The sequence below is a fragment of the Micromys minutus genome, assembly GCF_963924665.1.
Source record: "Micromys minutus genome assembly, chromosome: 22".
Classification (NCBI taxonomy): domain Eukaryota; kingdom Metazoa; phylum Chordata; class Mammalia; order Rodentia; family Muridae; genus Micromys; species Micromys minutus.
The window spans coordinates 15070322-15214500 of NC_137957.1; the positions used below are offsets into that span (position 1 = coordinate 15070322).

At 42.0% G+C, this 144179-nt stretch overlaps 2 protein-coding genes across 2 annotated transcripts; both read left to right on the top strand.

The window, feature by feature from the left end:
• Window positions 1-58173: 58173 nt before the first annotated feature.
• Window positions 58174-96585, top strand: CAND1 (cullin associated and neddylation dissociated 1). The gene is made up of 15 exons (XM_080935520.1): window positions 58174-58551; window positions 70160-70303; window positions 79994-80148; window positions 81602-81725; window positions 82999-83255; window positions 83523-83628; window positions 84955-85100; window positions 86392-86684; window positions 87594-87735; window positions 87999-89492; window positions 90265-90360; window positions 92450-92619; window positions 92699-92863; window positions 93928-94035; window positions 95727-96585. Exons 1-15 carry the CDS (start codon window positions 58484-58486, stop codon window positions 95949-95951), a joined length of 3693 nt encoding a protein of 1230 aa, XP_080791646.1. The 5' UTR covers window positions 58174-58483; the 3' UTR covers window positions 95952-96585.
• A 44457-nt stretch (window positions 96586-141042) lies between these two features.
• Window positions 141043-141977, top strand: LOC308435051 (small ribosomal subunit protein uS5). Its single transcript, XM_080935595.1, has one exon. The coding sequence runs from the start codon at window positions 141054-141056 to the stop codon at window positions 141933-141935; it is 882 nt and encodes a 293-aa protein (XP_080791721.1). The 5' UTR covers window positions 141043-141053; the 3' UTR covers window positions 141936-141977.
• Window positions 141978-144179: the final 2202 nt, after the last annotated feature.

A 144179-nucleotide genomic window follows, 5' to 3' on the forward strand; every position in this document is an offset into this window, starting at 1 on the left:
TTAGGTAGGGTTTCCATTGCTATGACAAAAGACTGTGACTAAAAAGAAGGCTGGGGAGGAGAGGATTTATGTGGCTTCCACTTCCAGATCACAGTCCATCTTTGGGGAAGACAGGGCAGGAACTCAAGAATAGAATCCTGAAGGCAGGAGCTGATGAAGAAGCTATGGAGCGATGCTGTACTGGATTGCTCATCATGGCTTGCTTAACCTACCTTCTTATAGAACTCAGGACCACCAGCCCAGGGATGGCACAACCCACCATAGGCTGGACCCTTCCTCATTGATCACTAATTGAGAAAATACCCTACAGCTGAATCTCATGGAGACATTTCCTCAAGGGACAACCTTTTTCTGTGATGACACTACCTTGTGTCAAGTTGACACACAGAATCAGCCAGTACAACTGACCCCTTTTTAATTTGACACACAGACACATTACTATTAAGCCTCAACACTTCCTTTCTTACTTATCCCAAGATCAAAATAACTTTTAAAAAGTCCATCAGTCTTTACAAATTAAAAACATATTACAATTTTAGTCTCTTTAAAATATCTGATCTCTTTAAAACCAAAAATCTCTTTTAAATGTGCAAGGTCTTTCAGCCTTGGGATCCTGTAAAAAATCAGAATCAATGTAAATGCCTTCTTCAAGAGGGTAGAACCAAGGTGTCTTATTCAGGGTTTCTATTCCTGCACACAAAAAAATCATGACCAAGAAGAAAGTAGGGGAGAAAAGGTTTTATTCAGCTTACAATTTCCACATAGATGTTCATCATCAAAACTCAGGACTGGAATTCAAGCAGGTCAGGAAGCAGGAGCTGATGCAGAGGCCATGGAGAAATGTTTCTTACTGGCTTGATTCCCCTGGCTTGCTCAGCTTGCTTTCTTATAGAACCCAGGTCTATCAGCCCAAGAATGGCATTACCCACAATCACAATAGGCTGGGCTCTCCTCCCTTGATCACTAGTTGAGAAAATGCCTTACAAATGGATCTTATAGAGGCATTTCCTCAAGGGAGGCTCCTTTCTCTGTGATAACTCCAGCTTGTGTCAAGTTGACATATAACCAGCCAGTACAATTGACCCCTTCTCAATTTGACACACAAACAAATCACTATTAAGCCTCAACCTTTACTTTTTTATTCATCTCCAAGAGCTAAATAACCTTAAGAGTCCCACAGTCTTTACAAATTCTTACATATTAAAATTACAATCCCTTTAAAATAGCCAGTCTTTTTTCTTTTTTAAATCAAAGTCTTTTTACAATTCAAAGTCTGTTAAATGTGGGCTCCACTTCTTCCTTCAAGAGGCAAAAAAATATCAGGGCACAGTCACAATCAAGAGCAAAATCAAATTCCAATGTCTGATAACCACTCATGAACTTCTGGGATCCTGCAAGGGCTTGGGGCACTTCTCCAGCTCTGCCCTTTGTAGCACACACCTTCTAGGCTTCTAGCCTAGTCTTCTAGGCTCCAGCTGCCTGTTCTCCACTGACACTGCTGTTCTCGGTGGTCATCTCATGGGACTGACATCTCCAAATTATTGCTGTCTAATGCTGCAACACAGCTTCACCAGTAGTCTCTCATAGGCTTGCTTCATGGTTCCAAGCTTCAACTCCTTTGCATGATTCCTTCATTGCTGGGGCATCAATTGCAACTGAGGCTGCACCTTCACCAATGGCCTTCCATGGCCTCTCACAGTGCCAAGCCTCAGCTGCTCTCCATGACCCCTTTGTGCCTTCAAAACCAGTACCACCCAGGTGACTCTTACACATTACCAAGTCCAACTACAGCACAAGGTACAATCTTGGCTATCTCCGGAACATAGCCTCTTTGTGCTCTCAGAAAACAGTTTCCAGAAGATTTCACCTCAATGATGCTGGTCACTTCTTAATCACCACTAATTTCTTAGCTCCAGCATCAATAGTCCCAGTAATGCAAAGCTTTCAGCTTAGTTCTGGTATTTTAATAATCACAGCTGATTCTTCAGCCCCAGCTAACCAAAACCACAGAATCTTCACAATCAAAACAGCAACAGCCCTGATAAGAGTCTTTAATCTTCCCTCTGAAATTTCACAAGCCAGGCCTTTATCTTCTGCATTGTTCTCAACATTATCTTCCAAGATCCTACAGACCATCCCACAGAGCTCTTAAAATCCCAGTGGCTCTTCTAGCTCAAAGTTCCAGTCCTTCCACAGTCCTCCCCAAAACATGGTCAGGTTGTCACAGGAATACCCCACTATGCTGGTACCAATTTGTTTTAGCCTGCGTTTCTATTCATGCACGAAACATCATGACCAAGAAGAAAGTTGGGGAGGAAAGATTTATTCAGCTTACAATTTCCACATAGATGTTCATCATCAAAGAAAGTCAGGACTGGAATTTGAGCTTGCTCAGCTTGCTTTCTTATAGAACCCAGGTCTACCAGCCCAGGAATGGCACCACCCACAATGGGCTGGGCCAGGGATGGCTCCACCCACAATGGGCTGGGCCCTCCCCCTTGATCACTACCTGAGAAAATGCCTTACAGCTGGATCTCATGGAGGCATTTCTTCAACTGAGGTTCCTTTCTCTGTGATAACTCCAGCTTGTGTCAAGTTGACACACAAAATGTGTGTGTGTGTGTATGTGTGTGTGGGGGTGCCTACAGAGGCCAGAATAGCAATGTTGGAGCCTCTGTAGCTGCCATTTGACATAAGTTTTGGAAACTGAACAGCTAGTGCTCTTAACCTTTGAGCCATCCCCAGACTCACTCAGTATCCCCATGTCTTATGTATAGAACTGTTATTTATTTGAGATTTATAACTAGGAAGGTCTAAGTGTTACAAGCTTCATTTTGGGTTTGTCACTGATTTCCTTTGGGAGTCAAGTCAGTCACCTAAAAACTCCCAGGGAGGAAGGACAGAAGGGTGAGAGGGAGGAAGGGAGGGAGGGAGGGAGGAATGAATGAATGGATAAATGGATGAATGGATGAACAGATGGATGGATGGATGGAAGGAAGGAAGGAAGAAAGAGGAGATAAAGGAGGGGTGGATAGATGAATGAAAGGAGAGATGGAGGGAGGGAGAATGGAGAAGTGTAGGGAGGGACAGAACATTGGTGCATCTGGCTTTTGCAGGAACTTTGCTCTTGTGCCCCTCCCCCTTTCCCTTCTTCCCAGTTTAGTCCTCACTTTCATTTTACATCACAGGTATCCTACTTGAAATCTGTGATCCCTCTGACCCTTCTGTAAGATCTTTCCCTCTTCCACAGCTGGATTTCCTAACTTCCTTTCTATCACATTTCTACAAATGTGTTTCTTAGAATTAATTAGCTTCTTAAGATTATTTCAGTAAACTAAGGGAAATGGAAATAAAAATCATTTGGGGAAATACTGTCCAAGAAAGGATATTGGAAAATGTTAAATTTTTCAAAGTAACTAATTCCAAGAGTTTCTTCCTTCCAGCTTTCTTATTGACAATGTAAATATCTCATGATTTAGAGAACTCTAACTTCAGCTGTAGGTTTCCATGGTAACAGCTATCGCTATTACCAGTCTACCTGAAAGGCTCTGAAAGTAAGGTAATAATTTAGAAGTCTTTCTCCTGGTCGTGACTTCTGAAATGGCAAACATTTATTTTTCAAACTTTCTACTTTCTCTTTCCAGTTCTTGTGTTCTTCTCCACTGAAGGTCACTGCTGGCCCTGTCTTTCCCATCTTTAGAGCTATGTGGTTCTGTTGATTGAAGATGCAGGAAATTGCAATTTTTCGACGTCTAAGAAAGGATATGAACGCCAGAAAAAATGGGGTTGAGTCATGGGAAGTATTTTTGTTTGAGAGAATTAGAAAGAAGGTCTCGGGTAATTCCAAGAAAGCTGATAGACTCACAGCTAAAATTTGGTTTTCTCATTTTAAAGTAAAAAAACAAAAAGTTATGGGCTCTGACAGTGCGTTATGTTCACTTGCCATACTGCACACTCATGACTCCAGTTACACTCTTTCTGCCTCTTTTGTCTCTTTAGTGAGTGCTGCTGCCTTCCAAGTCAGAACAGGGAACTGAGGCAAAGCACATATCCCATGTCCTGATACGTACATAAAATATAGATTTATTTTTTTAATTGAAAATCAGTTGGGCACACCTTTTTAAAAAAGGAGAGAAGCATTCCAAAAATCAAAGTATCACCCCCAAACTGTCAGAATAAAGCAAAATTGGACAGAACAGTCTGTAGCTGATGACCTATGACGTCTTCCATCAAGAAAAATCCAACAGTAGCTTCCCCAGGAGTAGATGAAAATGGATACGAAGCAGCTTCCCAAAACTCAACCCTTGGGACCTCAACTTTGACTCCAAATGCCTGTTCTAACTATGTAGAAGTTGGTTGCACTATGTAGATCTTTGGTCTGGTTAACTTTGGTATGTGGTGTTTTAAATACTTGCAAGTTTGTTTAATAATAAAGTTATTTAAAAAAAAAAACCCAGTTGAAATTATAAATGACTACTAAGAAACAAAGTTCTGAGACCCCACAAATTCTACTCATAACTAGGACCTAAAATTCCATGCATAGCTAGTGATATTGCAGAGAAATGGGTAAGTGCTGTGAAACAGAGAAACACCCTCGAACAAAAACTAAAATCAGACCATAGACTTTTATCAACCATAAACAGATGTCTAAGGAAAAGGATTCACATCAGCAAGGTTCTGAAGAGAAAATAACAGGCTCTTGTCCCAGGGTCACCCATGCTGGGATTGTGAGGCCATTGTGAGTCATACATGCACATCTAAAAAAAGGCCACAGCCCAGAAATGGAGGTCAGTGGAAGAGCATTTTCCTATCATGTGCCCAACCTAGCTTCGGCCTTCAGCCTTATAATAAAAGTAAACAGGGATAAAGAACATTAGAAGAACAGTTGGCTAAATGAGGAAATTTATAGTATAAAAAATAAGTTATAAGGCACAAAGCTTAAAAATGAGCAAGAAACCAGAAAAAGTTATGAAAAATGAAAGTGGTTATTTGTAAACAAAACAAAATTATATGTTCGTAATTGATTACATAATATATCTACAATTCTAGGCAAAAAGAAAAAACATGAAAATTGGGAAAATTTTTGAAAAGTAAATTCTAAGATTACTGTCTTTATTAGAAGAAAACAGAGCTACTGATTAATTTTAGACTCATAAGGAAAAACTAATAAATTGGATTCAAAAGACTATTCAAAACAAAACAAAACAAAAAGGTGAGAGGGTTGGAGAGATGGCTCAATGGTTAAGAGCACCAACTGCTCTTCTAGAGGTTCTGAGTTCAATTCCCAGCAACCACATGGTGGTTCACAGTAATGGGGATACAATGCCCTCTTCTGGTGTGTCTGAAGACAGCTACAATGTACACACATGTACACACACAGACACACACAGACACAGATATACACACACACACAGAGACACACACACACACACACACACACACACACACACACACACACATATATATATATATATATATATATATATATATATATATATATATATAGAGAGAGAGAGAGAGAGAGAGAGAGAGTAAATACATCCTTTAAAAGAATAACAAAAAGAGAATACAAAATGGGGAGAAGAAGAGGATTTGACAGTGGATGTAAGAGGGGCTAGAGGGAGGAGTGAATGATTAATGTAATCAAAATATGTCATATACATTTATGACATGCCCAAACAATTAATAAGGTAATAGATTTTTAAAACAAAATATATGTAGAGTTAATGACATGGAAAAAGGCACTTGCCACCAAACCTGATGGTCTGAGTTCAGTCCCCACCACCCGCAGAGTGGGAGCAGAAGCCAGGTTCCTACAGCTTGTCTTTCAACTGGACCTCCCCACACACATGCACACAAAATAAATGACCACATGCAATAACAAGAAAGTAGATGAATAAATATAATAAGACAATAGAAATGACTCTATCTGTAAATGTTAAAAATCTAAAGGTCCGTCTAGATGAGAGGTCTGAAAATCTAAAGCCTCACTTGTTCAATTCTGAAAAAAAAAAAACACTCAATCTACTGTCATGAACTTTTATTGTGTAGCTGTCACCTGCTGTGTATGGTTTCTGTCTTTCTCCCAGTGGGAAGATACAGAATTCAAGTTTAAGCACTTTCACATATTAAATTTTATAACTATCCCTTAGTTCTTAGTTTTATATCTAAAACCATAAAGTGTTTCTGGTGGTTTTCATTGTTTATTCTTTTCCCTATTGTTTTAATAGATACAGATAGATAGATACATAGATAGATAGATAGATAGATAGATGGATGGATGGATGGATGGATGGATGGATAGATGGATGGATGGGTGGGTGGGTGGGTGGGTGGATGGATGGATAGATAGATAAGTAGATAGACAGGCAGACAGACAAACATATAGATGAATAGATAGATAGGTAAATAGATAGATAGATAGATAGATAGATAGATAGATAGATAGATAGATAGATAGATGGATAGATAGATGAGTAGATAGACAGACAGGCAGACAAACAGATAGATGAATAGATAGATAGGTAGATAGATAGATAGATAGATAGATAGATAGATAGATAGATAGATAGATAGATATATGGATGGATAGATAGATAAGTAGATAGACAGGAAGACAGACAAACAGATAGATGAATAGATAGATAGGTAGATAGATAGATAGATGGATAGATAGATAGATAGATAGATAGATAGATAGATAGATAGATAGATAGATAGATAGATGGATAGATAGATAAGTAGATAGACAGGCAGACAGACAAACAGATAGATGAATAGATAGATGGGTAGATAGATAGATAGATAGATAGATAGATAGATAGATAGATAGATAGATAGATAGATATATGGATGGATAGATAGATAAGTAGATAGACAGACAGGCAGACAGACAAACAGATAGATGAATAGATAGATAGGTAGATAGATAGATAGATAGATAGATAGATAGATAAGTAGATAGATGGATAGATAAACAATAGTTGACATTTGAGAAATCAAGACACACGAAAGTATTTAGAATGTTGGAATAATGATATGGTGTGTATGAAACCAGCAAGATGACTCAGTGGGTAAGAGCACTTACTGCCTAGCTCTGTGACCTGAGTTTGATTCTAGAGAACCATAGGGTGGAAAGAGAAATCCAACTCTGGTAAGGTGTTCTCTGCTGTCCACATTTGAACATGCATCAATATACAGACCCCCACAGACAAATAAATAGAGGAAATGAAAACTTAAAACCAGAAAATAAAAGTACCCATGGCATGCAAGAGCAATTATTGAGCAAGAGGTCTTATTAGTTAATTTCTATGTTATCTGTGATCTATAATTGAGACTGAATGGGGGTGGAAGTAAAAACTGTGTTTTTGTTTAGGGATTATCTGTAGAAAGAAGTTAGTGTGCTATTTACAGTCTAAGGTTTCAGATCAAATATGTGTTTTATGTGTAGTAAGTAACTGGGCCAGAAGGCGAGCTTCCCTCTTGATTTTATGTCCTTCTTTATTAATCACAGCATCCAATCTCTTGAAAATAACATTGAGCAGAAATCTCCTCTATAGCTTAACACAAAGCAGGAGAATGTTAATTTAGTGCCATTCTCATAACACCCCAGAAAGGGAAAACACTGGACCTTTAACATCAAATGTGCTTCCCTGGTGACCATTTCTTGTTGACAGACACAGTTTAATCTTTGAGAGGCACATGCAAATATCATTTGGCTGGAAGCACAGGCCAAAATTTTGTACCAAGCACATCAAGAGGGAAATCGGGAAGAGTCGCTACACTCTATTGCTCGGTTTTGAAATGTTTTTACAACACTGGACAAAAATCTGGCCTCATGCCTGCTTCCCAGGTTCCTAGACAGTGTGTCATCCCTTGAGGGAATTTTCATTATTGTCTTTACTGCTTAGATCAACACCGGTAGGCTGAGTGAAAGTAGCCCTTCAAATCCAATTTTAATCTTCCAAACAGGCAAATTAGTTGTGAATTGCTTATTAAGAACACCCAGGCACGTGCTGACAGTTGAACCGCTCTCTGCTTTGTCACTTTTGTCTCTGGAAAGTTGTCCTCTTTCCTATTTCTTTTATCAACTTTCAATTTGTTTTCTTTTTCTTTTTTCTTTCTTTTTTTTGAAAAAATTATTTATTCATTTTATTTACATGAGCACACTGTTGCTGTCTACAGGCATACCAAAAGAGGGCAGGAGATCCCATTACAGACGGTTGAGAGCCACCATGTGATTGCTGGGATTTGAACACATGTCCTCTGGAAGAGCAGTCAGTGCTCTTAACCACTGATCCATCTCTCCAGCCCCTCAGTTTGTTTTCTACAGATAATCTCTGGTGGTATCAGAATGCTGATATATGCTTGCTTTTTATCCAGTTATAATATAAACAATAAGAGTTCAATAGTAGCTGAACCAACGGGTGTTTATGTTTTATAAGGAACACACAAAATAACATTGGGAAAGAAAATTTTGAGAAAGAAAATCGAAAGACAAAAGATTAAAATGACTCTTTTGAACTTGGACTATGGAGGACACAAAGAACTAATCCTATTATACCAAACATAAGGTTTGTTTGAAGGAAGAACATGCCAATTAAAATATCAAAATTAGGGCTGGAGACATGGCTCAGCGGTTAAGAGCACTGACTGCTCTTCCAGAGATCCTGAGTTCAATTCCCAGCAACCACATGGTGGCTCACCACCATCTGTAATGGGATCTGATGCCCTTTTCTGGTGTGTCTGACAGTCACAGTGTACTAGTACACATAAAATAAATGAATAAGTCTTGAAAAAATACCTGGACTGGAAACCTGGTGGAATCAAGGTGACTTCCCACTCTCCATTGCCTAAATCTGAGTTAACATCACTGTGCCCTTGCTCTGTGGCGTGCAGACACCTTTACACTGTGGGGAGCCAGGCTTCTATTTGGTTTCAGTGTCCAAGCTGTAGGATCCTGAACAAAATTGTAGAGTTAAGCAAAACTGAGACATGCTTGGGGAAAAAAAGCAAACCAGGGACATTCCGGTAGGTGTGAGACTAAAAATTGAACCATCAGTTTTATGATCCTGCTAGGCAACGTATTTGTTGACCCTTGATAACTGTACAGACAAAGTGGTACAACTTGATACTTCGGCCCTCATATACCCTCGCTAATAAACAAATCAAAGTAGTTGCAGGTGCCTAGTGTGTCAAGCATGTTTCAATTCTTCACGACAAAAGAATCCAAAACCCTCTTTGACAGCTATTTCAAAATACAATGCGCTTTACTATTAACTAAGAGTGTGATCTCCAGGATAACATCGTAACTAGTTTTGTTTTTTCAGTTGCTGTTTGGGGTAGCGCAGGATGGCCTCAGACACCCTATGAGCCAAGGATGACCTAGATCTTCTGGTTCTTCTGTTTCCACCTCTGGAATGCTGGGATTGATTGCGCACGTACCTGGTGTAATGCAGCACTAAACATTGGTCCCCAGGCTTCCTGCATGTTATGTAAGCTTGTCAGCTTTTCTTCTATCCTACCCCATAGAACATGGCTCTAAACTAACCCTACTCTGCACCCACATACAATTAATTATCCTTATAACCCAAAAGGTTAAAAGGCAGTAATACCTTTGTTTTTTTTTAAGATTGATTTATTTATTTAATGTATATGAGTACACTATAGCTGTCCTCAGACACACCAGAAGAGGGCATTGGATCCCATTACAGGTAGTTGTGAGCCACCATGTGGTTGCTGGGAATTGAACTCAGGACCTCTGGAAGAGCAGTCAGTGCTCTTAACCGCTGAGCCATCTCTCCAGCCCATGTCTTTGATTTTTCATGAAGAAACTAAACTAGAGAAAAAAAGAGCCTCTCCAGAGTTGCCCAACTAACAAAGGGAATGGGGTCAGATTTGTACACAGGTGATCAGTTTTCAGAATACACCATGTTAAGTGTGTGACCCTTGGCATCTCTTCTATCCACTTTACCTACTATTTTTTTTAAAGCCTTGATAAGTCTTTCAGTGACCCTTTGTCCAAATAATAAATGGCTTTGAAAGTGTCCTGTACAAAACTTCGGCAGAAGCTGGCATGACTTACACCTCTGATGGGCATGACAAACACGCTGACTGGGCTCTCCCGCTGTTTCTTTCTGCTGCGTGTGCTCTCTGCTCAAATTGGTATTAAGTAATATTACTTCAGGTGAGGAAGAGGCCAAGAAGATGAAGACAGAGGGGAAAAAAAGCAGGAGAGATAAGAGAATTGAAAGGATGTGAATAAGAAATAGTGTGCATTTTAATCTACTGGAGGAAAACTCCATTTACCTGAAAATAGACAAAATAGAATGTGCATGGTGTGGGAGGGGAACTCTGGCATGCTCCATACTTTCTGTGTGAGACTCCTTCCATCTCCTAACAATGTTATGTTGGGAGAGGGGGCTTATACACCCCATGCAGAGGCACAGTTCAATCCCAGTTCCTCTCAGATGCTTATTCCTGTCTCCACTGCTCTGCTCTGTAGCTATGACATGCGACAGTAGACTCCATTTCTATTTTTTTTTCAAGATTCATTTATTTCATATATGTGAGCACACTGTCACTCTCTTCAGACACACCAGAAGAGGGCATCAGATCCCATTACAGATGGTTGTGAGCCACCATGTGGTTTCTGGGAGTTGAACTCGGGACCTCTGGAAGAGCAGTCAGTGCTCTTAACCGCTGAGCCATGTCTCCAGCTGCCATTTTCAGAGTCAACACAGTATCGTTCAGTCACAAACTACGACCAACACTCCTGTGGACTTGATATCCAACCTGAAGCAAATTTGTTTCCTCACAGCCTCGGTTCATTATTTGTAAAACGGGAACAATGATGACGACACACACACACACACACCCCTAAGAGAAGATTAATGGACTAGTACATTTTTGGGTGTTGTAAAGGTTTGATAGAGTGTGAACAGAAAGTGTTGCTTCCTTATTGTTGCCTTAAATTTTTGCTAGTGCAGGACCTGGAAACAAGGTGAGAGACTCAATGACACCAGTTTAGGAAAGATGAATGGAAGAAAGGAAGGAAGGAAGGAGGGAGGGAGGGAGGGAGGGAGGGAGGAGGGAGGGAGGGAGGGAGGGAGGGAGGGAGGGAAGGAAGGAAGGAAGGAAGGAAGGAAGGAAGGAAGGAAGGAAGGAAGGAAGGAAAAAGGAAAAGAGGAGGCAGAACAGAAAGAAACAAGTAAGATTGTTCTCAGACTCCAGCCATGAGTGTTGGGAACCTCACAGCAGAGGGAGAAAAGCTACAGGAAATGTCGAGTTACTTACTATGCACACACACTCGAGGTCTGGAAAGATCTCTGCATCTTGGCCAAGTCGGCAGAGTTTTCATCATGTCACGACAAACTGGAAATGAATAGTAGGAGGAGATGGTTTGTGCTAATGGAGCAGAAAATCTCTCAAATGGGAATAAAATCAAACACTTTTTAAAATTCAGTAAGGTGAGCAAAAAGAGGGAGAGATGGCTCAGTGGATAAGAGCACTGGCTGCTCTTCAGAAGCTTGGTTCCCAGCACCCACAGAAGGCTGCTCAAACAGCACCCTTAAACCCAGCTCTGGGAAAACTGATTCCCTCTTCTGGCAACTGAGGGCATTTAGACAAACACACACACACAAAAAAAAATGACATTTGTCATCAGGGAAATGCAAATCAAAACAACCCTGAGGTTCCATCTTACAATGGCTAAGACCAAAAACTCAAGCAATAATACATTCTGGCAAGGATGTGGAGCAAACGGAACACTCCTCCTTTGCTGAGGGAGTGCAGACTTGTACAATCACTTTAGAAATCAATTTGCTAGTTTCTCGGAAAACTGGGAAGAGTTCTACCTCAAGACCTAGCTATACCACTCCTGGGCACATACCCAGAAGTTGCTTCACCATCCCGCAAAGACACCCACTCAACTAGGCTCATAGCAGCGTTATTCACTGTAGCAAGAAACTGGAAACAACCCAGATGTCCATCAACTGAAGAATGGATAAAGAAAAGGTGGTACATCTACACAATGGAATACTATTCAGCCATTAAAAACAAAGACATCATGAATTTTACAGGCAAATAGATGGATCTTGATAATATCATTCTGAGAGAGGTAACCCGGTCCCAAAAGGTCATGTGTGGTATGTATTCACTTATAAGTGGATATTACCCAGAAATTACGGGATAATTCACAGACCCAAAGAAGCTAAACACGAAGGAAGGCCCAAGTGAGGATGCTTGAATCTCTCTTAGAAGGGGGAATAAAATAGTCACAGGAGGCAGATGGAGGGAGGAAACTGGGTGGGAGAGGGGATGGGGAGGGAAGTGGGAGAGAGGTCAGGACCAGGTGTGGGGAGGGACAGGACAGATGGCCAGCTGGCCATGAGAATGGGTGAAAATTGCAATTGATGGGTTGGGTAGATTGTGGGCATCTTTAGGGTGAGACAGACACCTTGGATAAGGAAGGCACCCAAGAATCAATGGGGGTGACCTTAGCATTGGGGATATAGAACCTGAAAAGGCCGCCTCCTTTTCCTCCAGACAGGAACCCCAATGGAGCTATAGAGATACCTGCCCACCCACAAACCTTTCAACCCAAAATTTATCCTGTCTACAAGACATGCAGGCATGAAGGATGGAACAAAGACTGAAAGGATGGCCAACCAAAAACTGGCCCGACTTGGGACCCATTCCATGGGCAAGCACCAATCCCTGACACCATTAATGATAACCCATTATGCTTGCCGACAGGAGTCTAGCATGGCTGTCCTCTGAGAGGCTCTATCCAGCAGCTTACTCAGACACCCAGAGCCAAACAGTGGATGGAGCTTGGGGGCCCATATGGAAGAATAGGAGGAAGGAGTGCGGCCCCGAAGGCGATAGGAACTCCTCAGGAAGACCAGAAAGCAGAGTAAAGTAACTTGGACCCTTGTAGCTCTCAGAGACTGAACCAACAACCAAAGAACATACACGGACTGGACCTGGACCTTCCTACTCAGATGTAGCAGATGTACAACTTGGCCTTCATGCGGGTCCCGAACACCTGGAATCGAAGCCATCCCAAAAGCTGCTGTCGCCAAGTGGAATATGTTCTTCTAGCTGGGCTGCCTTGTTTGGCCTTAGTGAGAGAGGAAGCGTCTAGCCTCGCAGGGACTTGAAGTGCCAGGGTGGGAGAGAAATACACCGGGGGACCCCTACCCGCTCAGAGGAGATGGGAGGGGAGAAGAGGAAGAAGGGGGTTCCTGGGAGGAGGCAGCAAAGTGAAGAAAGAAAGAAAGAAAGAAAGAAAGAAAGAAAGAAAGAAAGAAAGAAAGAAAGAAAGAAAGAAAAAAAAAAAAAAAGAAAGAAAGAAAACTGATTATTTGAACCTCGTAAAAACTGAAAACTTCTGATACTAGAAGAGAAGGAATTTGGTGAAAAACAGAACGGAAACGGGTAGCCCAAAGAAATTGTCCGTTGAATTCATTGAGATGCCTCACATCGGTACTCATCAAAGAACTACAAATGAATGACACTGCGACGAGCTAAGCGAGAAATGGTGGCACATGGCACGTAGTGAGAAGACGACAGACCGGGGACAGGTACTGGTGAGGACTCAGAACTCGAGCTCTGGCACGGCCGCGTGAGAAGTGGTGTGAGCAGCTGGAGAGATACTTCGCAGAAAGCCCACCCTTTTATAATTCTCTAAGATAAGTAAATATTTCACCTATAAAACATGTCATTCAACATCCATGGCAAAGGTTGACAACCACAACATCCCGGAGACAAACCAACATTGAAAACTTGGTGAACGAATTCAAGAGGAGGCAACATGGAAGCAGAGGTGGATGTTTCTCTCAGCGCATCTCAATAGGGATAAGGTTGTTATGAATATTATAAGGAATGGAATGGTACAGGATCATTTGACTTATCTGGGTGGGCAAATTATATCTTACCAATTGGTTCAGAAAACAAACAAGCAAACTCAGTGAACAGAGAAACATTTATCCATGGACCCAAGGATTGCATACCTCAAAAATAAAAATAATCAAGTACTTGTATTTACAATAATCTGGAAATTTTTCTTGGATGTAATCGAGCACAAAACTATATACAATGTATTATTCTATTTATATAAGACTAAAAAAGGGTAAAGACAAATTTTTATTGAAAGTATATTTTTCATACAGTAAATTTGTAATTAAGGAGAACATCATGAGCATTCCCAGGATGCATGCAAGGGGGCACAAGGAAAACTTTAGGACGAGAGATGTTTATCATGGTTGAGCTTATTTGATTACCTAAACGCATGCATTTGTCAAAAATTCAAATCTACACATTTAAAACGGTACATTATATTATATGCAAATTATACCATGTAAAACTAATTTAGAAAATACATACTCAGCACTCCATTAATTCTCTCATCATAGTTCTAAAGTTTTAAAGATGTTACAAGCATACATATAAATTTATCATAAAGTAGGCAACATCAGTTATCAGGAAAGGGAAAGATAATTCAACTGAAATGCAATGTATAATTTGGTTGGCAGATATCAAGGTTTACCCTGGGTAAATCCGCATACCTGAATAAATTTCCGGTGTAACAAAATGAAATGTACGAATATAATAATCTTTAAAAAACATTAATGTTGTGCGTGCGTGCGTGCACACATGCGTTGCTCACATCTGAGGGTGCATGCATCTGTGAAATACAGGGTTGAACTGTCAGAAGCCAGTTCTCTCTGTCCCCAGTGGCTTTGGGGAACTGAACTCAGGTCATCAGGACTGCTCGACAGCTATTTTAATCTACTGAGCCACCCCGCCTGTCCCATGATGCAGCCTTTCTCTGAGTATAGCATCCCATTTATTGGTTATACAAGTTTTCAACATGTTTTTAAATGAAATCGAGGTTATCACCCCACACACACTTTGCTCCCTCCAGACCCCATCCCCACCCCCAGCTGGCCTTGTTGATGGTCTGTCCAACAAAACTTTTTAAAAGAATAAATTCGGTGGATAAATTTTATCTAATCCCATCTTCTGAATGCTGACTTTAAGCTTCAAATCAATGGAATAAGTCATAAACAAGGTCACAACATCTTCAGTTTAAAACTGAAATCTGTATTACAAAAAGACCATAAGTCAAATTCATGTTAGATCTAAAAAAATGAAAACATGTTTGTTATCTGATTTATGTGCTTATTACCAGCATGAAGAATTGACACTATTCCTTGAAATAGATGAAACACAAAGAATCCTTTGCACAAGAGAACAAACATTATCAGCGTGCAGAGAAAACACATGTATTTAGAAGGGTTGGTTGGTTTCTTTGGCAAAATTAAACACATATCAAGGCATTTTGTCTATTAAATTATCAAACAAACACTTTATCTAGTATAATAACAAAATTAGTAAAATTGTGCTGAAATGTAAAATCTGCTAAGCATAGGCCTTTACTTTTCTTTCTTTGTGTGTGTGTGTATTTGTGTGTGTGTGAGAGAGAGAGAGAGAGAAAGAAAGAGAGAGAGAGAGAGAGAGAGAGAGAGAGAGGGAGATGGTCTATCTATTTAGTCTTGCTGTCCTCAAATTCAATATGGAGACCCGACTGGCCTCAAACTCAGAGGTCCTTCTGCCTCCATTTCCTGAGTGCTTGGATTAAAGGCATCTGCCACCATTTCTTTTACGCTTTAATAACAAGAGTTCCTCTCAAGAATATAGAAGCAAACTCTACCCAAAGAACTCCAGGCAACTGAGAAATGCTGAGAGCAGAAAACAGAGCCTTCTCCATGGACAAGCCTAGCTGCTGGTCACTCAACAAGTGATCAGACCTGAAAACATGCATCTAAGGAACATTATACTGACTGGGCAGCTTATATTTAACAATATGAATGTAAATATACATCATATATACATATATACAAATATACATACACATACATACACATATATCATATACACATACATGTACATACACATACACATAAACGTGAGTAACAATTCATGAAAACTGAATTTGGACAAGAGTAAGAAAGAGTGTATGAGAGGGTTTGGAGTAAGAATCCAGAAGCAGAAAACAATCTAATTATGCCATAATCTCAAAAAAAGAATAATAAAGAATATACAAACACACATTCACACACACGTACATAGACATGCACACACGTACACATACTCACACACAAGCAGGAGCAATATAATCAGTTTATAGAGTTTGTGTGTCTTGTGAGACCTCCATCAGAGGAGACCCCTCAAACATGGGCTTAAGGCAATAGAAAACCTTTCTTAGCTGGCTGGGGACACCACGGAGCAGTCACAAGACTTTCTCAGGGTGAATTTTTAAGCACAAAATCACACCTTATCTTGGTATATTCGGTGAGCAAGAAGAGTTAACCAGAAGAGGAACCACAGACATCAGAAAGCAAGGGTAGCGTGCGGAGGGACTTCCCCACAGCTATGGGCTTCCGTGGGTAAGGTCTTGGCTCTTGTCTAGGCCGGTGTTGCTGCCCAATTGCTTGCTGGGTCCCAAGGCCTGGATGGTACGTCTAGCATGGCATCCATTATAAATATTTTCTACAAACATAAAATGTTTTAGAACAAAATCATTTATCAGTATAACATATTATCTATTCTTTTTTAAAAATGGTGAGAAATAGGTAAAATGGGCTGAACAAAGTATATCACAGCATCCATGGCTAAGGTCTTGGGGCCTGTGACATGTGGCAGGTGTTTTGAGAGCATAGGGTTGGGGGGAGGGAGTTGTCTTGGGAGGCAGAAGCAGGAGGAAACCTATGTCTTTTAGGCCAAGCCTAGTCTTCAATCCAATTCCAGGTCAACCAGAGTTATGCAATGAGAGAGGTTGTCTGGAGTGAATAAATAAACGAATGAATGAATGAATGAATGAATGAATGAACGAATGAATAAGTAACTTTTATGGGCCACATGGCAGGAACGCAGAATGAGTTAGTACAAAGTAAGGAGCTGTCACACCTGAACTTCTGCCATCAAGAGATTAATTCTAGCGATAAGGGCTTACTCACACTAGGAAACATTACCTAGTCTTTAAAATAATTTACATAAATATTTTCTGCTAACATAGAATATATTAGAACACGATCATTTGGCAGTGAATGTATAACGTATTATCTATTTCTAAAAATGTGGGAAATGAGCAAGACAGAAATATGCCGATATATTAAAATACAATGCTCCTGGTGGGTGGGGAGTCAAATAGGCCTATAGATTTTTTTCTGTTTTGCTTTATAATTTTCAATGTTTCTATTATGGGAACATAATCTGAAAAATAAATTTAAATGTACTCCAAAACCCTTATAACAGATCGAATTGAGCCCATAAAGGAATTTTTTTAGGTTGCCACGCTGAGGGAGAAGTGTTACGCCACCTAGTGTCCAGAGTCCAGAGTAGCCATGGCTACTGCTGTGTGCTTCTTGTGCCTAACAGGCACCAGACAGAGGGCCCCCACCCCGACCCCCACCCCCACCCCCAGAAGGACGGTAGCGGAGAACGCAGCAGAAGCAAGGGCAGAGAATCCTGACACAGTTTCTCTATGCGCTCCCGGAAACCCCTCCACACACTTGGGTGAACTAACTGCATTGCGCCCAGATTTATTAGATAAAGTCATGCTGTGTAATTGAGGCTACCTTTGGAGCTCTCCTGCCTCTGCCTCGGTAGAACTGGGATTATAGGCTTGCGTTATCCCAGCCGCCTTATTTTCTGTTTCTAAGACTGATGGAGCTACAGGACTTGGAGCAGATTGAGGATAATTACCCGGGTGATGACTGGCTCACTGGGGCAGCTTGTCCTGTGACTGTCACCACTGATCCTCTGACTGTTTGCTAAGCCCCTCCCACAGACTGACTTGCTGAGGCCCTAATTCTCTGAGATAAGTAAGAGTTTCCTTTGAATTCCCCAATCTCATAAAATGTCATTGTTGCCAAGAAGGCTGATGCTAAGTAAGTACAGAACAGTAACGATAGCAACAACAAAAACAAAGACGCAAGGTTACTCTAAGTTGCGATGAATCTTAAAATGAAAAAAATCTTAGGTGAGAAAAAAAAGAGTAACCTGGGAAAGCCATGTTAACTTGAAAGCGGTGGAAGATATTTCTAAACCTGTGAAGAATGAGGATGAATTCTAAGAAGACACACACACACACACACAAACACACACACACACACACACACATAAACACACAAGTTTTCTTGGTTCAAGAACAATTTTGTTTTATAGGTGAATGGATTTACAGTATCATTGATCAACAATATCCCAGCAAGCATTTGGTAATCTGCAAGGCAACCCCTTTTTTTTTATGTTCTGCATTCAGATACTTTAATTTCATTTACCAAGCATGTGAGAGTAGAAAGTTCTCGGCACTAAGCATCTGTCATTCGTGAGCAGGCAAGCATTGTTTGGCACATCTACTGTTAAACAGTATACTCATGAGTTCTGGATGAGTTTGCTTACTAGGTCCAAGATTTGCATGTGTCCTCAATTCTAATGGAGTCTCTGTCACAAAATTGTTATCTCATGTGAAATTCCCCTAAGAGGGAGAAGGAATTATTCTAGAACATAGGAGCAAAGCATGCGCAGTGGCTGCCAGTTCTAGAGGAGAAAGTGGATACAAGTAACATTCCCCTTCCACAGATGTTTCCCTGGATATTAAGAAAAACATCCTCTGTGTGAAATGTTGCAGTTATGCTGGACAGATGATCAAAGAACTTGAAAAGGGAATAGAAACTAGGCAACACCTGTGTCTCTCTCTGCAACTAGTTACAAGGAAAAACCACTTGGCATGGCTGTCTGCTCACTGCAACAAATCTAGGACATGTTCCTTCATTTACCAGTGAAATGAGTCAGATACGCCCAGCATAAATTAAAGATGTCATGTCAAATGCATTTAATATATCGAAACTACCAAGTATCGTGGCTTGGCAACACAGTTCACTGTAGAGTTTCTGGTGTGTAAGTCCATGATCACGTGGTTCATTTGGGAAATAGGGGGGGGGGGCAGTTCTCCGTGTCCTGAGAGAGCATCTTTCTACACAGTGTTAACCTGGAAAAAGTCCTAATTTCAAACCTGAAATGTAGCTATTATTAGATGAGCTTCGCTTTTGTCAAATTCAAATACTGTAATGTGGGAGCTATCTGTGGAGGGGAAGGGTTAAAAGTGGAAAACTTGGTCAGGGTGTTTGCCAACATTAGCTACTATGACTTTTAGAGACAACCTTAATGGCAAGTCAGAAGTCAGTAATGAGATTTCCCTAGACATTACTTTCTGGTCCTGAATTCAAGGTGAAGATGGGTTGGTGAGCCATCCATTTGCATACTGCCTGTTAAAAGCACACATTTAAAAAAAGTATTCAATTAACAGAAGCCAGCCCTATACAATCAGAATTTTGAGAGGACCTTAAACAATTCTTATAATATCAACAGTCTCTCTGCTTGCTGAAAGCCATTATTTAATATAATTCTCTTAGATGAAAGTACTAATCCTACTTAACATGAAAATAACTCTCATTCATGAGTTTGAGTCTGGAAAGACACTTTTGATAGCAAAGAGAGGACCCACAAAGGTGTCTCAGAGTGTCTGAGACAGTAGGGCTAGAAAAAGCCAAGTCTCAATCACTGCAAGCAAGTTTTTCCACTTAAAGGAAAAAATAGTATGTTGTTTTAAACAGAAATAGAAATATATTACTTTCCTCCCCTCTCTTTCCTCCCTCCAGCCCCTCCCAGTTAACCCCCTTTGCTTTTTCCCTGCTTCTATATTCAATAACCTTTTTCTTTAATTGTACTTCTCCCCCCCCCTGCCCCGCCACCTTTCTTCCTCTCCCTCTCCCTCTCCCTCTCCCCCCCCCCTCTCTCTCTGTCACTCTCTCACTCACACACACACACACACACATACACACACGTGTTGTTGGGGGGGAGTGTCTGTGTGAATGTGTGTATACAGATATACATATAAACACCACTTGCTGAGTCCACTCCTGTTGTGTGTATGTGTATATGACTTCAGGGATGATGACTCTGCCTTGGAAAACCAACAAGGAGGCTCATCCCGGGAAGAGGCTAATTTTCCCTCACCTGGTGGTCATTAGTTGCTTGTAGTTCTTTGTGTAGAGAACTGAGATCCCAAGAAGTATTCACCTCCCATGTTGACAGGCCCATTAACACTGCCATGGTTTCAACCTTGTTTATGCAGCCTTGTTTCTGGGAGAGATCGTTTCACAGCAGACTCTGGTGTTCAGTTCCAACAGTTGTTCCAGCCCTCCTCTATGATGTCCCCTGAGGCACAGACGTAGGACCTGTGATGTGGATGTGGATGTATACAGGGGCTGGCCTCTGATTGGTTGATCTTTACATTGTATCCTGTTCTGGTTCTCAGTGATGATAGTTGTTTTAGATTTCGGACCATTTGGCAAATGAGATCTTTGAGATAGAATTCTTTTTTGAGCATGTCCTGAAAACTTTCAAGTGTCAGTGGCTTATGTACTGAACAACTGAACACTGTTTTTTATATACACACCATGACTTCAGACTCAGAAACTTTTGTGACACTAACTACAAGCAAACAGGCTTCAGGGAAAGAGGGATAGCCCAGTGGTTAAGACCCTGCATTGCTCTTCTGGAGGGCCCAAGTTTAGTCCCTAGCACTTAAGTCAGGCAGCCCATAATTTTCTCTAACTCCAGCTCCAGGAGATCTGGTACCTGACTGTGGATTGCACAGGCACTCAAACAGACATACACACCTCCCACTTCATCCCCCCCCCCACACACACACACTTAAGAATCTGGTCATCTAAAGTTTTTGGGTTGGTCATCCAAAAATTTATATATTGTCTTTCTTGGCTAAGATAACTATAAAAAACATTCATCAGCTGGAGAGATGGCTCAGCATTAAGAGCACTGACTCCTCCTCCAGAGGACCTGAGTTCAACTCCCAGCAACCACATGGTGGCTCACGACCATCTGGAATGGGATCTGATGCCCTCTTCTGGTGTGTCTGAAGACAGCGACAGTGTACTCACATTTAAAAAAAAAGTTCATTATTCAATTTGCATTCTAGGGAGTAACTGAGTGGAGGAAAGAAACTGACTAAAAATTTAAAATACGTAAGTCAAATAAAAAACCTTTGTAGGAATGCTCAGCAAAGCATGGGTCTAGGAAAGGAAAGAGTGTGAGGCCTGAAGACAAGATGGAAGACCTCAACAACCCAGCAAGGCCAAAGATAAAGTAAGGAAACAGCAGAGAGAATGGCAAGGCATATGTGAGACCCTAGAAAGATTAAAGGTGCACATTGTATACATAGGAAAGGGTAAAGAATCTTCTTCTAAAGGCGCAGGAACATTCTCAAAAGAATAATAGGAGGAAATTCCCTAGAGTTAGAGAAAAGGATGTCAGTGCACAGACAGGAGGTATTCACGACATCCAGAAGAGAGGACCAGAGACGGTCTTTCCCTCATCACATTATAATCCTAACACTCAGTATACAGGACACATAAAGTGTATCGAAAACAGCAAGAAAGAAGCACCAAGCCGCATACAGAGGCAAGGCGATCAGAAAAATACAAAATGAATTCAACGGAAACTTTAGAGGTCAGTGGGTCTGGGAGAGTGTATTTCAAACTCTAAAGGATAATAAATAACAACCTTGAATACCTATCCCAGAAAACCTGTCACAGCTGCAGGAAAAACTCAGCTTTCCATGATAACAATAGACTCAAGGGCTTTTCATCACTACACCACCTCTGTTCTTAAGGAAGCCCAGTACATGAAAGCTTATTAAAAATATAATTAACATAAGCAAAGAGTTTGAACACAGGTACACTGCATGGGTAGACGACGCTTCTCCCAGAAGACATGGGTTATAAAATCAAAGTCACAATGTCAGCTGTGGACTACCTTTCTATGAAGTAATGGTCAGGGAGCCCCAAGTGCTCCCTAAAAAAATACCATAGCTATTGTTGTTTTTGCTCTCCTCCCCTGGCACTATATAGTATAACTCTTTTGCTAATAACGACACACTTTGGTTGTAGGATATAGAAAAGTCCAACTGGAACTGATCTGAAAACTTTCTCTTGGCTGGATAGTTTTCATGGTTACAAAAGGTACTAAGTAGGCCATGGAGGGTGGGAGGGGGAGCGGAAGGGCATGGGGGAAGGAATTGATGACGTCTAGCAACAAATGCCAGATCCAATAACTACTTATTTTAGCTCACCTTGTTATACTTATATGTCCATAGCTCTTGGGTTCATTGACTCTGATTCCCTGAAGAGGCCGAGCATCATGGAGGACTGAGTGTGTGGCAGAGATGGTTCTTCACGTCATGGCAAGGCAGGAAGCAGAGAATGAGAACGAGAACTGGAGGCCAGTTCTTCACAGTCACTCTCCAGTGGTATACTTCTTGCAAATAAGTCCCACCTCCTAAATCTCCTAAACCTTCCCAAATATCACCAGCTGAAAACAATTGCCTAACACCTGAGACTGAGCCAACTAATTCTCCAAACCTTACCCATTATTCAGCCTACACAAGAGATGATGCTTACCAATCTGAACGACCCGACAAACGTTTGATTCGTGGATGGTATCAGTTTCCAATCTGCTGCTGTAACAAAACGCTAGGACTGAAGCGTCTCGCAGAAGGAAAGGTTTATTTTGGCTATGGTGCCAGAGGCATTAAGAGTCCACTGAGGCATAGTGGCAAGTTATCAAGGCAATCGGATCTGGAAGCTGAGAGCTCAAGTCCTTGATCCGCAGCCTGAAGCAGAGATGAAAACTGGAAATATGGCAAAGCTATAAGCTTTCAGAGTCCTGCCCCGGGGAAGTCATCCCTCCAGTAAGGACACCCCTAAGCTTTTTCAATCAGCAATATCAGCTGGCGACCATAGGTTCAAACACCTGAGCCAGTGGAGGACATTTCTCATTTAAATAACTACATGAACACACATCAGTTGCTGTACCAAATTATGAACAGCATACAGAATGCTTGCTTTTCTTGGTTGACTAATAATCAACTGAATTAAACAGAAACATGAGCAATTGTCAGAGACACATAAATTAAAACCACAATGAGGTACTATTGCACTCCAATTTGTTTTCTTTTAAAAATAATCTTCATGGATCAAAATAAAGTTAATTTTTACCTGCCATATACTCGTTGTATTCGTGTGTATTCATTGGAAAATATAATATTTTGATACATAGAACTTTACATAATGTTTGTCAGGTTGGAAACAGCTCTCTCTCCTCAAACATGCATCATTTACAATACTCAAAATGCTTTCTCTTAAGTTTTAAAATGCGGTATTGTGGAGGATATTCACTCCGCTGTAGCAGAGCACATCAGAACCTTCCTCTCCCATCTAACTGTGCCTTGGTCGGCATTGAACAACTCTGTTCTTCCTTGCCTCCCACCCTCCCTGAGAACATCACTTCCGTGGTATACGTAGGAGATAGAGCCTATGGTGCTTGTGGTTCTGTGCCCCACTTAACACTGACATCCAGTCCCATCTGTGTCACAGCTAAGGCCAGGATCCCAGGATCTTCATAGCCTGGTAGTGCCCCATTGTGTGTACAGATCACATTTTTAAATCCGTTCATCCACTCATACATCTTAGCTTCTTTCCACTTCTTGGTCGTTGTGAATGGCATTGCAGTCATGAGAAAGCAGATGTCTTCAGCCTACTGATTCTGTATCCTTGAATCCACATTCAAAGGTGGAAATGCCAGATCTTTTGATTATAGGTTTTTTTCTTTTTCTTTTTGAGGAGCTACCATTTTCCATGATGTTTGTAATAATTTATATTTCCATCAAACAGAGTTCCCCGTTGTGCACATTAACACTAACTCTTGTTTCTTTCTTTTCTAAGATAATGAGATTAACAACAACAACAACAATAATAATAATAAAACAATAGCAGCATCCTAACTGGGGGGAGTAAGACCACCATTGCTCTGAATTGTACTCCAATAATTTGGTTCTGAGCATTTTTCCCTATAATAATAATTTCTGTGTCTTCTCTTATCGAAAGACCAACTTCAGTCTATTACCCATTGTTAAAACAGATGATTTAAGTTTGATTATTGACCTGTAATCCTTTATACGTTCTATAAATGAAGCTCTTGTCCGATGCGTAGTGTGTAAATACTCTCTCCTGTGCTGCAGACTCTTCTTCTCATTGTTTGCTTTTCTTTTGCTGGGTCTTTTTAGTTGCAGATAAGGCTACTTGTCTGCCTTTGGGCTTGCCTCTTGTGATTTGGAACCTTATTTATAGAGCCCTTGCCTGTCCTATGGTCTTGAAACATCCCCACCATATTTCCTTCTAGTACACTTATAGTTTAAATGTTACATGTAAGCCCTTCATCCTTTTTTTAACCACTGAGAGATTGACTTATACTTCCATTTGTCTGCTGGTGTATATACAATTTTGCTAGTGCTTAGCAGCATTTACCAAGAGGATGTTTCTTTAATGTTTCTTCTTGGCACTTGCATCGAAAATCAGTTGAATGCAAACACCACCAATTTGCACAATACTCCAAGCTTTCCTGGTGAGCCTGAAAGATACAACTTGCATCTCCTAGATACATCACTTACATCAACAAGAGATGTAAGACAACCCTATAAAAGAAGAACAATAGAATCAAGTACATATGTGCCACTGCAAAAAAGAAATCATTTTCTGTGCTTTATGCTGACTGGTTTTATGTCCACTTGACACAAGCTAGAGCCATCTAAGAAGAAGAAAATGCCTCAGTTAAAAGAATGCCTCCATAAGATCAGGCTGTGGGCAAATCTATAGGGCATTTTCTTAATTAGTGACTGATGAGGAAGGGCCCAGGCTACTGTGGGTGGTACCACCCTTGGGCTGGAGGTCCTGGGTTCTGTAGAAAAGCAAAGTGAGCAAGCAAGGGAAGCAAGGCAGTGAGCAGCACCCCTCCATAGCCTCTGCATCAGCTCCTGTCCCAGATTCCTGTCATATTCAAGGTCCTATCCCTGACTTCATGAATAGACTGTCACATTTGAGGTCCTGTCCTGACTTCATGAATGAACTTTCATATTTGAGGTGCTGTTCTGACTTTATGAATGGACTGTCATATTTAAGGTCCAGTCCTGACTTCATAATGAACTGTCATATTTGAGGTCCTGTCCTGACTTCTTAATGGACTGTCATATTTGAGGTCCTATACTGACTTCATGAATAAACTGTCATATTTGAGGTCCTGTCCTGACTTCATAATGGACTGTCATATTTGAGGTCCTATCCTGACTTCATGAATTGACTGTCATATTTGAGGTCCTGTCCTGACTTCATGAATGGACTGTGTTGAGATAAAACAATTCCTTTCCTCCCCAAGTGCTTTGCTTTATCACAAATCATAACATATAGAGATATGATTGTATGGCAAATTGACAAGGAGTGGACTTATAATGCCTATTTTTGATTGTCAACTTGACTACTTCTGGCTTAAGTAAAACCCCAAAATGGAGGGCACACCTGTGAGGGTTTTCTGTTTGTTTGTTTGTTTGTTTGATTGATTGATTGATTGATTTTTGTTTTTGCTTTTTTCTTTGGCTTAATTTGAAGTAGGAAGATCCACTTTTAATCTGTATCTGAGATAAGAAGGTACACCTTTAATTCAGACCTTTTGAGCTGGAAAAACTCCCCTCCAATCTGAGACGTGTTTTCTCTGGAAGCCTGTATTAGGACTTGGAAGAAGAAAGCTTTTTACCCTTTGCCTGCTGTCCCCTGCCTTGCCTTGCAAGCAAGTCTCTTTCTGTGCTGGCATTAGCGCCTCCTTCTTTGGGACTCCACTATATACAGAAACCCAGCTGAGACAGGGACTGAACAACTCATGGCCTGAACAACTACAGGTTCCGTGGGCTTTCTGTTCATAGCCAGCTGCTGTTGGGTTAGCTGGATGACAGCCGGTAAGTCATTCTAATAAATCTTCTTTCTGTTGTAGAGAGGTGTTCATCCTGGAAGTTGTTACTCTAGAGAAGAATTGACTAATGCATACTTCCTTTAAAACGATGGTTTAGAATCAAGTTGGTCTAAGAGGAATAAGACTCCTAAACACAGCAAATTTCAGGAGAAGCAGCCAAAGCGATTGCTTGTATGGGCTCTGAAGACAGACTGCTTCAGAAAGGATCCTGGGGCTGTGTCTCATTGCCTGGGGGACACAGAAAAAATTGGTGAAGTTCTACAAGCCTGTTTCTTTCATGTGTAAACATGGATGCTAAAAATGCTTGTCCTTCATTGTTATCATGACGTGGTTAGTCTCTGAAGGAAAGTTGGTGTTGTTGGTCCTTTAAACATACATTAAATGCTAAATCTACAAACCAGTGTCACATCACTGCTGGTTGTCAGATGAAGTAACTCATGGACATGAGGAAGAAAGATAGAAAACAGTTTTTAAAACTTTCCTTCAGAAGCATTAGTGGGTAGTCAGACAGTGGTGAATCACTGGGCCCATATCTGGAGGGCAGAGAGAGAAGTGTACAATCAGGTACATAATGGTGTTGTCGCTCTTATTGAATAGAACATATCAGAGCTATAGTACAAGACTTGAGGCTGATTTCTCCCTGACAATGAGTAGAAGAGGTAGCTCAGAGAAATCATTCAAAGCTGAAAACAAAGTCAGAGTCCAAGTTCCAACAGCAATGGGACAGTACTATGTCTCCTCTTCATGTCAGGTTTTCTCTTTGTATAGGGATAAAGTAGAATCAGTCCAGTCCTCATATGACATAAAGCTGGGCTTTACCCTTCCAGACAACTTTGAAAAACTTTTAAGACTTGGAAAAAAATGAAAGGTGTTATTGAAGTCTGTTTTCCTCATGTATCTGACAGAAAGGTAAACACACACACACACTCATACAAACTCACACATACATATACACTCACACACATACCACACATACATATGCATTCACACACCACACATACATGACATACACACTCAGACACACTCAAACACATACTCAAACACACACATACATACTCACCTATATTCACATATACCATACATACAGATTCACACAGACACTCATACACACTGGCATATACACCACATACACACACACATTCAAACGCACACTTACATACTCACCCACACAGTCATACACACACACACTCAAACATACACAGACACTCATACACACCACACATACATCTTCACATGCACATACATACACTTACATATACACATACACACACATACTTACACACATGCACACACACATACACACATGCACACATACTTACACACATACACACATGCACACATACTTACACACATACACACACGCACACGCACACACACACAGAGGAGGGAAAATAGCATTATCTGTTTTCAGAGCACTGGTATAAACAAATTTTCAAATAGAATGACTATTCCATTCAAAATCACAAGCTGCATGGGGTATCAGTTAGATGAGAAGAAAACAAAAGGGAATCTAAAATGTACAGGTAACTTTTAATAAGAGTGACACCCACTTAGTGCAAGGTGCTTTTTAAAGGCAAGCTGAATTCCCATTGGAGAGCAAGCAATGAACAGCAATCCCCCATGGGCTCTGCCTCAGTCCTGCCTTACTTCCTGCCCACTTTCTCCATTGATTGAATTCTTTTCTTGGCTTCCCTCAATGTGAAATGTAAGAATAAATACTTTCTTTTCTTCCTGAGTAGCTTTTAGTCATGGTGTTTATCAAAGCAATAGAAAGCAAACCAAGACAAGCATAAATATAAAAAATAAAAATAAACCAAATGATTAAGCAGAGGCAGATGTCTGAAACAAAGCACGGTTAAATGAATGAAAGCACCTAACATACATAGACTTCATACTCTAGAAGAAATGAGGATATAAAATGCAGAAAAATGAGCTGAGTGTTTCCCAATCTTTCAAAATACATAGGGCTAAATGTTTACAGAGCCCATTGAATCAACAAAAAGCAATAAATTTATACCTGATACATCACAGTGAAGCTCATGAGTGGCAAACATCTTAGAAGCAGTGATGGAGGGGGAAACACGGATTATCTTCAACAGGCTTGTTTTATTGACAATTGTTTTCTCAGCAGACAGGAGAGCTGTTGAAAGACAGTGAGATAAAATCATCAGAGGGATAAAAGACCATGACTGATGATTACAATTCCACACCAGGCAAAAATACTCTTCACCAGTGTAGATAACGTCAAATTACTTGGAGACAAACGAGAAGCTAAACCACCACTCACCACCATTTCCCCAGGAATGGAAATACAATGGACATTTTCCAGGCTAGCGTGGAGTGGAAGTCCCTGGTCCTTTTGGAAAGCTGGTTACATCAAATAGGGCTTTGCTGAGCACAAAGGTAAAAGGACGCTAAAGCAGACACATGAAAAATGTTTTCCTGAGGCAGGCACAAGTGAAAGGATGTTTTGCAGACATGCGAAAGGACATGTCATGAAGGAGTATACATTTGACCCCACAGACAGGGAGAGACAGCACTGAGCATTGGTTTGGCTTGCTCCACCTTGCTATTCTTTGCTGAGGACATGCATGTATTGGTTTGCCTTATATAGCGTTGTTCAGCTCAACTTATGATAATGGCCACAATGAAGAGAAACTTGCCAAAGAACTGCTTGTGAGGTTCCTGCGACTTCTTGCAGCTTCTGCAGCCTTGCCTCTGGCCAGTTGTCAAGCCTTACAGTTTCTTCAGGATTAAACTACAGCTGCTGGTTTATGCATGGTGTCTGCCTGCTGAAAGGACTGGTCTGCAGCTGCTGGTTTGTGTGTGGTGTTTGCTAAGGGACTGAAGAAGATTTAGCTTGCCCCCAAAGAACTATTGCTAAAGAGATTCACTTCCCTCATATCCTAATAACTTTTCCCTTCCAATACCTCTGGTGGATTATGGGCTAGAGGAGAGGTTGATCATCTATTAAAGTAGGCTAAAAAAATATTTCTACACTAGTATTAAAGCCAAGCCACTAAGCAAGCAAACAGAAGCCCAGAAGCTCAGAAGTATAACAAACTTGGAGCTAGGAAAGTAAAGATTTATAGGCAAATATAAGTAGCTATCAACTTATAAAGTAGTAATAATGAAGCCTTGGTATTGAAAATTAAAATATTTAGCAATGACATTAGAGGAAATTAAGTCTCGCATCTTCCAAGGAAAGGGAAAGTATTTATTTAGGGCAAGGACACACTTGTAATAATGTGTATCACTGTAAGATTAATAAGTATATGTATCCTTATTAATCTTAAAAATGGAGAAACATTGGCAACAAAAACTTCATGTGACATGGGTCAAATTGAAAAGAGAGAGTGAAATTGAAGGTTCTGTCTTTTATGTATTTAGGAGAAACAATCCACACAATATTTTGAATGAGGAGGGTTTAATACATCAAATATTTAAGCGGAGGGCAGAAATCATGGATCGATGGTTAAGGGTACATACTGATCTTTCAGAGGACCCATTTCTGGTTCTCAAGCTCCACAGAAGCTCACAACCATCTACAACTCCAGTTCCAAGGGATGTGAGGCCCTCTTTGCCCTCCACAGGCACTGCATACACTCGAGGCACTTGTAAGCATGCAAACAGACATCCATACACATAAAACAAAACAAGTTAGTAATTTTAAAGAAATGAGTATTTAAATATATAGTAGATTAATACCTGTGTAAAGGTAAGGAAAACTATACAGACTGCAAGAAGAGTAGATGAACAGTTTTCTCCACTGCCTCTTGGAGTGAGATCAGTCATCCAAAGCAGAATGAATCTGAAAGCTTTCATTTTGCCCTAGGATTGAAATCAGATCTTGTTTGGTGTGTGTGGGAGGGTGGTTCTGCTTCATGGGATAACATAGATGTTTGCTCTCAGTCCAATGGCCAAACTCACTGATGCTTCCCTCTCAATATCAGGATGACTGGCCATGAGGAAAATGCTCTATGTTTTTTTTACCTCTGCATCGAATTTCTTTGCCCTTCCATTAGTTTGTACAGGTAAAGTTTCACATGCTCTGGAGATCAAGATAGGAATGTTCCAGTACCACAAACATTGATGACCAAGTTAAAAAAAAAAGTAGTCTCCTTAAAATGAAGGTTGCCACTGAAGAGAGCTAATGGAAATTTCTGGGTGATGAAGTTATCTATCATCTATCTGTCTACCATGTATCTATCCACCTGTCTATATATCCACTTATCTATCTATCTGTCTATCTGTCTGTCTGTCTGTCTGTCTGTCTATCTATCAGCTATCTTACCATCTGTCTACTTGAGACTTACATGTTTGCTTTTTAAGTGGATTCAGCTGAACACGTCTTTACAATTCTGAAACTGTATATTTTATAGTAACACAGCTTCCAATCAAAACAATTATAATAAGGAAATATAATTCTAAGTAGGTGAAATCATGGGCTATTGATTCTCTAATGAATCCAGTGAATAAATTATTTAAGAAGCATACCTTACCATCCTACCTTCTCTATTTCAGGCATATGTTGGGAAATCCCATCCTTGGGACATGCCATTTTCAAGTCAGAGAAGCTGTGACTATCTGCACAAGCCCTGCCCCCACCCAGGTCTGTGTTCACTACATTTCCTTGTGGGAAACCTGGAGTGATTCTTCTTTGGTGTTGTAACACTATGTGAGGTTCCCATGCTCTGTTAGATAGCACCTCGCCTGTGCTCTCGTAGGTAACCATGGTTAAACTCACGGGTTTAACGAACCAGACTTGAACAGACTCAGGACTTAGCTCAGTCACTGATACTCACTGGGGATGAGCATGTCCTCTCTGAACAAGTAATACAATGGAGGGGAAATTATATTTCATTTAAATGTGTTTTTTAGTTACATAGAGTTATATTAAAATATGTATATGCTAAACTTGGCCCTACATCTTTCATTTAATAATTACCCAAGACCTTAGCTATTGGGTTGAGGGTGTGGAAAATTAAATACTTTTATTTTGACTAGAGCATAGAAGAAGGACTTGCAAGCCCAGATTTTCTTCATCCATACCCTATTGGGCATACCACATCTGCCTCTCTGCATTTCTTCTGGGACAGACAGAAGCTCCCCCACAATTTTGGTCACCAACTATATATCCAGATAAATAAAAATCCTATTTCCAGTCACAGGCTGGAAATAGATTTCAACTTTAAAAGACAACTATGAAGCTGTTTTTAACATGTCTTGACGACAGAGTCTGTAGACGGTGGGACATGGTGGGCCTTGTTCGCCTTTCACAGCTGTGTTATGCTAACACCACTGAGAGCTTGGTGGGATGGCATTCTGGAAGCTCAAAGATGAAAATGGGTTTCTATCTTTAAATGCTGTGATTTCTCCTTCTCTCCTATAACCCGCAGCTCATGGGAGAAATGTCTCTCAGAATGTAGCAAGGAAAGAATTATGTAAATATTATTTGAATATAGTTAAGCGGACCACAAGCCTACTCTCTGGACAAAATTGTCTCCGTGGAAGATAATAACTTGGGTCTAGAATATGTGCAATAGAGGGGACCTGGAAATCATAGCACCCTGTTCTCTTTGGATTTCTAGGCTTTGCTCAGCACGTACTTCCGCCATGACCACTAGAATATGCAGTTTCGTGACCACTCAGAAAGCAACCAGGTTGCCAGTCACCCAACCTGCAAGCCAAGATAAACCTCTTTTTCTTGTAGCTTATGCCAGGCATTCAGCAGAAGCTCAGCGACATGTGGTAACAAATGTCCATCTGTCCTTGATTCCTCATAAGCAGCAGGATTTGAACCTGTTAGGAACAGTGACCAAGTCAGCGGACTCTTAAAAAGGGAAGCAAGTTCTAAGTACTTTCCAGAGGAAAAGTTCCCCGACCTGAAGTCACAAGCCACTGCCCCATCTCCTCCCTCTAGGGAAGTAGAAAGTAAAGTATGGACTGTCCGCACTGCCCATAAGTACCACACCACTGAAGTTTGCTTTCATATTGCATGCACATGCATATCACACGTGTGCATACACATGATATTCTGTGAGTGTATTATGTAGTGTTTTAGAATAGTTTTATTATGTGGGACAGGGTAACATATGTCAGGAAAACATGGATCTGGGTGACTTTTTTTTTTTTTAAACACTCTGTGAGACTCACATCAGTGGCCTGTATTTGTGTACTCTCTCGTGACAATCCAAGTTGAAAGCAAATAAATCCTGGCATAACAGGAATGACAGTTGTCCCCACACCCCCTCTCCACCTAACCTATGCAGCTTAGTTCATCTGAGTCGGTAACTAGAGAGGGTCTGTCAGCTGAGGAGCAGGTGCTGGCACATTGTGATATCATTAGGCTCAGCATCAAGTAACAACGGGCTTTTGATCTACAAAAGGCCACAAAATATGAAACCCCACGTGCCTTCTCACACCAGTTCTTTGTCACCACAACCCCTGCTGCTTAGACGTCATGTTTCCATAGCTCTAATAAAGCAGTGGCGACTTTCATCCCATAGACAAAGGGGACTCCAAACATGTATCAATGAGGAGGATGTCTCCTTAGGACATAATGACCTTCATAGACATTGAACTCTCCCACGTATGGGGAAAAAACTCTACAACCGTCCTAAAGCAAATAACCAATCAGGCCCTGAACAATACAGCAGAAATTCAGCCCTAACAGATTATATGCAAACACCAGTCGGCAAACTGACGCCTCTACTCCACCTACAAATCCCACGGGATCGCAGAATGAATGGGGCTCTGAGAGATGGGAGACACAGGTAGACAGGCATACAGGGCCTACTGGGAATAGGTACCTTTGTCATTTCACCGAGTCATGTCAGAACACACAAGTGCCTAGTCAAGTACCAGACAGAGGCAGGTTAATGGCAAAGCAACAGAGAGAACTGAATTTTCTGACCTATGAGCAGCAATGGAATAGAAGCAATGATACCTTAGCCCGTTTCTTAACCATAAGGCTGAATACTGTTACTGAGAATAAGTCTCCTTGTCAATATGCAAGTAGTACTTGGAATCCACAGTGTCTCTCTGGCTCTTGAAGAAGAGTGAGCCATCCTGTTTTTAACATTGGATATGACTTAGCACAGCTTCTCTGGTAACAGCCACCTCCAACAGAGAGCTTAACAAAATCCCTGGTATTGAGCAAGTTTTATACTTGGAGATTTCTGGTTGTCTTTACAAGTAACTTGTCCACACCCTTCCCCAAGAGCTAGCCTGATAAATGGAGTCCTCATCGTTTATCAAGGGAACATCTCTTTGCAACAGACAAAGACCATTACAAAAAGAATCCACGACCTATCAAAATGCAGACTTCTGGAGACCTATCCCAATGGATATGTTTACAGTCCAGCACCGAATGCTAAGGGAATATTTCAGAAAAGGAAGCAGAAAGATTGTAAGAGCCAGATCAGAGTGTTTGCTGTGAGATTGTAAGTCCCAATAATATCAGAAAATACAGTCGTGGGGGCTGGAAAGATGGCTCAGTGGTTAAGAGCACCGACTGTCCTTCCAGAGGTCCTCAGTTCAATTCCCAGCAACCACATGGTGGCTCACAACCATCTGTAATGGGATCTGATGCCCTCTTCTGGTGTGTCTAAAGACAGCGACAGTGTACTCATATAAATAAAATAAATAAAACTAAAAAAAAAAAAAAAAGATACAGCCATAAAGTTCTCACTAGTATGACAGTTCAAGCACAAGCTAAACAAGGATAGTGTCAATAGACATGCCAAAGTGGAAGGGGGAAAGCCCATGAGACCGCAACCCTACATAAAAAAGGATAAGCAGAAAATCTTGGAGTGAAAGAGACAGTCCTCCCAAGGAGGAACACACCAAATGACCATCTAGTGCCAGAAATGCAGTCCTGAAAATATACAAGCGAGTAACATTATATGGACTGAAGAGGTTATATTTAGAAATATATATATATATATATATATACAAAGTCGCATATGCATGCAACAATAATTAGTAAAAAAAATAAAAATAAAAAAGGAGGCCATGAATTTGAAGGAGGTTGTGGAGGGGTATCAAGGAGGCTTTGGAGAGGGAATGTTGCAATTCAATTATAGTCACAAAAATAATTTTTTAAGTGAGCCACTATTTATATCTCAAAACCATGAAATGGTCACATATGGCTATGTACATCTGATATACATAGCTATTATTTATAAGCTGTGTAAAATGCACACAATATTTTATAACTCCAAATCTTTGTGAAGCACCTTGTATTCTTGGGTCACATTGTGTTCATTCTTCAAAAAGTACTATGAAGTCATCTGCTCAGCCTGTGTTTTGGATTGTTCTTCAAAAAATAACTTTAGCAGTGTAGTGGTTTGAAAATGCTTGGCCCACAGGAAGTGGAACTATTAGAAGGTGTGGCTTTTTTGGAACAGTTGCCACTTGTAGGCAGATTGAGAGGCCTACAGGTGCTCAGGCTTCTTCCAATGTGTAAAAAATCCCTCTCCTGCTGCCTGAAGAACAAGGTGTAGAACTCTCAGCTCCTCCAGCACCATCTCTGCCTGGATGCTGCCATGCTTCCTGCCATGATGATAATGAACTGAACCTCTGAAACTGTAAACCAGCCCCAGTTAAATGTTTTCCTTTATAAAAGTTGCCTTGGTCATGGTGTCTCTTCACAGCAGTAAAACCCTAACTAAGACAAACAGAGATAACATGATGGCTCAGTGTAAAGCACTTGGCATGCAAGTATGAGCACTAGAATTTGCATCCCTAGAAACCATATAGAGCCAGGTACAATAGCAGGTATGCAATCCCAATGTGAGGATCTAGGAAGCCAAGGTGTCCAAGGGTTTTACTGCTGTGAACAGACACCATGACCAAGGCAACTCTTATTTTTTTAAAAAGATTTATTTATTTCATGTATATGAGTATACTGATGCTGTCTTTAGATGCACCAGAAGAAGGCATCGAATCCCATTACAGATAGTGGTAAGCCACCATGTGGATGCTGGGAATTGAACTCAGGTCCTCTGGAAGAACAGTCAGTGCTCTTAATCTCTGAGCCATTTCTCAAGCCCAAGGCAACTCTTACAAGGACAGCATTTAATTGGGAGTGGCTTAAGGGTTCAGAGGTTCAGTTTATTACCATCAAGGCATGGTGCAGGCAGATCTGAGAGTTCTACATCTTCATCTGAAGGTTGCTAGCTTCCAGGCAGCTAGGGTTTTAAAGCCCACACCCATGGTGACACACCCACTCCAACAAGGCCACACCTCTAAATAGTGCCACTTCTTGGGCCAAGCATATACAAACCTTCACACAAGGGGATGCCAACTTCTCATATGCCATGCTCTACAACATAAGCTCCTGCTTCAAAGAGGGTAGAAGAAGAAGAGCAAGAACCAAGGTGGTCCTCTAGCCTTAAAACATGCTTTAAGGTACATGTCAGCCACACATAACACACATGTTTATAAATCCACATACTATAAAGACTAAAGGTTTTATCAATGAGTAGTTTCAGACAACTCTCAAGCATACTATAACCACTGAAATTATAAGCCCAATGTCTACCTTTTAAAGACCAAACACTTCTTTCTAAAAAAAAATAAATAAATATCAGTAGATGTGATAGAAACTACCACTGAGAACCAGCATTAACAGGTTCTGTGTGAGTATTGTGTTTGGGAGAGGTAATAAGCCCTTTCGTCAACTTTGAGATTATGTGTTCTTGATCAGTAGGCTCACCATAGAAAACAAATCTGATGGGGGCTGGAGAGATGGCTCAGAGGTTAAGTACACTGACTGCTCTTCCAGAGGGCCTGAGTTCAAATCCCAGCAACCACATGGTGGCTCACAACCATCTGTAATGGGATCTGATGCCCTCTTCTGGTGTGTCTGAAAACAGCTACAGTGTACTTATATATGATAAATAAATAAATCTTTTTTTAAAAAGGAAACATATCTGACACGTGTTTATAGAAATCAGAAATGAGGAAAAAAAATAGTTCCCTTTACACCCTGGATTCCCGAACACTTATGGCCATAGGATCTAATTTTTATATTATGGAATCCCTAACCATCCTGATGAAAAGAATCTAAGAAATTCTTTCACAGTCTGCAGTGCTCCACTTCCAAAGAAAACATCAGAGAACAGGACTGGGAAAGGCATTAAATGTTTCATTGGGCAAGATGACTGACTCTCCTGGGATTTATTTTTCAAAGCATTGGTCACTCAGAAAAGTACTTAAAGTAAAACCAAAATTAATAGGTCCCCCTTCCCCAGTTGACTAGAACCCTCGATTTAATCAAGATGATCTGGCAGTGCCCTGTTTTCAGAGAAAGGAAGTTGCTGGGGCTGTGAAATCAACTTAAATATTTTATGAAACTGTGGGTCGGTCGTTGCCCGCGGGCTGTGTCCATGAGGAGGAGCTGGGGAGCAGGGTCTCCCGTCGACGGTGAGTATGATAGCTTATAAATGACCCAGGAGACAGTGCTGGAAGACAGCTCATTTACTGAAATGTCAGGGCCAGTTTCACATGGCTTGAGTCAGGGAGGAGGGGGAACAAAAGGACAAGGGAGAAAAATGCACCTAATTTGTATATGTGGACCTGATTGACAACAGGAAAACGTTATCTTCACACCAATTCAAACACCGAGAGGAGGGGCGGGAGGAGGCAGGGACTTTCCAAGCAAATCAGATTGGCAGACTGCCAGTCATGTGATCTCTGAGAACCCAGTTCTCTAGCAGGGGAAACAGAAGCCCAACTGGCTCTATCACGATGTGACTTCGTCTCTATGGGGTTGAGGATGCCCAAGCCTGAGTGGCCCCGTTCCCGCGTGGCTTTCAGGGAGCTTGTGTAAGGTATGGGCAGTGCTCTACCATGCCTCACCTGGCTTGGGAACCCACATGAACCTAAACTCTAAGTGTACTTTCTAGAAATCGGTACAGATGTTTAATCACCTACTATATTCCACTGGTTGGAAGTTTGGGGTGGTGAACTGTAAGTTGCTATGGTGACTGTGTTATGGTTTGGTTGTCTTTTGTTGCAACAAAGTTTATGTGCAGGAAACATGCCCTCCAGCATGGTGGTGTGGAGATCAGGGCAAGCCAGGAGGTGGGACCCAGTGGGAGGTGATGAGGTCAGGAGGGCACCACTCTAAAGGAGAATTGATAGCAATCTCTCATCACAGAAGAGTAGGCTAAATATAAGGATGCGGTGACTGCAACAGTTCTCTCCTGACCAAATGACTGTGACACACTATATGTGCATGACCGCTGAATGCGCTCATTTTTCTTTCTGCTTCTCTATCACCCAGAACCCTGACCACATGTGGGCACTTTATACCCACACCAACATAATTTCTTAGCAATTTCCATGGTTTTTTGTATTGCTCTTTGTGCCTTTTTTATGTATGCTTTCTCTCTCTCTCTCTCTCTCTCTCTCTCTGTGTGTGTGTGTGTGTGTGTGTGTGTGTGTGTGTGTACATGTGCGCACGCCCCCATGGAGAGGTAAATATGTGTGGAAGCATGTAAAAGTATCTTTTATATTCCTGATGTCACTGTCATCTCAGAGGCCTACTACTGAATAAGCTCACCCTTTCTAGCTTTCTCAACACTGGCTGGCTGGTTCAACTCAGCTGTTCTGGCTCAAACTCTTTTCTAAGCTGATTGATTCAATATGGCTTCTCTCAGCTTTTTACTCAATTGCTCTGCTTGTCCTCAAACTGACGCCAGCAGTCTGTTCTAATCTTCTGGCTCCTTGTTCTCTGGCTCATTCTGTTTTGATCTGTGCCTAGTCTGTTCTCTCTGCAGCCTGTCTGTAAAACTGTGCCCCCCCCCCCCCGCCTGTTCTTACACAGACTCCATTTTCTGTCTGCTCCCGTGAGAGTTGGGAATATCCAGACTCTGACTCATCCTGTCAGATCTGTCTCTGATTGGTTACTTTGCCTGCCCCTCAATTAGAAGCCCCTTTCCAATATGGCTTCCTTCTACCGGCTCACTTTACCTACGGGGTCTCTTCAGGACACCTGGGACTTGTCATTTAGGCTAGGATTGCTGTCTCCACCTCTCAAACTCTGTGATTTCAAGTGTGTGCCGCGGTGCCAGCTTTGTGACGGAGGTGCTAAGGATCAGCCTCGGGTCCTCATTCTCATGTGGCGTCTGTTTTACTGACTAAGCTCTCTCCACAGTTTTAAGTTTGTTTTTTGTTTTGTTTTGTTTTTAATAGCAACATAAAAGTGGCTAATACAGATAGTGACCCTGGGTCCATACAAAGTCCTTTAGCAAGGAAAAAAAAGCAGTTTAGTGAACTGTGTTGTAATGTAGTCAATGACAGCATGCGAAGTCGTTTTTTAACATAGGAAAGTGCCAGTTCAGTTTTCACATTAATCAAAATTTGCTTTAAAAAAAAAATCAATCAAAGCTTCCCCTTAGTGAGGGTTTTCCATTAAGAGGCTTTTTGTTTCTCTCTTCTGAAGCTACAGCAGGCAAAATAAATATTGTCGCTCTTACCCATTAATTTTTCTCTGTATTCCCAAATTATTTCGTCCACACCAGCAGGGCTCGAGTCTCAGCATGAGGCTGCCATTATGGACCCGCCATTAAGTAACCTCAAGCTGATGAGTCGAAACAGTTGGGTGATGCTTCTAGAACAGACACTAAGGGACATGCGTGCGTCGCTGCTGATTTTAAAACTAAATCCCAGACTTTTACCAGTGAAGACCCGGGAGCCAGAGGCTGGGGTGAAAACCTGCTCAGAGAGGCAGAGAAAGCAGCCAGCCCACCTTCCTCCTCCACTGATGTCTCAGAAAGGCAAATATCCTGCTCCTTCTCCATAAGGTCTTAAATACTCTTCAACGCAAAGACCCTCCTTCCTCTTTCCTGACCTTTCTTATGCTCACTCCCTGTCAACTGGTTGCTTGCTCTTCCTGTTGACTTTATTTAGTTAGCTCTTGTTTCCAAAAGGCTCTTGGGTTAAAGGTGGCGTGCTAGGGCTGAGCCACGCCAAACGGTTTTTGCAGTTCACAATCTTGGGGTTCTCAATTCAATCAAATATCCTGCAACAGGTCGCCATTAAAAAGAGGTGCCTACAAATGGCGAAAGAAACATTAAAACTCTAAATCTGCGTCCTAATTCCACCTGGAAGAGGAAACTTAGGATTTCTCTGGAAAGTCAGCGATGCCAGACGGTGTTCTGCTGAAGCAGAAACGTGGGGGGGATGTTTCCTTGAAGCACACACAGGTGAAAGGATGTTTTGCTAAAGCAAACTCATGAAGGAATATGTATATGTTATATATATATATATATATATATATATATATATATATATATATATTCCCACAGAGGGAACTCCAGCGTTGGTTCGCTTTGCCACCATCGTCACATGTGTACCCATTCACTTTACGTCACGTTGCTGAGCTCCACTTGTGATGACTCCGTAGAAACAAATGCACTAAAACACTTCTGCCAGTCTTCTGGCAGCTTCTCATGGCTTCCAAGGACTCGAGCTGATTGACAGACGGATGTCACCTGATACAAACTCATGTGATGGTTTGCTTAGGCAAGACCTGGAGAGGACACGTGACGTTTAGAGGGAGCATGAATGGGACTCAACTGACTGGGTCTGGGGCGGGAGGTGAGGGTGAGCGGACAGATGGCAGGGGCAGCGGCGGCGGCGGTGGCAGCAGCGGTGGCATGCATAGTTAGCTTTGCAATGCTTGATGGCTCTCGTGTGTTTGTTGATCTTCATTGAGAGAGGCACAGCACAGAATTTCTCCTGGTGTCCCCGCTGGTCCTGGGGTCATTCCTGCCTGCCGACTGGTGCCTATTCCGTTGAGGCCTGGCTGTTTCTACTGGGCTGTGCTGTGTTTTCTCTCCTGACACTAATGAACTGTCCTGCTGGTATAGATCCTGACAAGGCAGATTGGATTTTCTCCAAAGAACTATTTCTAAACTGGTCCATTTCCCCCATATCCTAATTGTATCCTAATAACCTTTCTTTTCTACTACCTCTGGTAGGTGGAGGGCTAGAAGGGAGGTTAAAGCATTTGAGAACCCTCATTAAAAGTAGGTTTTGAAAAATCTAAGCCTACACACCTGATCTCTGATGAGAGCTGTGTCAGTTAACACTGTGGGCTAGCCCAGGAGCTCACTCTTAGTACAGAATTTCAGAGCCAAAGCAAGTTTCTGCACTGGTACTTGTGACCCATAGAATGAGAAAAGCCAGGCTCTGTCCTCGACCCGCTAAGAGTCAAGAAGGGTACCACGTGATGTCAATTCAGACCAACGTTTTCAGATATTACCAATTACTAATACATCCATATTAGTTCAAACAATTTAGCCCATCTGCTCATATATAGTAATTTATGTAGAAATTACACACGTATTACACTAAGAAAGTAGTATGTACACAAAATAGAATTTTCAAAATGAAAAAAACAAAAGGTCTTGCACTTTCTTGCTGAACATTAATGATTTTGCTTGGCAGTCCCTAGGGTGTCCTGCCCCACGGTTTAATTCGCTGCTGTTCTAGGTTTGACAGGTACAGGATGAGCTCAGTTTACTTTTGAGTTCCCAGGTCCTGTGATGGACAGCTGTTTCAGCATTCCATTAGTCTGATGAAACAAATAACGTAGGCTGTTTATGATCTACGGAGATTTTGTTTAGCTTATGGCTCTGGGAGTTCTCTCCAAGAGAGAACAGTCTGGGATTCGAATGTGGGTAGAATATCATGACAGGAACACACACTGAAGCTGGTAGGCTTGTCTCATGTCAGAAAGGCAAGAAAGACTAGGAAAGAGAGGGGGAAGGGAAAATAATGAGATAGAAAGAGAGGAAAGGAAAATATGAGAGAGATTGGAGGTCCTATGTGGTCCTCAAAAACATATCATCCAAAGACTCGTTTCTTAAAAGGTCCTAGCCCTTCCTGGGGTAGGACCTTTTTAGAAACCTGACATCTGGGGGACCAAGGCTTTTCACGGTCTTCCATAGAGCATAGACATCCAAACCAGGCAGCAAGTATCTTAACGTGTTTAGTCTTTACAAACAGGATCAGGAAACATTTGAGACGAGGTTGCTATGATATTTCCACACCTGGAGTCATTGTATTCAGTTGTGAACAAGAATTTCCCAGGTAAATCTAAGCTATTTGTCAAACTGTGAAATGAAATTAAACTCAGTTTGAGAGAAAGCAATAAAACAGATTTAGGTTCTACAATATGAATTTGAATACATACTTACCCCCCCCCCCCCAAAAAAAGGTTAAATTGTATTGGATGAAAATGAATCAAATGTGTAGAATTTCTTGATTATTTTAAAAATCACTCTTGTTAACTACAAAGAGCAGTGAATAAATGCTGCACACACTCTGGGATGCTTTATCCCTATCACTGCATCTTCTTGATACATTCACTTGGGTGTTTCCTAAGACAGAGGCAGCAAAGGTCTGTTTCTATTAAGACAGTAAAAGAAAGCAGTCAAGTTACCTGAAATCTTAATGCAAATGATATGGGGCAGACCATTTTAAATTTTAAGTGTTTTGTTTATAAATCATGGAGTAGTTCTTTTAAAGATTAATTATAATTTATTAGATATAATTTTTAAAGATTTGTTTATTTATTGTTTATATGAGTACACTGCTGCTGTCTTCAGACACACCAGAAGAGGGCATCGGATCCCACTACAGATGGTTGTGAGCCACCATGTGGTTGCTGGGATTTGAACTCAGGACCTTGAGAAGAGCAATCAGTGCTCTTAACTGCTGAGCCATCTCTCCAACCCCAAAATGTGTAGCCATGGTTGGCTTCGACCTTGTGATCCTCCTGCCACTGCTTCCTTCAGCAAACCACAAACAGCCCATTTCTTTATCAAGAGTGTTTGTTTAGGTGCCTCCTCAGAGTCAGTCTGTACCCTCTCATGTCGTAGCACTGTATTATTACTCCAAATAATACTGATGATAATAATGATAAAGAATGCATAGCTGTATAATGCCGAAGTCCACACTCCTCTTCCTTCTCATGAATTAAACTGAATAAAGTGGGATCTCTGAAAAGCTGATACAGGTCTTAGCATAACATCAACGAGAAACGGACAGTCCCAAATGTTTGATAGTGTGAGTTTACAGATACTAAACAGTCTGAATGTGTTCCTTACTATACACTCTGATAATTTACTTGTATTGGCTCTTAAATTCCTTAAATACAGTTTGAGGTTTTTCTGTTTTGCTTTGAAACAGGGTTTCTCTGTGTAGTGCTGGCTATCCTGGAACTCTCTCTAAAGAGCAGGCTGGCCTTGAACTCAGAGATTTGCCTGACCCTGCCTTCCAAGGGCTGGGATTAAAGGTGTTTTCAGTTTGGAGTTTTTTTTTTTTTTTTAAGGAAATGACTTTGGGAAGTATTATGGGAAGATGAGTGAACTACAATATTCTGTTCCAATGTAAAATATTTAAAAGCAGGAGTATAGCAGCAGTGGTGGCACATGCCTTTAATCCCAGTACTTGGGAAGCAGAGGCAGGAGGATCTCTGTGAGTTCAAGGCCATCCTGGTCTACAGAGCAAGTTCCAAGACCCTTTCTCAAAACAAACAAATAAGAAAATGTAGAAAAAGAACAAGCAACTAATACATAAATGGAAAAGGAAAAACAACCTAATTACAAGAGGAATGCGCTCATTTTATAATCTACATCTAAATCGTTATCAGTATTTTGATGTTTTTTTCTCAAATTCACAATAGATAATCAGTGATGTACTCTAAAAATAGAAGGTAATTTCATAGAGGAAACTCAGGGCTTTCTCTCAAGAACTCGAAGGTATCAGAGCAGGCCACCAGAAATCTTTCTTGACTAAAGCCTCCCAGGAAAAATATTTCCAGTTTCCACCCTTGGCAGGGCGGGGAGAGCGGCTGGAGGGTCTCGGGCCTTCACAGATGCTTGGAATCTCCTCATATGGGAGACAAACACACGGGAAGAGGAGACAGGCTTCGAGGTCAGCCTGCAAAGAGAGTGGCCCGGAGACCAGAGGACTACTGTGTGCTCTGAGGGTACAAAGCCCTATCCTGGGCGACTCTCAAGAGTGTTCTAAAGTCCCTGTCAGCAGTTTTCTGATGCAGAGATAGGAAGGAAACTCTGAATCTCAAAGCAGTTGATTAAAATCACTTCAACGTTTCCCGAGTTGAATCACATTTTTTTTTTCTCAGTGGTTATGGTACAGGTTCTGTTTTCTTTCCTATACAGCACTGTTAGCAAGTAATAGGCTACATGAGAATTAAACCCAGCTTTTGTGAAGTCCCTTAGCCACGGATACTTTATATTTAAATTTTGGGGGGTTGTTTTGTTTTAACACAGTGTTTCCTGTGTAGCCTTGGTCACTCACTGTAAAGACAAGACTTGGCCTCGAACTCAGAAGGCTGCCTGACTCTGCCCCCTGAGTGCAGGGACTAAAGGTGTGTGCCACCACTGCCCAGCAGTGCTCTCTGTGGCTGCTTTTGTACTACAGTGGCAGAGCTGAGTGACTGCATTGTGGGTCTCAACCTTCCTAATGCTGTGACCCTTTAATACGGTTGGTTCCTCATGTTGTGGTGACTCCCCACAACCATGAAAATTATTTCATTGCTACTTCATAACTGTAACTGTGCTATTGGTCTGGTCGTAAATATCTGATATGCAACCTCTGTGGGGGGGTCAAGACCCACAGATTAAGAGCTACTGAACAATAAAGGCTATATAGAAGCTGGAGAGATGGCCCAGTGGTTAGAGCACTGACTGCTCTTCCAGAGGTCCTGAGTTCAAATCCCAGAAACCGCATGGTGGCTCACAACCATCTGTAATGAGATCCGACGTCCTCTGCTGGTGTGTCTGAAGACAGCTACAGTGTAGTTATATATAACAAATAAATCTTCAAAATAAAAATTAAAAAAGAGGGTCTTCTCAAAAAGACGCGAGCGTTTAGATCTGGCAGAACACACGAGCTGTAAGTCAGTTCCGGGACACCTGGCACCTTTTCTGGCCTTAGCAGGTGCTGCACACAATTGTACACATACTCACACCAACACATACGTCAATAAACGATTTTAAAACCTTCAAACTTCGATCTGTGACGTGAGGGCGTAGTCAGTGGTACAGAAGGAGCAAACCACAGACCAGCATTGGCTACAACAGTGACTCACGTGTCTTTTTAACTCACCAACCGGCTTCTTAAGCCTGTCACTTCCGTCTTTTCTGCAGAAGTTAATGGTCACCCGGAAAGTGGGAAATATCACGGAGAAGAAACGGGAGATCAGGGGCATAAAGTGCTAAAGTATGGTCACGGCCAACTTGTCCCAAAGTCTGCACAGTCAGTCTCTCAAATGCCAAAAGGTGACAGCAACTTGATCTATCGATCGACATTGGTTATGACTAATTGGCTATTCAAAATCGTTGAGGATTTGGAGAGGGCTGAAAAGATGCTTAAAATCGAGAGCTAGGAGAAGAAATCTTCCAATTAGGGAGAAAAAAAAGTTGCCACACACTGTGTGACTGGGAGCTCGAAGTAAGGACACCCAAGACTCTGGGGCGAGCTGCTGAGGTTTTAATAAGCACTCAAGAGGGGGATGTAATCAGAAGAAAACAGAATACATTTACTAAAAAACATCCAGAGATGCCTAATTTTAGACGGGAGTATAATATATCTTGATTTTTAGGAAGTGCTCTGATGTGTACCTTTTCTTTGTGCAAGATTTATAAGGGGTGATGTCTCAGACGAAGAAGTGTCATCAAGTGCAATTACGTGGATTTGTAATTAGGGTGCTTGATTAATGACATTTCCCAACGTGTTGATTAATAAATTAACGACACGGGGTAGTGAATTCTCCCGGTTGCCACCATCCTGTTCTGTTTCTTTAAATAAGTGAGTCAAGGTGTGGCTGGGGTGATGCCTAAATCTGTACAAAACTCAGTAGCTATGAAAACCTCCAGCCATTTTGAATTACGCTAGCTATTTGGAAAGATCATGAGAAATGAAATTCTATGATTAGATCCAGAGAAAAGGTAAAATAGCCCAAAGCGAGCAAGAAAATTAATAAAAAAGACGATCGCAATTCAATTCTTAGTGCCATTTTTTTTCTCCTTGCAAATTTCTAGGGAGATTCCCCCATCTCCAACCCACATAGTAAGATATGATACCCTGAGTTTTGCTCATGGCAGGCCAGCCCTCACCAACTGTGCCATGTCCAGCCCCAAGGTCTCGGCGGCAACCTGAACATACATATTTTTAAATGATTATTCTGGATTGCCCTGGCTTAAATCTGAAGTGAATTTGGAAGGTTCGTGTGTTCCAGGGTTGACTGACACATAAACAGTCAATAGATCTCTGACTTCTTCAGTTGATTTGTCCATTCAGGGATTCATATTTGAGTGGATTGTTTGGACTTGGTACACATAGTGTCTATTGTACCTGGCTGGAAGAAAGAGGTCCCCAGAGAGATGTCCTTGAAGGGTCTCTTCTATTGGACGCATTTTCCTCTGCTTCCTCAACCAACTAAGACCTGTCCAATGATTCTGTCTTACCACAAGTCCACAGTTACAGGGCTGGTAGACCCCTGAAAGCTGAGAGCTGAATAAACTCTTGTTCCCCTCAGCTTCCTCTTTCCAGGTTCCAGACACGGAGGCAAACAGTAGGTAACATACGACCGAGCCATGAACTTCCAAAGCCAATCGGCAGTGCTTGCCGTGTGGTGACTGTAAATGGAGAGGAGGTTGAGAAGTGGGATGAACAGAGAGACGACCAGGCATGGAGACCTGTAGAGGAATCTGAGAGACATGGAGACCTGTAGAGGAATCTGGAGACAGGAAGATCGCGGACCTGAGATGCGGCAATGAAAGATTTCAATTTCAGTTCATGGCTAACTGACAGAGAATTGGGAAATAAAAAGTGTTAGCCCTGTGGGCCTGGTGTTTATTCTTATCAGACAAAGAAAAAGGGTGTTTAGTGTATTGAATTGTTCCACCTCTGGGGCTATCCTGTAAAACAAATATTGTTGTTGTGTTGTTGTTGTTGTTGTTGTTATTATTACCAATTTAGCAAAACACATTAAGGCATGTTGAGGGTAAGTAACTTGCCTAACTCACCTGACTTTTTGAGTTTTCTTAACTACCATACAAACAGTGTAAAGGTGGGGAGGAAAACTGAACTCAGCTTTCACTTGGTAACAATTTTTTTTTTAAAGACTTACTTACTTTATGTATATAACAGTTGCTGTCCTCAGACACACCAGAAGAGGGCATCAGATCCCATTACAGATGGTTGTGAGCCATCATGTGGTTGCTGGGCATTGAACTCAGGCCCTCTGGAAGAGCAGTCAGTGCTCTTAACCACTGAGCCATCTCTCGCCCAAACAATTTTTAAATTAAGAAGAAAAAGGTGTCAAAATAATGTGCCTGAGGACAGAGAGACGGCTCACTAGGAAGGAACTTGTTCAGCTCATCCCAGGACCAAATCATCCTAGGTTTCATTCCCAGTATCTACACCAGGCAGTTCTCAACCACCTGTAATTCCAGCTGAAGAAGGTCTGATACCCTCTTCTGGCCTCTACAGGCCCTTCACTCATTTACATGTGTGTGGCGAGCGCGCGCGCGCGCGCGCGCACACACACACACACACACACAGATTTAAAAATACAAATAAATCTTTTAAAATAATGTAGATAACCAAGGAAATATAAATCTTAAATGTTTCTCAATCTTTCCTATATTAAAAAAAATGGAATATTTGTAAATATATGGAGGGAAAACCTGTGCTAGCAGAGAGATGGACTTACTCTCTTGGAAAAAAAATTAATTGAGGTTTCTAATGACAAAATGATTACTAAGTGCTTCCACTGTAATGCATGCTTTAAGCCACACATAGCTCTACAACTCGAAGATGACTAATATTGCTCTCGTTTAGAGGGGATTTGAGTGCGGATCTAATGTGACTCAGAGGAAGGATTTTGTATCACGCTGTACTAGAGCATGCTATAGCAGACACATGAGCCAAGTAGAACCACACTAACCAGGATACAGAAAACAAAACTAATTCTATGTCCAAGTACTTGATAATATACGTGGTGTGTGATATACATATGTGTGTGTGTGTATATATATATAAATACATATATATGCATATATATATATGAACATTTAACTGGACAGCAGCAATGACTTGTTCACTGTAAAGACTTTTTCTCTGTATTGAGGATCAAAACTTGTGGCCTGTGCATCCTGCTGGGCAAGCAGTCCACTTGTTAGCTACACCAGTGGAACTAGCAATGACTTCGTCATATGCCTTGGGGATCAAATATTCTCTTCTGAGAGTAGACCATACGTAAAAGAAAGCCAAAGACACTTTGACATTTATACTCTAAACAATTACATTTTTTTCAAGTGATGTGTTTTTATTTTTATTATTTTGACTGCCTGATTGAAACACAAAGTCCAATAAGCAATTTTAAAGTATACATGTTGACAAGTTTTGACATCTGTGTACACATGTGCAATCACTACCAAATTAAAGTATAAACATATCTATCATTTACAGCTCTCCTGGAGGTTCTTAATGATTAGGCCCTCTCTCCAGCACAGCTCCTCAACAGCCACTTAGATGTTCTGTGTCTCTACAGATTAGGGTGTGGTATCTACAATCATCGATGATCATCGAGTAGATTTGTAAATGAATGCTGTCTTAGTCAGGGCTTCTATTTCTACACAAACATCATGACCAAGAAGCAAGTTGGGGAGGAAAGGGTTTATTCAGCTTACACTTCCACATTGCTGTTCATCACCAAAGGAAGTCAGGACTGGAACTCAAACAGGTCAGGAAGCAGGAGCTGATGCAGAGGCCATGGAGGGATGTTACTTACTGACTTGCTTCCCCTGACTTGCTCAGCCTGCTTTCTTATAGAACCCAGGTCTACCAGCCCAGGGATGGCACCACCCACAATGGGCTGGACCCTCCCCCCTTGATCACTAGTTGAGAAAATGCCTTACAGTTGGATATCATGGAGGCATTTCCTCAACTGAGGCTCCTTTATCTGTGATAACTCCAGCTTGTGTCAAGTTGACCCAAAACTAGTCAGTGCAATTGCTTTGTGTCTTTCTCCTGATTTTCACTAATTATTTTGAGATTCACCCACTGTGGTGTGTTCTACCCATGCTCATCCCTCTTTACTTCAGCAAAGTCTCGATTGGATGATATGGTTTATCTATGTGTTACTGCCTTGGCAAACATTTTGGATTATTTCCAACATGCAACTATTGTTCATAGATGATTTATGAATGCCCATGTCCTATTTCTTGGTATGAACCTGTTCTTTCATTCCTCTTAGATGAGTATCCATGAAACGGATATGAAATGGGCATACGATAGGTTCATCTTTACCTTTTGAAGAGATTAGTAAACTATTTTCTATAGAGTATGTAAGCCCCCCTCATCCTATCATCTTTATCAACATTGGTATGCTCAACTTTTAAATTTAGCTATTCTTATAAGTAGATATTAGCATCACGTGGGTATTTACCTCCTGTCACTTCTTTTTTGGTGCATATAGTCAAACATATATTTATATCTTAAAAAGCAAGGTTTTGGGACTGAAGAGATGGCTCAGCAGTTAAGAGCATTGACTGCTCTTCTAGAGGCCCTGAGTTCAAACCATATGGTGGCTCACAACCATCTGTAAAAAACCTGATACCCTCTCTGGTGTCTGAAGACAATGACAGTGTACTAATACACATAAAATAAATAAATATTTTTAAAAAAGAATAATTTGTACATTATTATTTAGTTGTATATGCTGATTACTTGCTGTGAGTTCTGCTCCTTTTTCAAATATGTTTTGCAGGCATTTTTTCTTGTCTTAGAGCTGGATTAAAGTGGTAAAAGTAACAGCCCAATCAATAAATATTTTCTTCTGCACTAATCCTAGATGGTGGCATGGTTTAAGTAGATTACAGCAAACCAAAAATGACACGTGTTTGTCACTTCCTCTCCCCCCCTGGAATACAATGACTGGCGACTCATAATTTTTACATAGGCTGTATGGTAAGGGGCGGGGGTGTCTGCTTTCCAAGCGGACGGGATAAGTAGTGGCTGGCTACTTTTAGATCAACTTGACACAAGCTTGACTCATTTGAGAAGAGGAAACCTCAAAATTCCTCCACCAGAGAGGCCTGAGGACAAGTTTATGGTACATTTTCTTAATTCCTGATAAATATGGGAGGAGCCAGTGGTGCTGTGGGAGGTGCTGTGGGTACTCCACGGCCTCTGTGTCTGTCTCCAGGTTCCTTCCTGCCCCAGTTCCTGCCCTGACTTCCCTTCGTGATGGAAATTATGGGTTTTCCCTCTCTCTCTCTCTCTCTCTCTCCCTCTCTCTCTCTCTCTCTCCCCCCTTCCTTCCTTTTTCTTTGAAGAAATAAGGGATTGTCTCACAGTTCAAACCCTGCAGTCCATCTTGGCAGAAGTCACACAAACTGGAGTGTGAGGCAGCTGGACTCATTGTGTCCGCTGTCAGAAAGCAGAGAGAAGGTGGGGGGGGAGGAGACTCAATTTCTTTATTATTCCTTTACATGTGCTTTCATCAAATTATTATTTTTCCAGCCTCATTTGGTTTAAGTTTAAAAACTCCTTATCTTCAGGTTCATGACTTTTCTTTAAATATATATATTTAATAATATACATATATTTAAAGATTTATTTATTATATTTCTATGAGTACCCTGTCACTGTCTTCTGACACACCAGAAGAGGGTGTCGGATCCCATTACAGATGGTTGTGAGCCACCATGTGGCTGCTGGGACATGAACTCAGGACCTTTAGAAGAAAAGTCAGTGCTCCTAACCACTGAGCCATCCTCCCAGCCAGAAGGATGCATTTTTAAACAACAGATTGAGGGATCATCCACATGGTATCTATAGTTGAAGGAAACGCTCAAATTTGCCGGGTTCTAGCTGTTTCTTCCGCATCCTTGTGCCCAAAGCAATGACAAGACAGACATGAGTACAATCATGATTGCATTTGCCCTAAACATCTCTTCATGATTTATAACAGGAATGTATGATGTTTCCTTCATTGCTAACCCTGACATAAGAGTCACTCACAAAGTCTGAGTACCTATCCTTCCAACGGAGCACCTCAAGGACATAAATAACCTCTGCATTTCTCACTAATATGCTGCAAGTGTGTTTCTTACTCTATGAGAATAATTCTTTCAGAGAATATCAATTGCATCTGATTTAGAGGACCAGTAAAAATTAACCAAGAACTTTTAGCAGTTGTTTGGTAGAGAATAGATCATAGGAAAAACTAGCTGTTGGGTTGTTTCCCATCAGCTTGAAATAAATCTCGGTGTTCTTCTTAAATGCCTTTGCTCCTTTTGACATCTAGGTTGACTCAGTATTGATAAATGATGCACACCAGGAAGCATTTGTGTCTGTTTGAGTGTGAAGCTGTCTGCACCCAAACACAAATCAGAATTGCCCTTTTCTTCCTCTCTTAACCCATCTGCTTCGACAATCAGAGAGATGTCTTCCTATCTAGGAAATTAATAACTACTTTAATAAATAGAGCTCTCTTTTTAACTCAATTTCCAACAAATGTAGAAAATAATCACGGCCAATTTTACTTGGTAGAAGACTAACTTTAAAAAATGCATTTGGAATTAATTTTCTTCCAAGGATCTCCTATCCATCTTCATTCAGCCTTCAATGTAGAGAAAAATATCAAGAGAACAAAGGTTTCAAAACTGGAATTACATCGTGTGCTCTCGTTCCTTGAGATGGTAAATAGTTACAGCTTTAAACTGGGCTCAAATGTGTCCAGCATCTGGCATCTGGGTATTCCTTAATTCTCTTTGGAATTCAGGATACGTGTTTGTCTGTTCCGAAGACAAGAAAATAGTTTTCTGAGCTCTTTGTTTAAAAAACACAAAAACAAAAAAACAAAAAAACAAACAAAAAAAAAAAACAAAAAAAAACCAAACCAAATGTGGGGGAGGGGCACTCAAGAGAGTCACAGATACTGGTGAAGGGCTGAGGACAACTTTGAAGTATGCACAGGCCTTCTGCCATGTCATCCGGAGGGAACTCACAACCCAACTCCTTTCCCAGCTGAGCCATCTTGCCAGCCCGGCCATTCATTTTTAACCACTCTTTTGCCACAGCCAACAGCATACCCTGCAGATATGTGTGGATTTTGTTTTGTTTTTATGGGACTGGAGGCAGGGCAAGAGAACCCGTATTATTAACATTTCATGAAATGTGTTCAGTGTGGTTTACAGTTTGGGACATGAAAGCAGACCCTCCATGCAGCCCAAGGGAAGAAGTGTGGCAAACCCCGAATGGACTCTTGTCATAGTCTCCTGACATATTCCGGTTGCTTTAGTGAAAAAACATGGGCTTTAATTAGACTTCATTTTATCTTACCAGCCGAGTCTCTAGGTGGGGTACTGGCAAACAGGCTGATAGCTGGTGGGGAAGATAAGAATCGTTTGGAAGTCAGACCATAAGTAGATAAATTCAGTCCTAATACTTTTCTTAAAATCACTGGTATCAAATACCAACATTATTTTACATCCATAGTCCATACTTCCTTCACACAAGTGTAAAATGAGGGAATTTCAGTTACTTTAAAGGTCCCAGGGTTGGACTAGAGACAGTGGCTCAGTGGTTAGGAGCACTGACTGCTTTTCCAAAGGTTCCAAGTTCAATTCCCAGCAACCACATGGTGGCTCACAACCATCTGTAATGGGATCTGATGCCCTCTCTGGGATGCAGGTGTATATGCAGATAGAGTACTCATTCATTAAATAAATAAATATTTTTAAAGATCAATTTATTTATTTTATTTATATGAGTACACTGTAGCTGTCTTCAGACACACCAGAAGAGAGCATCAGGTTCTATTACAGATGGTTGTGAGCCACCATGTGGTTGCTGGGAATTGAACTCAGGACCTCTGGAAAAGCAGTCAGTTCTCTTAACCTCTGAGCAATCTCTCCAGCAGAAAATAAATAAATCTTTTTAAAAAGTCCCAAGGTTGAAAATATTACATGTAATGTAGCTTAATATATATTATATATAATTTATTTAGTTATATATAGCAAATATTATTTATATAACAAATATATTTAATACATATGTACATTTTATAAGTATGTATACATATGTATGTATGTATTTGCTTTTGGAGACATATCTTCTCTTTGTGGCCCTAGCTGTCCTGGATTCTCTTTGTAAATCAGACTGGCCTTGAACTCACAGAGATCTGCCTGACTCTGCCTCCCAAGCGCTGGGACTAAAGGCATACGCCACCGTGCCGTGTGCTTCTTTGTGACTCCATTCTAGTCAGGCAGTGCTCCCGCCCACCCGCGCCCTCCATCCTCGGGATTTCCACGGGAAGAGTGGATGCTCCCGGAACTGGAAGAACAGTTGATGTATGGAAAGTGCTGGGTCTCTCTTTTCCTACTCACTACATAAACAATAACGACAACAACGACAGAAGACAGGGGAAATGGAAAGCTCTCCACAAAAGGAAGTTTCCAGAGAGATTTCTGGTCAATCCAGAAGTCACTAAGGGTGAGGGGGCAGGGAGATGCCATTGTGGTTGAAAATGATGCTTGGAAAACCAAATAGCAAAGAGAGTATTCATGGTGGCGAGCATGGTCACTTCCTTATTCTTTGGCTGATCACATCAGTGTATATTTAAGAAAAGCAGAAGAGAAATACAGAGACATGGCGGGGTGGAGTGAGGCCGGCTAAGCAGAGCTCTGCATCCCTTCCATTACGCAGGGAAGACTCATGGATTGCCAGTGGGAGACATGGACGCATCCTCGCAAGTCCGCCGGGCTTCAGTGATCTGAAGTTTTCCATCTAGGAGTGCTGTTGCCACCTGCAGGCCTATAAGATGTTCTCAGACCTGGTCCATCATGGAAAATGTGCAGCGGGGTGATCCCTGAGACAATGTTAAACAGCTCACCGCCCTGGGTTTCACAATGGCAGTGTTGGGTGTTTACCAATGGCAGCATGAGCAACGGGGATAGAGTTGTAACACGTGACAAAAAAAAAAAAAAAACAAAACAAAAACCAAAACAAAAACAACAACAACAACAACAAAAAACCCTTTACCTTTTCCATCTCTTTTTCTGCAGTCTAGCCTCAGCCCTACAGGATCTAGAAGCAGAAGGAAATAGCTGTGTGACCAGTGGACTAAGTCAGAACCTTGGTTGGTTTGGGGGACCTATAACCTGATACTACAGACTGGGCGAGTTACAAGCAATAGAAGTCGTGTGGTTCTGGGAGGCAGGGAATCCTAAACTGTGACCTCAGCGGGTGGGAGGGCTTTCTATCATAAAATGGGGAAAGGCCAGTGAGAAGATGTGTGACAGAGAGGTGATCCGAGTGAACTCGTCTCTTTAATCAGGATCTCACCCCCAGAATAATAGCACTAAGCCATCCATGAGGGAAGAGGACATGTGATCCAACCATTTCTAAGAGATCTCACCCCGTGGGCTAGAGATGTCACTCAGGGCTAAAGTATGTGCTTAGCAAGTGCAAGGCCATGACAGCACAATATATGCACACTCACACACACACACACACACACACAGGACATTCACACACACACAGCAATACATTCACACACACACTCTCTCATACACACACATATTCACACACTCACATACACACACATTTACACACATATTCATACACATACATACACACATATTCACACTCACATACACACACATACACACACTCACACACACACATATTCACATTCACACATACACACACATCTACTATAGTGACAATAAATTCTAACAGACTGTTAAACCAGATATTTAAATCACTGCAACTACTTGGATTTTTTTTTAACTACTTGGATTTTTAACAACTCCAAAAGTCTAGAAATTTATAGTCTGCCCAGGAAGTCATTAAACATCATTAAAGTATTTTACACGTATGTTTGTGGAAATTGAACAGTTCAGGCTGATATATGTATATATATCTATATCTATATATATAGATAGATATGTGTGTGTATATATATGTATATATATACACACATACATACCATTTAGTTAAATAAACTATCATTTAGTTAATCAGTTATATATTTCCATTGTTGTCATTCATCTGTTAAAGCCTTCCCAGTCCTATCATATTTAAAAATGTTAAAGACAATGTCACGTTCTACTCTTCATGTCAAATGTATCCACACTACAAAGCTATTTTGACTCTATTCTCTTGTGAGACCTTTCCTAAAATGTATCTGATATGTCAGAAATGTGTGTGTGTGTATTTTTGTGTGTATGTGTTAGCATGTATGTTTGTATGTATGTGTTTGCATGTATGTTTGTGTGTATGTGTTTGTGTGTTCATCTTAACTCTTAATTTTTTAAAATGTGTTTACATATGTACATAACTGTTTTGTCTGCATGTATCTCTGCACACCAGAAGAGAACATCACAATTCATGGGATTGTGGTTACAGAAAGCTGTGGGCTGTCATGTGGGTGCCTGAAATTGAACTCTGAACCTCTAAAAGAGTAGCTAGTGCATTTAATGGCTGAGCCATTGATTCTTAATTTTTTAAAAAGATTTATTTATTATATATAAGTACACTGTAGCTGTCTTCAGACGCACCAGAAGAAAGTGGATCCCATTACAGATGGTTGTGAGCCACCATGTGGTTGCTGGGAATTGAACTCAGAACCTCTGGAAGAGCAGTCAGTGCTCCTAACCACTGAGCCATCTCTCCAGCTTGGTTCTTTATTCTTAAGACAGAATCTCTCGCTAACCTTGCACTGTGTGACAAAACCTGTGTTCTTGACCAAGCCAGCTCAGCCAGTCAACAGGTTGTTCAGGACAGGAGTGAGAGTTAAAAAGAAAAAAAAGACAATTAGACTGACAGTGTAGCATGACCCCATCCAATTGAGAGACTGGGGTGGCTTCATTTTTTCCCAATCCGCTTTTATACCATTTTAATTACATGCATGTAATAAGGGCAGTTCTGGGTTGAGGAAGGAGCAACACAATAAACACAAATAGTCAAGGAACAAGGAAGGAAATACACAAGGTTCCGTGATCAGTGCTTCTGGCCTGTCAGGATGACTAAGATACATCTGAGCCTACTTCCCTGTCCTAGCCCAAAGTGATATTCTTGCCTAAAGCCTACTTCTTTGTTCTAACACAAAATCAGATTTCTGCCCAAAGCCTATTTTCTTGTCCTGGCCCAATGTCAAATTTCTGTCAAGTTTCTACAGAATCAGCCCCAGAAGCCCTCTATTACGCACCTTCTCTTCCTTTCTCTTCTCTTTTCCTCTCTTCTCTCCTCTCCTCTCCTCTCTTCCTCTTCTTCCCTCCCCCCTCCCCTCCTCCCTCCCTCCCTCTTACAAAGTAAGGATAAAACCAGAGTTCCACTTGGTGAACCAATGAGTGTTCTTGGGTTTACTTACAGAAGTAAAGGTAGGAGTTACTCGGAGTAGCAGAGATGACTCAAAGAAGGCTACATCACCAAGGCCCACCCAGCATGACAGCTCATGAAAGCTGGGGAATGTGGAGCATTCTGCATACCTGCAGGCAGTTCAACATGTTCCAAGTAACTCTGGTCTAACTGCTTCCTGGCACTCCATTGGTTTTTTCCAGGCAGCCATCTGGTCTCAGAGAGTCTTTTTTGCAGCTTTTCACTTCTCAGCATCTTCTTTGCAGCTCATCTTCCTTTCATGAGAGGGGGGACATTCAGCTTTTGTTGCTTACTCTGATAAGGAAGGGGGTAGGATAGTGAATTTGTTCAGTTTCAGGGACTTCCTGAAGGTATTTTGAGTTGTTTATGTTCCTGCTTAAGAAGCTTCTTACAGGACTAAATGTTTTAATCTCTGAGGAAGCTGTTACACAAATTGGAGTTCATAGATTCAGCTAGATTGGCTGCTAGTAAATGTCAGGAATCCCAGTCTCTGTTTTCCAGGGCTGGATTACAGGTCCATGGTGCCAAGACCAGACTAGGACCTAAGAATTTTATGTGAACTTTATTACGAGATGGAGATGAGTGTTTAAGTTTAATGAACTGGTCTTGTTCCTTGTTCTATCACCACTATCTTCTGTGTCCTTGTTACAGTGTAAGTTGTTCAAGATTGTTCATGCTAGACAATGTTCCTACAGCTTGGACGGCATTTTTCTCAAACTTCCCATTTAAACCTTCTATTCTTATCTCTGTCTAGTAGTAAAACCGAGCTTATCTAAATCTAGATTTACTTACTATTGCAGCCAAGGCTAAATGGGCACAGAGATTAGTGGTATTCCATATGTGTAACAGTTGCATTAACTTTCCATCTTGATGACAAGATGTGTGAGGTAAACAAATTAAAAAAATATACTATTTTGGCTCATGATTCCATAGGGAGGGGAAAGGTGAGTACTGTCTTCAAGGACAGCCCCAGGGATATAACCTCATATGCTCTACCAGCCCATGGTTGTCTCACCTTCAGAGAGCATTAGCCACCAACTTCACTCTGTAGTCCAAACAGGCCTGGAACCTGTGATCTTCATGCATAGGTCTCCCAAACGACTGATATTATAGGCTGGTGCTACTATGTCTCACTCTAACTTAAATTTTAACTCTGTGAAGGCAATACCTCAAAGGTCATCATTTTTCTCATGAAGAAACTGAGGCTTGGAGACGATAGAATGAATTATGTAAGATATATAGTAAGTGAAATGAAACACGGTCCCTATTTATGGTGTCCGGCTACAATAATGTCATCTGTTGGGAGCTGTAAAATGGGTGCACACTGAAAGACAGGTCATTACTTGGTGTCTTCCTGGATACGCTAAAAGGAAGGACTATTACCAACCAACTAAAGTTTCCAGTTTTAAGATGTACATGAGAAAAGTGAGCTGCTTGTGTATGTTGGGGGTTTATATTAAATATTGTATAAAAGTTGTTTCCAGCTTATGAAAATTGGAGCTGAAATGGCAAAATTTGATGAAAAGTAGCCTAATAGTGATAGTGTTGAGGAAAATGAAAGACTTGGCATTGTGGAAAAGGAAAAACCGACACAAAGTCCATTAAAATAAAAAATTAAAAAATCAGGCAGCTTTGATGGGATTGGAAGTATCTGGAATCAGTGAACTATTTTACACATTTATGGGGGGAGAAGAGTGGTGGTGGTGGCTGGAGAGAAGGCTCAACACTTAAGAGCCTGGTCCCAGAGACCCAGGGATTTAAATCTCAGCACCCACAGGGCTGCTCACAGTTTATAACTCGAATTCCAGGGGATCTGACACTCTCACACAGATATACATCCTACACGTGCCTCTACTGGTCAGGGATTAGAGGTGTCCACCACCCACATTTGGCCTTGGCAGAGTATCCCTACCAAGACAAAGCTGGAGTCAAAAAGCTGGCTGCAGGATGAATGAAAGGAGCATGTCCAAACACTACTCCTGTGGCTCTATGACCTTTTAGTAGAGCAAAGATTAGTGCTAAGGATCGACTACCGAAACACTTAATTTTGCAAGGCGCTTGCCCGAAATAACAGCACATGAGGTCCGTGTGAAGGGGCCGATGTTTTCAGGGAAATAGACACTCAAGATAGAAACAGCGCATGCCTATGGAAAGGTTTTATTTAGCATAACCGCGTCGCCTGCCTGCAAATCCCAGCATTCCCTCCGACCACGGGAACCAATGACGAAGCTCCAGGTTCAATCAGCCAATCACGTCCTTCGTGTATCCCCAATTGAATTGTGGGACTCGTGGTTCTCACGTGGCAACGATACAGCATGGTTGTAAGGCAGTTTCGGCCACGCGTACCGTTCGAAAGGAGAGCTCACTTTTCAGTGTTCCTCTTGGTCTCCAGGCCAGATCTAACTATCATCATCCACAAGCCCCACGTGCTATTAAACGCATAGATCTTCCTTCTTAATGTCGTACGGAGGCGCAAGGAGCTATTTCAGAACTCCGGCCTTCTGCGCTCTCCTCCCGTCCTTTAACCGTCGCTTTAAGGTCTCGCGAGAAAAGGCCCTGGAGGCGTTGTCATTCCTCTCGAAAGGCGGTCCACGCAAAGACAGACATCCGACAAAACCAATGGGACCGCTCCTGTGCACCGCGCCTGCGCAGAGTGCACGGGGCAGCCCCGGTGAACTCCGACCCCGCCTCCCCGCAGCGCCCTGCGTCGGCCGCCCCCGCCCTCCCAGCGAAGGAGGCGGGCTTTGGCCTCTTGCCCTAGGGAGCGAGTGCGGAGGGAGTGGGAGCTAGACGGCCCGAACGCAAGTGTCTGGCTTTCCGGCGAGGCCCAGCGGTCCGTCCCGCCGCCCATGAGCTCGTTGCCCCGCGAGCAGCGCCGTCGTTAGGCCCTCCCCGTCACTCTCGCCCGCCCCCACTCACGGGCAGCCATCCCCCCCCACCCCCGTCTGGCCGGGGACTGGACGTCGTGTCGAAGCGCCTTCCCCAGTCCGCGTCGCGCTGCGACCCTGGAAGCGGGTGCCGCCGCCAACGAGAGGAGGAGCCCCGGCCGCGGGGCCCAGCAGCTACTGAGCCAGCAGGCGGTATCGAGGCCGGCAACATGGCGAGCGCTTCATACCACATCTCCAACTTGCTGGAAAAAATGACGTCCAGCGACAAGGACTTCAGGTGAGACTGAAATCCGCCCCTAACCCCACCTCGTGGAAGGGGGATATGGGGGTGGCCGCCGCCGGGGCCTTCGGACAGGCCCTGCCCCACCCCTCGGTCCGGCGGGTCTCCAGCCACCCCCTCCCCCATCTCTCCACTAGGCCGTTGTCCACTCTGGCCACCGGGTCTCCTCCGCGTCCCGGCGTCCCTGTCGCATCCTTTGTCCACCCCCAGGGACGCGTCCCAGGTAGCGCCCAGGGCCGAAGGAGTTTTTCCCGGCTGGGAGGCGGGCGGCCAGGCCTAGTCCCCGGCCCTCCCGAGCCGCCAGGCCCTCCTGGCGCTGGGGCCAAGCTGCTGCTCGCCATCCACTCAGCCGCCGCCTGGCTTTCCCGCGGCTGGGAGTGGGTGCCACGATCAACTTTTCCGAAGCTTTCGCTGATTGGATTGTATACTTTTTCTTTGGATAATTCTTGTTCGTGAAGGTGGCAAGAAGGGGGAGGGGAAGCCCGACTTGGGGGAAACTTGGCCTGCAGGGTTTTCCCGCCAGCATCCCTGTCACTTTTCTCTCTGGCCGAGTGAAACCCACGCAGGATCTTGAGGTTTCAAACTCACATCCCTATACAAAATCATGGCCAGAGGGCTGGATTGCTGATCCTTTTGCCAAGCAAACGAATCTTAAAAAGAGAGGCCGGTGAGCCGTGAGGCTTAATCATAGAGTTGTGCTCTGCAAAAGCTGAGCTGTTGGCTCTTATTCCCGTGCAGCCCCTATGCTACACTGATTGTTAACATGCCCCTGGACCCCTATTCCTTCACAAATAAGCCCTCTGTCAAAAGAAAAAAGCTCTTTTCTTGATACTGAAGTTTTGCTCTGTAATGCTTTGGGTGATACAGTTTTGTGTGCATTTAGTTAAAATTAGTCTAGGAGCTTGGTTTTTGCTGTGTGAAATGTTTTAACAACTGAAGATTTGTGCAAATCCTATCTGAAGCAGTTTTCCGATTTGTGCAGGGGGAACACTGGGGAAATAATGCCTTTGTTCCTAGGTAAATCATTAAAGTGCTCAGGGAAATACATACAGGGTCGTTTCTCTGACGCAAAACCACCAACTTTTTTTTTTTTTTTTTTTTTTTTTTTTTTGGTACATAGGGATCTTCACAGTCTAACATTTCCATTTTAAAAAAAAAAAGTTCCCCTGAAGATAATGGGGGGTGGGGCATGCATGTTTGTTTGGAGCATTTTGAAGTTTTAGGTTGGTTCTAGGTCCCAAAGTGAAGATGGAAGGGATTTGTTCTTACGCTGTTGAGGGTTAGGATGAGTTTGATTCCTGTTGGATCTTTGTTTGCTTACTCACAGTTGAAGTGTTAGATGAATGAAAAGACATGTGTTGTAAGCTCTCTGCTGTGTAAGGAAGTGGGGGGGGGGTCTGGGGGCTCCTGTAAAAGTGCTGGGTTTCACTCTGATGCCATTTAACTTTTGCTTGAAGGCAGCACCTCAGCTAGGATCATACAGTTTTAATTACAGACTCATGGGTTGTTTTTAAAAGACTACAATCATTTCATGTATCCCGTATATGCAACTGTTGACTGAAGTAATTTCCTGTTTTAAAAAAGGTGTACACCTGAGTTTTGTTTTGAAAACTACTATGAAAGAAATAAGGAGGCCATACTGCAGGGATTTCTATCTTCAGCTTGCAGTGAGCCAAAGCACTGCCGGAACTGCTGCCACCTTTCTAGAGTTTGGTGGATGCTGTCTTTAGTAACTTCTCTTAATTTAACATTATTAAATTTTTATTAGGAGGCTGGAGATAAGGCTCCTAGGTTAAGAGGTTAAGAGCACTGACTGCTCTTCCAGAGGACCCAGTTCCTAGAACTCACACCTGCCTGTAATTCCTGTTCCAGGAGAATCCAACACCCTCACGCAGACATATATGCAGGCAAAGTAAATTACACTTTAACCATCTACTTAACTTTTTGGGGCCGAAGCACTCTTTACATTAATATTAACATTTTTGAAGATTGATTAAAATAGCACATTTGGGCTTGTTTTTTATATTTTCATTATATAGATACTTTAATGCTTGGTTCTTATTAGAAGTTTAGTTGTTCTGATGTAAGTACCAAGATTTGTGGTTAAATACTTTTAAATAAGTAATTGATGGAAGATTTGTAGGCAGGCTAAGTCTAAGTAGCATTGTGTGATGTCCAATATGTATAAAATACCGTGGGCAGGCACCTGTGGCCCCGGTGTGGCTGTTAGTGTCACACAACACAAAGCTGTGAGCTTAGGGTATTTTTTGATGTGTGTTGTTTTCTAGATAACTGTTGTGTGGTGTTCTAGGTTGAACTTTGTAAGGGACAGTGTCAAGAGCTTGGACATGCTTGTAAGGAAAGACCGTGTTTCCAGAAGAAAGAAAGTACTAGTCTCATGGTGAAAATCAGAGGATTTGGCCTAGTTACAGTCCTGTATGACTGCTGTAAATTGTGAGGTTGGGAAATCTATTTAACTTGAGATTAAATTTTTATTTATAAGAGGTTTGCATTATGTATAGTTCTAAAATGTTGAGTATAGGTCTATTTCGGTAACAGTTGCTGTTCATTAAGGCAGAAAAGGTAAAAATCTTAAGCATAAACTTTAAGATTTTAAAATACCTTTTTGTGGAATTTAAGTCATTGACTCACTTAATTGAAAAAACCTATCTCTTTAATTTTAGTGTTTTGAAAGCTAGTGTTACTGTTGTGAGTAAATGAAGCATAGGGACCCAGTGAAGGAGGTGACATTTGTGTGTCCCAGTGTCTAAGGTGGCTAGCGGCTGTACTGGCTTTGGTTGGGGAAAAGATACTTTGAAAATAATGAATGCTACTTCAAGTCACCCTCTAATGGACAAATCATCATTCATTGTCAGAGTAACATAAGAGCTGTTGTTCTCATCACTTCTTGTCCCCCCAGAACAGTGCACTCAGACCTCAGTCCCCCAAGAAAAGATCTGTAGACCTTTAAGAGTTTGTTCAAGAACTAAAGGATATAAGTGAACTGATAGAGTTGGCCATCATCTGATTCTGTAGAGAATAGAGTGGAGGATGCTCAGGTATAGATGAGCTCTGAGCATGCAGCTTATAAGTACTGATAGGAAATAGTGGGTTGTGACGACTCATTTTCAAGTACCTTACCATAAGTGGATCAGACTATTGCAGAGAACGGAGAGGTTAAGAAAATGCTCTTATTTTATGCATAATGATATTTATGGTTCTTTGCAAGCTTTAGCTGCTTGGTACTATTTGTCCTTATCACTGGTTCAGTGGCTAATAAAATGACCTCAGTTACAGTTCAGAAACTGAGGTTGGGGTAAGGATTTGCAGGTCAGCTAGAAGAGCTGGGCTTTCTCTGCTTGGGTGCCTGGTGACTGCTCAGTGCTAGTCATCCAGTTTTTGACTTAGGAACACTGAGTCAGGTCTTAATTTTCCCAAATTCATGTTGATGTGATGTTTAATTCCTTTAGCAGAGCTCTGAGATATTTGGGATCTATTGCAGACAATCTGCTTGTTGAGTGGTTAAAAGTTTATTGAAGAGTTAAATCATTTTGGCAGTATGTAGGTGTCCATCCGGTAGTAAGTGGCAGAGAACATTAAAGCAAAGAGATTCCATATGTGGAAGGCTTTCAGTGACGCCTTGCTAGTAAAGTTTTTGATAGAGAAAAATGTGAAAACACATGACACAAAACATGATGGGGGAAAGGACAATTTTGTTCCATAGCGGGGTAGTCAATGATTCATGGGAGTTTTTAAGAATAGGGGTCTGACATTTAAAAAACATTTTTTTAGATTATTTTGTGTGTATGAATGTGTTGCATGCATGTATGTTTTTGCACCGTGTGTACATGGCTCACTCATATCAAAGAGAATGCCTTTTCCCCTGGAAGTAGAGTTAAGATGTTTGAGTATAGATGTACTGTTTAGATGCTGGGGACTGGGCCCACTTCTCTCCAAGAGCAAACACACGCTCTTTAACCTGAGCCATCACAGCCCAGGGTAACCAGATCTTACCTGAGTACTCTTCTTTCATTTGACAGCTGGCTTCTTTGAAAGCTTGTAATTCCTGAATGGCATGCTAGTTCCAAGGTTAAAGAAGGAAACGGCATGGAAGAATTTTGTGAAATCTCTTCAAGAAACCATTGTAAAAACCAATTTCATGCTGCTTGATGGAATTTTAAAATAATTTATGATATTGCTAGTAATTTGTTACAAAGTTTGTTTAGGTGTTTTGAATATTAGCAGATGTTCCTTTTTGGAAACTTTAAGATTAGTAAAAATCTAGGCTTGTAAAGAAATCCTAGGCTCTCCAGAGTGGAAAGGGAACTTGAGAGTTTATTGCAGAGCTGAAAGTGTGAATTTGCACATTAAAATAAAAAGAAATAAGAGAATTAACGTCTTGGTCGTCTTTTAAGTTTTTTCAGGTAGATAATGATAAGACAGCTTACTTGATTTTCCAGTATGTTGATTTGTACAGCAGAATCAGCTATGATTTGATTGAGTTCAGTACTGGAAGGGAGAGAAAGAAATGTTATACAGGCTACTTACAAAATTAGCAAAGATTAGTTTTGCTCATGTAGACAGAGTATTCCAAGTTCATTCATAGCTCTGTAGTAATGAATGAGAAAAGGATAGTATATGCCTAAAACCTTTGAAAGATAATTGATTGCTGCATGATGTATTCCTCAAGTCACTGATATTTCTGCTGTAGTTAAGAGTAAAATTGTGTTTATGTATGAAGAGAGGTGGTGAAAGAACATTGTCTTCAAGAAGCTTCCAGTAATAGTTTAATGTGAGCTCTTCAAACTTGCGCACACACACACACCCTACCCCCAAGTACTTACTGACCACACGAGTAAAGTGTCTAGCCTGCAGATTATGTTCACTTGGTAACTGCATGATAGACTGGAAGTTAAGGCTGAGTATTTTATTTTCCCTCTTCCATTTTAATCCTCATTTGGCATATTAAATTAATGTTTGCTGGAGATTGCAAGTAGAATGGCACCTTTATGCAACTTTTCTTTAGCCTTCCTGTAGTCCTGCGGGAAATACTTCTCAAATTAGTCTCTTGGTCCTAGTCCCCTCTAGAGCATCATTCACTCTGTCCAATAGAATTTCCCCTACAAATCACAGCTGCTACTTTTTTTTACTCTGGTTAAACTACAGGAACTCCAAACTTCTTAACTGGTATCTGAGCTTATTAAAGCCACACCCAAAAATCCTAGCAGTCTCCTCTTGTAATGGATTTAATATACGTTCTCTTCGATCTTGTTTTATATTTAAGCACCGTTAGTACACTTGAATTTTTCTAATGACATCCCTGATGTCATTTACTATCTATCTCTAAAGCTATGAGGTTTCTCAGTAAGAAGTTGGTGAAAGGAACTTGTTTATTCGAGGAATGTTTGGAAGGGCATGCGGAAGTAGTTTTAAATTGGGTGTTGTCAGAAAGTGAGGACATTTCCATGATTGCATCTCAGTAAGTCTTTTAGGGGAGACTATGGCTAACCAATAGAAAGCTGAATTTCTAGGAAGAGGGAGAATGCCATAGTTTTATTGTAGAGCCTTATCTGCATGGCTGTTCTTTGAGATTTTAAGAAGACAATATGCTTTAGGTGTAAGCATCAACTCAGTCTGTACTAACTTCCTATTTGCTCTCTGCTGTTAAGATCAGAAGCATATCTAATCAGTGTAGATAAGGAATCGCTCCTTTGTCGTGGGTTGGAAAGTGGGTGCTTAAGTCACCTGATGCTAACCGTGGCTGCACTGTGATAGAAAGACTGACTGACATGGCCCTTAACTTTTGTTCTTCCTCACTGTACTAAATAATAGACCTCTGCCTGATCAGGAATGCATGGCTGCTGCTCTTACCTTCAAGACTTTCCTGTCATCTCCTCTCACTTCTTTCTTGTAGCATGTCCTTTATTTCTCTATGTAATTGATTCTGAACAACTGTTAATTTCCTCTTAAATTGAAGTTCAAGGAGTTGGCCCTGTCTCTATGACATTCTGGAAGATTCCCTCAAGTCTGAATCAACAGATACTACCCTTATAACCATTGCTTATAAGGAGACTATGAAGTTTGGTTTCTGTGAGCCCCCGGTTCCTGCGTTTTCCTTAGTTTAAAATGTTAATAATTGTATGTCTACTTAAATTTAACAACACTTTATTTTACATTGAACTTAGCCAGCAGCACTCTCAATGTATGCCCGAATGAAGCTTATTTAACACACTTTTTCTGAAGGCACACCACACCTTTCGTATATAGAAATGGTAGATAGTACTTCCGGTTGTTCATGGGGCTATATTAAACATATATAGGACCATCAACAGAGTGTAAATGTGAACCAGGAGACTAAATAGTCTAGGAAGAGAGCATTTTTCAGTTTGAAATCTGAAACCAGGAGGCAGAGCTTCTGCAGTGGAGAGTGTGTTGGATGACTGCAGTCTGTCCTCACCTTCCAGCTGTCTGCACAGGGTTGTAAAGTGTGTGTGGGGTATTTGTGTAGTTCTTACTAATAATTTAACAAGTGAATTCACAGGTCTAAGCCTCAAGGACTGGCTGTGTTTACCCTTCCCATTTCTGTTAGTCACTCAGATAGTCACTTTGTCTTCTGGATGCTTCAGAAATTCTCATGCCTTGTTTCTTTTTTCTTTTTCTTTTTCTTTCTTTTTTTTTTTGGTAGTTCTATCATTTCTTTTTTATTGGCTACTCTCTGTATTTACATTTCAAAAGTTATACCCTTCCCTCCCCATTGCTCCCACTTCCCTCCCACTCTACTTGTCTCCACAAAGGTCACCCTCTCCCAATACCCTCTGCACCTCAGTGGCTTGCCATTCCCCTACATTGGGGAAACATGCCCTCACTGGACCAAAGGCCTCTTCTCACATTGGTGCCAGACACTGCTATCTTCAGCTACATGTGCAGCTGGAGCCGTGGGTCTCTCCATGTGTCCTAAATGGTTGGTGTTTTAGTCTATAGGGGTTGTGGAGGGTTTAGTTGGTTGATAATGTTGTTCTTCCCATAAGGTTGCAAACCCTTTTAGTTCCATCAGTCATTTCTCTAGCACCTTCATTGGAGTCCCTGTTCAGTTAGCTGCAAGCATGCTCAGCTATATCTGTATGACTCTGGTAGAGACCATGAGGAGACATCCATATCTGGTTCCTGCCAGTAAGTACTTCTTGGCATCAGCAATGGTGGCTGATCCCCAGGTGAGAAAGCCTCTGAATGATCTTTTCTTCAATCCCTGTCTTTCTGTTTGACCTTGTATTTCCTCCCATGAGTGTTTTGTTCTCCCTTCTAAGAAGGACTGAAACATGCACCTTCTGGCCTTCCTTCTCTTTGAGCTTCATAAGTTCTGTGAATTGTTTCTTGGGTACTCAGAGACTTCTGCACACCATGTGTGTTCTGTTGTGACTGGGTTACCTCACTCATGATGATAGTCTCTAGTTCCATCCATTTGTGTAGGAATTTCATAAAGTCATTGTTTCTGATAGCTGAGTAGTTCTCCATTGTGTAAATGTACCACAATTTCTGTATCCATTCTTCTGTTGAAGGACGTCTGGATTCTTTCCAGCTTCTGGCTATTATAAATAAGTCATGCCTTGTTTCTAGTCCACCTAACTGATGATTGGCTCCTTCCAAAGTGCTGGTTGTAATGATTATTCTGGAAGGCACGCCTAGTCATTTTACTTCCTGACTATGCCCCATATGCCTTTTGGTAGCTTCCCATTGCACTTGGTCTAAAACCTGAAGTCCCTACTCTGTTATACAGATCTTTTAAATTCCTGTCTCTTGCTTACCTGGCATAATTTTTCCCCTTTCCAGAATAATTTTGTCTTCTCATTATGTCTCAATTTTTCTTGTTGTGGAGCCCTTATTCCTGTTTGCTGGGCATCTTATCTGGATGTGGCCCTTTCTTTTGAATTAAAAAAAAATTAAGTGTGTGTGACACACGCATATATTTGTGTGCATGGATGTGCTTAAGCATGTGTCTGGGGACGGGCATCCTGTACAGGCCAGAAAGAGGAATTAGATTTCTTGAAGCTAGAGTTAACAGTTGTGAGCCATCCGGCGTGGGTGTGTGCTGGGACCCAAACTCTCATCCTTATGGCTAAGCACTCCTGACCACTTAATCATCTCTCCATCTGTAGTATTTGTCAGTTCATAATTCTGCAAATGCTTGTTAATATATGGAACTTTACAGCTTAGTATTTCTCTTACTAGATTGTGCTGTAAATTCTGAAACAACAGGTACTTGGCATCTGATTTGGCTAGCCCATGGACCCTATAGCAGCTTGTAGAATGCATGGTGTGTTGATTACTGAATACTTGGGGCCGTTTCCAGCATTAACCTGCAATTCCATTATCTCTGATGAAATTTTTCTCCACTTGTTTCTGTGCTCCCGACACATTGAACAGCCTAAACAGCAAGGCAGTCCTTTATTGGACAGGTGCTCTGCAGTTCTCTCCACAACCCTCCCCCAAAGGGAAAGAGGAGAGTCCCACGACTACTTCCCCCTTTTCCCTCTCAGATCTGAACTAGCAGGTGCCTTGTTTGATGTGATTGTTGGATCATCTGTGTAAGCTTGTTTTGTTTTGTTAAGACAGGATCTCAAGCAGCTTTGTCTAGCCTTCCAACTCATTTAGCTGAGTATGACCTTGACCCTGCTCCTCCTGAGCACCTCAGGGTGACTGCATGAGAACTACTGAAGCATCCAAAGACAAAGTGACTATCTGAGTGACTAACAGAAATGGGAAGGGTAAACACAGCCGTCCTTATTGTTCAGGGCTTACACCTGTGAATTCCCTTGTTAAATTTAAATTAGTATTTGTAGGTGTGCATTGACTTGCGGGACTGCTTTGTATTTTTAGTAAGGTGAATGCATTTGAAACTTTACATAAAACTAATAAGCTCTTGACAAAATTGTAAGAATGAGATTGTCTATGTCTGTTCCAGCAAATGAAAAAGAAGATTGTGTGTATCATGTCTGCCTTTGAGTAAAAGAATGCATCCATTCTTTTATCTAGTAGAACCATGTTATTTGAATGTATCTATCCTTTTTTCCAGTGGAACCATCAGCCCCCACAAACACCTTGTTATTTGAATGGTCTACTACTTTTTTAATCTACGTTGATGATTATTGTTACTGAACTGGACAGTTGGTATTATATAAACCATGAGGGGTTGTAAATTACTATTAAATATTTACTGTATCTAAGGAAAGCAATGTAAAATGTTTCCCAGGCTTTGTATTGTGGTTTGAAGAAGGTTGCCCCGTGGGCTTGTATTGAATGCTCAGTTTCTAGGACGAGTGTGTGAGAGGGTGTGGCCTTTTGGGGCAGTTGTGTCACATTGGGTAGCTTTGAGGCTTCAAAAGCCAGATCCAGTCTCTTTCTTTTTGCCTGTGGATCAGGATGCAAAACTTGAATGCATGACAGACACCGTGCTCCCCTCGGTGATAATGGACTCACCCTAAAACTGTAAGCGAGCCCCTAGTTAAATGCCTTTTCTTACTAGAGCTGCCTTGACATGGTGTCTCTTCACAGCAGTAGTTTTTATACCTACATTTAAAATGTGTTACACAGTTTTTTCCACTTCAGAATATTAATCAGAACTTTGATTTCAATGCTGTTTTGTACTTTTATTTTAAAATGCAAAGAGCTTTAAAAAGTACCTAACTTATATCCAGTTGTCTCAATGTGAACATAACTTTTTTTTAGTGGTTTTATGGTACTTGACAAAAATTGAATTACGTGCTTTTATGTAGTTTGGCTGACATTGTTGTTAAATGAATATTGATTCCTAATTGTTAGTTATCCTTAAAGTGACCTTATATTAACCACTTACCAAATTGTCTTACCACCATTACCACATAGCTTTGTGACTATGTTGCCCGGTTATCGTCCTAGTTCTTTAGTATCTCAGTTTAAAGGAGGTTTTTGTGGGTTGAAGGTGATACATGGTTGGACAGTGGATAGAGGTGAGGTAGGCAGGAAACTGGAACAGGAGGAGAGAAAGATGGGAGAGGAATCAAGATGGAGCTGGAGAAGGATGATCTAGATCCAGGTGGACTTCATTGGCGATAGGGTTTTTTGGTTTTTTTAATCCTTTATCTGTATAGGTCTTTTTATCTCATATAGAAGGGCAGTTTGTGTCTTTCTCCATTGGAAGTAATCTTATTGTGTAGAGGGTTTGTGGATTGAGAGTTTAATATATAAACCTGCTTGATAAACTACCGAGCTTTGGAGTCATGTTTGTCCCGGGCAGTAGAGAAAAAGGGGGCAGTGATATCTAGCCGGAACAGAAGGGACAGAAGCAGGGCGGGTGGAGTGAACCACCTGGAAAAGAACTGCTTGGAGAGTGTGGCTCTGCGCTGGAGTGGCGGCGTCCACGGAACGCCGGGGCCGATAAAAGGTTGAGCCATCTATTTTAATATTAACTGCAACAGATTTTGGTGTTTCTGTATGAAAAAAAGCTTTTTTTTTTTTTAAATGGGTCTTGTTCAGATAAAAGAAGAAGGATGTTAAGTATTTGTTATTTCAGTTGGACTATTCTCATGGTTGAGAACCAGGAAGTAGGGACCGTTCACTTGGCTTTAAATGGTTCTTAGTGCTTTACTTAAATGTGATTACACCATATCCAGATCTGTGTGTGTGTGGGGGGGGCTGTTTGCCTACATGTATATCTGTACTGATATACGCCTGGTGCCCACAGAGGTCAGGGAAGGGTGCCAGATCCAGTGGGACCGGTTGTCTACACAGTTGTGAGCTGCCATGTAGCTTCCAGGAACCAAACCCAGGTCCTGGAAACACAGGAAGTACTCTTAAGTGCTGAGCCATCTCTTTAGCCCCTGCCCTTGGTCTCAGAAGGAGGTATACTTCAGGTGAAACAACTTTCTAGAATCACTTCTTCACCGTTTTGATAATATACTTGGATAGCTAGTCATTTGTGTGTGTGATTTGGTTGTCTGTAGTAGTGTGTAATCCCCCAACTCAACATTCATCGTATCCAAAGAAGGTATCTTTTGTGGTTAAGGTTATTGTAATATTAAAATAAAAATTTCATGCAAAGAATATGTTCTTCCCCACACCTCACAAAAGTAGTACAATTAATAAGACTGGAAGAACATTCAGTTAAGTCTTACTAGTAAATTTGAAATCAAGATTGATCTGGGGATAATGATTTTGGCTAGTGCCTGATGTAAGAGCCTGTTAGAGCTTTCAGGTGCCTATCTGGGGGGTGGTGTATTAGAGGTTGATAATGTGTTGCTCTTGCAAAGGACCAGCACCTACTTGGGTGGCTTACAATCATCTGCAACCCCAGTTCCAGGAAATCCAAAAGGCACACATGTAGTGCACATGCAGGCAGGCAGGCAAGCCATTTATACACATAAAAGTATAAAACAATTTTTTTTAAGTTGCCTATCTGTCTTTTAAGTATATTCTATTACCCTTTTCTTTATAGTGTTTAAATTTATGGTGACTTAAGTAGTTGAGTTTTTATAATATATTATACTATGTTCTTTTTGTAAAATAAAGCATCAGTAACTAAATGTTTTAATGCTTTAAATTCCTGTAATTAACAAACGTTGATTCTTGGTAGGTTTATGGCTACAAATGATCTGATGACAGAACTGCAGAAAGACTCCATCAAGCTGGATGACGACAGCGAGAGGAAAGTCGTGAAGATGATTCTCAAGTTACTGGAGGATAAAAATGGCGAAGTGCAGAATTTAGCTGTCAAGTGGTAAGCTGTGCTCTGCTTGCTCATGCAAGACAAGTCAATGTTCTAAGGCTCATGCCATCCTCCTTAGAAAGCTGCTCTTTGGAATCTTCAAGTTTCCTAATACAGGATATTTCAACTGCAGAATCGAAATCGTTAGTGTAGCCTTTCATGAGATTATTTAACTATTCCTCTAACACCGCCATGAGAGAAGTCAAGAAACAGTGATGAGAGCCCTACTCTAGTTGAACTAAAGTTTTAAAAACCAGAGATTTGGTGAAAAACACTTAAATCTTAAACACAGGAGGCAGGAGGATCACACATTACAGACTAGCACGAGGTTAGTTAGGGAGCTCCTTTCTCAAGCGTGCGCAGGGTGAGAAAGACAGAAGGGGAGGAGAGTCAGTGGCACACAGCACTAAAATCAGTGTGAACCTGTGATACTGACTGAGGGTCTGCCTCAAGTTGCAGGGGTTGCAGTTCATATAACGGGCACTTAGGAGCTAGGGTCTTGGCTGCTGTGGTTACTATTCTTAGAGTACGAAATTTGGATTTTCAGCAAATTCTTTTTGAACCAGTTTCAGCCGTGCATGTAATCCCAGGTACTGAGGAAGCCAAAGCAAGAGGCTGGCCAGACTCAAGGCCTACCTGAGCAATTTAGTAAGATCTTGGCTCAGAATAAGGAAGTAGACTTCTAGCTAGAATGGCCCACAGGGTGAGGCTTGGCCTAACATGTGATATCCTAGATCCCTCCCCGGTATTGGAAACAAACAATATTCGAGGTGATACGTCATTTTAATTTGTGGGTGCTAAGTTTTAGAAACTGGTGTTTCCTTTGTGGAATTCTATGTCACTGTAGACATCATTCAGTATTGATTTAAAGCATTGTCCCATTACTACCTTATTGGATTTGTATAAAACTTTCAAATTGGTTTTCATCTAGCCGTTTATATTTCTGTCTGTAAGACCTGTAAAAAGTGAGAGATCATTGGCTGATGTAAGAACTTCTAGACTTGTGGTACAGGTTTATTTAACCCGGGAGACCTTCATGAGTTTAAAATAAAACAGGTCTGTACAGGTGCTGTGTTCTTGGTGGGATGGCTCAGCAGGTAAAAGTGTTTGCTGCCGAACTTGAAGACTTGAATGAAATCACCAGATCCCACATAGTAGAAGAAGAGAGCCAACGCCCACAATTTGTCTTTTTACTTTCACACACACACACACACACCATATATATAATAAAAAACATTTAAAGTGATATAGGATGTACAAATGATTGGTATAGGAACCTGAATCATTTGAATGTTTTGCTAAGGTTTCTCTGTTTCCCTGACTGTCCTGAAATTTGCCTTGTAGACCAGATGGCCTTGAACTTGATCCACCTGCTTTTGCCTCTTGAATGCTGGGATTAGAAGTGTGCACCACTGTGCCTGATAAATCTTTTTATCTTTTGATGATCTCTTGTGTTTGTATTTACAATTAAAGAAATTGGGGAGCTGAGACTGCTGCTTGGTGGTAGAGTTCTTGCTCATGTGTGTCACTAGTCATCCCTAACACTAAAAACTCTTATGTTTTTATGGAAGGAGCTTTTATGTTATAAAGGATTTGGTGTGCGGCTTGGAAGGTCATTTCATCATGTAGGTTACAGTCTGTCATGGAGCAAAGCCAAGACAGGACCTACGGCAAGGGCTCAGAGCTGGAACTTAATGTGCAAGATAAGGGCTTTCTCTTAGGCTCACATTCAGCTATTTTCCTTATGCAGCCCAGGCCAGTCTGCTTAGGATGGTCTATCTGCTCATCCGTAACACTGTCTGCCATGGGCCAGCCGACTCTTGACATCAGTTGACAGTCAAGTTGCCCATAGCACTGCCTGCCCACAGGCAAGTTCCAATGAAGACAGTTCTTCAGTTAAGGTTCCTTCTTCATTCTGTCAAGTTCACAAGGTCACCCATAATTGCTAGAACAAAAATTATGGTCATGACTAAATAATATTTTCTTGAACAAAAACATGGTTTATACATGAATGGCTGAACCCTTTATGAAAGATAAATTGTCAGAGAACTTGATTGCCACCCAAAAGAAAGGTTGAGAAGTCTTCCACAAATCCCTTTTGATTTAGGGTTTTACTGCTGTGAAGAGACAACTACATGTCCTTGGAAACTCTGATAAGAACAGCATTTAATTGGGGCTGGCTCACAGGTTCAGAGGTTCAGTCCATTATCATCAAGGCAGGAGCATGACAGAATCCAAGCAGACATGGTACTGGAGAAGCTGAGAGTTCTACATTTTCCAAAGGCAAACAGGAGAAGACTGGCAGGAGAAAAGATTTAGATTAATTGCTTGACAAAGGGAACCAGCCTGGTATAAATTCAGTTGTGTGGTTACTGAAGTTCACTCTTGAGAAAAACTTTTTAATGAAAAAGGAGCAAAGCTGAGAGGGAGAATATAAAATGTGTGGTTGAAGTAATAAAGGGCACTAGGAAGTGAAATGGAGTTGAATCCTATGTTTAGGGAGGTAAACAGACTAAGGAAGTTGTGACTTTGTGGCAAGATCCCACCCAGCTAAGTTTAGGACCAAGCATGGTGGAACACACTTTTACTTCCAGGAGACAGGGGCAGGCAGATCTGAGTTTAAGGCCAGCCTGAGACAGAGCAAGTTCCAAGTAGAGAAAAGTTTTAAGTCTAGGCACTGTGGTCCACGCCTTTGATTCCAACATTCAGGAGACAAAGAGACATGCAGATCTCTGAGTTCAAAGTCAGTCTACACAGCAAGTTTCAGGAGAGCCAAACTTAGATAATAAAGGAGTTGGAAAACAGAAATGATGATAATATAGTAGGAAATTCTAGAACCTGTGAATATAATGCGCAATGTTCCAGCTCTAGCAAGCAGCAAAACTTGATAGCTTTAACCATGTGGCTCTGGCTTTAGAGTCAAGAACAGAAAGGACTAGTGGGACAATCAATGCTGGTCAGCTGGAGCTAAGAAATTAACAGTGATTAAGAAGAGACCAGCATCACTGAGGTGAAATCTTCTGGGAAGTGTTTTCTGAGAGCACAAAGAAACTGTGTTCCAGACATAGTCAAAGGTTGTATCTCGTGTTCAGCTGGACGTGATAATGCGTAAGAGTCACCCAGGTGGCATTGGTTTCAATGGCACAAAGGAGAGCAGCTGAGGCTTGCCACTGAGAGACCAGGGAAGGCCATTGGTGAAGGTACAGTTGATGGCCCAGGACTGAAGGGGTCATGCAAAGAAGTTGAGTTTGCACTATGAAAAAAGCCTACGAGAGGCTATTTGTGAAGCCTAGTTGCAGTGGGAGACCCCAGTGTATTGGAAATGTCAGAACCTTAGGATGATCACCAAGAACAGCAGAAGCAGGGAGTGGATTGAACTCAACCAGAGCCAAGAGCCTAGATAGAGTGCTATAGAAGGCAAAGCTGGAGATGTGACCCAAGTCCTTTGGAGGATCCCAGACATTGGAACAAGAAGCTGTGATGTTGAAGCTACCTTAGAGACCTTAAAATGTTTGAGATGCCAAAAGTGTGGCAAAGCTGCTAAGGAAAGCCACTAACAGGGAGTGGTACCAGCCAAAGAGAACTGTGATGGAGTCAACAAAGTTGTAAGGAGTTTGAGAGCTGAAAAATGCCTTCACGTCAGACATGCAGATTCAGAGTTTGGAGTTTTCCTAGATGGTTTTTGGTCTTGTTAGTTCAAGTATTTACTCAATACGACATTTTGAAATGGCAAAAAGAAGCCATGTTCTTCATCAGACTATCACAGAAACAATTTCTAGGCCACATACTAATATTCTTCTCCATTGAAACCTCTTGGGCCAGCAGGCCTACACAGTTCAAATCACCCTCAGCACCACCATCTTCCATATTCCTTGTAGGATGACCCAATAAGCCCTACTTAAAGCATTACACTGCTTTTCAAATCCAAAGTCCCCAAATCCCCATTCATCCAAACAAAACCTTGGTCAGGCTTATCACAGCAATATCCCAGTCCCTGGTACCAACTTCTGTCTTAGCGTTTTACTGCTGTGAAGAGACCCATGACCGAGGCAACTTTTATAAGGAATACATTTAATTGGGGCGGGCTTACAATTTGATGTTTGGTTCATTATCACTAAGGCAGGAGCATGGCAACATTCAGGCAGGCATGGTGCAGGAGGAGCTGAGAGTTCTATAGGCTGCTAGAAGACCGGCCCCGCTCTCATTGCCCACCTTCACAGTGACACTTCCTCCAACAAGGTCACACCTCCAAAGAGTGCCATTCCCTGGCCTTTGAAACCTGAAAGACTGGGTAGTTCAAGAACACTGACTAAATCTGAAGACTTGCCAGACTTAGTCCAGTTATTCTAATTACTCATAATGCATTTTGACTAAAGGTAACACTAAAAAGAGAAAGCAGAGACCAGACTGAAATGAATAAAACTACAAACTATAGCACATTAGTATTGAGGCAAGGGTACCACATATCAGGTATTTCCCCAAGATGGGAGGAGTGTTGTTAGTGCTTGTCCAGTTAGTTGGTCAGAGGAACAGATATCTTGTTAATTGTGAAGACATTGTTAAGTCTCCACACTGGGACTGGACAGTGGTGTCGACACCTTTAGTCCCCTACTCAGGATGAGTCAGAGGCAGGGTGTTCTCTGTTTTGATTAGTTTTAGGTCAGCCTGGTCTACACAGAGAAGAAATCCTGTCTCAAAATTTTTTTTCACACTTTTGAATAGGAGCGAGAGGGATTAAGAATCATTGAGAACACTGACCCAGGTTTCAAAGGAACCAGGTTTGATTTTCGTCATGGTGGTACACAGCCTTTTCTATATAAGTCCAGTTCCAGGGGATCTGGTGTCTTCTGACATGCAGGCAAAACACCCATAAATATAAAAATAATTGAATTCTAGGGAAAAAAAGGAAGACAAAAGAATAAGAAGAATTTAGGTGTTAGAATCAGACCACAATGGATTCAAAGTCTAGCTTCACTTCCTAAGTGAGTAACTATGTTGAAGTTTATTTAAGCTTTGACAATCTCCACTCTTTCTCTGGGGGTTTGACCAGTCTGTGTATGAAGGTGAATTTGTCTAGTGGGAAATAGAAAGTCATTGGTTTTATTTTGCTATACTTAAGAAATGTTAATTGGGTTGGAGAGATGGCTCAGTGGTTAAGAGCACTGACTGCTCTTTCAGAGGTCTTGAGTTCAAATCCTAACAACCACATGGTGGCTCACAACCATCTGTAATGAGATTTGATGCCCTCTTTTGGTGTCTGAAGACAGCTACAGTGTACTTATAAATAAATAAATAAATAAATAAACAAACAAATAAATAAATAAATAAATAAATAAATAAATCTTTAAAAAATATATTAATTGGTAACAAAGAAAAGACATGACCTATGTGGTTGGGATGTCCGGGTAGAGAGCCATTTTTTGGAACGTAAAGCTGTGGGTGTTCTAGACCACAAGAAGAAAATGCTGAAAGAAAGCTCAGAATGGAGCCTTACTTATAGAGGGAGGGGATAAACCTTCCTTAGCCTTTAAGAAATAAGGGGGAAAGGAGAAGCAAACAGCACAAGACCAAGGTCATTTAAGATGATGTCCAATAAGCATATGTACTTGTGTGAATTGACTCTTGAATATGCCCTCGATGAGACAGACTATTAGCCTCTAATACCCCGGCACCTTGAGTGTCTGGGTTTTGTACCATGTTAGGTGATCTATCTCAGCTGTGTGCAGCTCCGCTCTCTCTCACGGAGGTAAAGGGCTTTTCTTTCCATGTTGGCACTGCTGGGGTTTTTTACTATTTATTTTCTTAACAAAATAAAGTATAATAAGAAAAATGAAAAATCATCATATCGAAGTTAGACAAGCCAACAGAAAAATAAAAGCCCTGAGAGCAGATTCAAGAACCAGGGACCCATAAAAGTACTAAACTGAAACTGATAAATGTGCAGACAACCTTGTGCAGACCTGTGTAGGCCCTGTGATCATTATGGACTTATCCAGCTTTTAGAATTGGGCTTATCTTTATTATCGAGTTGTAGGGTTTTTAAAACATTTTTATATCAATCCATTAACATTTAGTTTGTAAATATCTTCCAATTTGATGACCTTTGGTTGTTAATTTTTACCTTTTTTTTTTGTTTTATTTAGCTTATAAAGCATTTGTTTTCTGGTTATTATTTTGTGTCCTAAGAAATGCTTGGTTTACAAAGATTTCTCCCAGTCATTACAGTTTTTGTTTAGTTCTGAGATTTGTGGGGAACTGATTTTGTGGAACATGTAAAGCCAGCTGTTCACGTCCTATGTGGATAGGCAGCTGCTACCTCACCATGTGTTGGAAATACCATCTTTTCCCACGGAGTGGAATTAGAATTTACCTGGCATCTTTTTTAAAAAAAAAAAAAATCAATCAGGTATAAAAGTGTGTATTTTAGAATTTGGAGCTGACCCATCTGTCTGTTCTTAAAGCAGACAATGCTGTTACATTGTCACTGTTGAAGACTTTTTCACCCAGGTTCTGCTCACTTTCTAGACTGAATCAGTCTGGGGGTGGGGAATCCTGGCCATCTCCATTGTTTGACAGCACCACGTCTGCTATCCCAGATAACAGTGGTAAATGTCTACAGATTTGCTGTCAGTGCCTCCTGAGCAAGGCTTGTCTTTTGGTGCTGTGATGTATAATAAATGTTCTTATCTTGACTTTTTTCCCCTAAGTATTTCTATAAAAACCCTTGTTACTGTTTTTAATCAGTTGTCAGTTTCTGGCTTTAAAACACCAGTGTGTTCCTTTTCGGGCTGTGGTTATGCTTAAGCTGAGGGAATGTTTGAGAAGAATCCACGTGCTCCTAGTTCTCAGTCTTTGAACTGTGAACCACAGATTCCCATAGCTGATACTTTATTTTTCTTCTAACAGTTACTTCAGTGCTGAATCTCTTTACATCCTGATTGCTGCTGTTTGCTGGGAAGGGGGGTACACACATGCATGTGCTTAAGTCAAGGTTGTCATCACCTTCCACTGAAGCAGATTCTCTTGCTGAACCTGGAGCTGCCAGTCCGCTAGCAGTCTACCCTTGGTCTGCCTCATCTGCAGAGTACCAGCAGGGCAGCTTTGTCCACTGCTGGTTTATGTAGATGTCAGGGATCCTGTTCCATTTCCTCTGCCCTAGATACCTTTTAAAGATTTATTTATTTAATTTATATGAATACACTGTAGCCATCTTCAGACAGAAGAGGGCATCAGATCCCATTACAAATGGTTGTGAGCCACCATGTGGTTGCTGGGAATTGAACTCAGGACCTCTGGAAGAGCAGTCAGTGCTCTTAACCACTGAGCCATCTCTCCAGCCCTTCACCTAATTTTTTAAAGGCTAACTATCTAACTATGTTGGCTGGCCAATGAGCTCCAGAGATCCCAGACATCTGACAACCATACCCAGTGGTGCTAGGGATCTGTACTTGGCTCTTCATGCCAGCTTGTGATAACACAGCCGTTACCCTAGCCTTCCTCCTCCTCTTCGATCTGTTATTTAGAAGAACATTTAGGATCATCCTGGTGGAGGGAGTGCCTATTTGTGGTTTTTAGTTTGCTTCCCTTTGAGTCCGAAACTGCACTCTCGTGACTTGGGAGAGATGGCTGAACACTGAGAGCAGTCCATTGCACTTGATTCATGCATCCATATGTACTTGAAACAAAAGTTGCCTTACAGGTTCAGTGAAGATCAACTTGGTTGCTGGAATTTAGATTGTATCTTCTCTGATGTTTTGGCTGACTTATGTATAGACTGAAAGGGATCTTTAAGATTTGTGCTGGTTTTGCATTTCTCTTTAGTAATACCAATTTTTTTGCATGAATTTTAAAAGCGTAGGCTGTTTAAGATGAAATTACTGATATTTGTTTAAACAATGAGGAAGCCTTTATTCAACTCAGCAGTCAGTTGTGATAAGTGTCAAGATTATTGCAGTAGGGAGAGCGCCGATTCACATGGATAAAGTCCAAATGAGGGTTCTAGCTAACAAGCAGGAGGAGGAAGTTAGGAAATGGGGACTAACACAGGAGATGTGAGAGAGGGGATTCTTACTGCCTGGCTGCGCCTGCATGACCAGCAAAGATGGGGGGGGGCATTTATTGAAAAGAGGACTGGGGGGGGGGCTCCTGGATGAAATTGGGCCACCTGAGTCAGTGATTCAGCATGTACATTTTGAGTTGTTACAACTTACTGATGTCTGACTATTTTATACTGCAGCATAGTCTTTATCGATGTATATATCATAAATATTGGTGTAATTGGATTTGGGTAGGTTGTTTTCGGTTTGATTCCCACCTACCCCACTCCATTTGGTTACTTAAGAAGTAGCACTTGAAGTGATCCAGGGACCTTCTGAAAGGTTCAAACTAGTCATTGATTCTCTTGTTATAAATGCATAAGTAATTATCCAAAGGATACATGCATGCTTCCTCCACATAGTGAATGCAAAAATGTAATGAAATTAATTTCTTAAATCTCATACAGAGGAAGTTTTTAAAAATATAAAGAACTTTACTGTTTTCATGGATTAATTTGGTAATGTTATTTATTGCTAACATGAAATGGATTTATTTTCTTTGTGGGAATATATATAGCATGCATATATTATATATATATATATCAAGCATTTTATTAGCTGAGCCATCTCTCTGGCCTCTTAGACTTTCTTTCTTTTAGTATGCATTTCATTTGCTTTAGTTTCTGGTCTCTCCATTAGAAGTGGTTGTCTTATTTTAAACGTGCATATAATCCATTTTTTTTGACACATTTATGCCTGCACTGTACTTTTCCCATCATCACACCAGGTCTTGTTGCCGCCAAGTCTCATGACTTTTGCTGGCCCTTTTATTTGGGGTTGTTTGCTAAAATACGGCTGAGAGCTATTGAAATAGTCTTTTTCCCTAATTATCTTTTCAAAGCCTAAAGAAAGCTGACTTACAGTGTGTTAAGTCTGCCCTGATGAAAGATAATATTGAATGTGAAAGCTTTAGGAAATTGTAAAATAGTGCCTTCATATTTCATAGTTATGGGTTTTTTATCTCTCCAGCTTGATAATCTTCAGTTATAGGGTTTGTATCTTATCCATCCTGAATCTTGAGTAATAATAGTTTCTTGATGAATATTCATATACCAAACATGCCCGTTCTGTGCTATTGTTTGGCAGGACCTATAGGAAGGACTGCTATCTTTGTGGAGGGGTTTGAATAGCAGGAGTGGTAGACATTAACAGTATAACACAGAAGTTGTGCAATGTGCTTTTTGAGCTCGTAGTAAGCCTAGAAGTTTTCATTATGCTTTTAAACTTTATATGGAAAATTAAAAGAAACCAGAACAATAACAAGAAAGGTCAGAGTTGGCAATGTAACAGTGAGTCGACCTTTTCTTATAGGTAAATGCTGTTGGGAGCAGACCTTGATGCTTAGAGCTAGCTGTTTGTGTGTTTGAAGGATTAGTGTGCAGGTTAGGTATCTTCAGTGTCTTCTCACTGCTGGAAATCAATAGGGAAAAATTGGAAACCAACCACAAGGAACTGCATCAGTCACTTCTCCGTCCTGCGCTCATTGATGTGTCATTCATGGTAGAGGTATCCATGGTTATGTTGACAGTTACTAGGTAAGATGAATATTTCTACTGTGCTTGGTGTTTCTCTAGATGTTAAGAGAATTTCCTTCTTTCTGTTGCAGTCTTGGCCCTTTAGTGAGTAAAGTGAAGGAGTACCAAGTCGAGACGATTGTGGACACCCTCTGCACAAACATGCTTTCTGACAAGGAGCAGCTTCGAGATATTTCTAGTATTGGCCTTAAGACAGTAATTGGAGAACTTCCTCCAGCTTCCAGTGGTAAGCAAGAATGGTTTTTCTTGTTTTCTTTCTACAAGGAGCTGATCCTCCCTGTGTTCTGAGGCACTGAGAGGTGATTTGATGCCTATTTTCCTAAACAATAATGTAACTTTTAAGCAAATGGGGTTTATTAAGTGTAGGTGCGTCAGTTCCGAAGAGCTGAGGGTTAGTCTCTGCAGCCTCTGCAGCGTGGAAAACACAAGCAAATACCAATTTCTGGTTGGTTAGTTAGTAATTTCAGGTTTGAATTAGGTTTTCAAAGTTTATTCTGTAAATTTCTAAATTTAAGTCATAGCTATGAAACAGTAGAGCTTGTTAGTAGCTTTAATTAAGTTTGAGCCCTTTTCATTTGCTTGATAATTTAATAATTAATGGATTTGATAATTAGCTTTTGGCCTCTGCCAGAATTATCTAGGTGATGTGAATCTGAGATTGGACTCGACTGCTGTGCTGGTGTCTAATTTGGAAGTCTGAAAATTATTGTCCTAACTGCAAATGGAGAATAATATCCCGTGTTTTCACCCATTAATAAATACTAAGAATTCACTACCAGTTCTGTCTCTGTTGTTTCTCTTAGTCCTAACATCACACAGTTGAAATGTACAGAGATTTAAGTCACCACCCAGAGTTGTGACTTTTGGTTGGTTAAAGATTGAGTTTGGAGGGTTCTCTGAATGTGACTCAGTGATAAAGCATGCCTACCATGTATGAGGCCCTGGGTTCCATCCCTAGCACCACAAGAAGAAAAACAATTCTTTCCATCTGAAACTGGTGCTGTTTGTGCCAGAGCATACCAGTGTTGCTTGACTCTCCGCAGGCGGTCAGGTAGTCTGAGTAGTTCTGAGTAATGGGTGTTACTCTCGCTGTCTTCCTGTTGCATACTGTTTTCATTTTTTTCCTCATGCAAAATGCATTTGTTTGGTTTTAGCAAGATTTCTTCTAACTGTTGACTCTAACTTTCACAGTGAGTTACCTCTTCTCTTTTTCCTGGCATTTGTAAAATATGACCTACTTTAAAGTGAGGGGTGCAGCATGTCCGCACACAACATGGTCAAGTGACTGATTAAAGCTTGAGCCTGCTTTTTTTCTCTTAAGGCAACTGCTTAGGTATTGGAGTGCAAACTCAACAGAACTTAAAGGCTATTGCTAGGGACCCTTCAGGAACAGAACATTTTTGATGCTTTCAGTGTAGGGATTGTTGGCCACACACTACAGGCTTCGTAGCCAGCATCGTTCAGTTGTTAGCTGTCTGGCAGGATCTGAATAGTGCTGTTTGTCACATTGCCTGTGCCCCTTTTGCAGCTAGTGACTTCCGACTCTTAGTCAAGTCTAGTAAGGTGTTTTAGTTTTGTTCTTCACAAGGATTTCTTAAATGAATTCTAGCCTGTTGAATATTGGGAAACTAGTGGGAATGTGATTTTGACACACTTGAAATTTTTATTTACTCTTGCAGGCTCTGCATTAGCCGCGAATGTATGTAAAAAGATCACTGGACGCCTTACCAGTGCAATAGCAAAGCAGGAAGATGTTTCTGTCCAGCTGGAAGCTTTGGATATTATGGCTGATATGTTGAGCAGGTGTGTCCATCATGTAACTTGTAGTACATGCACTACAATTTTATGTTCATTATTAAAATTTTTCTTTGGTTAACTTAATAAAACTTGGCCTAGATTTCCATGGTTGGGGGTAGAGAAAATGTAAGCTACACTTAAGCATCACAGATGTTTTATGATTCTAAAAAGTTTTGTGATTGGACATTTTTTTTTACCAGTTTATGCTTCTTATTCTGTCCATTCATCTGCTTAAGTGAAGAGATGCTTTACTGAAAGTCACAAGTCGCAGCAAGTGCCAGCCTTCAGCGGTCGTGTTTATTCTGTGTGTCTGGGGGTGTGGGGAGGCTTGGGTGCTGTTCATTCGTTGCTCTCTGCAGCATGCTGAGTAGATCTGACCCACTCTGAGAAAATAACCCTGTAGGGGCACCTCATTTCTAATGATTACTTCTTCATTACATGTGGGTATTATTTGTAGTTAATTTAGTTTGGTTTAGGAATAGTTGAGTGTCCTGATATAAAAAAATGTGTATATTAAATATCCTCAGTAGGGGCTCTCATTACTCTGGCACACGGGGCAAAGTACTTAGACTTTTTACTCTAGGAGATAGAATGGAAATGGCTGAAGGGCCAGACCGAGTCAGGATGAAGGGAGATTCCGAGAAGCTTTTATAGGAGTAGTGGGATTTAAAGACTAGGCTGCACACATGTAAGAGTGTTGAAGTAAAGGTACTGTGGGCTCATTTGCCACGATGTGGAGTAAATACAGGACAGTTGGAGTCCTGCTGGGGCGTGCTTCCAGTGTGTGAGGGGAGTTTGACTGCAGAGCCGTGGTGACCCACACTGTCACCTGGTTTAGCTGTGTGGGTTGAGGTGTTTGGGTAAAGCAGTTTTAGGAACAAGTGAGATGAACAGAGGAAGAACGAGAGAAGGAAAGTGAAGAGATGCTGGGCTTTTGGTGGTGTGGGTGCTCAGAAACAAGACCCTAGATAAAACACAGGACAGTGACAAGATCATTGTCTGTTTTGTTTTCTTTGGTGTTTTGCCAGCCATTTGGTTAGCCAGCCTGTAATAGGTAATATGGGCCTCACTTCTAGGAGTTACTTGGGGAAACACATCTCAGATCTGTATTCATTTAGCTTAGGATTTTTGGTTGCATTGGAAGGGATAGTGAGAATTCAGCTTCTCATTGTGAATTCCGATTTATCTACCCAGTTTGTTCTGAGTCTAGACATACTACTAATGCTCTGGTATGTTGAATTTATTTGGCTTTTTGTTTCTTTCCCTGTTTTGTTTTAAGGCAAGGAGGACTGCTTGTTAACTTCCATCCTTCAATTCTGACCTGTCTGCTTCCCCAGCTGACCAGCCCTAGACTCGCAGTGAGGAAAAGGACAATTATTGCTCTTGGCCACCTAGTTATGAGCTGTGGAAATATAGTTTTTGTAGACCTTATTGAACATCTGTTGTCAGAGTTGTCCAAAAACGACTCCATGTCAACAACAAGGACTTACATACAGTGTATTGCTGCTATTAGTAGGCAAGCTGGCCATAGGATAGGTAAGACATTTTAAAGTGCCTCAAAATTGTTACTTTATTTCAACTCTATGTATGTTGTTTGTGCAGTGTGTGTGTGTAGCATGTCATGTATGTGGAGGTGAGAGAGGAACTCTGGAGTCAAATTTGGATTCAAACTCAGGCTTCCAGGCCTCTTCAGGCACCTGTGCCCTCTGGGCCCATCATTGGCTGGCCCCTAAAATTTCCTCGTACAAAATTGGGTGTGTTTTAAGTGTACAGTTTTAAGAGGCAATATGTTTTTTTTTTTAGGTGAATACCTTGAAAAGATAATTCCTTTGGTGGTAAAATTCTGTAATGTAGATGATGATGAATTAAGAGAATACTGCATTCAAGCTTTTGAATCATTTGTGAGAAGGTAAGTTTTTAAGATCTTAATTTTCGTTCCTAAAGAATAGTTACTAAGATTCGGTAAAGAGAAATAGCATATAGGATTCATGTGTTGTTTTTTTTTTTTTAAATTAAATAGTAATTGATTGCTAATATGATATTTGTACCAAATGCCATCTTACTATCATAAGCTCTAGTAGCCTCATTTGCTTTAAAAACATAGCATTGTGGGACTTAAGACAGCCATGCTTTTTGTTTATCCTTCCCTCTCTGAGGTGGAAGAATGCCAGAGTAATTGTAATAAATGTCTCTAGAACAGCAAGGTGAATTTCCGAAGGGAACCATTTCCCTTTTTTAACAGAATCTTTTTATTTATTTGTTAGTTTATTTATTTATTTTTATTTTATGTATGTATGTAGCTGTCCTCAGACACACCAGAGGGGGCATCAGATCCCATTACAGATGGCTGTGAGCCACCATGTGGATTCTGGACCTCTGGGAGAGCAGTCATTGCTCTTAACCACTGAGCCATCTCTCCAGCCCTGTAGATTCCCTTTCTAACCTGCTATACCTGTTTTGCTAATACAGTGATTCTTAATTTGGAAACTTGACTGATTTCCTTCTAAATCTTAATAAAAAATTGTGTGAGACCAGTATTAACTGAATGTTTGCCTATGAGTAATAACATTTGTTTGGATGATGACTTGATCCTAACTGGTTTTAGTCTGGGCTTTGCCCTCTTACCTCATGGTGTAGAGGAGCATCTTTACAGCCAAACTATTTTTAAAATATTTTTAAATATTTGTGCTGTGTGTAAGTCTGTGTCCTGGGTACTTATGGAAGTCAGCAGAAAGTATCAGATCCCCTGGAACTGTAAATGAAGGCAGGCGTGACTCTCCATGTGGATGCTGGAGTGACCCCAGGTCCTCTGCGAGAACAGCCAGTGCTCTTAACCACTAAGCTGCCCGCACCTAGCCTCCGCGCCACATTTTGAAAATTAGGAATGTTGAAATTAGTTTCTGTCCAGTATACAAATTGCCCCTTTAGTTTTGACTCTGTGGGCACATATGAATTTTTATTGATTACTAGCATATGGAGAAGACCGTGCTAAGTGAATGTTCACTAGCGATTTTACTATTCCCGCTTGAACAGTATAGTTAAAATATGTGTATGGTACATGTGTGTGGTGCTTATCCTAAAATTACTTTTTGGAAGATAAATCTTTTTCAATATGAAGCTCATGGGACAAAAATTTGAATGCTCAGATACCACTTTGCTATTGTTGCTAATACCTGAGGCAGGGGGGAAAGTGCTGTTTGTGCGTTTTTAAAGAAGTTCTTATCTTTATTTTTAGATGCCCTAAGGAAGTTTATCCTCATGTTTCTACCATTATAAACATTTGTCTAAAATACCTTACCTATGACCCAAATTACAATTACGATGATGAAGATGAGGATGAGAATGCTATGGATGCTGATGGTGGAGACGACGATGACCAAGGTACTCAGTCGGAAACTGACCGAGAGAAGCCAGAGTTAGGCAGAGAGGCAGTGTTTAACTGCCTTAGTTTATGCCCTAGAAGTTGTCTTTCCTTGTGATGCACAAGCCTACATAAGTCTTATTTTAATAAAACTTTTTTAATGAATCTAAAAATACATGTTCAGAATAATTTGGTTGGTATTGAGAAATCCTGCATATTGTTTGAGGCCCTGCTTAATGCTTATAAATAATGTAAACATTTCTGTGGCTTATGTGGTTAATGTTAGGCTGATTGGTGTTAATGCTTCAAGGATATAGCTATTGCTGTTTTGTTTGGGAGAATTATGATACATTAAAGTAGGTAGATTACCAAGAATATGGATTGGTGGCATTCCTGTTATTCTTACAAAACTTTTAATTTGATTGTGTAAATTTATGCAATAACTTTAAAATAACTTGTAAAATCTGTAATGTAACCCATCTACAAACCAAGCACACAAACACACCCACCTTAGTCTACTCCTCCAGCAAGTACTTCCCATTCTTTCTCTACAGTAGATCTTAAAAGCTCGCTCACTATTAAGTTCATTTCTTAATGCAGTCCCGCAATGAACAAGGTTGCAAATGGCTGCGGTTGTTACTCTCTTCTTTACGGACCTCTCTGCTGTCTGTCCTCTGCCTGGTCCTCAGTAACCTCTAGCCACTAACTGTAGGAATGCTTGAGTCCTTGTCCTGACCTGCAGTACTTCAGTTCTCCTTGGGTATCATCTCCATACTACTTAAGCTGGACTGTGCATTTAGTTTGGAATTGTGTTATTAAATGGCAAACATTTTTTTAATGAAGGATTGATGCTTAGACAGACTGAGAAAAGTTGACAAAAATGTTTTTGTTCCAGTAGCACATAAAAGGTTCAATGAAAAGCTGTGTATGAAGCCAGTGACAATTTTCACTGAAAATTAATTATAACTACTCTTTTCACTAGATCTTTAACCGAATCAGTTTTGTAGTTTTCTTATAAATGCCGATTGGTTGATTTTTCTCCTTCTACTGATTCTTGAGTAGGGTTTAAAGCTTGAGGAATTTATGAGTTTAAACAGATTCAATGAGAAGATTGTAAACAAACCACAGTTCATTAACTATGTAACAAGACGGTACTCAGCCAGTTAAGCAGTCGTGGCTGTAACAAGTCCTGTACCTGTTTGTGTTCCTCTTCTATTGCTGTAGATGCTGAGCTGTTTAGGAACACCAGCTCACTGCTGCATTATGTACTCTGCCATTAATAGCCTGTTCCTCCTTGAAACTTCCCTTTAGGGAGTGACGATGAATACAGTGATGATGATGACATGAGCTGGAAAGTGAGGCGTGCGGCTGCCAAGTGCCTGGATGCCGTAGTTAGCACACGGCATGAGATGCTCCCAGAATTCTACAAGACCGTCTCTCCTGCGCTGATATCCAGATTTAAAGAGCGCGAAGAAAATGTAAAGGCAGATGTTTTCCATGCATACCTTTCTCTTTTGAAGCAAACTCGTCCAGTGCAAAGCTGGCTGTGTGACCCTGACGCCATGGAACAGGGAGAAACGCCCTTAACAATGCTTCAGAGCCAGGTCAGTGGACACCTGTGCTGCGAAAGCCACCACCTGTGCAGTGTTTTATAAATTGTTCTTAAGGAAGAACTTGAGTGCCAGGTTCATTTAGGGAAACTCCAAGTCAATGAGTTCTCGTATTACTTGTAAACCATTGGTTGTTGTAAACTGTTACTTACAAACCAGAGGATGGTATAAGGTAGGTGGTGGGTGGAAGACATAGATAGACTGATAGATGATTGTCACATGGAGAGATGATAAGTAGACATAGAAGCGCTGAACTTAGAGAAATTGCTTAGTAGAACCACTAGGAATTTTGAGAATTCTTTGTTGTCTATTTCTCAGTTCATTTTTGTGTTAGAGAGTGTTTAATCTCTTTCTGCTTTGCTATTGCTTGATTAGTTTTGGGGGGTCTGTTAATAGCCTCGCATCGATGAGCCATTAGTAAAGACTATGCTTCAGTTTTGCTAAAGATGAGAGTATTTGGATCAGATACCTGAATTCTTCCCTTCTGCTTGTACCTTTGAGGTATGGTGTCATCGATTGCAATAGCAGACTTAAAAAAAAAAAAGAAAAAATACCCAGTTTGTTATTTTTCTCCCCACAATTTGCTCTTCATTGTTTCTATGTATAAATTTGCTTACATTTTTAGTTGGAAACTATTCTAATAGTGGAGACTTGTGCTTGTTAGGAAGCTTTTCTGCAGTTTCCTGAAGCTGTCAGGCAACTACAGTCACTAATGAGTATGTACAGCTAGTGCAGTAGATCTGAACTTGGTTTCTATATACTAGTGCCTGTCTGAGCAGGGGTGTGGGAGCCGAAGTGGAAATGTGACAAAAAGGCAGATTCTTGCACCCTGCTCCTATGAGTTGTAGAGTGTGTGGGACACACCTTCGGATCAGCTAGCTGACGGCTGTATTATAATTGCAGGTTCCCAACATTGTTAAAGCCCTACACAAACAGATGAAAGAAAAAAGTGTAAAGACCCGGCAGTGTTGTTTTAACATGTTAACTGAACTGGTAAATGTCTTACCTGGGGCACTAACCCAACACATTCCTGTTCTTGTACCAGGTAAGTGCTTAAGTGCTTACTAAGCACGTAAGTAAACTTGAACAAATGTTTCACTTACTAGAGAAGTTTGTGATAATTTGTACTTAGAAATTTTTAACCTGACCATTTTTAACGAATCAGGTTAGATCCTTGTAAGAAATGGGAGTTAATGTTTCCTATAGATTATATAATGCAGATGGAAACTTTAATAGTCTCTGGGGAGTGGCTTTTCATTCTTTTTGAAAACCGCGTAGAAATGATTGGATGTTCTGTCGGCTTTTCAGGGATCATTTTCTCACTGAATGATAAGTCCAGCTCCTCGAATCTGAAGATTGATGCGCTGTCCTGTCTGTACGTGGTCCTCTGCAACCACTCTCCTCAAGTTTTCCATCCCCATGTTCAGGCTCTGGTCCCTCCAGTGGTTGCTTGTGTTGGAGACCCGTTTTACAAGATCACATCTGAAGCCCTTCTTGTCACTCAGCAGCTTGTCAAAGTGATCCGTCCTCTAGACCAGCCCTCCTCGTTCGATGCAACACCTTACATCAAAGATCTATTTACCTGTACAATTAAGCGCTTAAAAGCAGCTGACATTGATCAGGAAGTCAAGGAGAGGGCTATTTCCTGTATGGGACAGATTATTTGCAACCTTGGAGACAATTTGGGTCCTGACTTATCAAATACACTTCAGATTTTCCTGGAGAGACTCAAGAATGAAATCACCCGGCTGACGACAGTGAAAGCACTGACACTGATTGCTGGGTCCCCTCTGAAGATAGATCTGAGGCCTGTGCTGGGAGAAGGGGTTCCTATCCTTGCTTCATTTCTCAGGAAAAATCAGAGAGCTTTGAAACTGGGAACCCTCTCTGCCCTAGATATTCTCATTAAAAACTACAGTGACAGCTTGACGGCTGCCATGATGGACGCGGTTCTGGACGAGCTCCCTCCTCTCATCAGCGAAAGTGACATGCATGTGTCGCAGATGGCGATCAGTTTCCTCACCACCCTGGCAAAGGTGTACCCCTCCTCCCTCTCAAAGATAAGTGGATCTATTCTCAATGAACTGATTGGACTTGTGAGATCACCTCTGCTGCAGGGAGGAGCTCTGAGTGCCATGCTAGACTTTTTCCAGGCTTTGGTTGTCACTGGAACAAACAATCTAGGCTACATGGATTTGCTGCGCATGCTGACAGGTCCAGTTTACTCTCAGAGCACAGCTCTTACTCATAAGCAGTCTTACTATTCCATTGCCAAGTGTGTAGCTGCCCTTACCCGAGCATGCCCTAAAGAGGGACCTGCCGTAGTAGGCCAGTTTATTCAAGATGTCAAGAACTCGAGGTCTACAGATTCCATTCGTCTTTTAGCACTCCTTTCTCTTGGAGAAGTTGGACACCATATTGACTTAAGTGGGCAGTTAGAATTAAAATCTGTAATATTAGAGGCTTTCTCATCTCCTAGTGAAGAAGTTAAATCAGCTGCATCCTATGCATTAGGCAGCATTAGTGTAGGCAACCTTCCTGAGTATCTGCCATTTGTACTCCAGGAAATAACCAGTCAGCCCAAAAGGCAGTATCTGCTGCTTCACTCCTTGAAGGAAATTATTAGCTCTGCATCAGTGGCAGGCCTTAAGCCATATGTTGAGAACATTTGGGCCTTGCTGCTAAAGCACTGTGAGTGTGCGGAGGAGGGCACCAGAAATGTCGTTGCGGAATGTCTAGGGAAGCTCACTCTTATTGATCCTGAAACTCTCCTCCCACGGCTTAAAGGGTATTTGATATCGGGTGAGTATCAAGAGTTCCTCATGTTTATTGACAGTTAGTTGCTTTGAAAGATGCCTAGTGAGGAACTACTGTCTGCATTTTAAAAATCATGTTTAAAGCCCTGTGTGTTGAGAAAGCTGGAGCATGTGTTGTAATATGGAGTGATAATCGAAGGTACTTTGTTCCTCAGAAGGATGAGGTCTCATTGGGTGAGGCTTAAATACATGTGATCTAGTTCTTCATGCTGACTGCATTTTAATGTTATTTTGATATAAAATGTAGAAAAACAACTGTCAAACTTAATATGAAGACCTTGGAATACTTATTAAAATTGCAGAAATTACTGAGTTTAAAGGTTAAAAAAAATGAGAAAATACTTTTGATCTGTGTTTATTCAATTAGAATAAATAGGTAGTAATTTGTAAAAGACTTAAGATAGTGTTTAATTAAATTTTTTCTCATTAAATTAATAAATTAAATTATACATTTAACCAGTACCTTTTGTGAGGGCTAGGTCCTCTTGCTACTTCCCTGGATCGCCTCCTTTCTAGAGGACAATTTTTTTTTTTAAATCTAGTAAGCTTGGGTTTTTGTTTTGTTTTGTTTTTGTTTTGTTTTGTTTTAAGATAAGAAAACTGTTGATTTAGTATCCTGAGAATAGAAGATATCTTTTTGGGACAATGATAGTTTTATACTGTTGATATTGGTTGTTCTGTGACACAGTTGTAAAATGTCATTCCTGGACTTGGGGAGAGCATACCAATGGACTTGCAATTGCAATGTTTTTGATTAGGGTCGTCATATGCCAGAAGCTCGGTGGTTACAGCTGTGAAGTTCACCATTTCTGATCATCCCCAGCCTATTGATCCACTGTTAAAGAACTGCATAGGTGAGTGGCAGCAACACTTCCTGCTTGGCTACTTTGGGAAAGTACAAAGCTTTATTAAGGTTGTTTGTTCTGATAACGAAAGCTGTCACTGAAAATGTTTGTTACTGGGGAAGTAACACATACGCAAGGTAATTATTTCATTATTAAAATTATTTGTGGGCGAGAGAGATGGCTCAGTGGTTAGAGCACTGACTGCTCTTCCAGAGGTCCTGAGTTCAATTCCCAGCAACCACATGGTGGCTCACAACCATCTGCAATGGGATCTGATGCCCTCTTCTGGTGCATCTGAAGTCAGCCATAGTGTACTCATAATCGTAAAATAAATACATCTTTTTTTAAAAAAGAAAACAAAGGCTATTTTTAATACATAGTTTTCGAAGTTGAGCAAATTATATTTATATAGGCTCTTTATAAGCAAGAACTACCAAATGATTGTGTTCATCACTGAAGCAGGTAAATATGTCAGAATACTGAAACAGTAAACCTAGTTGATAGTCATATTTGTTCATGTCTTTTACTCTTTTTTTTTTTTTCCAATTCACTTTATATCCCACTTACTACCCCCCACACCCCACTCCCTTCCTGGTCACTTCCCTTTGGGTAATGTCTTAATGAGTAAAGCAAATAGATATTAAATCTCTGACCAGTCAGAACTTTTCTCCCAGTATAAATGTGTTTTACTTGTTAGAGTCTTAGTTTTTAATGGTTGCTTGGAACCCTCTAAGAGATTCATGGAGAAGTTCCCAGAAAAGGTTGAAAAACCTAGGAACAAAAAGGAGAGAGCTGGGCAGTGTTAGTTCTCAGAATTATTAAGAGGAAATGCCCGGAAAAAACTAGAGCCATCCACGTTTCTATTAGATAGGAGTTAGCTTCTGGTATTCGAATGTTCTGATGGCCTGTTTTATTCTCAGCATTGGTTCCCCTAATGTCAGTAGTAATTTAAAACCCATGGTGTGGAAGTCGTGTTCTCTTAAGGACTGGTGTTGGGAGTACAAGGGAGGAGACTAGGGTATGGCTAAGGAGATTGAGCCTGCTTCTGTGTGCAGGAAAGGGGTCGGGGTAGGCAGCAGAGATGCAGATGGGTGGTAGTACTGAGACCTAGACGTCTAGTCCTTGGTGTCTGCATAGATAGACTTAAACTTTCTGTTATGGAATTGGGATGGGGAAAGACCTGTAGAAGCTTCTAGAGTTTGAGCAGTTGGTCTACCAGCATGCAGTGCTTGTAGTCCTTACCCAGTCATGTCTGTCAACTCCCTTTGTGCCCTCATTTCCCTGATACTCTGTAAGATTGCTGATGATAGAGTTGGGGTCATATAATGAGGGATAATTAGTGCCTATGCAGCCCCTCTATTCATCAGATGCTGCTCAACAAACAATATGCATGTGCCCAGTGGCCCTCTCCACGCAGTATCTTTATATATTGATTGAGAAAGGAAGGGTCTGGACTGAAAGTACCTGTTCAAAGCTTTACAGTTAATACAGAAATGATCTGACTCTGCGTGGCCTTAAGGGATGAACAAATCTTGTTTTTACAGTAGCTATATATTTGGCATTTGACTTGTTGGGTTGGTGTTTCCTCACTCTCCCATGCTTTTAGTGATTCCCATGCTCCTTGGTGAAGTCACAGGTGATGTTAGGATGTAATTCTCTGTCCTTTGAATTGTATCCGTGCCGAGTCTGTATTAAGCTCAGCTTCTTGCCACTCTTAGGGAGTTGTAATGAATTTCAAGGTGTTAGGTTTGTTGGTTACTAACTCCATCACTTTTGGGCAACCCGTGTACTTATAAACTATAATAAAGATAGTGACTCAGAGCATTAGGTCCTGCTCTGCCTTCTGCATTATTGGTGGTCTGTCAATGACTGTCAGTGAAGAGGGTGCACACATTTAACACCAGTAGCTTAGGTCCATGCTGTTGAAAATACATTTTTTGGCTCATTTAATCTTGTGCCTGGTTTTTCTGTGACCTCCATTTTTTCCCTCAATGAAGAAATAGCAGCGATACCCACACTAAGTTAGTTTAGAGAAAAACAATCTGAATTGTGTTTTTAAACTTGGCATGAGTGGGTTGTTTCTCTTACAATTTTTTAGGTGATTTTCTAAAGACTTTGGAAGACCCAGATTTGAATGTAAGAAGAGTGGCCTTGGTCACATTCAACTCTGCAGCCCATAACAAGCCGTCACTGATCCGGGACCTTCTGGACTCTGTCCTTCCACATCTTTACAATGAGACAAAAGTCAGGAAGGAACTAATAAGGGAGGTGAGTGCCTGAGACCACATCACTCCCTGCACTTTCTCTCCACTGTCACACACTTGCATGCTTCTTCTTGTTTTAACAGGTAGAAATGGGTCCGTTTAAACACACAGTTGATGACGGTCTGGACATTAGAAAGGCAGCTTTTGAATGTATGTATACACTTCTAGACAGCTGTCTTGATAGACTGGATATCTTTGAATTCCTAAATCATGTTGAAGATGGTTTGAAGGACCATTATGATATTAAGGTAAGATATGAAATTATGCTTGCAATTTGCTTAGCTGTATAAATAAGAAAAATTAATCCGTCTACCAATATTTTGTAAGCATCTTACAAACTATGTGCAGAATCAGTAGAAAGATTACATTGGTTAATACACGAGCGTCAAAACTTCTTTTTATCTAAGAAGGAAGAGAAGTGGACCCCAAATGCTTAAGAGATTCATTTCCACCTCTTTAATGAACAATACCTACCCATATTTTTTGCCTAAGCATCAGACACATTTTAATGCTGAAAGTGCAGATCTGGACCTTGATGAGTAGCTAGCCAATAGTCATGTTGCTTCTTAGGCTTAGAGCATGTGTTTTGCTTCTGTTTCGTGTTTTTTTATTTATCCAATTCAGTCATTTTTGTTGCAAATATGTCAGTAAGTGAGAGACTTCAGAACAAGTAAATGAATTCTGTCCTTTTCATGATACTCTTTAATAGGGCCTTTGGCCTAGCAGAGCATAAGTGGCACTGAGCAGTTATCTGAGCTACAAAGCTGGAATTCCAGCATTTATGATGCAATCCCATATATTCATAGTCCAAGGCGAAAGACTATTTTAAAATGCTTTTTGGATTTTGTATGAATTTGAGTCATGGTAATCATATGCCCTCCCAAAATCTGGAGAGTGATATTTCTATAAGGTTTTCCTTCCAGTTCATCAGATATCTAATTCATTGAGTTGTAGAGGCATTTATTTGCTCATTAGCTTTGTCAGAAATTGTGAGTTTCCTGCCTTCTCCCCTTTCCTGATGGACGGGCCCACAGAATGGGTATTTTAAGTGCTTCCCACCCAGGTGTCTGATGTGCAGTCAGACTTGAGACAGTTTCCTAGTTTTGTGTGGTAGGACCCCATATGGAAGCTGAAGTTTCTGGAGCATTCACCTCAGGTTTCAATGAGTCTGATTCTGAGTCTTGGATTAAATTAAGATGATGTTCTCTAACTGGCATACTAAACATTTTTCTACTTAAGAGAGAAGTGTCAGAATGTGGGGGTTTCTTGCATTAGAAAAAAATCTTTTTTTTTTTTTTTTTATTTCTAATAGATGCTAACATTTTTAATGTTGGTGCGACTATCTACCCTTTGTCCAAGTGCAGTGCTACAGAGGTTGGACCGACTTGTTGAGCCACTTCGTGCCACATGTACAACTAAGGTAATTGTTGCTAGTCATCAACTTAGGCTACATTTGGCATAGGAATTACAGGGTATGGGAATGGGCTTTGTTATTTATTTCAGATGAAATGTTAAAATGTTTATGACTGAATTTTTAAATTTTTAATTACTATGTGAATATTTACAGAATCTTGCTCTGTAGATAGGCTGGCTTTGAACTCTCCACTTTGCTTGTTTCAGCCTCCTAAGTGCTGAGATCACAGGCACATGCCACATGTCTACCAAGTGGAAATTTGGTTTTGGTTTGTTTCATTAAATTTATTTAAATATAAACAAGAAAAGCCGGGCAGTGGTGGTCTCATTAATCCCAGGCTACAGAGGCAGGTGGATCTCTTGAGTTCAGAGTCTTGCTCTACAGAGTGAGTTCAAGGACAGAGAAACCTGTCTCAAAAAAACCAAACAAACAAACAAACAAGAAGTCTTACCTTTCAACAGACAAAATCTTTCTCTTGTGACATTTTGATTTCTGTTTCAATGATTTCAGCTCTTTTTTAATTTTTAATTTCTGCCTTTTGGGTTTTGTTACTGTTTTTCTAAAATTTTTTGGATATTTGAGGTAGAATCTCACTTTTAGTAATAAATGAGTCAGTCAACCAGTTTTTAGTGAAGTTATACAAATGACAATAATTAATGAAAGGACATTATCAAGGAAATCAAAACTGTTTTAAGATTTTCATCTCCCTGTCTCCAGAAAACAAAACAAATAATGTACTAGCAAAGTGCCAGGAAAAGGGGATTCTGGCATTGTTGACAGAGACGCCAGTCACTGTGGAAATCAATCTGGCTGATTCTCAGAAACAAAGTAGCCACCATGGCATACTCTCCTTCTAAGCAGTAGAGATACGTGTGACCATGCTTATTCACAGTAGGCAACTAGAGTCCTGGGCATTCATGTAGATGAATGGATTGATGACGTGTGACGTGCATATATACATATGCACACATACAGAATGACGTTAGCTATTTTAAAGGGTGACATGATTTCTAGGAGAGAGTAGACCTGGAATAACTGTGGTGAGCAAAACAAGCCAGACTCAGATAAATGTGTCTTCCTCCCTCCCTCGTGTGAATTTAGGCAAAACAAACAAAAATCTCCAGAACAAACACAGAAAATATGAAAGTAAGAAGTAAACTAATATCTATAATGTGGGTAATAATGTGGGTAAGATAGAATCAGGCTTCAACGATGAAACATTTCATTCTTTTTGGGAGGATGCCTAGCTGACTTGAGGAAGATGCTTGAAATGAATCTTGGGAAATGAAAGCTTCGAACCTTGAAAATGAAACACGTTTAGTTGTGCTTTTATTGATGTAATTATGTAAATAAGGCATGTGTTGGAATAGTGTTTGGTGTTCAGAGAAGATACAGTTAAGTACTTGGTTTCTTGGTAGGGCCAACTTGTTTCAACTAAGTCAGCCTGAATTTTCAGTGTTTTGTTTGTTTTTTTTTTTTTGTTTTGTTTTGTTTTTTTGTTTTTTTTAATAATAGAACTTGTGTGGAATAGCTCCTTCTTAGCTTGTGTCTTAAAGTCTGATATCTTCCCTGCCCTTGAAGAGCAGTATGACTCTGGACCTGGGAGGGAGTGGCTTCACACCACTCCTAGGAGTTCACCTGCATCTGCTTTGTTATGTATGTTACCGCTTGTAACCTGAGCTCACTTTGTATTGCAGGTAAAGGCAAACTCTGTTAAGCAGGAGTTTGAGAAGCAAGATGAATTAAAGCGATCTGCCATGAGGGCAGTAGCAGCTTTGCTGACCATTCCAGAGGCAGAGAAGAGCCCACTTATGAGTGAATTCCAGTCACAGATCAGCTCCAACCCAGAGCTGGCAGCCATCTTTGAAAGCATCCAAAAAGATTCTTCATCCACTAACCTGGAGTCCATGGACACTAGTTAGATGTGTGCTCCACGTGAGGACCATTACATTTGACCGCACAATGCACTGAACCGACAAGTTGACCACAGACACGGAGAGAAGTGTCGAGAGCTTCAGGATGTTCCACTTTCATTTTCATTCGTGGGAAGTTTGTTCAGCTTTCTTCCATTGTTTTTGTAGCCTTTACTTCAGAAATCTGTATTTCCATGATCCAGAGGTTGTAAAACCACTGATGTTTCAGTGGTTAGGGCAACGTTTGAGATGGAAACTAAAGTTTGGATTTATGGAATGTGGAAATAGGGTCCAGTATCTGTTTGCCCTGTAATGTGTAGGATTAAAATGTTAAAACTTTATGACCATGGATTTCTTGGTTTTGTAAATTCTCTCATTTTAAATCAGTTCTACAACACAAACCATGTTTCTTTCCTTGTAATAACCTCTTTCAGTGACATAAAATGATTTTAACTGGCAGATAAGAGTCCATTTAAGATATGTTATATTTCGGAGAGATTGGCATCTTAGCAAAGATAATAAAGTATCACTTAAGTATAAGGCTTAACAATATCCCCTTGTGCACACTGATTTTGCATGAACAGGTTTACAAATATGTATTGTCTGTAACAGCATGTACAGATTCTTTACAATACACTTAAAATAAGCAGTAGTGCAATTTCTCAGCTACTTCTGCACAAAATACTACCTGGAGAGAGAGGAGTTAATGTTGGAACTGGTTTTCTCACTGCCAGTGTGAATTTACAGATGTTTCCAGCAAATCACGTCACAGGAATTTACAGCTTTTTACTGTTGTAAATTATCTCGCATTTAAATGCTTGGTTTTCCTCATTCCACATTTGCAGTGTGTGTTTCCACCTAGCAGTTGTCAAAGCCAGACTGCTTTATTCCTGTGGGAAGGACAAATATCTCTGAAGTTGTCCATCATTCCTTTTGTTAGATAAACCTTACTTTGAGTTGAGTGGCACCTGCCTCCCCACCCATCTTTTGAGCTGACTTCCCCACTGTCTTTGGTAAGTGTTGTATTTGCTGGGCCAGCAAAGCTTTGGCGGTTGTTTCCATTGTCGTTGAAATTTCACCCAACATTCTGTGAGCTCTTTCTCACCAGCTCCCTTCACGTTTGTGCTGTTCTGCCAAGGAAGTGCTGTTCGAAAATGAGAGCACTCTTAATTCTGTGCACATACGGTTTACATGTATTAGAGGGCAGCAGTTGTTAAATCGATCAGTTTCAAGTGCTCATCTTGACACCTGCACCATTAGATGTAAAGCTGTGAATTTAAATACTGGTCCGGCTCACAGACTTGTGCCGTAAGTCAATGCACAATTGTTCAGGTCAGAACAGACTGGCCATTAGATGAACAGCTTGGCTTTGAATATCCCGTGATGCCGAGGACATTGATTGATACTGGTGAGGATTTGATTATACATTGGCTGGTTAGATGAAGTTGGTGCCATGGCAAAATATGGCAGGTAATCTTATACCATAGTTTGCATAAAACAAATAGGAATTTATTTTAGTACATATGCACTATGTATTACTATGGTATAGATTTTGTGAATAAAGTTCAATTTGGGGTTATGTGATGTGGTTAACAGTGGGTCACAGTACAAGCTCTGAGACTGAGCAGATAATGCCTGTGTTTCATGACTGTTAGTTACCTGTAGTTAAACCCATAAACTTTCATTGGTTGCCTTCCTCCCTCCCCCCCGGTTTGTTCTGAATTCAAGATACATCTTATGATTTGTTTTTCTGCGTCTTGCAAATCAACTCATTTTCCTATGTCACTAAATTCTTGTATGCAGAAAATACTGCTTTAATATTTAAAGTATCACACTACCTATACATACAGAGCCGAGGAAGTAGACCCCTCTATACACAGGCCATCAGAAGAGCACAGGGCTTCAGTGCTGAGCCACACGGATACTGCGGGGTGACGTGGTCCAGAAGTGGACTGGAAGCAGCAGACTCACCGCCACACACACTAGAAAGACAGCTTCTGCCAGGTAGTTCTCCACACGGGGGGTCCTGGAAGTCAGTGGTGTGGGGGAGCAAGCTGATGGCAGTTCTCATGAATACGACGAGATTACTCTAGAACTATATGGAGGTTTGAAAAAGAAAGCTCAATGTACATTGAGCTTTCTGTTTAAACATAGGAAGAAGTCTGACCTAAGAAGTTATTTATAAAGTTAGGATTGAGTGCACCTATTTTAATTGTCTATTTTATTAGTGATATCTCAGAGCTGCCTAACTGCCAGCGGTTAGGATTCTGAAAAGATTGGAGTATGATGGCTTTGTTAAATGTTTGTATATTTACATAAGTTAATCATAATTAAACAACCAAATGAGTCCTTTTTAGTCTTTACATTCCTTGGGTAAACAATAACATAGGGAAATAAACAGTTCTATGGGATGTTTTGATATTTTTGTATCTAGCTTAGCCTCAGACATGAAGCCATGGTTGAAGTTCACAATGTTGAAGTATAGAAAATCCTCAGCTGCTGAAGAATTTAATTTCACTTACTTTGTTCCGGATGTCTTCAGAGCTGCGTTAGTCACATGAAGAAGTACATAGTAATGCCTTATAATAGGAGTAATATTTTCTGCCCACATTAAATTTGACTGCTACTCTTGAGGAAGCTGAGGTAGGAGATCATGAGTTCAAGGCCAGCTTGAACTGCATAACAAGACCCTTTCTCAAATAGTGTGTTGTTGGTGTGCATGTGCGTGAATCTAAGTTGTCAACGTTAAATTTCTGATTTTCGGATGTGAAAGTTTTAAGTAAAATTTGAATTGCTGCTTTTACTTGAAATTTGTCTTTTAAGCTGTCTTTAATTTCTGTAGAGTGGAAAATGGACATTTGGTTATCAAACAGAATACAGTGGACACATCCTAGCAGCTGTCCAAAGCTCAGATAATACCAGATGTGTTCTTAGGAGGAGCACAAAGTGAAACTACTTATTTTCCCTGTCCGTACAAGAGAAACTTGGTTTCCTAGTAGTACCAATAAAGCTGTGAAGACCTGTATCGTGAGTTAGAATTTTAGTAACATGGCTTTGTTCTTTGTATGTTGGAAAGCTAGCTTTGCATCCTGAAAAGGATTTGGTTTCCTTGGGGCATTTTTAAAACCAACTTTGAAAATATCAAGGAGGTATTACATGCTTGTGCTCTTGGACTTAACAGCATCAGTGAGTCAGATTCCGAGAGATTTTAGTTAGTAGGTTAAGGTTCTGTGTTGGAGCCTCCGGTCCTTAAAATTTTAGTGTCAGATCTTGGGGTGGTTTAGAATGTTTGTCTCGCTCAGGTCTTCAGAAGAGAGAGACAAGGAAAAAAACTTACTTGAAACAAAGTTCTTTACCTATGAGGGATGAGAGAGTGTTGGGATTAGCCTGTTTAGCCACTTGGTAACAGTGGCTGCTCATTAAGTGATCTGGGAATGCTCGAACACACACGAATGAAAAGCTCTAGTGTTGTACTCTGTGTGATACAGTGGTGGTCTCATGTCTTACTCGTCTGTGATAAGCTATTACTCTGGAAAGTTACTTTGCTTGTTCCATAGATTTCCACATTTAAACAAAACTGCAACTGCTTGCTTAGATGAGGGCAGCTAAATGTGTATGTACCTGTGCTAGTGTTACAATGTACCTGCTTGCAATCATTGCCATGTGTAAACGAAGCGAGGCTTTCCCAAGAGATGTGGAAATAAACTCCTGGTTCCTCATTCTAGAAATAAAATCCATGTTTTCCTTCAGAATTTATACTCCAGCAAACAAGTGATACTTTAGATAAGGATTTTGGATGTTTACACAAAGAGTTTGTTGAATGTGAGTGTATCTATCGTAAGGTAACATCCTGGCCTCTGCCTCCTAGGGTCCTGTAGTAACACTATTCAGAGAAAGTGCTGCAAGTCCCCCCAGATGAGGGAGACTAACTACATTGCTTCAATTGAGATTCACTCTTCTTGAAAAGGAATTTTCTCATTTCTAGCCACTATATCCAGCAGCAGTGAAATAGGCATTTCTTTGAGAACAGTAAACAGATCTTATGTTATTAGGTAAGATTTTTCCTAGTGTGTCCGTTTTCCATCTTAATACATAGCTGTTGTTTATAATCACCTGACTGTGGGGAAAGCCTTTATATGCAATATGGCCTCCAATGTTTTAAATTGATTTTCAGTGCCATAATCTGCCCTTCCTCTAATACAAAGTGGCATATCTTATAGAAATGTGATTATAAAGGCCACTAGTATAACGTGGGGTCTAAAGCAGTAGGACGTAGTCTGCAGTATGTAAGTTCAGGAGCAGTAGCCAGAAGGATCTAATGCACTTGAGTTTGTAATAAAGTCCAAAAAGACGGATTTTCAGAAAACAAATTTTCAGTCTTTTCACTTGCTTTCTTGAAGTAATGACTTCTCTCCCAGCAGTGTGGGGAAGTTTATGCCAAACGGTGACCTTCTTCATACTTTAAAAACATTTGACAACAGCTATTCAAGTCAGGTTGACTATAGCAGGTTTTTGCTATTTTTCCAAGATTAGCTCAGGATCAGAGACAAAATGGTTTGAGGTGACTCTTGGTCCCCGTTGGACATTTTTTGGTGACTGATAATGGTGGCAAATGGCTGAACTGACTGTCTCTGAAAAAGACCAGTGAGGGAGGAAGTTTTGAAACTCAGTATGCTTAGAAGAAATAGTGTAAGCAGCCATGACAATTGCCTTTTGCACATTAGTGGGATGTTGCTGGTGTTAATTTGTCTGGACTTTGACGATAGAACAGTGAACTTGGTAACTTTTAACACTTCCCTGCATAGTGGTTTTCTGCTTTAAAATCTACATTTAGGGCTTCCAGATAGCTCATGACCTGAGTTTGGTCCTTGGGATCCACACGGCGGAGAGAAACAATTCTGGCAAGTTGCCTTCTGATCTCCACATAAATACCATTTTGGCTTGTGTGCGTGAACACCCCTCCCCCATAAAAATAAATACATTTTAAAAAATATACACTTAAACCATGTTTACCACTTCATCCCAACATCAGATCTCTACAAAAAAACCCAGAAGCTTAGATGAGAGCACCACTCCTAAAGTGTGTGCTACCATAGCTCTTACATAGCCTACATGTGCACAAAAGGGAGCTGGGAAGGGCTCCAGCATGTGGTGCGCATGCATGCATACATACATACATACATACATACATACATACACACATACATACATACATACATACACACATACATACATACACACACACACATACATACATACATACATACATTTAGAAAAGGCTGTTCTGAAAGAAAATCCTACTGCTGTTAGGGATGTCGGTGAATGGTTCAGCCACATACAGATGTTAGTAAATAGCAAGGTAGTGGGGAAAGAAACTTGTGGTTTAGGGCATAGAGGCTCTCAGCTAAGGATCAGGGCACGTATAAGAGAAATACACTGCGTGTAACCAAGTTACTGACTAAAGCATAAAGGCACATCTGCATAGCTAGCTCAGGAACCAGTGTTGCCGAATGGAGTAGTGAGTCTGGAATGGCTAGGTGATGGAGACCTTGACTTTGACTGCAGGAACACTAGCAAACTAGAAAAATGTTGCTAATCTAGTCAGTTGGTGGGGCAGATTTGCATTTAAAGAGCCATCATTTAGAAATGAGCTGGAAAGCTGGGAGTTGCTAGTGGGGAGTTCTACTGGGAATGGTTAACTGGATCAATAGAGTTTGGGGTCAGGGGTCCACTTGGGACCCAGGTTAACCAAAATACCATTTTGAAACGTGTTTGGTACTGCAGTCAAGGCCAGCGAGAAGTGCATCCCATCAGATTCCCCCACTTAAAATCACAGCTGACCCTGTTTTTGGTAGGTGACCAAAATCATGCTGACATCCAACAGCTAACTCAGAGGGTTTGTGAGAGCAGCTCACAGTTGTGCTGGGAGAAGGGTCCGACTTGCACACTCCTCTAGAGTGCCAGATGTCTATTACAAATCCTTTTCCAGAACCCCACTGTTAGCTACGACTCTTACGACTCTTCCATATCTCCCACCTCCCCTCCAAGGTGCCCTTACCAGTTTCCTCTTAAACAAGTAGCAGCGGGAAGTGTGGAAACTGATTGTCTACACTGAATACTGTTTTGCCAGTATGTTTCTAGTGGTTTTTTTTTTTTTTTTTTTTTTTTTTTTTTTTTTTTTTTTTGAAAGGACCAGCACTTTAAATGTACTTTCATTTCCCATATCCAGGAGTCTGGTTTTATTCTTTGGTCCTGATTTTATAAATATAAATTGACAAATTAGAACGACATTTATGGTCACAGTATATTTGAACTTACTTAAACTCCAAGACCTTCCCTGGGGTAACCTGAATGAGAATGTCCCCTATAGGCTTGGTCATTTCAAGACTTGGTCCCCAGTGGGTGCTGTTTGAAGACGTTTAGGAGATCTGGCCTTATTGGAGAAAGTATGTCAGTTGGGTAAGGCTTTGAAAATCCTGCTGTGGTTGGAAATGTAAGCTTTCAGCTTCCTGTTCCAGCTATCCTACCTGTATGCTGCCATGCTTCCCCCTAACAGGCTCGTCCTCTGAACGTTCGTCCTGTTTTATATCCACAGAGAAGTAACTAATGCGCTGTTCTGTCCGTCAGGTTGTGCCACGTGTCAGCTCCTTGGAAACTCAGAGGCTTGCAGTCCATTTCCTCTTGGTCCTGCCTGGTTTCTTCCTGGTGTCATAACTCAGTTGGGTTCTCTCACTGGGTTATAGATGCTTCCTTTGAGTGCTACTACTTAACCAGCTTCTTCCTTCTGGATGACTAACCTGAGACTGCTCCCCAGTAATCTTCCCACCAATTCTTGCTAGGCCCTCCTGTACCGTACCTAATAAAAGTACCGAGTCTCCAGTCACGAGTGTTCAGAACTGGTTCTTGCTTGAGAGCTGGCTAATGCGTCTGGATCTACAACATCAGTTCTGCCCACAGCCCAGTCTACCATAAGGAGACTAAAGGAACTGAAAGATACGAAATCCTATGATGAACACATCCATCCCTACCCTATAATACATGTGTTCATGAAACAACAAAGTCACTGACTTTCTGCTGCTGAAATGTAGCGTCTGGTCTTGTTCTATGGTTAGGTTTTGTGCTGTTTTTAGACTCATTACTAATGCTATTGATCGCCACCCTCTTGGATTTTGCCTGGAACGCTGTCCTCCACAGGAGCTCTCAGCCAGACAGCCACCTGATCATTCCTTCTATCTTAGATGGCTTTTCTCCAACCAATCCTTCCTTTTGGGCTCTTATCACTGCCCTACATAGTATGCAACAATCTTCATCACCTTAGAACCCACCATTATTAGCTATGACTGTGAGTTCCTTATCTGTGTCTTCCCTACAGAACTAAACTGACTTGTCCAGTAAAGCAAAAGGGAGAAGAATCACTGGAGAGAAATTCTGGGTTTCTTTATCTGAGAAAGATCAACTTTGTTTCACTCAAGTGTGGTAAGCTCCAGGGCAGAGCCAGTGGGGAGCAGAGTTACCTGGAGAGTCCAGTCTTATCTAGAGCTTCAGAGGTGATAAGGATTCAGAGCTTCCTTGTGGACATAATTCCCCCAAAATAGCCCAAAAGGCTCTTTCCCTAAAGCTCTCAGAATGCCTGGCTGGTTTTCTAAAATGTTTGTGCTCCAAGGGAGGATTAACTGAGTTACAGGTTGATCTTGAATTTGTTTATTCTTGAAAGATTTACAGGACATTTCTATAGTATACAAAACCTCCAAGTGGGCACAGAGTTTTTTTTAATTTTTTTTTTTATGAGCACACTAGCTGTCTTCAGACACAGCAGAAGAGCGCATCAGATCTCATTACAGATGGTTGTGAGCCACCATGTGGATGCATTTTCCTGACTCTCTAGTGTATCATACCAAAAATAGTTTAAGAATATATACAACTACCTGTAGACATCTTTTCTTACTGGCTTGGCTGTGTGAGTCCCCTTGCTTAAAATGTATCAATGTAGCTTAAAGAGTGTCACATTACTAGTAGCACATGTACCCCATACTCCAAAAGTACTCTAGTAATACACAGTAGATGACCATGATGTAGATTTGTGCAGTGATACAATTTATGAAAATATCTCTGGACCCCCAAAATATTGAACCACTGTTAGAGTTCAGAGTCAAGATGGCAATGTACCAGGGCTGGAGAGATGGCTCAGAGGTTAAGAGCACTGCCTGCTCTTCTAGAGGTCCTGAGTTCAATTCCCAGCAACCACATGGTGGCTCACAACCATCTGTAATAAGATCTGGTGCCCCCTTCTGGCCTGCAGCCAAACATGCAGGTGGAACACTATACATAATAAATAAATCTTTTTTTTTTTTAAATATGACAATGTGCCTTGAGATCACTGAGATGTAGCCCGCTATCTTCCTATGTATGCAGCCTAAGTTTAACTAGCCTTTAGGAAAACAAGGTAAGAACCAGCCTTACTGTGCTTTGAATTTCCCACACAATCAGCCTTTGAAGTCTAAACCACTGCAAAAGTTTTGCTCTTTTCTTCTGTGTCCTTGACCCAAAAGCGTGTGTGTGTGTGTGTGTGTGTGTGTGTGTGTATTTTAAGATTTCTCTTGCTGTGATAAAAACACTATGACCAAAAGCAAGTTAGGGAAGAAAAAGGGTATCCGGCTTCCACTTCCAGATCACAGTCCAACACTGGAGGACGTCAGGACAAGAACTCCACAGGCCAGAATCCTGAAGGCAGGAACTGAAGAAGAGGCTGTGGATGGGTGCTGTTGGGAGCGACACCCACCCCTACCCTCCCCGGGGCTGGCAGAACTGCCGGCTTGTTTGCCTAGACTTTGACAAAACAACACACCCTGTTTTGTGTTTTAAATTGGCCTAGTCTAGAGCTGATGGCTCAAATCATTGTTCCTTTTTCTGCTGTTCTGGAAACCAGCTATCTCGGGTTCCACCCAGTAGCTGACTGGACTCGGAGTAGCCACTGATGGCGCAGGCGCCTTCAGGTTCTGTTTACTGGCTTGCTTCATCATGGCTTGCTCAGCCTGCTTTCTTAGAGAACCCAAACCCACCAGTTCAGGGGTAGTTAGCACCACTCACAAGGGGCTGGGCCCTCCCACATGAATCACTAATTTGAAAAATGCCCTACATCTGGATCTTATACAGGCACTTTCTCAAAGGTTCCCTCTTCTCAGATAACTCTAGCTTGTGTCAAGTTGACAACAATGTACCCAGCACTTATGTGGTGGCAACCATTTGCTGAAAGTAGCCAATTGGTTAGAAAACAGCCTTATACAATAAATATCTGCCATAAATGTTGGCAATAACCCGAAGATTTAACTTGATAGTATCTGTTTGTAAGACCGTTTGCTTTTATGACTGCTTTGGGGTCACTTAAGGTCATTAAAATGGCTTCTTGCCCTGTAAAACTCTCTTAAAGATTTCTGTAAAGTATCTCTCATTCCATTCCCGGGTCTTGTTTCCTATACTACTCAATAAATACAGAGCGAAGCCATGTTAGAAGCAGGCAGACACAGGGACAGTGAGGCTTCAGACAACATCCGGGAAGGCAGACAGAAAAGACCGAAGATAGGCGAGCAATTGCAGTAGACAGAGGGAAGGTACAGAGAGAGAAGTGGAGAGTTCAAATTTGAGCTCACTCTTGGTCAAGTCGGTGAAAGAAGTCTGCGTTTTGATGCATCTGAGGTTGCCTTTGATGTATCAGTCAATACCAAATTGGTGCCGACATATTATTTCAAGCAACATTGCAAGGAATACTCCTATAATAACTGGTACGTGCAGACAGAACACCTCCACCCACAAAGAAAACATTTAGCCTTTAAATTTGAAAGAGTTCTTTTTAGTAAGTGAATTGTGAATCGCACTCTCTCTCCTATCTTTTGGGGAATTTTGATCATGTTGAAATATCTTCACTAGAAGTATGAACCATTAAGCTTCAGCACCACTATTATCCCTGGGGAGCAAGACAGATGATGAGTGTGGGTTACAAAACCCCTGTCTCCCTGTCACGTCTTGTTACTATGGTTACTGTGCCTCTCAGTTGCAGTGTTTTGAATGAGAATGGCCCCTGTAGGTTTATATATTCTATGCTTGGTCCATAGCTGTTGAATTTCTTTCAGATATTGGGAGGTTGGTGTGGCCTTGTTGGGGGAGGTTTGTCCATGTTAGAGAAGATTTGTGTTTGAGGTCTGTTGTTTTTTTTTTTTTTTTTTTTTTTTTTTTTTTTGCCTTCCTGCCTGTGGATCAGGATGTAAAACTCTCAGCCACTGCTTAGCGCTAAACATGCCTGCCTTGCTCCCCGCCATGATGGTAATAGATTAAGTCTCTGAAAACGATGAGCAATCTCTCAATGAAATGTGCTTTGGTTGTGGTGTCTCTTCACAGCCATAGAACAGTGACTCAGACACCAGCACTCAGCCTGCCCTGCCTGCCTCATCACACTGGCCACACCCACGGAAAATGGAAGTTCTGCTTCCTCCTGTCAGTCTCACCACTGCCACGCCCACGGCAGCCTTGGCTCAGCCCTCTCCTGTCACTCTCACCGTGAGAGCCAATCCATAGGAGAGCCATATTTTAGTAGGTTGTGCTCTGACCTGCATTGTTCTCAGTAAAGTGTACATCTCCTTATAATTGGCAGACTGGACATACATATTCTATCATGCTTTTTTTTTTCCATCATAGAAAGTAGTCAAATTTCAAAATTGGAGAGGAAAAAGCTCAGAGGAGTGCCTGGTACTGAGAAGGCTCGTCCTTCCCGTCTACACCCCAACCCATCTCTCTGTGCCCTCACTGCAATTGTGGGCATATTCCTCAGTCACATCTCCTGATGACGTCTGAGACACTAAAGAAGAGTGTTGAAAACATGGTTAATTTTGAAACAGCCCAAACCCATTTCCTGTCCTTACTTCTGAATGAGAGTGAATTAAAATATGTTAATAGCTGGTTGCAAACGTAGGCCTAATTGCCCTGCTGGCCTTGTGAGATTAATTAAGAGTTCAGAACTGTCAGTAGATTCTCTGGTCAGGAGGCTCTGAACTGGTGCTGCCTAAGTTTTTGACCCCTGTTGGAAAAGTGTTGATGTTGTAGGAAAAAAATCTGTGTACCACTACCTCCTAGGGGAGTTTCTTTCCTTCCAGTTCATTTTGATGGGGTTTCATGTGGTTGGGCCTCTTAGATTTATGAGAGCAGAGAGATTGGTTTCATAGTTTCTATGCGAAAGGACAGAGATACTGAAAATAATTAAGCTGAAAAAAAAACTTTAGATAAAGATATTACAAATAACTTAATTTGATTCACAAAATGCCTTGAATCCTTCTGCTGACCCTGGCACTTTTACTGAGTGGGGGACACAGGACCCAACTTAACAACAACTGAAAGACCAGGATAAAGCCTGACCCCCTAACAGGTAAAGTAGAAGACCCCTAGCAGGGAGAGTAGAGCCAAAAATGTAGGCTAGTCAGTTCTGTAATACTGTCTTTCTATTCCAGGAACTGGCTGACCATAAAAGAATTTATGGCCCTAAGGTCATGGTGACTCTGTTTCAGAAACTGACTGACCATAAAAACATAAAAGTTAAATAACACATCATAAACAAACTTGAGAAACTGGATGTTCCCCTCTCGATTCTTCACTGGTTAATTTTCACCTTATAGGCAATCTTGAGAAACCAGGTGTTTCCCTTACAATTCTTCACTGGTATTTTTGGTATTCTCCAATGACATACTCCCTCCCCCCTTGGTTGTGGTTTTTTCATTTAAAAACCCTTTCTCCCAGCCACTCGTGGTCAGACTCTTCTACCCCTGTGTGGGATATGAGTCTCAACCCCAGTGCACTGGTTCATTAAAAAACCTTGTGTAATTGCAGCAAGGACGGTCTCTCATGAGTTCTTGAGGGGTTGTGTTATCCCGAGACTTGAGTGAGGGTCTGCCCTCTGCGAGAGTCTTTCACAACGATTAGTCTGAGGAAGGGGGTGATGGTGAGTTAACAATTATGTTGTTGGAATTAAGTGCTAAGAAAACTAAGCAGAGAAACAATCAGATACTGTTTTACTTTTTGTTTTGTATGTGCCTGGGAAGTAACATGTGTATATGCATACCTGTGTGGGTGCACAGAAGTGTTTGGAGTTCTGAGGTTGACACTGGGTGGTTTTTATTCCCACCCTCCAACTTCTGTTGAGAAAGGGTCTTTTACTGAACCTAGAGCTTCTCAGTTTGGCTAGACTGGCTGACAATGAGCTCTGAATATCCATTTCTTTCTACCTTCCCAAAGCAGTGAAGTTATGGATTCTATGTTGCTATGTTCAGGCTGTTTGTTTTGAGACAGCATTTCTCCACATAACAGCTCTGGCTTTCCTGTAACTCACTCAGTTTTGGGTCTTCATGCTTTTGAGCCAAGTACCTGGACTTAGCGCCATCTTCCCAGAGCAGTAGTTCTCAACGCTGCAACCCTTTAATATGGTTCCTCATGTTGTGCTGACCCCCAAACATTAAAATCATTTCATTGTTATTTCATAACCATAATTTTACTATTGTAATGAATTATATGTAAATATCTCATATACAGGATATCTGATATGTGACACCTGTGAAATTGTTGTTCAAATCCAAAGGATCACACCCCACAGGTTGAGAACCACTGTCTGAGACCTTACAGTGCTCCTTAAAAGAACAAAGGCCAGGGCTGGAGAGATGGCTCAGAGTTTAGAGAGCACTGGCTGTTCTTCCAGAGGTTCTGAGTTCAATTCCCAGCAACCACATGGTGTCTCACAACCATCTGTAATGGGATCTGATGCCCTTTTCTGGTGTGTCTGAAGACAGCTACAGTGTACTTAGATATAATAAATAAATAAATCTTAAAAAAAAAAAAAAGAACAAAGGCCTAAGTGATAAGGAGTGAGAGGTGATGAGAAAAGTGGGAGGGAATGGAGGAAGTGAGGGGAAATGGAGGAAGTGAGGGGGGATGAAGGAAGTGGGGAGAGATGAAGGAGGTGGGAGGGGATGGAAGATGGAGGAAATGGGAGGGGATGGGGGAAGTGAGGGGAGATGAAGGAAGTGAGGGGAGAAAGTGGAAGTGGGAGGAGATGGGGAAGTGAGGGAGATGAAGGAAGTGGGAGGGGATGGAGGAAGTGGGAGAGGATGGGAGAAGTGAGGGGAGATGGAGGAAGTGGAAGGGGATGGGGAAGTGGGAGGGGATAGAGGAAGTAAGAGGAGATGGAGGAAGTCGGAGGTGATAGAAGAAGTGGGGGGAGATCTCTTTTCTTGATTCTCTACGCAGGAAGAGTTTAAAGTGGGAGGGTCATCAGGAGTATGTTGTTTGAATGAGAATTCCCCTCTAGGCTCATGTATTTGAACACTTGGTCCTCGGTTGGTGGTGCTGTTTGGGATAGTCATGGAACCTTTAGGAGGTGAAGCCTTGCTGGAATATGTCTCTGGAGTGAGCTCTGAGGATTGGTAACATGGCTGTACTTCCTGTCCCCTCTTCTCTGTTTCCTGTGTCCTGATGAAATATGATCAGCACCTTCCTGGTCCTACAATATACTCCTGCATGTTCCATCGTCTTCTCCACCATGATGGATTCTTTCTCTCTGGAACTGTAGGCCAAAGGAAACCCTTACTTTGCAAACTTGGCTTTTTTGTCAGTGTGTTTTATCACAGTGACATTACAGTAACTTGTATGAAACTTGGCACTGAGAATCATTGTTTCCCTGATAGACTTCATGAATCCTTTGGGATATTTTTAAAATGTTAATCTGGAAAAACCATTGAGTGCTCTGGACAGAGCTTAAGGGCTCATTCTTGTGCAAATTTAGAAGTTAGTGGTGATGAGAGAAATGGGGACAGCAGAGGCCCAACCCAAGAGGTTTCAGAGGAAAGTAAGGGCTCTATAGGGTCTATCCTTGGGGCCATGTTCTGTGATACTGTTGGGAAAGATCTGGATGCTTTCTGCCCATGTCCTGAGAATTTGTGTAATGTTGAATTAAAAAATAATGGACTAATTTCTTTGGCAAAGGAAAACCTCAAGATAGTATATTTTTAAGTCTGTAGAATAATTGTTACTGGTTGCTCTCAGTTTTACAATGAAAAAAAAAGAAGAGCAAGTGCAGAGAGAGAAAAAGAAGTTTAGTCTGGAGATGAAGAGAGCACTGTGGGGCTTAAGGTTGCACTTGGTCTGGCCCCGCCCTCCTAATGCCCATCTTCTCCACAGTGGAACTGATCCTTCTGGGACTGCAGGCCTCACTTACTCTGTCATCTGATTTTTGTCAGAGTATCACAGCAACAGAAAAGTAACTGATGCCACGTGGGATGGTACTGGTGAGAGGTGCTGGTTCCCCGATCCAGAATAGTTGAGTTATGGGTGTTGGTTAGTGATCAGTTTCTGGATCTTTGGTGAAGATTGGCCTGCCTACAGATTGTACCACAGGCACGAGACAACACCAGAGAATTCCTGACCCACTCTTTCTCAGGTTAACCTTTGTTCTCATTCACATCTATTCACATTATTTATTACTTTACATTTTCAATGTTGCTCGAAATAATATGTCGGCACCAATTTGGTATTGACTGATACATCAAAGGCAACCTTAGATGCATGAAAACACACCTTTCATCCCAGCACCTGGAAGGCAGAGGCAGGTCTTTCTCAATGAGTTCAAAGCCAACCTGCTCTACAGAGTGAGTTCCAGGACAGCCAGGGCTCAAAAAAACAACCAACCAAAACCTTTCAGTATAACTCTCTAACTCTCTTGTGCAGCATGATTTTTTTAGATGAATTTTCTACACTACAGAGTGTAGAATCAGAGCTAATTTTTCATGCTTTTATTTTTAGTGTTTGGAAGCTAAGGGTTTTTTTTTTTTATCATCTTTATTTTTGGCTGTTTCATTGCTTGAAGAGTTTTAAGCATAGACGTTGTTAGTTAAGCTTATAGTGGTGAGAAAGGGAAGCAGATGTCTTCTGATGTCACCTATATATTATAAATAAGTACAGTAATCACAAAGTGAGAGATTGTTCCACATTTAGGATCAAACGAGTTAACATGCGCAATGAGTTCAGAGTGTGGTCGGCACACGTGTGAGCTCTACAAAGGACTAACAATCGTGATGCTTGTTGCTTAGGATTTGGAGTTAGTCGTCCATATTATCCTCAGATTAACAACTTTAAGAAACCAGGACAAGGAAACAAGGCTGGAAAACACAAAGATATATAAGTAGGGGAAACTGCGCTGTGTCTGTAACTAGTTACTTGCTGTGGTCAAACGTTTACTTCCGAGGCATCTGGGAGTCACGCCGTTGGGGGATGCTGAGCTAAGCAGGTGCTTTGTAGGTAAAGAAACCGCTATGTGCATGTGAGGATTTGAGTCTGGATGCCCAGAATACATGTAAAGCTGCACATGCTAGTGTTCCTGTGCTCCTGTGGTGAGAGGGGAAGTGGGGACAGGAGAGTGTCTGCAATCCTGAGCTCCAGCTAGCCAAGCATATGAAGAATGGGCAAGAAGAGACCCTATCTCAAACCCAGAGAAGCAAACATGACATCCAACATCTGGCCTTCACATATACACTGTGGCATGTATGACTCCACATTAAAACACATGAACACCCACAGATTTTTTTTTTTTTTTTAATTTTAAAACAGGAAAGATGGCTCAGTGGCTAAGAGCACTGACTGCTCTTCCAGAGGTCCTGAGTTCAATTTCCAGCAACCACATGGTGGCTCACAGCCATCTGTAATGGGATCCGATGCCCTCTTCTGGTGTGTCTGAAGACAGCGACAGTGTCTTCATATATATATTTAATGATATATATATATCATTAAATTATCATTCAGCATGCAGATCTTTGAGTAGGAGACTTTGTAAACATGATTTGGGAGGGCTTTCTCAGACTCTAAGGACACAGTATTAAATCTTGGTGCAGAGAAGTCTTGTGCTCACATTCTAAACTCATGTGGTTTGTTTCCCACAAGCATCAGTCCTCTGTTAATATTTAAACATGCAAAACCTGATCCTGTCATTTTCCCAGTTAAGATTCTCTTCTGATTCTTCATGGCCCACAGCTGTATTTCCAAACTTACTTCTAGCTGTGAAACCATTTATTTCACATTACAGTTTCTATGTACAGTATGGAGGACAGAAATAAGATGGCCTCTGGGGATATGAATGGGAAGGCTGGTGGGAACCTGGCAGCCATGCCCAGCTCCACCCATTGCTTTTCTTCTTTACCTTGTGTTCTGTGGTCCAGCCCATCAGGTTATCATCAGACTCCCCAGGGATAACGTGAGAAAAGTGCTGAGAAATATAAGAAGCTAGCCATAGAAGAGTACATTGATGTGAGCCGAGGGAGCCGTGCGTGGGGACCTAAGCACAGGTAGGCAGCTATATGGCAGAATATAGGTTACAATAAATGGGTCATCTCATATTATGATAGTCAGAATAGAGCCTTGCTATCTGGCCAAAACATTTGTAAATATGTTTTGAGTCTGAGTCATTTCTGGGAGCATGGTGCTGGGATGCAGAACCAGGTCTAACTTCAACAGCCGCTTCGCACTCACATGCTGCTATTACAGGTCTGAGGTCTAAGCAAGTCACCAGTCTGACAAAAGAACAGGGTTCTATTTAGATTCTGGCACAAGGGCTATGTCTGAAACTTGGTATTTCCAAACTGTGGTGCTAAAATAAGACACATTAGTTAGGGGGTTGCAAAGGCAAGAAATTCATAAAGTTGTGTTCTTTATGAATATCCCACAATCATAAAGTTAAGTTCTACTTAGCAAACAGATATCTTGGTTTACTTGAGCAACCAAACCTTTGTGACCATTATCTTGCATAAATAAGAGTTTCTTAAAGTTGTACAAGGACAGGCAATCAGAGGAACAGCCCTCAGCATTCTGAGAAGTTATCTGTCTTTGGGCAGGTGGACTTGCACATTAGAGGCAATTTTGTTTTTAGGCTTTTAGGCACAATAATTTAACCTTAATACATAAGGTTAGTTATGTATTAACTAACTTGGGAGTCAAAGGCAGACAGATCTCTAGGAGTTCAAGGCCAGCTTGGTCTACAGAGTGAGTTCTAGGACATTCTGGGCCTATGCACAAAAAACTCTGTCTCAAAAGAAATGAGAGAGGCAGAGAGAGAGACAGAGACATACAGACAGAAAGAGAGAGACCAACAGAGCTATAGGCATCCAGGGACCTGGAAAGGGGGGGGGGTAGTGGTAGATTCAGGAATATTTTTGTTTTTCCCCACTGATGTTTATATATTGTTTCCCTAGCCACTAAAGATAGCATCCTAAAGCAGAGCCCGAGTAAACAGTTTCTATGAGCCTCTTATCTGATTTTTCTTCTGCATTTCTCTGTCCTTGTAGCACTGTTTTGCCCCAGAGGACATTCTGTTCAGGCCATACATCTTGTGTCATGCCCACAGGTGTGTGTGGTCACACACTCCTTCCCCAGTGTGTGAACACAGTCTTCTGGCCAAAACTGGGTCAGGGGTTCTGCTCAAGAAAGTAACTGCAGACCGTTTAGACAACGACAACAAACTCTTTTAAAAGTAGGCTGAACTGAGGTTGAAGAGGTTGCTTGCCCCAAACAGCGTTCATCCCAGTAAGTTAGCATAATGTTAACTACTATAAAAGGCACAAGGTGATGGGGGTCCTGGAGGCTTTTGCTGAGACTTCAGGAAGCTTCTGGGGCCAGATAATGTTTGGTATGGTTAGAGTCCTTGCCAAGAGACTTTGAAGGACCACCTCATTCATGAAGCTGTGGTGGGGCAGCCCTAGTTGAAATGGAGACTCAGGATGTCAGAAATCTAAGGACCTTGAGAGACCCACCATGAGAAGCTGCAGGCCTGGAGTGGGCCCAGATCACAAGAGAGGCTGTGTCTGCTCAAGATGGTAGAACTCTAAAGATAAGGCTACCCAAGTCTGTTGGAGCCCAGGTAATTCAGTTTTGAGCCCCAGATGCCATACACTGAACTGATTTGGTGTTTGTCTTCTGGGGGTGCAGTCTTGTTTTTACTAGTTATATCCCAACTTGTTCCTTTTAGAATGAAAATGTTTTCCCATACTATGGTATGCTGAAAGTATGCTATTTTTTATATTCTTATTTATTCTTTGAGAATTCCATGCATATATATACAATGTATTTTGATCATAACCACCCTCTAATCTACCCTCCCCCAATCCCTCCTGGGCCCCTACCCCCAGGTCTGCCTTCCAGAATCTTATCCTCTAACTTAAGCAAAAACTAAACCAACCAAATCAAACTAACAAAACCAAACCAAACCAAACAAACAAACAAACAACCTGAGTCCACTTAGTGTTCTCTATACAGGACCATTCACTGGAGCTCGGGCAACCAGTAAGACCTGCACCCCATAAATGACACCTATTCTTCCCCCAGAGGTCCTCAACTGCCAATGGATCTTTACTCAGTGGTGGGGTCTCCTGAGACCCTTCTTTGTCATTCATGGTAGAGTTTGGACTAGCTTAATCCTGTGCACATGCAAATACAGCATTGTCACAACAGGCCTCCCTGACTTCCTGCCCTCTCCTCTGTAATGTTCGCTGAGCCTTAGGGCAGAGGATACTGTATGAATATTGTGACTATGGCTGAAATTCCCCACCACTTGTTCTTTGCACTTTAACCAGTTATGATGAGTCCCTATGGTAACCACTCTCCCCGCAAAAGGAAGCTGAGAGGTTCAGGAATCTACGGGTGTAAAGATAAGTATTTAGAAGATAGTTTGTCACCGTGTCTATTCACGAACACAGTAGTAGTGAGTTCTCCTCTGTGGTCTTTGAGCTCCTCGCCCACAGACTCTTGGCTGGAGTTAAAGTACTAGGCATGAGTATTGTTCTGTAGAGTATGAATGAAGAGGAACACAGAAGGAGGATGACATTGCTACTACTCAAGTATGGAGAAGATCTGTTATTTTATGTAGATAGAAGGGAGAGCATAGCCAGAGGTGGAGACGATTGAGAGAGTCCAGGGAAGCCTGACCCTGAGCTAAGCCACAGGGGGAGGGTCCTGTGAGGAGAGAGGAGGTTATCAGGAAGGTTTCCTGATAGCCAGGAAACCAGGAAGGAAAAGAGTAGACAAAAGGGCCTGGTAACCAAAATGGCTGGATTATAAAAGGAAGGGCAGTTGGGAGAAGGACAGCCCATCCACCGGGTAGGAGAAGTTTAGGGTAGGGGGCAGGGTATGACAGTCATACCCTGTATTAGGTAAGGACTGAAGGATGCTGGGAGAACCGGGTCGCCAGGTTTGCTTTGATATGTTAAATAGTCACCTTGGTTAGCTATTTGTTCCATATTTGAGACCTATCAGAGTGGGTCTTTCATTCTGCCACAAATGGTTAGTCACCCCAATAACACTAGCGCGTTGCTGCACCAATTGATACAGGTTGACTGGCCTGTTATTATAACTCCCTGGTCTTATGTCTAGAAATGACTGCTAATGTCTTTTCTCCCCCAGTGGCCTGTATAGCATTTTCTAGGTATATGATAGCTAGCAAACAGAAAGCTTCAGGACTGACACCAGTGTGATCTCTCCATGTTCTGTGATCCAAGTGTGTGGTATCTTCAGCAATAGGGTCTTTATTAGAATTAAGTTCTGGTCAGTGGACAAAGGCTTGTGTTGCTTTGGGAGCCTATGAGGATTACTGACCAACTACACGAAGGAAGATATTTTATACCTGGGTCTGGGGTCTTGTTTGGTTATCCTCAATTCCCATATAGGAATTGAAATGTGTGTGTGTGTGTGTCTGTGTGTGATTGAAGAGGCCGCAAGGGAAAATTCTCTACCCCTGGCCCCCACCCTCCAAATTCTTCAAATTCCCATTCTTCTCCCCCCTCATGCCTGACAAATATAGATAAAGGGAACAATAGCCAATCCCGCTTCAGCAGAAGGAACACCCTTGAGTAAATGATTCTCAGAAAAGCTGCAGAATGTACTGACTGATAGTCACCTGACCCTCTGGCTCCGGACAGAGTTTGAATGCCTGTCACGTGTTTGCTAGCCAATAGATTCAAAGGCCAATATGCTTAGCCAATAAGTTTAAACTGTAACCTTGCTGATGTAACCAGTACCCCTAAAAAGTACAAAAACTGATTGTAACAGCCTTTCGGGGTCGCCTCTCTTCGGGATGTAGGACGACCTCAATGCGCCAGATCAATAAACCTCTTTTTTGCATCGGTTGCTGTCTCTGTGTCTCTTTGAGAGGGGTCTCCAGGATACAAAGGCTCTATGAGTCTTCCATGTTGTCACGGAACCAGCTTTGTAGACCAGGCTGGCTTCAAACTCACAGAGATCTGCTTGCGTCTGCTTCCTGAGTAATGGGATTAAAGGACTGGGCCACCACTCCCAGCTAAAGTAGATTTTCTATATGGCCTTTTCAAACAACAACATGTATGTTATTACTCCTTTACATACATTCAGAAATGCACAAAAACCACATCACCCCAAAGGAACACATGATATCAGAAGATGGAGGAACACCGGATCAGTCCATTTAGTCGGTGAGGTTCCTATTGTCTTACTTACTAAGCAACCACTGGGATTGTTGTGACAGAGGAGTCTTGGTGGCCATAGGTATAAGATTTCCTGAGTCTCATGAGATACTCTCCACTTACTACTAAAACTATAGGAGTTTGAAGTTGCACTAAATTATAAGATGGCCACAGAGGAAAGGGATGGAGGGCCATGTCTTTAAAATAATTTGTCAAATAATAATTTGACAAACAGTGGACTTGGAATGGATTATTATATTGTCAACAAGGTCTGGAATCACTTTGGAGAAAAATCTCTGGGTATGTCTGTGGGATATTGTCTATATTGGGTTAATTGAAGCAGTATGACTTTAAACGGGAGTGGCACCACTTCCTGAGCTAGGGCTCTGGACTGAAGAAGAGGAGGAAGAGAAAGAAGAAGAGGAGGAAGAAGAGGAGAAGAAGGTGGGGGAGGAAAAGGAGGAGAAGGAAGAGAGAAAGAAGAAGAGGAGGAGAAGAAGAGGAAGAAGAGGAGAAGGAGGAAGAGGAAGAGGAGGGGGAAAGGAGAAGAAAAAGAGGAAGGAGGAGGAGAGGAAGAGGAGGAGGAGGAAGAAGGAGGAAGAGGAGGGGGAAAGGAGAAGAAGGGAGGAGGAAGAAGAAGGAGGAGGAGGAAGAGGAGGGGGAAAGGAGAAGAGAGGAGGAGGAAGGAGGAGGAGGAGAAGAGGAGGAGGAGGAAGAAAAAGAAGGAGGAAAAGAGGAGAAGCCGCAGCAGCACCTAGCTGAGCTCTAGCCTTCTTCCCTTTTTCTCCCTGACTACCAGTGCTGTGGAGAAAGCTGTAGTTAAGGTCCCTACTGGGATGGGGAACCTGTCCACTCACAGTGTAGCCAATATAAAGCCCTTTCTGAAACTGCTTCCTGTCAGCATGTGGTCACAGAAGCAAGAAAAGTCACACAGACAATTGGTTTTGCCTCTGAAACTGACAGTATTTCTCTCCCTTCCCACTCCTTCCTCTTTCCTCTTCTTTTTCTTTGAATAAACAATGTGTTTTTGCATTTTTCCAGTAGAATTTCCATAAAATTACCTATCATCCTCATAATTGGATCTTGTGGTTTATAAATTGGGAACTTTCAGTATTTTCAATTGAATTTTCTCTGAAGATCTAATCTTTAATAAGAGTATAACCTCCCTGTGAGTGCAGATTTAATTAGTGAGATCAGAGCCAAATCTGCTCTATAAACGTTATTCTCAACTCTGCTTAAAATCGGTAAATATTTTAGCCTAGATATTTTTATTTTCAAATAAGAGTATCTTCTTTTGCATATGTATAATTTTAATGTTTCCTTGTGTGTGTGTGTGTGTGTGTGTGTGTGTGTGTGTGTGTGTATTTGTGCACATGCTTTGGTGTGGGAGCCATGTGGGTGGGTATATGTGGAGGCCAGAGGTTAATTTTAATAACCATCCTCCATCACTTTCCTACCTCATTCACCAAGGCAAGGTCTCTCAATCAAACTCAGAGCTTGCTGCTAGGACTGACCTCACCAGCCAGCTTTGGGATCTCTGCTCACTTCTATCCAAGCCTGGAATCACAGCCAGGCTGTCTTGCTCACCCAGCATTCACTTGTCTTCTGGGATCCAAACTCCAGTCTTTATGCTTGCACACTCAGAGCTTTAACCCAGAGCCTTCTCCCCAGACCCTTCTTGCATATGATTCCACAGGACAAAAAAAAAAAAAAAAACATTTTTACAAAGTTGCCTTTACAATTGAAATGTTTCACCAAAGAGTAGGCCTCACAGATCCATTACATTCTATTCTGGGACAGAATGCCAGTTTTATCCAATTAAAAACAGGGGCTCTATCCAATTGTTCCCCGTCAGCATATCTCAAAGAGGAATTATAGAACTTCAAAATTAAGCACTGCATACCTTTTACATGTTTACTGCGTCATTCCTGTACTTTCTTGTATAGAGTGATTTTCCTTGCTGATCAGCTTGCAGCTTTCTGTTTTGAATTACTTTTGTTCCCTAAGGCTTGCAAACTGATGTTCCTCAGTTTACCTGCTGGCTGAATGCTTAACTAAACATCCTAATATTTACCAATAAACCCAACCAAGATTTACAAAAATGTCCACTATTACGCTTACTCCTTACCTTGAGGAGTGAAACACTTTATCAGTGGAAGTTACAACAAGTAGGAAAAAAAAATCAGTGTATGGGGAAGCAGTTTTTATTCAATATCAGCTTCATTCAAACAACCTGTAGTTCATTTATTTCAGCTATGAATGAGGATATAAGCATCTATCTGTGGGCAACTATTTAAATGGGAAGATTCTAGAAGATTACTTTGGAAATATTTATATATTTTTTAAGTTATTCGTGTTACTTGGGGTTATGTCTTTAGTCATATTGTTTTTAGATGTATACGTTTCTAAAAGTTTGGATGTGGTTATTTATACTTACAAGGTTACTGTAAATAGGAAAAACGTTCTAAATATATTTTGTAAGTGTTTGTTTTAGTTTACAGGAAACTTACATGCAAACCATATGTGTGCCTGCCAGAGGAAGGTGTCAAAGCCCCCGGCAGTGGTGGAATTATGGATGGATGTAAGCCATCCTGTGGGTACTGAGAATCGAACCTGGGTCTTCTGCAAGAACAGCAAGTACTCTTAACCCCTGAGCCATCCCCAGCACCTCCTTGACTTTTTAAGGTGAATTGGCAATACAATAATTAAAAATGTTTTTTTTTTTTTCGTTTACTGAATAAGCTTTCAAATGGTTCATCCTCATCCTGTAAATTAAATGAAAAGTATTCAAACAATATTAGAGTTAATAAGTTTTCTGTTTGATTGATATGTTAGATGATGATGGTGATAATTTTTTTTTCTCCCAGAGTTCTCACAATGTAGACCAGGCAGACCTTGAACTCTATGAGATCCACCTGACACTTCCTCCTGAATCCTGGGATTAAAAAGTGTGCGCCTTCCGGCTTGGCATCTGTTAGATTTTTGTTTGTTTTTCAAGGCAGGGTTTCTCTGCGTAGCCCTGGCTATCATGGAACTCACTCTGAAGACCAGTCTTCTGATACAGGAGCAAGAACATACACAATCTCTGGAGACAGACAACCTGGCTCATTTAGGGAAGCTTGAGCAATCCCGCATGCTGGAACCGTGAGCACAGGGAAGAGAGTTGAGAAAACAAACTCATTAGAGACTGGAAAGACTCCAGGGAAAAGGTTAGTTAGGTTTTCAGACTTTTGAAATTAATTTCACGCAGAGAGCTAATCAGTGAGCGTTCATTCAGTGCCAAATGGTTAAGTTTGCCTTTGAATTGTCTTACCGTAGGGCCGGAGCTCTCCTGTCTCACTTAAACGAGACTGCTAGACAGTTAAAGATAATTTCCCCATTGGCAATAACGCAACCTTGTGCGTCTTGGTCTGAGCTACATGGATTGATCACTGACAACAAAGGACATAGATGTTCAGCTAGCGTATAGCTGCGCCATCAGCAGGAAGTTGTCTAAAACGGCAACGTCCAAGCAAGCAATGATCCCGCGGCGCATGTAGCCAAGCAGAGGGAAGACCGGAGAGATTTGTCCAAGTCGGGTTGTAGATTGGGGAGTGTTTCAGGCCTCTGCTGTAACTGTACCAGTCACGGCAAGGATAAAAGTGTTCTAGAGAGATGCTGGGACCCTTCCTGCATTCTACTGAGACAGTAGACTTTCCCTGGGAATCTCATGCTGGGAAAACAGACAAGGCCTACCAGAGGAGGAACTTGTGCTCGGAGAGATGTCATATACAGTTCTGATGATTTGTTTGACCACCTTGTAGGAGTCTGAAGCCAAGATCACGTTGGGTGAGGTCACGCCGCGATTTGGATATTTGGTAATGCATGTTCCTCTTGCCTTCTGTTTAAAGTGAACCCCGCATATCAGGACCCCAAGAATGGGCGTGGAATGTGGGTGTGGGCTGTTACCAGAATCTTTGGCCCCGCTTCCCACTGGATTCTTCTCCGTTCTCTGCTTTTCACCATTATTGGCTTCTTAGCTGGCCTACTGACAGGCGGGTACCGCTAACTTGTGGCTGCTGAACCCCACCCCCCGGCCCCAATGCTGAACCCCACCCACCCCAATAACTCCACTAACACTCTTCCCGCAAAGCGGGGTTTCTGACTCTGAAATGTGAGTTCATTGGGAGGTTGAGAGCCCAAAATCCATCCCCAGCTTTGCGGTTCTTGCTGAGAGGTTTAGCAGTAATAGTCAGCAGCCCTGGCCATCTGCCTTGTGAAAGTAGCTCAGTGTGGTATCTGTTGCCAGGTTACCAGGTTATATCATGTCCCTTGAAGTGTCGTCTAAGGACTGAGCCCTGGAGATTCTTGGGTGTGGGCATCAGTATTATTGCCAGCACACTTAAACTTTATTCAGTCCTGGCCAAATTCAGAGTTCCTGGGGACTCAGAAGTTGGGTAGAAGTGGGAGATAGAAACTGTGTCTTTTCTATGTTCTAAACGTATTTTTACTTATTCATTATGGGAGAGAGAGAGAGAGAGAGAGAGAGAGAGAGAGAGAGAGAGAGAGAGAGAGAACACAAACGCATGTAGAGGTCAGGACAACCTCTGGGTGTTCTCTCTCAACACCACATACCTTCTGTGGATTGAACTCAGGCTTGGTAGAAAGCACCGTTATCCCTGAGCCACCTCACTGGCCCCTTTATTTCGCCTTTGCAAGGCTAAACCTTCTCGAGAAGTTGAATACATTAAAAATAAAAGGGCCGTCATGCATTAGCATCTTCTATGTCTGTTAGGACAGGAAGATCCTTTCCAGCTCTGAGCTCTTTGCCTTGGCACTCTGTGTTGCATGGGGTTGTATGATTGATTATGCATAATCAGTGTTCGGAAAGGAAGCTAAAGTCCCACCCTACTTGGGGCATTGTTACAGAAATCAAACCTTAAGAAAGAAAGACAAGGTGGACTGTGTGTATAAAGGGCCCACACCCTGAATCATTTTGTTTTGTTTGTGCCAAAGGTAGGAATAACTCAAAGCCAGTCTGACAAGGAATTAAGCTGGGAAAAGTCTTAGTCCTATAACTGACGTTTTTAAAACCCCTTGAACTCCCTTGCCAAATTCTGAGACTTAGGAACGCAGAGATGAGGCTGATTGTTTGAGAGATAGACTGGAAATTATTCTTTTACTGCCTCTCGGAATTCTTGCCCCTCGTGAGACTAGGATCTCACTGCCTCTTCTCTAACGAGGACTCTGAGTTCTCGGGAGCCCTGTTGGAAGGCTCATTACTCAGTTTGATGTCATCATTGGCTCTCAAATATCTGATGCTCCCAAGCTGGGTAGCTCTCCAGTTTGCTGAACATTATGCTAATTTACTTGGACTGGGCGAGGCAGTGATTAAAAGATTGCCTTTATCTTTCCTGAGAGTTCAGGGTAATTCTCTTAATTTTAGGTCTGGACTCCTGATGCCCCCCCACGCCCTGTGCAGTCTCTTTCTTCCAGAAGATGGCGATAGAACATCAGAAAATTCAAAGGAAGACCTGCAGGCATGGTTGCCCCTCAAGGCCTCCCACTGTGGAACCCCTGCCCAGGTTGGGCTACTCCGCAGGAATGCCCTTTCATTTGACACCCAGTCACTAGTCATCAGAAAGGGAGGGTAAAGGATATCGACCTCAGCTGTCCCTTCTTTTCCCCATTAGCTTCTCATGGTTGACACCAACTGACAGGGTTGACCTGCTAACTTGACCTTTGGTTTGGGGATGATGCATTTTACTAACTTGATTGGAAACGATGCTTTTGACTCTAGAATCATGTGTGTTAATACAAAGGTGCTGACTTGCTGTCTCAAGAGGCTTGTGTCTAGTTAGTGAATACAGATAAATCAATATTGTTGAAGCTTTTCAGTATTTCTTAATATTGTGTTATGTGTGCATGTGTATGTATGTTTGTGTGTGTGTGTTTGTGTGTATATGTATGTCCGTGTTTTATGTATGTGTGTATGTGTATGTGTGTGTGTATGTGTGTGTGCCTGTATGTATGTGCATACATGTTGGGGGTCAGAAGATGCTAATACTACTCCATGAGAATAAGATTACTACCACAATTTTTGAGTCAAATTTGAAGTAAGCTTTATTAAGTACTGGCCAGCTCCATACCTAGGATTTGCAGAGAATGGGTGGAAATTACATTAGTCCAGAACCCACAAGGCTACGTACTTCCTACCTTCATCCAGTGCTGGGCACATATCAACCTATCGCATTTCCTGCCCATCTACCTCCCACCTGTGTGTGAACAAGCACATTCTGTGTGCTTGGGGCAACCAACCTTGCTTACAGAAGTAAAAACCTGTGGTTTGCTATCTTACATGAGCAATAGCTCCCAGTGTTCCAGGGAGCTACCTGTCCCTGGGTCAGTGGGCTTAGAGGTTACATGTATTTTTGTTTAATAGTTCTCTTAAGCACAGTAATTAAAATTTAAATATAACGTAAGTCCTAACAAGGACCACATGCAAGAGTCACTTCTAGCCTTCCTTTTTTTTTTTTTTTTTTAAAAAAGAAGTGATTTATTTATTTGATGTATATGAGTACACCATAGCTGTCTTCAGACATACCAGAAGAAGGTATTGGATCCTATTACAAATGGTTGTGAGCCACCATGTGGTTGCTGAGAATTGAACACAGGACCTCTGGGAGAGCAGTCAAGTGCCTTTAACCTCTGAGCAGTCTCTCCAGCCCCTGGCCTTCCATTATATGGTTCCTAGTATTGAATTGAGGCTCTCAGATTTTGTGGGAAGCCCCCTGATTTTAAATTCTGGCTCACTGTGTGACTTTGGGCAGCGTATTTAAGCTCTGGAAACGTTTTAGTTTTCTCTTGAGAAATCGCATTGGCTTCTGCAGGGAGGCTCAGTGAAGATTATGAATAATGCATCCAGAGAACTCATAGTCCAGACCCTCTTAGCCACGTGACCATTTCTGCTCACTTTCCTTCGGGTTAATTCTCTCTCTTGCCAAGCACTAAGCAACTTTTGTTTATTCGTCTTCCTTTTCTGTGGCTCTGGAGGTAAAGCTTGTGCCTTGTCATAGTATTCCCAGGAAACACCCTTTTCCCAGACACAGTGTGCGGGGGCTAAAGTTATGTTTTAAGTTATAGTCACCACGCTTAAGACAAAAAAGAAAAAAAAAAGCCTCTAATCTCTAAGCCCCATTTACTCAGGGGTAAATAACTTCTGGAATACTGGGGGCTTCCGGAATGCTGGGGGCTGTTGGCCATGTAGGATAAAAAGCCATGTGTTTTCCCTCCTGTAAACAGATTGGTTGCTCTAACCGTACAGGATGTCCCACATACAGGCAGCAGGTCCGTAAAAACCTGTGGTAGTGATCTTATTTTGGCCTGGTGGGATTAGCATGTTTTTCAGGTCTCTACTGAAACATCGCTGATTGACTCACCAGAGGGCAAAGGGGCTTCTTTGGTAATTGTCTACCTTGCTGAAGAAGGGTGTTGAGATCACTCATGGGTGAACCTTAGGCACTCTGACTTCTCTTCCTTTAGAGCAGCCTGGGGCTCCTTTTAGCTTCAAGACTATTCACAAGAGTTTTCCCCAAAGAAACCCAGGACAAATGTCTAACCATCTAAACGTCTGACTGTGGTGCCTAATAGCACAGCCGAGTGTTTGCTTGGTCTCTAAGCTCACTCTAAGCTTTCACCCTTGCCCACCCCTCCAGCCTAAACCCCTGCAGCTCAGGAGCTTCCGTTCCCTTCCCTTAGATTCTCAGTCCTAATTAACTAGCCAGTTCAGCCACGCGTACTCTTGGTTCCCCTCTCTTTGCTCCCTCTCTTCCTTTCCTCTCTCGCTTTCCTCTCCTCTCTTCTCTCACGGGCTGTTGGTCTGTCTGTTGGTCACGTTTCGTGGACTTCTTTCTCTCCCTGTTTGGACTCCGCCTGATGTTTCTGGCCACACTCCCCCTCACATGTACAAAACCCCTTCTCCACGGCTCCTAGGAGCAGCCATGTCCCTCATTCTCACTGCGTCCAAACCGCCACTTCTAGGTGTTGGGTGCGGAGTGGACACAAAATAGCCACTGGTGTTTCATTGAACCTGGCCAAAAGTAGGAATTCACATGTCACAAACGGACACTCAAAAACAAGTATATACAAAATGAATAAGTACCATAAGGGTGGTGCCAAGGCCTGCGTAGCAAAAGCTAAAACTTGGGAGTTTCCTGGAAGAGAAGAGCAGCGGCACGCATGCGCAGAAAGGCACACAGACTCGAGTTTGTTTTACAGGGATAGGGGTAGGTGGACGCTGGGAAGAACAACTTTATTTCATAGTTTGGTGTATCTCTGGGGCAGCGCCGGCTTACTGAGTGTATCCAGACTTTATGTAGGGCTTTAGAGGTAACAGAGGCGCAGAGCAAGCTTGTGAACAAATTTCCACAAAAGGCATTGTCCTGTGTCTGTCAGATTGTGCAACCATTTTCTGCGGAGACAGGTGAATGCCCAGGGGGAGGTCTGGCCTTGGTGGAAACTTTACTGACCCTCCCATTGCAACTGAAAGCATTATGAGGAAGAAAATCTGGAAACATACGTAGACCGGGGACCCGCAAGCTTCCTGCAAACCCACGTTCCCACAGTTCTGGAGTGAACGTCTCTGAGACAGAGGTGTGGACAGGCTGGCTCCTTGTGACAGCTATGAGGGTGATTCTGCTCCCTTCCATCCTGACTTCTGGGGTCTGTGTCCATCTTGGTATTCATTAGCTTCTGTTCAGTCTGGGCTCCGCCTGCATCTTCTCATAATGACCTCCTGTGTATCCATCTCCTGTTTCCCCTTTGTAGAGAGGCACCAATCCCACTGGAGTCGGTGCTCCACGCTCCTTACTCCATGTTGACCTTATCTTCTCCTATTAGATATGCAGCGAGTCCATTTTCAGATGAGGTGATATTAAGGGATTAGGCCTTTAACAAATTTTGGGAGGATGCACTTCACGCTTTAACTGGGAGGGAAAAAAAGAATCTCTCCAAGGGAGGAAAAGAGGGAAACAATTTAGGACTAGAAACTTCTCTTTTAACATGTGTTCAGGAATGTGACCCTGTTTTGTTGTCTGTTCTGTAGCTTGTTAGCCACCCACCCCTCCCCATCATCTCCTCTTCATCCTCTGACTCTTGAAATTCAATTGATTGAGTCTCAACTGTTTTTGTACCAAGACCTACAGGTTAGTAAACAAAACACACCAACAAGTGTCATGGGTGTTGCTCACTTGCCATAACCCTTCCCTAAGCATCACTTTCACAATTCTGGGTTATGGCTGTATCCTTTAAGATGGACTTGTCCATGTCAGCAAAGTGTCCCCCAAGTTCTGAGAACTGTTGGCATCAAGTAATTGAACCCAGGAAGGAGCTGGAGCCCGGCCAGTTGGTGGGAGCCCTGACCTTGTGATTGACATCCAAAATGAGAACAGCCTGTGGGAGGTGAGGCTAGCCTAGGTAGAGAGAGAGCATCAGGAACAAATTGATTTAGGTGTCCTGTTTAGGGGTGGGCACTCAGATAGAGATGCTTTTCTTTGAAAGTGGGGAGAATTCATTGGGGGAAATGGAGAGGAATAGATATGACTGCATTTCAGTGTATGTCTGTATGAAATTCTTAGGAATGAAAAAGGAAAAAATAAAGGAATTGAATCGCAGAATAACTCAAGAACCTGAAGGACAGCCTTCAGCACAATCTGCCATCAGACCTGCCCTGTGAGTAGAAACCGAGCAAAATAGCCACAAGGGTCTCCTGGGTACCCAGGACCAGACAGGACCATTGAGAGCGGGAAAGGATGCTTCTTTACACTCTCTACTGCTCTTTGGCTTATGAACTGAATTTCGTAGGCATGACAAGAGGGGGCCAGCAGGACGGCTCAGAGCATTTGTTAAGAAAGCCCAATGAGCTGAGTTTGATGGCAGGAACCGCAGTGGAAGGGGAAAGCAGTCCTCAAAGTTGTCCTCAGATGTCCGTCTATGGTGCAGAAGGCATATGATGGCGTGTGCACATGTGTATAAATCTCACACCCACTGTTTCTTGTCTGCCACATCTTTATAGGGATGACGTCCACACCATTATCCCAGGGCAAAGCTTACAGGTTGACGTGTCTGGTAAAGAATCTGAAGTAGTGAGCTTGGAGTCGGGTTATAGAGGGTTGGGAAGCCACATCAGTTTTGAAATCTTTGCCACATCAAGGGGGATCCTGGGAACTGAAACAGAGAATTAGTCCTGGGTGGCTCTGCTGCTTGCTTGTTTCTGCCCGTGGATTGTCAGGGCTGATCTCTGTGCTGGGTACCACCCCGCATAGTCCAGTCTGAGTCTGTGCCATGCTCCATGCAGCCATGTGCTCCGTTACCGTCTGAAAGGAAGCCTGGCTCCCATTCTTATTAAAATCCCAATAAAACCGGAAACAGATGAAAAAATTTGACCAAAAAAAAAAAAAAAAAAAAAAAAAAAGCAAAAATCCAGGCTCCATATGTCCTGTCCCCCAGTGTCTGTAAGTATCCATGGTCACTATGCAAGTTCTTTTCTTTTCTGTTCCTTGGCAGTATGCAAATTCTTAGTTCTGAGGTACCAAATATTTCTTTGCTGCAGCTATCTCTCACCTGAAAAAGATAGTTTATCACAGACTTCTACCTTTAGAAAAAGCTAAGTGGTCAGAGTTATTTGTATATTTCCGAAACATGTCACTGTGATTGGGGCCTTCTTCCGACATTTCTTAGGTTCAGAAAGAAGGTGCTAGGGAGCTCTCTCCGCCTGTTGGCAGGGAGTCATACTGAGAAACTCAGCACTAGTTTTAAGATTTATTTATTTTTGGTTGGAAGATAATCATTTTCCCACCTAAGCCATACCTCTAGCCCACTTCACACTCATTTGATAAGTGGTACTTTTTAGTTCCAGCCTGTGGTAGCTTGAAAGAAAATGGACCCCATATGCCCATAGGGAGTGGCTCTATTAGGGCGTGTGGCTTTGTGGGAGGAAGTGTGTCACAAGGGGTGGGCTTTGAAGCTTCAGATGCTGAAGCCAGGCCTAGTGCCCCACTGTCTTTTCTTGCTGCCCATCTAAATGTAGAGCTCTTCTCCGCTTCTTCTCCAGCACCATATCTGTGCTCTGCCCTGCTTCCTGCTGTGATAACAATGGACTAAACCTGTAAGCCAATCTCAATGGAATGTTTTCCTTTTAAGAGTTGCTTTGGGGGTTGGAGAGACGACTCAGCGGTTAGAAGCACTGACTGCTCTTTCAGAGGTCCTGAGTTCAAATCCCAGCAATTACATGGTGGCTCACAACCATCTGTAATGGGACCTGATGCCCTCTTCTGTGTGTCTGACAGCTCCAGTGTGCTCATAAACATAAAAGAGTAAATAAATCTTTAAAAGAAAAGAGTTGCTTTGGTCATGGCATCTCTCCACAACAGTGGAAACTCCTTATACTGGGAACAGAAGCTGCCCTAACAGAGCTCTAGCTCCTGGCAAGCTTTCAACAGTTACTGTGAAACCAGAATTTCAACATAGCTCTCCCTGGGCTTGAGCTATCAGCCAGGGCGAATCTACACAGGTGTACTTCTTGGCTTTATAAAACTGGCATTTCTGTGAGGGTGAAGGTAGGAAGAACTGGTTAGCTGTTTTCACAATCCAAGTCTCATGTAAACTCACTTTGCCTCTGGTCTTACGATGGCGTGAATAATTGGCTTTAGGCACCCATATCAAAGCAACACACGGAACCGATGTGTGGCTTTGCACAGCTTCTGCTGTGGTCAATATTATTTTTGGTTTCTACTCCACTTAGGCCATTTGGTTCCCAAATAAAAGACACAAAACCTCTGGGTTTATAGTAAGCTTAAAAGCACTACAGCTGGACAGGCCTCAACCCTCTGTGTGATTTTGTCTACTTTTCTGTGGCAATCCTGAGATATCTATCACTGTCATGTTCCAGCGGGGACACCTACTCTCACAGGCCAGTCCTCATGGCCATGTGCACACAATCCACCTACTCCATGGTGACAACTTCCTCCTTCCTCTCTCTTCCTCTTTGTCCCTGCTTGAGACCTGAGCCTGGGAACCTTCCCTCTCTTCTGCCCAACCCAAGCTGTAGGCATTTTTATTAACCAATCAGGGATAACTTGGGGGCAAGGTTTATAATGAAAAAGCTGGTGTACATTAGGATCTCTTTGTCAGGGCAACCAGATCTTGGAGGTTAGTATTTATCATTTGACTATATATTAACACTGGGCCAACCCCCTACAATGTTTTAAAAAAAAGGTATAAAAAGCAGACCCCTTACATGGTAAAAGGTGAAGTCAAGTCACTTCACCAACTAGCGACATACTTGCTGATTATCATCCTCCTCAAGTACTGCATGCTGTACGCAACAGCTTTACTTTTACTTGAGTGACTGTGCAGTGGTTTCATCTTCAATGACATCACTACAAACTTGTGAGTTCCACATTAGACTCTAAAATAGTCAATGACCCTGACATCACTAGGCAGCCATCATTTTATGCTCTGTTATGCTCTTATGGGACCCTCATTGCATATTGGATCCATCATGGACCAAGACGTTATAGGACACACAGCTATAGAACCAAAGGGCTTCAGAAAGAAGGCTACCACAGTGCAAAAGCCTTTCTTCTTGTGGAGGGAGTCACAGAGGGGAGTGAACACTGCCCTTTGGGCCAGGCAAGGCTCCGCAAGCTTCCGGAGGACATGTAAAGAATCCTGCTGCCAAGACGGTACTGTGTGGGATGCGTCTCCTACACAAAAATACTTCTGTCTGATGTTGCTCAAGATTCGGTCATTACTCTTCCATTGAATTTATGCCATGGGCTTAATCTTAAAATATAAACATTTCTGGGTGAGTTAGCCAACCAGAGTCCCACGAGAGATTGATTTAACTGTCATCTGGAGTATATGAGACTTCTTGGAGATTGCAGTGCAGTCTGAAGTCTAAGATGGGTGCTCCTTGCTGGACCTGTTTGCTCATGGGATGTATTTTCCTGGAGGTGGTGAGAGCTTTGGGCAGCCTGAGGTACAGGGAAGAAGGACATTTGTGATCACATTGCTCTTCCTGACCACCTGCTGGTCGACCCTCTCATGGCCTTGCAAGTCCCAGAGCCCCAAGGAACTCCCAAGTTTATCAAAGTGTGTGATGTCAGGGCACCACAGACAGGAGACACTAACCACCAATGTGGACTAACCTGGTCCCCCTATTCTTCTTCCTCTTGTCCTCCTCTCTGCTCTTTCCTCACTCTCTGTCTATACTGACTGGTTTTATGTCAACTTGACACAAGCTGGAGTTATCACAGAAAGGAGCCTCAGTTGAGCCTCCATGAGATCCAGCTGTAAGGCGTTTTCTCAATTAGTGATTAAGGGTGTGAGGGCCCATTGTGGGTGGAGCCATCCCTGGGCTGGTAGACCTGGGTTATAAGAAAGCAAGGTGAGCAAACCAGGGGAGCAAGCCAGTAAGTGACATCTCTCCATGGCCTCTGCATCAGCTCCTGCTTCCTGACCTGCTTGAGTTCCAGTCCTGACTTCCTCTGGTGATGAACAGCAATGTGGAAGTGTAAGCTGAATAAACCCTTTCCTCCCCAACTTGCTTCTTGGTCATGATGCTTGTACGGGAATAAAAACCCTGACCAAGACACTTCTTCCATTCTGCTCCGTTCAACCTCTTTCACCCCCAAAGTCTTTTTCTTGTCCTGTTGGTCATTAAACCAAGGCTCTCTCAAGTGAATGCTAGCAACTGAGCTATGCCCTAACCTAAAAAAAAAAAAAAAAAAAAAAACTAAACCAAAGAAAGCTTTGAACTTGCTCTGTAGCCTAGACTTCACATCTGTCCAAGTCAACCTCACAGGCAGCTCAGATGACATGCCTGTGTCGCCAGCCAGATCTACTTCAACTCTTTTTTCACCCTGGTAGGATGCTTCTGCTATTGGGAGGAAAGATCTGGAACCTTTCACAGAACAGTGTAGGGGATTTGTAGACTGACTTAAAGAACCCAGCCTGGGGGAGGTGAGCAAAACTCTTTGCCTAACGGTCCTGTTCTTGCCAGCCAGTCACTCTGGGGACCGAATCAGCTCAGATGGAGCCTAATGCCCCCTCTTTCTCCTTTTCTGTTCAGCTTGAAGGTACCACATAGCTGCCTGCCCATGGCTTTGCCTAAACAACTGATCACACTGACCTAGTCTTCAAAGCTTTCGTTCCCAAGAGCCCTTACATATAGTTATGGTTTATGGTCTAATGTAAAAATGTCTTCTAGAGGCCCAGGAGATTGACGTTTGGTTCCTAACTGCTGGGAATTTTTGTCAAAGCTATGGAAATTTTAGGAGGTGAGAGGGTCTGCCTAGAAGAAGGTCACCTGGGAGTTGATCTACTGACGCTACATTCCAACTCCAGCTCTTCTATCTTCAAGCTGCTTCTGTGTTTTGCTTTGTTTGGCTGGTCACAGTGTTGACAAAAAAAAAAAAAAAAAAAAAAAAAACCTAGTACATGTCTGCTACCCCACTCCTTCCTCAAGGGCTTAACATAGGCCAGCAGTCTGAGTCTTCACAGATAGAAAGGTAAGGATTTTGACTGAGATTCATAGTTTTCCAAGGTCTTGTCAGCCCTGGTGTGTGTGTGTGTGTGTGTGTGTGTTATATAGACATGCATATATATGAGTGCATGTGTCCATTTGTGCTCCTGTGTGTCTTTGTAGTACATCCTGCTTAACTTTTGAGAACAGGTCTCTCACTGAACCTGGTCTCAATCGACTAGAAGGGAGTTCACTGATTGGCTAGACTACAGCATACCAAATTGACTGACTGGAGTTCACTGATTGACTGGAGCTCACCAACGGACTAGAATAGAACTCACTGACTGACTACACTGGAGCACACTAATGGACTAGGCTGCAGCTCACTGACTGACTAGACTAGTGCTCACTGACTGACTAAACTAGCGCTCACTGACTGACTAGGCTGCAGCTCACTGACTGACTAGACTAGTGCTCACTGACTGACTAAACTAGCGCTCACTGACTGACTAGACTGCAGCTCACTGACTGACTAGACTAGTGCTCACTGACTGACTAGACTATTGCTCACTGACTGACTAGACTGCAGCTCACTGACTGACTAGACTGCAGCTCACTGACTGACTAGACTGCAGCTCACTGACTGACTAGACTGCAGTTCACTGACTGACTAGACTAGTGGTCACTGACTGACTAGGCTGCAGCTCACTGACTGACTAGACTGCAGTTCACTGACTGACTAGACTAGTGGTCACTGACTGACTAGGCTGCAGCTCACTGACTGACTAGACTAGTGCTCACTGACTGGCTAGACTAGTGCTCACTGACTGACTAGACTGCAGTTCACTGACTGACTAGACTAGTGCTCACTGACTGACTAAACTAGTGCTCACTGACTGACTAGACTAGTGCTCACTGACTGACTAGACTAGTGCTCACTGACTGACTAGACTAGTGCTCACTGACTGACTAGACTAGTGCTCACTGACTGACTAGGCTGCAGCTCACTGAGTGACTGATCCACTTCCAGGGTTGGCTTACGGACATGTGCTGTCACTGACTTTCCCTGAGAATTCTGGGAACCCATACTTAGATCCTCATGCTCGCTCAGCAAGCATTTCACCCACAGAGCCATTGCCCTAGGCCTGAAACCATCCTCTCGTGTTTCTGTTAGAGTCGACATACAGTAGGATGTGAATGACTAATTTTCTCCCAACACCAAGGGAGAATGCACACTCAAGTGTGAAAGCCAGAGAGCAGAATACCAACTTCTAGTGTATTGTACAGTTACTGCATTTTGTCCTGTATAGTATAGTAGAGTATAGTATCCCAGGTATCATGATGTCTCATCCTCTTCCTCATCCCAGGAGAGAAGAATGGGCAGAAAGTTTTGCTGGACTTTTCTAGCCGAGAACTCACAACACCTCTCAAGTTTTCATCAAATTGTCAGCATCTAAAAAGTCACCCGTACATCCGGGCTCTGTGTTTTCAGTTTTAGGTAAATGTGAGGCACAAAAGCTCTGTTGGTCTCACTCTTGGGTCAAACTCAGCCATTAATCTCGTAACCAAGTGACACGAAGGGAACCTTCTGCCTAGGAAGTATTCACTGAGATGGAGTTTAGAATCAATGCAAATCTCATTGTCTCCAAATACCTATGGTATTTATGTATGTTCTCGGTTTGTTGGTTTATTTCCCCTCTGCTTGGAGCTCTGGGAGTGTGGGGTGTCTGCAACCTTCTCCATCCCGTATTTCTGTTAATAAGGCCAATACTGACGTTAGAGGCCCATAATAGTAATCTCCTGATAGCGCGGCTCAGCAAAGGCTTGCTTTCGTTCTGTAAATGTTATATCAGTCTACAATCGAGGGCTTAAGATTGAAGTATGTTACTGGGGGATGTATACAAAGACATTCTTGTTCAACCACAGAGCATAAACTGTCTTCGACTATGAATCACAAAGAAGTATTCACAGTTAAGTCAAATTGCATCCAATTCCAAAAGCCTGTCTTTTTATGTGTCTTTATTTCTAAAACATAACAGCATCCCTCAGTAACTTCCTACTAGATTTCAGATTCAACAATAACAACAATCAAAAGAACAGAGGGGAAAAAAAAAAAACACTTTGAGTAAATGAGTCTTGTGTTGATTTAGCTTCTTTCTTCCTTTGAAAATCTGTTTCACTGAGGTGTAACTCATTCCCAAAATAGCACCCGTTTTATGTTTGGATGTCTGTGTCACTTTGGCTAACTTACTGGAACCCTGACACAACCATGTCACAGTCAGGACACAGAGCATTCCCTTGAGTGTTTTGAGGAAACAGCATCGGCTTTAGCCTCAGGTAGCCCTTCCACTGCAGTTGGCCACTCAACCACGTCTTCATCACAGGCTCCGGAGCATCACACACACCGCCACTACTGATCTCCCTCCCATTTCTCCCATCTTGGGTTTCACCCTGCTCGCCTGGAATTCTCTGTGTAAACCATGCTGTCCTTGAACTCACAGAGATCCACCTGCCTCAGTCTCCCAAGCACTGAGACTGAAGGCGTTGGAGCCACGCCCAGTTTGCAACAGCTCTTCCTTCCCTTGTTCTGCAGAGCTCCAAGGTTCCTTCGGGAATCCTCTGCTCAGTTCCTCCCCCATCCTCCCCTCCCTCGGGGTCCTCTAAACTCTCCTGGATTCAGAGGATCTGCTTCACCTTTTCCTTTGCCAGTCTGTTCTCCACCCTGGTTTACTTTTCTGTGCCTCTTTGGAACCCGAGATCGATATCTTTCAAACCACCCCTCATGTCCTTCACAGTATTTTGGTTCAGTAAGTGCTATGAATAGACATCATTTGCGGAGTAAAATTGAGCATCATCTTCTCAAGGCTTACACCCACTCCAGGCGAGCTCTCCCGGACCCATTCTGGGCTAAGAGCTCTGAGTACGCACGCGCTGCACACGGGGATCCATTAGCTCATTTACCCTTCCGACCTCATTTCTTAACTGACAAGCAGGAGATCGTCTCTCTTCGAGGCTCTGCCCCAGTCTCCGAGCACTGGCCGCCTCTGTTAGCGCACTCCACACTCAGCTGGAATCGCTAATAATTAACTAGAATAACATCTTTACTGGATGTAAACCGCTTCATTCTCTCTTGTGGGCTAAAATGCCCTTTGATGGACTCTCTGGACCAGGAAAACAGAAAAGTCATTTTTATTAGCACGTATTTTAGGAGAGGTAAGAGAGGAAATTCAAGTTTCCTGAAATATTTCCTAGAAGTGGCAACTGTCGTGAAGTAGCATGGATTAACCCCAAATGGTCGTGCTGTTGGGTCACATTTTACCAACCTGCTATTCGTAATTCAAGGACGTCCTGGGGGAATAAGGTGCCCCTTCTATGTATATTGCTGACACAGATGGATAACGTTTTAATAAGAGTCAAGGAAATCTACAGAAACAAGATTTTAGCAATTTTATTTAAACCCAGTACCAATAATTTTCTTTCATAATAGTTTATAGAAATGTTTAGTGTTTGATAAGTCACTTATAGATTTTCTCTTATGATCAGGTCTTTTTTTTTTTTTTTTTTTTTTTTTTGTCTTTTAGAGTTCTTACTACCTTATTATGTACCCTGGGCTGAGACAGAACTTACAATCCTCCAGTCTCCCGTTTGTAGTGAGAGGCCAAATCTTTTAAGTTCTGATTTCATTTTAGAGAACCTGACCTAAGTTTGGACTCAGGTAAACTAACAGGTGGGTACCTAGCATTAGTTTCCAAGTTGCCCGTCCCCCAAAACCCAAGCCTACCTCCAGTCTCTAGGGTACTCCCCAACAAGACCAGTGTCTCCAGGTTACACCCTCAACAAGACCAGTGTCTCCAGGTTATTCCCCAACAAACATGTAATCCAGGTTACAGTGCCATCTACCTCCTGCCTAAGGACCATCAACGGAGAAGGGAGCAGAAATTAAGTTTATGAATGACTCCCAGCATCAGCCAATTATGTTAAAGGCCACAGTAGCTTTCCAATCATACCCTTGCACACTTACCCTCTGGCTTGCTGCTTACTATAAAGCCTTGCCCCAACAATATTCAGGGCTCTTTCTTTCCACCAGCCAAACTGTCTGGCATGACAGCAGTGAGGTGGAGGGGCCTGAGCTCACTCAAATAAAGACCTGCTGTGAGTTGCATCAGATCGGCTCCTGTCTGTTGTTTTCGGGCATCAAACACTTGCTTGGCACTGCACTAGATATACTAAGATCATAAGCATGTACCACTCTATCTGCCAGGAGGTAACCTTGAACAAAGCTGAGAAGCTGTAGAGAAGCTGTAGAAATGCAAAGAAAGGAGGTGGCAGTTGCTTAATCCTTGTCCAATATGAGTAATTGATGAATGATCAAGAATTTAGTGGAGGGTGTGACAGAAGCCAGCATAGAAATATTTATTGAGAACACACTTGTTAGGTTTCCTCTGCCAACAAAATTAAAATAAAAAAAAAAGCTAAATTAAAGTATAAAAGCAGGTTTGTTGGGGGCAGTTCTTGGGTGGGTTCACTGAGAAGTCGAAGTGCAGACAAAATGAGGGGGAGGCTTGCAGAGAGAAGGAGAGAGAGAGAAAGAGAGAGGGAGGGAGAAGGGAGAGAGGGGAGGAGAGAGAAAGCCAGCACTCAGAGAAGAGAAATGCGGAGAGGGAAAGAATCTAAATACCTGAATTATATAGGAAACAGCCTATTGGGGGTGGGGGAAGGGAGGGGAGGTGTAAAGCCCAGTCTCTGGGCTGGAAAGTTCTGGTAGAGGGTGCCTGGATTTCCCGAGGGCAGAAATGAATGGACAGCAGCACATGTAGAATATATATTGCTGTTGAGGTTTACTCATTGAAATTGATTAGCGAACTTCATCGGTAGGCATTTAGTCTCGAGGCTATGAACTTGAGATAAATGTAGAAGCAGACAGACCTGGGACAGAAGTTGCCTTTGTTGTTAGTCACTTCTCCTTAAGACCTGTAATAATAATAACCTTAATAATAACAGCACAAATGTGTGGTGCTCACTAAGTTCAAAGCTCGGGGTGAAGCTTACATTACGTAATGATTACCCCATCGTGACAGGCTACTTAAGATTTTTAAAGATCTTTAAAGACTCTGAAACCAGAGGAGCTCAGAAATGTCAAGAGACTGGGAAAGAGACAGGGTGTGGTTTTGATAGCCATCACTCAAAATGCACATCATGTGTATGAGGAAGACCCTAAAACATGTGATCTGGTCAGTTTTCCCTTCCTGACTCATTGGTAGAGCCAGAAAAAGGACACACATTTTAATTTGGGTCCATTAAAAGCTATGGGATCAATTTGCTTCCTCGTTGATTTAGAAGAATAGAAATTGAAATAAAACAATAGAATTGTTTTAGAAAGCAGGACGGACACACACAATCAAAACCGCATCTAATTCCACCGCAGAGATGCAGACTGCCCCAACCTAGGGCCATGTCTGAACCTCCCTTGTCCAACAGCAACACACAACTTCAGAACGCTGGTAGAGCCCCAGGATGGCGTATCCCTACAGTCTCTGTCCCTGTGGATGCCCATTCATTAGGACACCAAGACCAACTTAAGGGTAACATAAGCTCAGGCCAGCATCTGATGGCTCCCGTATGTCTTCCTCATCTTTTCTGGCCACAGAAGCAAGTCTGTGCGCATGGCTTCTCTAGCCGCTTCTAGGGAAGAGAAGATGATGTCGTCAGGAGCCAAACTGGGTCACTTCAGGGCTTGGTGTTGCTCAGTCACAGGAAGTGTTCTTGGCTTGTTTGTAGCCCCAAGCTCAGCCCTACCTTACACACGGACCCACCCACCCACAATGTATGTTATTGCCAGATCAGCCTTTTAAAGTGCACTTAGGAACTATACTTGAGGAGACATCAAAACAATATTATTTTGTCATTATTCTTCTTGGGGCTGGTTCCCTGTGGCTGAGGGAAATAAGCCATAACAACCCTAAACTCTACTCTAACTATGGGTTGGTACTTTTGACTGAATTTGCTCACTTTCTCTGCAAAATTTTATAAAATGATACTGTATCCATTTCTGAGATTTTTTTTCCCCCCAAGGCAATTGGTGGCTTTCAACTTCAAAAACTGGGTCATTTCTAAGAGTGGATTTTTTTTTTTTTTTTTACTATTGTTAGGGTCCAAAAATCACCGAAGGAAGACCCCAGACTCAAATAGTATGCAAAGAGCGTTATTCTGTAGAAATTACTAGCATGCAGAGGTCAAACATTTATCAGAATGGTGACCCCAGAAAAAGGCATGCAAGGGTTTTATAGAAAACTAGGAAAATTTTAACTAGGGTTAGGTGATCTAAACACTTCATTGGTGGGGGCTGGGGAGATTACATAGGTCGGTTTCTGATTGGCTGCTGTATTCTTTTTACCCTGTTTGGTGAGGCCTTGAGGAAATTCCAGGATCAGACTCAGCTCCTCTGAGGTTGTAGAGCCATCAATGACTGACAACCCATTGTCAGTAGCTCCTTCTGAGAAGCCCAATCTACAGCTTCCCTGGGAAATGGAAACCTTTTTATTTCTAAGGTTTTTACTCCTGAAAAGACCTCTTGCCATAGAAGCTAGACCTGATCTGGGAGCTATTTTCCCTGGATGGATTTTTAAACTTTATTCTCATAAAACTGATAACCTTCGTGTTAAAACAGTAGGTCTTCCCCCAGGAAGTGATTTGCCTGTATTCTAGTAGTATGCAGGTCACAGAGCGCCACAGCGCTTTGGGTGGGCCTTCCTTACAGTAAGTGTGGGTTTCTGTTTTGGAGCAAATACGGACTTTGGGGACTCTTTTGTACACTCCAGTGAAGATGAGAGGGGAAAAAAAAACGAGTAATTAAGTCCACAGTAAGTTTTCTAAGAAGACCTCTGGGGACAGAATGGAAGTGGAAAAGTTAAATGCTCACTGGAGATTACAGAACTTTGACTTTGGAAATTGAGGTGTTTAGAATTACTGGAGATACCACTTCCATAGCAGGTTAAAGCCCCACCCATCTAGTTCTGGTCTTCTCTGTAGATGAGCAGTCGCCTTGGCTTGGCTTTGGGTCTCCGGAGGCTAAGCAGCTCCAGGCAAAGCTGAATCCCCCTGGGAGGAAAGAGACTGGAGAACAAATGGGCCTCATCAGCTCCATGTGGTCAACTGAACTTCTCAGTTTCTCATTGGCTGCCATAGGGCATTGTTCTCAGCTCCAGGCAGTGCAACCCAGGGTCCCCTGCTTTTCCTTCACCAGTGCAGCCAGACCGCTGGGTTCTTGTTTTCTGTCAGTGATGCAGATTCCCACTTTCTGCTGTTGATCTTTCTGACTCCAGACAGGGGAACGCCTCGGCTTTAAAGACAGCAGGGATTAGATTGAACACATGTGGATCATCTAGAATAATCTTCCTATTTTAAGATCTGTGATCTTAATTCCATCCGCTCGATTTCTTCATAGTAGGGCAAACTTCCTTTCTGACCGACTCATCTTGGAATGAACATCCCGAGAATTCTGTTCATCTGAAAAAGCGACCAAAGAGCTAAAGAGAAGTAGCTAATGAAGCTTTATCCACAATCCCACGCCATTGTTGCCTGTAGTGTCAGTGAATTGTGATAAGACCATCATCTGAGCCAGCACACAGAAATAAATGTTAATCTTTAAATAAATGCACACGAATTCACAGATATGACTCACTATTTGGGCCAGTGAGATGACTCCGTGGGTCAAGGTGGCTGCTGCTAACCTGATAGCATCAGTTCAATACCTGGGACCCATAGGATAGAGGCAGAGAACGAGCTCTCACAGTTCTGATTTGCTCATATACACATACGTATGTATCCAAAATAAAATAGAATAGACGATAAAATGTAATGATAGTAACAGCACATAAAGAACCAGTTTTGTGCTGGCTTAACCATCGGTTATGTGGGATGCAAATGTTTCATGTTCAGTGATGTCGGCTCACATGCCTGCCTCTCGGCAGAACCAGCACACATTAAAAGTCTAGGCCACCGTGATGGGTAGAGATGGCTCACCTGGGCCAGTGGGCCTGCGGAATGCCCAGGACTGAGGTTTTCTGGCTAGTTGATTTTAGTTCATGGTTCAAGGTGCCATCAGTCCGTCTTGCCGGGAAGTCCAAGCCACATGAGCTTGAGGGAGCTTCACTTGGCACCCGCAATCAGGATTTAGTGTGGCTTTTCAGGCTGCTTCATTTTAATGGGCAGGTAAATATGCATCTGCATCTATTTTCAACTACAGATCGGGTATTTGATATGTGTAAATTGTCCTGAAGCTGTTTGTATTTTAATGTTAATCCCACTTCCCCAAGAAGGGCTGCCTAGTCACATACTCAAGAGGTGACTATCTGAACCTTTCCATTTTAATTAGTAAAATAAAGGAAAGCCAGTGAGTGGGCGGGACAAGGGAAGTCTAAGAGGTCAGAGGACCAGAGGTCAGAGGATGAGGAGAGGTCATGGCAAGATGGAGGTTCCCAAGGACCAGCTAGACCCTGGTGACATTGATTGGCATTAAATAGATATGGACATTAAGGATTTTATAGGCTTAGGATCTCAAGTAGAAGGGCAGTTTGTATCTTTATCTACTTGATGTAATTTTGTCGCGTAGAGGGTTTGTGGATTGAAGAGAGTTGAATATATAAACCTGTATGAAAAGCTATTGGGCTGTAGAGTTGTGTTTGTGGGATTTTGGGGTGCAGAAACTCCCCGGGACAGAGGCAGAGAAAAGGCGGTAGTAAACCGCCAAGGGAAGGAAGTTGTGCGAACAGAGTGGCAACTTGGACTGGGTGCACGCGGCTCCGTATCAGGGTCGGGCCTCAGATCCGGTAAACCATTATATTATTTTAATATTTACTGCAACAGATATGACTTAATATTTCTACTCTAATGGCTGCAAGAGAAACTCTTGCTTGCATTGTGGCAATAAAGGCAGCATCCTTAGTACTTTCTAATAACACGATTCCTCTTTGTACTATCACCCCACGTGCTCCCCTTTGGGGGAAGTGCTCTGTGTGTCCCCTGGGAGTCTTCAGGTGGCCATGGCTTTTAGAGACTTGCTGTACGAGCTCTTATCCTGTAGCATCTTTTTGCTCCCTCCTCTATGTGACCAATAGCAGTCATGTTTAAAGGAACAAGCAAGCTCTCTCTCTCTCTCTCTCTCTCTCTCTCTCTCTCTCTCTTTTTTTCTGGAGGCCTTCTGAACCCCTGATACTGAAGCACAAAGAGGTGACATTTAAGGGGAAACATGAAGGGAAAAGACTCACCCCAACTTCTGGGATTGGGTTTACACCTCTCAGTTTCAGCACAGCAGATGGAAGCCTCAAGGAGCAGGGCCCTTCTCATCAGCTTCTCAAGGGACACTGTGCAAACCGGCAGGTGCTCCATGCTTGGCAGCGCCTCTCCCTCCTCCCTCCACCAGAGCAGCACTCCAAATACTAGTTCGTGATTTAATTTAGAAAGGATTCTTTAAGATAAGTAAATAAAAGCCAGCCTCCTCAAATCAATAGGCATTCTTACTAATTTTTAAACTTGAATTGTCAAATGATACTGAATTTTGGAAACTGGTTGTTGTGAATTATATCCTTTGACCAATGCAACTTCAAAGCCACAAAACTGCATGTCCATTAATAGTTATTGTTGATATTTATGCCCAATGCTTTCTCAAAGCCCATGCTTATATGTTTGCACTGTTTCTTTTTTTAAAAATTATTTTGAGGATACAGTATATCATCTATCCTATTGCTCTCCTCCCATGACCCCCACTCTCCAAATTTATGGTCTTAGTTTTTAAATTATTATTGTTTTACTCCATTCCCCCCATCTATAAGTGCAACCTGCAGAGTTCACTCGGTGTTGTTCATATCTATATGTGTTTAGGGACTGGACTTGGCTCACCTATCAGGGGCTCCTCTCCCTGGAGCAAACTGATTCTCTCTCTCTCTCAGAAGCTACTAATTGCCAGCATCTCCTTAATGATACAATGCACATGAAGTAATGTTCCATCCCTCCCAGTTCTTTGTAGTAACAGATCTTATACAATGAATCTACAGCTACATAGAAAGGGGGTTTATTGCTTCTTCTTCTTCGGGAAAACACCAAATGGCGGATGACGCCGGTGCAGCGGGAGGGCCCGGAGGACCCGGGGGCCCAGGCTTAGGAGGCCGCGGCGGCTTCCGCGGAGGATTCGGCAGCGGTCTTAGGGGCCGCGGTCGTGGTCGAGGCCGAGGCCGTGGTCGAGGCCGCGGGGCTCGTGGAGGTAAAGCTGAAGACAAGGAGTGGATCCCCGTCACCAAGCTGGGCCGCCTGGTTAAGGACATGAAGATCAAATCTTTGGAGGAGATCTACCTGTTCTCCCTGCCCATTAAGGAGTCTGAGATTATCGACTTTTTCCTGGGTGCATCTCTAAAGGATGAGGTTCTGAAAATCATGCCAGTGCAGAAGCAGACCCGGGCTGGCCAGCGGACCAGGTTTAAGGCTTTCGTCGCTATTGGGGACTACAATGGTCACGTTGGTCTTGGTGTTAAGTGCTCCAAGGAGGTTGCCACTGCCATTCGAGGGGCCATTATCCTGGCCAAGCTTTCCATCGTCCCTGTGAGGAGAGGCTACTGGGGGAACAAGATTGGCAAGCCCCACACTGTCCCATGCAAGGTGACAGGCCGCTGTGGCTCTGTGCTGGTGCGTCTCATTCCTGCCCCCAGAGGCACTGGCATTGTCTCTGCTCCTGTGCCCAAGAAGCTTCTGATGATGGCCGGTATAGATGACTGCTACACTTCAGCCAGAGGCTGCACTGCCACCCTGGGCAACTTTGCCAAGGCCACCTTTGATGCCATCTCAAAAACGTACAGCTACTTGACCCCTGACCTCTGGAAAGAAACTGTGTTCACCAAGTCTCCTTATCAGGAATTCACTGATCATCTTGTGAAAACCCACACTAGAGTCTCTGTTCAGAGGACCCAGGCTCCAGCTGTGGCTACCACATAAGGATTTTTATAAAAGACAAAATAAATGAACCAAGTCTGTTAAAAAAAAAAAAAAAAAAAAAAAAGAAAGGGGGTTTATTAAAATGGCTGACCGGCGGCGGTTCTCTTGCTAGTGTAAGAGGTTCCAAAACCCAGCAGCTGTGTGGTCCATGGGGCTGGATATTTCCACTAGTCTTCAGTAGATGCTGAAATCCCCAAAAAGCAGGGCTCCAACACCAGAGTAAATGTGAACTTGCAAGTAAGGTAAAGGTAATAAGGCAAAGGAAGCAAACCTCCTTCTTCCGTGTCCTTTAGATGGGCCACCACCACCAGAGGGCACTTCCCACCTCAAAAGATCCGGATTAAAGGTGGGTCTTCCCACTTGAAATGATTTAATTAAAAGACAATCAAACAAACAACCTCTCCATTTCTCCCTCCCCCCACCCCATTGTACTTCTGCTTTGGTTTTGCTTAACTCTAGATGTAGTCAAGCTGATAACCAAGGACAACCATAAAGGTCATATAACCTAAAAGCCAGAGAGGTCTAGATGAGGCAGTGCTGAAGTAATGTAACCATGGAAAATATGAGTTATTCCAAAATTGCTTACACATTTTATTTCACTGAATTACTCTTAGCGTTTAGATGCCAGATTAGTGTAATCACTTTGATAAATTACCAGGGAGATCGAAATGAAGATTTATTGATATTGTAAATGTGGAGCTTTAAGTGACCAGGTTTTATCTGATATGCTCCTTGAGGTAAACCTTCAGTCAAGTGTGGTGTTGTCTGCACCATAGCTGGGTCTTCCTTATCCTTAAATTCCACCGTGGTGATCCTGTGGTGGCAGCAACAGCATATTGGGATTTAGGATTTTAATGGGAGGGTGACACACTGGGCTTCGGAATACTTTTGTTTGTGGTTAAATTGTTGAACTCATGTGATTCATTTTATTTTCCAAAAAAAAAAAAAAAAAAAAAAAAAAAAAAACTTAAGATATTTTTCCCACCTTATATTGCTTTGTGCAGAGTGGATACATAAAAATTTTCAATAACCACTTACATTCTCCCTTACACTTTTCAATAATTAGAGACTCCCACATTAATTTCTTACATTTATTATGGAAAGTGCCCCGTGTACCCTGGCATTCCATTATAGAAATAAATTAGTTGTTGATGAATAGAACCTTCATAACTAGAATGTTGAAGAAACAAACCATAAATTTTTCTCCTCAGCACATTTTAAAAGCATTAAAACAAATGGCAAAGAACCCCACTTGCTGTTTATGACTTTGGTTTACACTTGTGGACTAATCGGATGAAGGGCTAATCCATCAGTAGCCCTTACTGGGTTTAATTAGCCTGGATCCCTTTTTACTATCCTAGAAATAACATCTCTCTCTTCTCCCCTCCCCCCAGGACAAGTGGACAACAACAGGAAGTGCCACTTTAAGTGCAGGGTTGGCAGAAATTCAGAGAAGACAAGCTCGCTGTTGAAGGTGAGCTAGGAGTTCCTGCTCCTGCGCCCACATTTCAGGTGTGGATCCTCTTCTTTCTTCATGCCATTGCTGCTCTGCTTTCTCTGTGACTCTGCCTGAACCATGTCCTGAACTTGGCAGCTGTTACAGATCGGTGAGCGGGAGGCAGCGAGACTCTTGGGTCCATGTCCTTGTTGAGAAGGAACCGTTCTACTCGAGTTTCTGAATTATGGTTTTAAACCTTGGAAACACCTTGCAGTCTTCACCGCTTGCTTCTGTTTCTGTTTTGGTGGTTCAAATGTGGCACTTGATTGCAGACTTCACAGAGTGCCATGAATTTTTAATATAAAGAACTCCAGGAAGGAAGACACGTTTGTTAGCACTACATCAAGTTATGTGATAAAAACTGACCTCAGTTTTAGGCAGTAAAAGGAAGAGCTGGGTCTATGTTTCTCAGCCCTAGTTTCTTCCCAGTATTCTGCTACAGAAGAGACTTAGGCCTTGGCTGGAATCAGACATAGGTTCTACGGTGTCTTAGGTAGAGTTTTGATAGCTGTGATAAAACACCATGACCAAAAGGCAAATCGGGGAGGAGAGGTTTATTCAACTTACACTTTCACATCACTGTTGATCATTGAAGGAAGTCAGGACAGGAACTCAAGCAGGGCAGGAACCTGGAACAGGAGCTGATGCAGAGGCCATGGAGGAGTGTTGCTTACTGGCTTGCATCCCCTGGCTTGCTCAGCCGGCTTTCTTCGCTTTCTTGTAAAACTCAGGAGTATCAGCCCAGG

Excerpts from the sequence above, each read along its gene's own strand:
- LOC308435051 (XM_080935595.1), top strand. The coding sequence starts at position 141,054 with ATGGCGGATGACGCCGGTGCAGCGGGAGGGCCCGGAGGACCCGGGGGC.
- CAND1 (XM_080935520.1), top strand. The coding sequence starts at position 58,484 with ATGGCGAGCGCTTCATACCACATCTCCAACTTGCTGGAAAAAATGACG. Across the intron at positions 83,256-83,522 it reads GCAAGCTGGCCATAGGATAG|GTGAATACCTTGAAAAGATA; the intron begins GTAAGACATTTT and ends TTTTTTTTTTAG. Across the intron at positions 89,493-90,264 it reads TAAAGGGTATTTGATATCGG|GGTCGTCATATGCCAGAAGC; the intron begins GTGAGTATCAAG and ends GTTTTTGATTAG.